The 144179-nt window shown below is 42.8% G+C and overlaps 1 protein-coding gene across 1 annotated transcript in view; it reads left to right on the plus strand.

The window, feature by feature from the left end:
* The first annotated feature begins 143566 nt into the window (after window positions 1-143566).
* GDPD2 (glycerophosphodiester phosphodiesterase domain containing 2) overlaps window positions 143567-144179 on the plus strand; it is a 7782-nt gene continuing 7169 nt past the window's right edge. Inside the window, exon 1 of the mRNA XM_041485261.1 lies at window positions 143567-143680. Coding sequence (XP_041341195.1) covers window positions 143567-143680 — 114 coding nt within the window. The remainder of the gene's footprint in view (window positions 143681-144179) is intronic.

A 144179-nucleotide genomic window follows, 5' to 3' on the forward strand; every position in this document is an offset into this window, starting at 1 on the left:
TCTGATTTGCATTTCTGCAGATAAAAATAGGATTCAAGGGAAAAGTCCAAGACAGGCCGAGCTTGATTCAATTCCCTGTTTATTCCCAGTGTTAAATGAGTCACTAATAAAAGGCTTATGGGACAGTCAGCATCACTGGCCTTTTCTTAAAAATCCTCCTGGAAACAGAGGTGATATCACAAGTATTTGAATCCTGAACTTCCCTGCTTGTGTCAATTCTAGACAGAAAAAAACTGCAAACCAGAGGCTGGGCCAGGCTCACACCAATGCAGTGGTCTGGGAAGGTTTCCTGGAGCAGCTCTGGTGCTGGGTTTCCATTCTGCAGCTCAGCCCAGTTTCATGCTCAGCTTGTTCCCATCTGCACAGGCTGTTCATCTCACTTTTGACACTTTTATGTCACAAATTATAGCAATAAAAACACAAAGGCAGCAAGCAACCTACAGACACAAAGCCATAAATGTCTAGGCTTGTCCTTCTTGTGCTGTGAAATGAGAGAACAGACTCAGGGATGAAGAGCCAGCAATTTAAAACATAAAATGTCAGCTAATCCACTGGAACCTTGTGCCAAACACATGAGGTTAAGGCTGAAGCAGGAGTTAAAAGAGGATGGAGCACTGATATCACCTGACAAGAACATTTAGGATTCATTACAATGAACAAGACTCTCCAGTGACTGCAAGCTCCTGATTTCCTTGTAGGGGACACTTGCTCAGCCTCAGCCTGTTTCATCCTCCCCTGCAGGAAGATTCTTGCTGCTCCCCTGAGACCAAGCAGGACCAGGCTCAGCCTGAGCAGAGATCTGAACAGCTCCCATGCCCCAGGAGTGGCACCCCTCTGTCCCAGAGCACTCATGTCAACCCTTGGTCCCAAACTAGGATTACACATCGTCCTCTGACCCAGAAAACCCCTTCACTGTTCCTGCTGCAGTTCCTGGATTCTGTGAGTGCCTCCTGCTGAGTACTTGCAGGCTTCCCTTGGTTTCCCCTCGGGGGCTGTGGATGTTCCCAGGCTGCAGGGCTGTCCCCAGGGCAGTGCCCCTGCTCACAGATCCACTGCTCTGCTCCCCCCATCATCCTCTGCACGCTCCTGCTGGAAACAGGAAGGAAACAAGGGCAGCAAGTGGGAAAAAAAGACTGAAACAATCCCCTCAGACAAGAGACCCTCCATTTCTCTGACTCCCATCTCTGTGAAGCAACTGCATGCAGTGGCAAGACCTGACTTACCACACCAAACCAAACCGAACCAAACCAAACCGAACCAAACCGAACCGAACCAAAGGTCTGATCTTCATATCAAATGCCAGCAGCAGCAGCAAAAGCTGCACATGTTCAGGAACTTTTTACTTGGTCATTTTGTCCAGTGGGATCCCGGGGAATTTTGACTTCTCCCAGATCCTGCAGAAGCTGTCCTGCATCTCATCTCCCAGTCTGTGCCCAACCTACCTGCCAGTCCCTTGGCCCCAGTGTGTCTGTCCCTCCTTCTGCCACTGCTCACCTTTACCTGGGTTGTTCCCAAAAGATTCCCAGCTGACATTTCTTGGCCCACTGCAGTGGCACAACCCCCAGCATCACTACCCATCATGGCTGTACAGGGCACAAACAGCTACTTAAAAAATATCTTGTCTATTCAAGCCAATGCTTTTCCACATGCAGATCCCTTCTGAAGCTCAGATTTATCACCACCTCTCCTCCTGATGCATGGCATAGCCTTGCTGAAGCTATGCTTTCACTGTCTTTTAAAACTGAAACCAGTAAAATTAATTTCATTAGATTTGCAAGGTATGTAAGGGACACTTTATTTTCTTTTATTATCTTAATCTTCATTTTCTGATTGTTCCCTCATCAAAAGAACATCGTTACTACAGTTATGAAAAAAAAAAAAAAAGCCTAAAATCAGCCGAGACTGCAACAAAATATAGTGGATTCTGGCTCACCCTTTGAAAGGATTGAAGCATTTTTGTCAGCTGCCTGAGCTCATGAAAAAAGCTCAAAGGTGGCTGCAGGGGGTTGTAAACGGAAAGCTCTTCCTCTCCCCAGGGCTCACTGAATAGTTTAAATACTCAGCTTAAAACAGTAGAGGAATGCTTTTCTGTACTTTAAAAAAGTATTATCCTCCTCACTACCCCCTTTTTCACGTATGAAAAGAGTCAAGAAACAGCTCTGAAGTGCTCCCTCTCTGTTCTGTAAGTAGACAGGACTGATGGCCCATGCAGGGCAGTTGGACAGGATGATCTTTAAAGGTCCCTTTCAACCTAAACTATTCTATGATTCCAAATTCTGCATTGCTGTTCAAGCAACGTGTCCCTCTTTCTGGAGATAAAAATGTACTTCAGAAAAAGAATGCAGAGAAAATGAAGTCAAGTCACCTGTATTTTTGGCTTCATTGTCCAAAACCAAACTGTTCCACTTACATCCAAATTAGACAAGAGAGAAAATTTGAAACTAACCCAGAATTAGGTCCTTGGCATTCAGACTGTGAACAGAGGCAGAGCTGGATGGTTTGCAATGAAAAACCTTGAGGGTAACAATGCCAGAGAGCCGTCATGAGCTCACTTGGATACACAGTGCACATCAGGGCAGCCTGTTCAGGCCTTCCTGAATTTTGGTGACCCAAGTCTAGCTAAAACTGTAGCATGAGGTCATACATTCAACCCTAAGGAAAGTCAGACAGATTTCAACCCTTAACTGTCATTTTGTTTCGTGGATAGCTTACCAGGGATTTAGCAAGAACAGCAAGCAGTTACACAGTGTAACATACTCAGAGGAGCTGCTCTAGCAACGTGAGACCCTTTAGAAAAGTGACATGAGCATTACCAAGGTCTAAAGGCAATGAGATGCTACAAAGCCCTTCACAGGTTTTACATTTTGGGCCTTCTGCACATAAGGAACCCAACAGAAATTGAGCCCTGACCTCTTCCTCCCACCAGCTGAGCCAGATCACAAGGCAGTACTTCCATAAGAAAGAAAATGTAATAACAATTAGCTATTATGTTCACATCAGGAACTCCTGGCTTTTAACAGCTCTGTTTCTGGAGGATTCCCACTTGCTCTTTGTAGGTGGTGCACAGATAACTGTGATTTCCTCAAGCTGCATGCACAGCCAGGTCCGAGCTCTGTGCAGCACATTCCTCTGAGCCAGAGCTCAGCGCATGGAGAGCACTGGCCTTTCACTCTGCTGTGGGTTTAGAGTATCCCAGCAAGGAACCTCTGAACCAGTGAGCCCTGGCTGCTCAAGTCCTGGTGATTCCTCAGGTTTTAGCTTTTATCTTTCTCAGAGTCTGTGCTGCTTTAGTGTGTGGGTCTGATCTTCATATCAGGGGATGGTGAGCTCTCTGCACAGAGCAGGGAGACAAAACAATTCCTGCTCCGGCTGGGGACCAAGGACAAAGGAGGCCCAAGAGCACAAACAACGTGGGCTGAAGAGAGAAAAACAAGAAGGATGGGACTTCATAACCTAAAGCTGTAATTGGAAAATTAACTTCAATATGCAAATGGCCAAGAACTTATAAAAGTGACAGACCCTGTGAGCGGTCATGCATTTTGTGACCATTTTGGTTCATCTTGGGTGCAGCCCTGGCTGGGCTGTTGTGCTGCCCCAGGAGTATTGAGGAGATCCTTTTAATAAATCCCTGCTTTATTCTTTAGTTCTGTCCAGTCTTTGTTCTAGGTCAGCCTTCACAAGGCATCACTGGAGCACCCGATATCAGAAATCCAGCCAAAATAAGCTGAGTTTCCCTGTAGGGAAGGAGCATACCCAGTCTTGACACAACCCCCAAGCCCTTCAAACATCCCAGTTGTTTAGCATTTTTCTCATTCTCCTTGTTAAATTACTGCTTTAAAAATATCTGGCATGTCTGGAAGCTAGGAACATAATCTTAATCCTTCCCTCCATTATTAATTCATTCAATTATGTCTTCCCCTGGTTCTCAATAAATGTTTTGCCCTGGTACCTCAATGTCAATTGCGCTATTAGTACAGCAGCTGGGAACCAGGGCCCCTCTGTAGCATTACCTCCATGTCTGAGTGCAGGGAAAGGAAAAAAGGCAGGCCCTGCTGCAGGTTTAAAAGCAGAGCCAACAGCAGGTGGGAAGAAAGAGGAAAGGGATAATAAAAATAAAGATATGCATAATTCCTCTCCAATCAGAAACAGCAATCACAGCTCACCACCTGCTCTTAATGCTCTTTTTCAGTGGACCAAGTCATCAGAGCAGTTTGCAGATAAACACAATTAGTTGTTTAGTTTAGGCATCCGTAGAGATTACAGGGCTGTAGAGATTACTGTGCAAAGAGAGCAGAGCACACACATGTGGACACAGCAGTCGTGCAGTGGATGCTAAATGTTTTAAGGGGATTGCAGAAAGGAATTAGAATATATAAGAGATGGAAAAAATGGAGAAAATTAATCAAAGAAGAATAGAGGGATGAATGTCAGGCAAGCTACGGGGGTTTATCTCTTCCCATTCCTGGAAAAGCCACTCAATGGAAATGATTAAATCATCTCTCTAATCAGAAAAGAAAAAAGCCCACTGACATACACATTTGCCTTTTATGCAGCAGGAGAAAGACCAAAAGGTCTTTTCTCATCTCCAGTTCTAATGACAAATACAAATTACATAAATTATTTAGCACCTGAACACTTGTGCTATAAGAAGCATGAGCACAATCCCAACAGATAAATTGAAATCCTGTGAGAATCAAGTGGAACTGGCCAGGCGTCCCTGCACACAAAGCCATGGCCCTCCCTTTTCTATCCTCTGCTTGAGAGCAAACCTGCCTCCTCCTTTTAAGCCATCAAATTTTTATTTCCATTTTTCCTGTTTAGGAAGAGGGAACCATGTTGCTAAGGTAGCTTGCTTTAGAGATTAAAACATAGAAAGATGCTTTTTTGAACTCAATAGGTTTTTCCAGAAATACTCCTTTTACTTTCACTGGAAAACTACCACCACATCAACCTTGATTTGTTCATTCACAAACATATTGCTAAGCTATTATTCATATGCTGGGAAGTATTTTGCTAGATGACAAGTCTGTCAAACAACAGTAATAATTCTTCTTTGCAACAGCTAGGACACATGAAGCATATTCCCAAATAAAAACTGTTTATAGGGTTTTCTGTCCTGCTCTTGTCAATCACTGCATACCAGACTGGTTAGAGCTTTGACTTGCTTTTGTTTTCTTTTGAATGTTTTCACTCTTTTAAGCCTGTTTTCGCAGACACAGCTGATATTGTTTTGAGTTCACCTCTTTATATTTTCCTTTTGGTTTTTCAGAAATGTCTCAAAGATAACTGCAGGTTGCTTCTGGCATTCAAACCCCTCCTCTGGTTTGCAACAGATGCAGTGCATAATATTGCCTTGGCCATAATCTAACTTCTTAATGGCATTTTTTCTTGAAATAACTGCAGGATGCTTTTATGTCTTCCTTCTTCAAATCTGTCAGCTCTGAGGTAATGGAGATGAGCTCAGGCCAGGGTTGGGCATCAGCCCATAGGTGGTTGGGAGATACAAAGTGCAGGTCAGGACCAGGATTTGTCTTGCTCTTTTCCACTCCTGAGGAGGCATCCCAGGGACTTCTGCCCCACCACAGAAGTTGTGCCACACCCTCTCCATCTCTCTCATCATTCAGCACTGTCTCCCAGCACTTGAACACAAGTCCTACAGGGCACAGATATGCTCCCACCATGAAGGGAAACATTTCCTCCCCTTGCTGCACACAGATCTGGCACACACATGGTCCCCAGCCATGCATGTGCTGCTGAGTGAGCTCAAAGACGTGGCATTATTAAAGGGTGAGCAGCTTTTGTTTGAGCTCATCTAGAATTAATCAAGATGTAGGCACCACTTGTATACAAATCCCCTTTTCCTGAAGCCATCTGTACAATGACATTAAGAATGAAAAGTGAGCTACTGACAAACCATCTGATTTGCATTTGTGGTTACAGCAGACAAGAAACTGTTGGGCTACAAGAGAGATCCAGAACTGCTTTTCTCTCTAGTGTCAGCTCAAGAGAAAACAACAGTCAGGGAGAAAGTATTGGAGATCTGTGCAGGATAAAAGAAACTAGACCTGAATGCTGAACCAATTCAGATACACAAACACTTTACAGAGCACACATCCATAACTGCTTAAATTGTGTATTAGGGCAGACCTTAAAAGGGGAGGAGCGGGGGGAGGAGCAAATACTAATTGATTAATTTGTGATGACATACACCAACAAAACCAGGGGGTATCACCAGTGCAGCCCCAATTTCTGCCAGTCAGCACTCCCAGGATTTTCTGCCCCAGCAGACTGCTGGCACTTGCCTCTCCCACCCAGGTCTCTGGAAAGGTGATGTGTAGCAGAGTGCAATGCCTTCTCGTGATGGGAAGCAAAGTGGCTGCTGGTGTTTCATTTTAAGTGGCTCATCTAAATTCTATAAAATCCTGATTCCAGAATTACCATATATAGCTGCCTTCATTGCAGATTCCAGCTTTCCCTGCTAGGGCAATGTCAAACTGGGCTGCCATTAATAAAAAGGCAAAACCACTGAGACTGTGACCCAAAGAAACCTTTCTCTCTATAACATTTAAATGTTCTGTTTGTACACGATACCATGCACTCCTTTTCATGATTTATCAAGTATCTATTATTACACTTATTTGAAAGCCTGTTTAATCCATATGGTAACTATGCACAAAAATTCAAATTGTAAGCAGTGCTATGAGTTTGGTTCATGCTATGTGTCTTTTAACATTATATTTATCACTCTGTCTGCACATCCTCCTCCATGTAATATCACTGGTGCCTGGTGGAGACTGCAATCCGTTCATAGGATTGCAGATATTCCACTCAGTGATATCTAATATTATAACATACCTGCTATGGCCTGTAACCACACAGGTACAAATTTGGATTTATGGTTTTTTGCGCCTTGGCAGCTGTGCTTTATCCCACATTACAGTAGTAGGTGACACAGCCTACAAGAGACATTCAATTAATTAAAGATCACTCCCTGCCACTTCAGGCACACACAGCTTGTCTGTTTTTGTGCACTCACTTGAACACTTAGAGCCCAGCCCTGCTCTAACTGGAACATAACATTTGAAGGTGCAGCAACAGTAACTCTGTACCTGCCAGTGGAATCACATCATCATCATCCCACCTGAGCAGAATCTGCCTCTGACCACATACACAGAAACACAACTGCAATAATTTTCTTTTAAATACATAAAATACAGATGGCTTAAACTTTAAAGCTAACTACAGCTGTCACCAGGCCAGATTTGAGCTTCATTTCAACACTGCAGCACCCATATTTGGCACAGAAAGGACTTTCAGATGTGAAAGAAACCAAACACGCAGCAATCTCATACATGTTCAGGTCACATTTCTAGGGCACTGCAATGTTTTGCTGCTTTACAGTCACAATAACTTAAGTTAGTCCAACCTCAGGAAAAATGTTAACATTGGATGAATGAGCCCCTTGGGAATTTTTATCTGTTTGCCCAAAATATGCTGCAGATCGTGTGAGCCTGCCTGGCTCCTCTTGCCTCCAAGAGGAAATATTTCCTGGGAATTTCTCAGGAGCAGAGCTGACAGCTTGCTGCCATTGCAGACAGGCTGTGAAGGGTGAGCAATGGGAGCCCTGTGCTGGATTAAAACCCACCACTGTCAGCCTCACTCCACTGACTGATTACTGCCTTTGCTGGGGGTTTCCCCCAAAGGTGGTCAGGCTTTTAAGGTGTGATTATGAACTCTGGGAGTTTGCACTAATGAGTGCCCCACACCCCAGCAGCACCAACAGCTGCAGGGGCCATCCAGGCAGAGATGCTGCCATCACATTTCAGAAATCACACTCCATGGTGCCTGGGGTGATCCATGGGGGTGCCCTGATCTGCACAGCACCATCCAAAATGTTGTGGCAGTCCAGTGAGGGAGGAGGCAGCACAAAACCTCTGCAGCTGCACGTGAAGGGGCCCTTTGGAGAGCACTGGGAGAGGCAGAGAAGAGTGTGGACACTCAAAAATGGCCACAGGACAAGCTGGAGGATGCACATGGGCATTTCATCCCAGGAAATGTGCCCATTTCCAGGGCATATCCAGGGAGCTTTTTCTGAGCAGCATACGATTGACAGCTCCCATCCCTCTGTCTGGGAAGATGCACAGGACTAACCTCTCCTGCCTAATAAAATGAAACAAGCAGTGTAGGATGGGATGAACCCATACAGTAGGGATAAACCCATACTGTATGGGATAAACCCAGCTCTTCAGATAATTACAGTGGTAGGGGAGAACACAAACAGCAAAAGAAATGAGCCAGAGGGTCTGATTCAGGGTCTGAGAAGAGCTCTGATTTCTTCTGTCCTGATTTAAAAACCCCACATCATTACACTTGAGGTGGTTGGTTGGTTTTTTGGTTTGTGGCATTTTCTAAGATACCTTTCAAACTGAAGAATTTACAGTTCTGATGCTACTGTGGGCACTGAAATAACTCCACAATATGGTGAAACAATGAGGCTCCAGCATGGGGAGAACAGGCAGATCTCAAGGCCAGGAAGAAGAGGTTCCTTGGTATCCTTAGGAGCACAAGAAGGTCATCCCAATGTCATTGATTAGTCAGCTGCATTTTTGCCATTTCAGACACTAAGGGAGATCAGACTCAGATACAAATCATCCAGTGTCAGAAAACTGCCAAAAAAACCCCTCTTGGCAAATGCCAAACTCTCTGTGCTATGTGCAAACTGGCAGACACTCCAGGTTTCTGCCTACTCACAAAATTAGTCTTTTAAAATAAAATAAAAAAAAAAAAAACCACCCAAAAACAGAAAATAAATTTTTGGCCTAATTGTTCCATTTTTTTTAAGACAAGAAATCTGCTAGATTCTATCTTTCTCTCAGAGAGCTTGGTGGCATAGGTCAGACAGAGATAACCTGAAGTAGATGCAATTTTTTTGCTGTTTTCCTCTGTCAAGAACCTACTCCTTGTTCATATTCCCAAGGTACAGACTGCTCCAGAGGGTGGAGATTTGGGGCACAAGATCAGCCATGAGCTGAGATGTGCATCTCCTCCAGCAACTGAAGGTCTACACGATGAATGATTCACAGCTGTCCTCACCATCGCCTACTCTCTGTCTTCAGAGAAATGAAATCTTGCCTTGGCAAAAAAGAAAAGCAACTGCATTTCTACCTCCTCTTTCAATATTTTTAAACTTTTCTTTCATTCCTGTTGGAAATTAGATGTTTTAAGAATAGGCTTAAAAACAAGGTTAAAAAAAGAGCATGCAAATACATTTGCACATCATGAGCAATTGCTGAGGTACTTCCATGGCTTTTCTTCTTGTTTATTACCATACAGGAAACATACTGAAAAAAGTTTTTAAAATGAAAAGCACTGAAGTCTCACTGAGGTATTTCATGTTTTTCCATTAGGGGATAAAAGCACAAATGAAAGAATTTTGTCAGTATTCAGAAAAAATGCAGTATCTCCCTGGAAACTTTAAACACAGTAGCAGCTGGAATCACGGGAGGTTCCATGAGAGGAGCTCAGAAGAGCCCCTCAGTAACCCAGAGAACACTGGCTGTTGCCCCCCATGCCATCAGCCTCCTTATATGGAAGGAGACAAGCAGGAAAGAAAGGCTTAGAAAAGGAACAAGTGGAAAAAAACATCTATATACTCCACCATTTTCTGAATTCTCCAACAGTCCTGATACTCAATCAGAAATAGGCTTCTAACTGAAAATACTTTTTCTGCCCCCCAAAAGACAACAAACACCTGAATTGTGTTAGTCTGAAAACAGAATCACCAAGGATTACAACAGCAACAGCTTCACTCAGAGAAGGAAAAGTTACTCCCACTCCCCTGGAATTGTGTATGGCCCAGGTGCCCTGCAGGTGAGAGATCACAGCCCTGCATACTGTCACTCCATAGGGTGGAGTGACAAGGCTTCCTCACACATTTCAGCATCTTTAAGCTTAGGGCATTTATTTTGCTGCACAATTGAATCAGTAAATGGGCTAAATGGGTAAAAGTCCCTGGAGTGATGGTGGTTTCTTTCCTTCTTGTAAATTATGCTTTAAATATCGCTACTTATTCAAGGACTCCCTTTAACCAAGGAGAATCTAAAATACATAACGAAACACTTATCCAAGAACATTTAAAGTGTCATAGGAAATGCTGTTATATTGCCATAATTAGTCATAATCATGAACTCCCACATTCATCATGTTTCTCAGTATGTTTCCATACTACCACAGCACCCCCGAGTCACCAGCACGCACTAGGGCTGCAGCTCCAAGCACTTCATAAACACAAACCACAGTGACTCTCCTTGTTCCCATTTATAATTCACTAATCACAAGCTCCTTCTCTTGCAAGCTTTATATCCTTGGCACAGCTCCTCAAGCCAGGTATTTCTGAGCCCAGAGTAAGGTGCCATCACTTTTTCAGACTCTCATCCTCCCCGTCCACCTCACCTTGGGGTAAGAGGGAATTCTGCAACCTGTGGGCAGGAGGTTACTCGGAAATTCACTGGGCAGGTAGTTCACCATTTTCTCTGCAAAAGGATTGCTCTGCAGTTGTAACTGTGCTTGAGGGCACTGCTAGCACAGTCCTCCTTCACAGAGCTACTTGTCATAATTTCTGCATTTATTTCTATGGGAGATACGTTTCAAGAAGGCACGCATTTTTAATACAAGTATTTAAACAAACAAAAATTATCTGGAGCCAAGCCTTACATGCAGGAAATTAAACATTTTAACAGCACTGAAAAGAGGACTTGAACTGCAAATATTCTGCAATTTGCATCTTTTTCCTGTTACTGGAACCAGTAAAGCCTCAGAACCTCAGATGAAACCCACAGCTGAATTTCTGGCATTCACGGGTGTTCCTGTACCCAGGAACCAGAGTTATGTTATCAGAAGATGCTAAATTACTCAAGCCCTAAAAAGCAAGTCTGTAAAGCCATTCACGGCTGACCACTCTCTAAATAATTTCTCAGGTGCCTGTTTCTTATATAGATTGTGTATGGTGCACATTTTAGCATTTGGCTGCATTATACAGAAGAGAAGTAAAAGGAAATATGTGCTGGTAGACAGAAGAAATCAAGCTCAGCTGAATTTGATGATTTGATCTGCCATTCATTTACAGCAAAAGTAGCTGTTGCTATCTGTATTAGTCTCACACAGTAAAGTATTTACACTTATTTTCTTAGTTTATCTAATTAGAGTGATGAAAGTACGGGCCCCATATGGCAAATGACTTCAATAAAAGCCTTTGATACTACAGCATAGCATAGTAGGGCAAGATTTGCAGTGCCGTTTATGCAATGGCTTAAGACACAACTCCTCCTTCCAAAAAGATCTCCACCGTAACAGAGGAGACAGTGAATCCACAGCACACCTTGTCTCAGCTCTGCTGAGATGTTTTCCTGTGCCTCCTTCTTGCCATTATCCTTTCTGCACACCCACACCTGTGGGAAGCTGTATGATTTGGGGGCAGGCTCTTGCTCATAAGGAGCTATTAACATAATTACCAAGGTTAGATTAATTTACAATATCACAGAACCTCTGTGCTGCAAAGTTTATTAACACCCCAGGAGCGTCCAGAGCTGCCCTGCACAGGGGACAGAGCTCAGCTCACACACCTTCCCACCACGGCAAGGCTACAGCCTCACTCTCCAGCCACCTCAGCCACCCTGCATCTCTGGGGAAGGCCATTCAGCTTTTCTCTTGGCTGCCTGATCCCCAACAGCAGAGACAAAATAATTGTGTTGTTACCACAGGTGTTTGCTCAGTATTTCTGCTGCCTGATTCACAGACAGGCACACATACAGCAGTCCTTCCAGAAGGGTAATTTTTTTGGTGGGGCACTCCCACGGAGCAGGAAGCTCCTCAGATGCCACCCACAGGCAATGAGCAGCTGCCCCCTCACAATGCTATCTTACTGCTAGTGCAGGGAGCTGCTGGCAGTCCAGCTGGTTAATTTTTCCTTCAGGCATAGTTGTATTGAAATTAAACTAAAGCAAGGAAAACCAGCAAAAAGACAAAAATCCAAAAACAAAAAGAGCACCAAAGAATTCCAAAATACTGAACACCCACCAAAATTAAATATGATCACTTGTTTTAATCAGATTTTTTTATTATTTTTAATTTTTGGAGTATTTGGAGTGACCACTTCTATTCAAATAAGAGATGAAGACCTGTTACATTCACTTGTCGAGGTATATGCACTGAGATAGAAGCATTTGCTTTGTTTTCTGTGGCATTCTGATGCACCAGAATGAGACAGGAGCCCATGAGAGGTGTAGCTGGAATTTAAAGGCAATGCAGAGGGGAATTTGAACTGACCACATTACCCACTTTGCCACTCCCTCAGACTAACAGGAACATTTCTAGAACATCCCCCAGAAAACAGTAGGATCACAAGTCATCCCCAGCCACACAGATTTTCAGCAGAATTAGGATATTATATTTCAGCAGAATATTATATGCAATATAATGTGCAGAGAAGTTCTGTCCCTTCAAATGAGCTCTCGTTTTCATTCCCAGCCAAATCCAGTTTTTGTGCAGTGCACTGTTCAGTGGTGTGGACCATCAAGACAAATCTCTTGCTAATGTATAGGTTTGACATTTTCAGATTTATTCAGACACATTACCCATAAAATGGCTCTAACACAATAAAGGACATAATCAGAATTGTCTGTTCCCAGGACATTTGGCACTTCAAAACTCAGATGCATTCAACTCTTCAATAACTCTTGTACATTTGGATAATTTGCTGTGGTAATGCATAATATTGCCTAGAGGATTCATACCTTAAGAAATTTAATAAATTCAATAGAAACCTGCATAGCCCACAGTTACTAGTCATCATTCCATTTAAAAAGCCCATCCCAGAGTGTCAGCACTGCATGATCTCATTGTCTTTCTGCAAGGCAGTGGTGATCAGACAGCATTTTATTCCAGGTTTCACCAAACCAGAGGTGGAAGTGGTGGCTCATCCTATTACCTTCCATTGTCTCCAGGCCAGAGAGAGCAGAGGTCACTTTAGGCTGACATCTCTAGGGAAAAGGCACATTCCAGCTCTCCCACACCAGCCAGAGAAGGAGGCCAGAGGCAGACAGAGAAAGAAATTAAATACCTGCTCACCTCTACACACTAGTAAGAGCCAAAACACAGGCACCAAACAGGAAGGGAAGGAAATACCTGTCAGTGCCACATCCTCTGTGCATACAGGACTACCATTTTCAAGGCAATCTCCTCAGGACCACTCTCAAGGGGTGCAGCCACCATCTCTGGAATGTTCCAAAATGTATGGACATGGTTTAGTGGTGGACATGAGTGTGCTACACCAAAAGTGGGACTTGAGCATCTTAGAGGTCTTTTCCAGCCTTAAGGATTCTAGGAGTCTGAATTCCTGAGCCAGCAGCAGGGCATCAGTGCAGACTCTGCCTGTGCAGACAGATTTCATCCCCAAATGAGCCTCACCATGCAATGGGCATGGGCACTACAGAGTGGGGCACCCCAACTTCTTAACAGTGCCTCATATCCACTCCTTTAAACAACAAATCCTGCTCCCTGCAGAGACATCGTGGACTCTTTGAGCTGAGGGATGTGCTATATGAAAAGTTCAGTGGGTCCAGAACCCACAAAGGCCCAAAGTGCAAAGTGCCCACCAAATGCTTTCCCATGCCTCTCAAAATCCAGCTTGCTACTTCATAATTCAAGTTCCTGCCTGCTGTTAAAATAAATAAATACCTAAAAGTAAAAAGCCTCAGAACCACAGAGTCACAGCACGGTTTGAGCTGGCAGGGACCTTAAAAATTTTGTTCCCACCTCCCTGCTGTGGGCAGGGATGCCTTCTAGTATACCAGACTGCTCCAAGCCCATCCAACCTGGCCTTGAACACTTCCAGAGGTGAGGCATCCACATTTTCTTTTGTCAGCCTGTTCATGTGCTCACCACCCTCACAGTGAGGATTTTTTCTAATATCTGATCTAAACCTGCTCTCCTTCAATTTAAGGCCATTCCCCCTTGTCCTGTCACTGGATACCCTTGCCAAAAGACCCCCTCCAGTTCTCTCAGAACCCATCAGGCACTGGAAGGGGCTCTGAGGTCTCCCTGGAGCCTTCCCTTGTCCAGGCTAAATAATTCCAACTCCCTCAGCCTGTCCTCAGAGCAGAGGGGCTCCAGCCCTCCTGAACAGCTTCGTGGGCTCCTCTGGGCTCTCTCACAGCACATCTGTCACAGCTGTCAGGCTGCTGCCAGCCAAAGCTGCAGCTGCCCAGCTGGGAAGCTCCTTCTGCCCTTGGAAGGATCACTGTGTCCCTGACATCTTGCACAGGAATGCTGAACTCCTCCTGAATTTCAGACAATCAGTCTCAAAGTTTCAATCTAGGAAGGACATGATCCCTCAAAGAGAGCCAAACATTTAGGTCTCATCAGGGCTTGAATTACACTGGGTCATTTGCCTTGTTTGCAGCTTTACCAGTATGAGGTAATTACACTTACAGCAAAGCAACACTTACAGCTGGAAACACTAACAGGAACAGAATCTATAATATCAAAATCCACCTAGAGGGTGACATTTTATTTCATTTCTCCTCTATTAAACACTTCTGCAAGAAAACTGCAGGGCAGACAGCATGGGGCCTTCCTCTCTGAGGCTTTCCCAGCACAGTGGTGACCCAGACTGTTCCCATCATCTCTGGGCACAGGATTCCTCCCATCAGTGCCAGACTGGGTGGCAACCTGAGGCCATCAGAGCTGGCCAAGGCACCGTGCAGGGCCCTTGGCACCTGCCCCACCTCTCACAGAAAGAAAACTGCAGCAGGGGCTGGCTGCTGTGAGGACCTAAATGCTGGGGTGGAGAACTGGTGACAAAACCCAATATTGCAGAACCATACAAACATTATAAACTCCACACTCTCCTAGCAGAGCCAGTGGGAAAAGCACCTGCACATCCAAAGACAGGGCTAAAAGGGTTCCTTATGTCTGAGCCCTATGTCAAACAATTCACACCTTTTCAAAAAATACAGGGCTAGACAAACTATTTGTTTCATTAACTACTTGTTCATTTATTACAAAGTAGATATAAAAGAGTCTTCCTTAGAAAATAATTTTGCTTATGATGTTTTTTTATAAATTATTAAGCTTCTGAAGGGCTCTGGAAGCATTCATTCATCACTAAGCTCTTTTTTAGTATTTCCTCAAGTATTCACCTCTTTTCCTACCGTGATTTTTATTTTGAGGATGTAAGTGATGAAGTTTTTAGGGTCAGCAGGCACACCAATAACTCATTGAGAAGTATACTTCTCTCATTCTTCTGCATCTTAGCACAGAAAGCCAGGGACTTTTGTTTTCTTTAGGTATTAAAGATTATATATATAAACAGCAACAAAGCTAGGAGTAGAAGCCACTGAGCATGGTGTAATTATATATGTAAACAGCATCAAAGCTAACAGTAGAAATCACTGAGCACGAGGCCATCTGCTGCAATGAATTTTCAGAGCATCAGAGGAGGTAAAATGTCACTTTGTCATAAATTTCCATGAATTTTCTTGCAGCAAAACCTTATGTTTCTGTCCAGCACCTCCTTAGAGGAGAAGAATCCCTATTCATCTCACATGCCAGTCAAAAGATATTTCTCAAGAGAGGTTGAATACTCAGAGTCTGCTACAAGATCTCATGCAATACGACAAAATAGGCTAAGAAATGCAGAACAGAACTACATTGGTGGGAAGGCAGCTAAGAAGAATATAATTAAGCAGGCTAGAATTTAGCAAGAGTATTCATATTAGCATGTTACTATCAGGGTTTAAATCATAGCTTGATTAATACCATCAGAGAATATTCCAAAAGCTGTGATAAATCCCCAGTGCTGGGGCCTCAGGTTTTGGTGCCTTCCAGAAGAGCCAGCTCCACAGTGTGACACCACTGTGCCAGGGGGGCCCTTGCTGCTACCCCCAAACCTTGGATGGAACAGTGGATCTTGGGGAAGATGAAACAGGAAAGCCTTGTAAATATGATTGCCTGGAAAAAGATTTTGAGAATATGGAAACTATAAGTGAGATTGAAATGAAAGCAAGCTTTGAGATACCAAACCTTAGTTACAGAACAATGGTATGGCTGCCTGAAGGTAATCCCCTTTTGTTTAGACAATATTTCTGCTTGCAGACAGGTCCAAAGGTCAGAGCAGACCCTACTAGCTTGGCAGAAGGGGTCCAAAGAGCAGTTTTTAGGGTTTAAAATGTGACACAGTACAGTAATGTAATGTTTCTTACAGGCTGTATGTAAATGCTATAGGATTTGTATCTTGTACTAGATTGGCTAGTGAAAATTAGAATATTTAGCACAGAATAAGATTTATTGTATTGTAACAGGACCTTCATCCTCTTTCATCTTCTTTCTCATCCTCTCTTATTCTTCACTCTCTCTCAGGCTCCTCTTTGGGGCTCCTCTTCCAGCCCTGCTCCAGGGAGGCACCAGCTCCTCCAGGCTGAGCCACGAGCTCCGTCCCCCCCAGCCTTCCTCAAAGCCTCGTTTTTCACTCCAAGCCTGCAGCCAGGAGGTGCCAGGTCTCTGCAAGACTCATTTTCCTGCTGGGTGTCACACAGCACACTGAAACAACTGTGGCATTCAGGCACAGGTAATGGGCATCAATTACTGTGACAAACAAGAGATTGACCTAATATATGTATTAATACGGCACCTCTTCATTCCTAAAAGAGGTAGTTTAGATTCCTTGCTCCTGCAGCATATTCCCATCTCAAATGTAATTCATTCCACGGTTTTAAGTGCAACAGCTAAAGACATTCAAAAATCAAATCTGAAAAACTTATTTTTGATTCTATAGCAACAAGCTGTTCTCTTCATAGTAAACATCTTACAAGAAAATTACTTATCTCTTTTTTTCTTTAGACTTCAATGCAGAGAATTGCTTTCTGACTTGAATTTTGCATGACAAGTTTCAGATGTATTTGAATTTATAAGGCCAAACAAACAACTTCTGAAAACAGTGATTTAAACACCAGCCTTATGAAATAGATGATGTGGTTAGATTAGTTCTCCAGAAGTTATAACACTTAATGCATTCAGTTTAAAATGTCTTAAAGTGTGACATGTGGACAAATATCTGCATTTCTGGAAGGTGATACAGTTGGCTTCTTCTCACTGGCTCAAACACACTAAGAATTTAGTTTACTACTACTCAAAATTTTACTTTTTAATTTGCAGTAAAAAATGATTGCAACAACTAATTAGCAACAACGAAAGTCTCAGCAGGTGTAAGCCTTGCTCAGTGCTTGCCTCCAACCTCCCATCACGTCCTTTTCCCTGCACAGCCCCCAGAGGAGAGCTCCCCACAGAGCCCAGGAGGAGCAGAGCTCTGGGCCAGTCACTGCATGCTGGGTGCCAACAGCACCTGCTCAACTTATCCAAATTACATTTCCAAAATTGCACACCAAAATCACAATCCAGGTAACTCTGTGTGAAAAATACCCAACATTCAATAACACACTCGTGCTTGATACCCTCTGAGTTTCCTGTTCAGGCTCTGGAGACATGACCAGCAGTGCTGTGAGATGCCAGGTGCTCTAGAGCAGCACTCAAGCTCCTGCCCCTCAGAACTACTCTGTATTTCCTCATTCAAGAGGCTTTTCTCTTCCAGAACCAACAGTAGAGAAGTTTCCTTACTATTTACAGTAAAACACATGCCACATGCAAAATGCTGTGAGTTTATTTGCTACTACCCAGCTCCTGTATGAAGTACAGGTTTAAACACTTTTTTCTTCTATGTGAAGTAGGAAGAACAGAGCATTGCTTGACTGGCCTAAAAGGAATTTTCTGGGAAGGAGGAATTTCCCTTGAGCTTCCAGTGCTGTACCCAGGAGGAGGAAATGTAAACGAGCCCCTGAGTCAGCCAGGATCCTTAAATGACAGAATCAGACCTCCAGTGCCAAGGGGCACATCTGGCTGCCCCTGTGGTGGGCTGGACATTAACCACTATTCCTCCCTAAAAAGTGAAGTGTCCTTAATACAGAGCATGTGGGGATTGTATGATTCAGGGAATGCAAGTTTGATTCTGGCACTTGCTTATTAGAGGTAACTAATTAAAAAAGAAAAAAGATGCTAAAGAACTTTGAGAAGGCATCCAGGAGGCTGATTCACAAATCCCTGTGTTCAAACTGGGAAGCACGCTGCCCAGTAACACTCCATGAACAAGGGACCAGCAATGGGGAGGACACAACATTCAGAGCTTGGCTTGCAGACTGGGTCAACAGCATCTGCATTTCTTCTGTGCCCAGAGCATAAATCAGCAAGCACATGGTAAATGGGTGCAACATAAAGCAAGCTGCAGATTTACACCACATCAGCTGCTCCTTGCAGAGCTGTCCTGAGCCCTGAGAGTCAAAATTCAAGGAGCTACCAGGGGCAGCAGCCACCCTGCACATCCATCCATGTCCTGCATTCCCTGCACTCTGCTGGCAGAGCCCACCACGGTGTCTGCAGCAACCCCAGCAAGAGCAGGGATCCTCTGGGCTTCCACAGACTGCACCCATAACTCAGGCTTTTGGCAAAGCAAGTCTGAGAATCCATGTAAAAATCTCAGCTGAGCTCAGTAATCAATCAGCCTTTTGCTCCTGGGATGATGTTCACTTGATTATTTTTTTTTTTTTAGTATTCTTATTAATAGGTGGGTTTAATTGTTATACAAGTATTGCAGCTATTGCATTTTACAAGGTTTATCCACTGGTTTTGTGAACTTGCATTCATGTTTATCTGGGTAAATAAAGCTGAAGTTTAGTCAGGATCACAAGACAGGTTCTGATGAACAATCATCATTCTTATCAAACGAAAATTGCACAGAGAGGGGTTGACTCAAGAAAGGCATTGTAACTAATTACTATGATCATTGTTATTTTAAAATTAATTTTGACAAGATCCATTATTGGTAAGCACCATTAATTTGTTCTATTCTCCTGACTGTTTTATGGGACATTGAAATTACATATGTCATAAAAAACTGTTCATTTTAAAGTATTATTAAAACTTAATACAATGACAGTAAAATTATCCATACTATAGAATGTGTTCATTGTTATGAAAAACTGGTAAATTGCTAATAAATAACAGGTTCAGTGAAAAGGAAAGCCAATTTGTACTGCACGGGAACTGATCTACTCTACATGTTACCTCCCCTAGAAAACAGAAACAAGGGGTACAATATATTAAAGTTACATATTTTTGCAGGCACTTAGAAACTTACATTGGAAATTTCTACTTTGTGTTAATATTTTCTCCAAAAGTTCCATAAACAGACAATGACCTTGTGATGAGGCAGTAACAACTTATCTGGGGGGATATCTGAACTATTTTCACGTATCTTCCTTTGAATAAACTAAACTAGGAATTCTCCTGGCTGATGATGAATCAGAGCTGGATTATTTCCCTCCCCTGGGAATGCTGGCTGTGCATTCTCATTTGTACATGCACAAAGTGCAAAGGAACACATTTGCACCACTCCTTTGTTCCAATAGCAACCTCGGGATCAGGCACAGCTCAGTCACCTCCCTAAACTAAGGAAAGGCATTTGCCTGTTGACAAAACATTCAGAGGTGAACAATTCCACCAAATACAAGCAATGCCAGGGGAATACTTCTCCCAGCATTCAAGGCATGACTGTATTCAAGAACTACTGTAGAACTTATTCCAGGTGTCTGTAGGGGATATTATTTAAAGAATAAGCAAGGGTGCTGCATCAGAAAATGTTCATTGTTCACATAAACACTAAACTAGGAGGTGTGGGATGTATTGGGTTGTGTGGTCAGGCTGTGGGAGCAGGAGGAGACCAGAGATTTGGCTTCTCTGAAGAGCTGCCAGAAGCTTCCCCCATGTCCAACAGAGCCAGCAGCAGCCTGCTCCAACAGACCAAGGCTGAGCCCATCAGCAACACCAGAGAGGAGGAGGAGGCAGAGAAAATGGGAATGAAGCAGGTCCATGAGGAAGGGAGGGGCTGTGGTGGCAGGTGTTGTAACATTTGGTTTCATTTCTCCTTACCCTGGTCTGACTTGATTGGTCAAAGAGTAAACTAATGTCCCCAAGTTGAGTGTTTGGGGAAATCAAAATCACTTAGCAACTGCTAAGTGATTTCCCTGTCCTTACCCACAAAACTTTTGCTATATTTTCTCTCCCCTGTGCATCTGAGAAGTGACAGAGCAGCTTTGGTGGGCACCTGGCCCCAGCCACAGCCAAATCACTCTGGTCCCAATACAAAAACCATAATGGTATTGGATCTTTGGTAAGAAAGGAGGAAAACAGGTTTTATGGAAACATCAACTATATATCAATATAATATATGTATATCAGCACAAAGCAGTACATGCCCAAGCTCATAACATCAGTCTCTCAATACTTGTTTATTCTTTTGGAAATTGTCCCTTTTATTTGCATTTAACCAGGTCTTCCACAAGGCTGCCACATTACTACAGGATTTAGATCCCTCTAAAGAATTTCTTTGCCTTCCCAAACAAGATGCTGCACTAATAGATTTTCCCACCTTTCATTTTATTTTTAATAACCTGTGGAGAGGAGCCTTGGGTATACTCCAGGAAGCACTGGGGCTATTTATTCCACTGGATAAACTGATTCCTAGTGATCCAGCTTCAAATAAACTACAGGAACACTCCCACTTCTCCAGACACTGACACATTACCTTGTTTCTTTCTCCACTGAGCTGCAAGGCTGCTCTAGAGCTGCTATGACTGTGAAGATGAGCAAATGGATTTTACATGGGGATGCTACAGGCAGACTTGCTGCTACAACCTGTTAAGATGAAGTTACTGATGCTAGCACATCTATGCATAGCATCTATTTCAGCAAATAATCTCAAATTGCAGTGAGGAAATGCAGAATTGCTGTGTCCCACATTGCTCCTTGCAGAGGGGAGATCCCACATCCACTGGCAGCACCTTAGGTGCTCTTACCTGGGGTCTGAAGCTTAATTTTGCACAGTCAGCACCTAAACACATCAGACACATCAAAAGGAAACTTAGCAGCAAATAAAGGAACAAGAGATATTGAGGATATCCAATGAGCCCTAACCTCAGAGCTTTGAGGTTTAGATGGAAGTGGAAATGCCAAAAGGTTTAAGGAAAAACAAAACACACAAAATCCTTCTGTGCTAACGTTATCTCTCAAAATGAAGTAAAGAGGACAAACTGAAAGTGAGCACTTTCTATCTTTCTCTGAGGAAGTCCTAAGTGATTTTATAAAACTTGTTTTCAGCCAAAAGAAAGACATTTTCAGCTCTCAAAGAATATCTGATTAGCATATTTCAGCTGTTCTATTTTCCAGTTGAACACAATCAGCAAAGACAAGAAAAAATCAGTTTAATTAAATATGAAACAGTTATTGCTGAGCAATCTGAAATGAAAATAATTTGTCTAGTAAACAAGATGCACAACAACAAAACAAAATGCTAATAAGTTATAGGTCATGTCAATACATCCCTCATTAGCAATCAAAAAAAACCCTCAAACTTAATAGTTATTTAAGAGTTATTGCACCACTTCAAAGATATCATCAGCTCCTCAGCTAACATTTTTTGCTGTGCATAGCCATGCACCTCAGCATCACTTTAGCTTGACAGAACTTCCCCAAAATGTAGATTTCTTACAAGCAGAGCCAAGCACTTTTGTAGCAGACTAGAAAGAAAGACATAAGCAACTCAAAATCAGTATTTGAAAAACTGTTAACTTTATTCCCCAAGCTCTTTTTGCAGAATGAGATGGAAAAAGATTCCTCAGAATACCATAGAAAGCAGCACATTTTAAACAGAGAAAAGATAAAGCATTTCAAGAATTTATGACCTCACAGAAGGTGGCTTACTGTTTTATTTTTCACCTTAAAAATAGCATTCCTATGATCAGTATGTATTCGGTGTATTCAGTATGGATGCAGTTGCCTATATTCATTGGATTTTTCAATGTATTACAACGTTGGGAGAGAAGGAGAACCTTGGGAAAGAAAGGAGGAATAAAATACAATTTAAAATAGATAGCAGACATTCCAAGCTGGGTTTTTTTTTTTTTCTTTTATTAGTGTGCTAATTTATATTAATATCCAGAAAGGGAAACTCCTCACCAAGGAATTTAATAAGAAGGTAATGATCTGAGAAATAATAGAGTGAAATACATACAGATTCTGTACTGTACTTTCTGATGGTTGGGGTGCCACCAGTCATGGAGCAAAAACCATTCAAAACTGCAACCCCAGATTGTCAGGGATTTTCATTATTTCAGTCAGATCAATCACAGGTGAGCCATGACTGCCAGAACATCCACATGAAGCAGAAGGAGTCAGCAGTGTGGCACAGGGCAGCTACTAAAGAAAAAGCAAAATGTGTCCCCAGTGTGATGAAGGCAGGACCCTGCCTGTGGCTGCAGGAAAACTGAAGCTACGTGCTCATGCTCTAAACCACATTGCCAGCTCCTCTTACTGTGTGTGGGGAAAAAGGATTCCCCAAAGACTGGCAGGCCACTTACACAGGATCTGAACAAAGAAGAGGGAAGGATGGGAAGGGGATACCAATAAAATTCAGGTCCCATAACCATTGCAAAATCTTTCTCTTTTACATCTTGCGTATTGGAATCTGTTTCTTTCAATTTTCCACACACAGATTTTAATCATGGAGCAAAAGTGCAAAGACTATCTGAACAAAACAAATCCTGGTAGAAGACTACACAAAGAATGGCACACAGTTATTCCACTGACATTTAAGGAGGGAAAACATTTAACATGATATGCTGAGAATGAAACCTTTGAGCTGCAAAAAAGAACTGGAATCAGCAGTCTCTTACTCCTCAGTCTTGAGTTTACCATGTTTGGATGATGTTCAGTCTGAAATCTGCTGGTTGGAGGCTCCGTGGGACCAAGGCAGGGCTGTGCTCCATTCCCTGACTCCTGAGTGCTCCCAGGCTCATCTTTCTCACGCCCAGCTGGTCCTGCAGCTATGCAGATTTGTTGGCTATCCAACACTGGAAATGTAGATTTGACACAGACCTGGTGATCCACACATGCTGTAGAAGGAAGAACCCTGCCCCCTTCTTCCATGTGCCTGTGTTCATTCCATCTTTCCATTTTTTGGCCAAACCCATCTGATGTCATTGTTGGGCAGTGTGAGCCTGGCTCAGCACCCAGGCATTGACAAGCACATGGATTTAAACATCACCTCCAGCCTGGTACAATTCCCTCCCACACAAATCTGATAACCAGGCACTGAAACCAGCTCCCAAACAGGCACCAAATTCTCCTAAGGCTGACATTTTCAAATACAGGCCTCAGAGACAGAACACGTCCAGGACTCTAAGAAATTATACAAATAGAGAGGGTGCACCCTTCTTAGCCTTATAGGCTGAGTGCTAAATGTTCATTTTATCCTGGTAGTACTAATCTTATGGGTCTGCAAGCTTTTGCAATGCTGCTGCTACCAATTCAGAGCAACTTTCATGGGAAATTAATATATTTTGCACAATATCTTGAACAAATATGAGCTAGCACTTGAAGTGGATATGATGATTGCATCAGTTCTACTCAGGTTCAAGGCTTATATCCTTTTATAGTTTAACCTTAGATAAGAGAATGAACTTTATACAAGAATATGCCAGTATTTATTACACACCAATTTTTAAAAGGCTTAAATAATTTATCAAGGCTTCCTCCCTAAAGAGATGTGTAATTTCATTTTCAAACTGATCATCAGAAAGAATCCAAACACACATTTTCACAGAGATTATCAAAGCATTCTGCAACATGGAAATATCTTGCAGGAGGATCTATAAATGTTTATCTTCTGTAAGCATGGGAAAATAAAGGATTTTGGTGCCAGAGGCATGGACATATTCTTAGGCATATAAACATTTTTGTGCTGAAAAGATTAGGGCTTAAATGGAAATAACAACAGATGAACTGCACTGATACATGTTGGATGTTATTATTTCCCTTCTTAAAATCAAAACTCCAACTAAAAATCAGTTCCAATGCAGATTAATTATAATCTGATTTTTAATGGATAAGTGAATACCAGAGTGGATAAAACTTCATACTTCGAGCTCAACTCCTCCATAGCCAGCCCTGGCAGCTCACAGTGCCCAGCACTGGCACACCAGATAAATATAGTCATCAGTGGGAGAAGTCCTAGCAAGTTTTACCACTCTGTCATGAAGATTACTTCTATTATGGGTTTTTAGCTGTGTTTTTTATTGCTCCAGTAGTTATAAAAGATTGGCTTATACAGGTTTATGTCCACAGCATGCAGAAGTTATTTTGGAGCCCTGGTTGTACCAAATTAGTCTGGGGACTGAGGGGTGAAGCATATTTCAAAAATCAGTATAACATTTTTGTGGCAGCTGTATTACCCCTATTTAGGGGACAACTTTACATGACAAAGCCATCAAAAGTGATAGCACAAAAAGAACAGTTGTTGTGGAGATGACAATAGATTTAAAACAGTTACAAATACAAAGTATATCATTGATAAAAAATATCATGGGCCTCAAAAATGAGAGGCTAGCTTATATTGTTCTCAGGGAATATTTAAGCCATGCACATGAGAACCACACAGCCCAAAAGTTTCAAAATGAACAAGGAAGGTGCAGGATCAAATGTTTGCACACCAACAACAGGACCCCACTGACAGCTACAAATATTTACTCTCTGCTTCTTCCTTTGAAGCAAACAAAGCTTTAGTGTGTTGAGGAGCAGCTGTCTCTCTCACACACAGAGCACAGAAGAATTTCACTTCAAGATGAACAAAGGATTACAGGATTTGGCTTTTCTTTTTTTGTAAGTTGCTTTTATTACAGAACAAAAAAATCTATAGGTTGGTCTGCAGCTGATGCTGGATGGACAGATGTGTACCAGAATTATTACTGCTGGGATTCAGTGTTCTGCAGCAGATTGCATTTCCTTATCTAAATGAATTAAAAGTGGATAATACACACAAAGAAGGATTGCATCTTAATTCCCATACTAAGATGCCTTTGGGGTTTTATGCCATTTACAACAAACCTTGAAGATACAAAACTTGTAGGCAGTCTTTTACATTGAAAATGTCCTGGTTTCCACAAGTAACCAAACAGATTGAGGAACCAATTGCTTTGAAACCAGCAAATCATGATTTTATTAAAAATATTTAAGGAGAACTTCAAAGATATCTCTACAGACATTTCATCCACCTCCGCCATGAATGAAAAATATGATAATGCATTACTGCCTGTATAATTCAGCATCATCTGCTTGCTTTGCTTCTTCCCACTGACAGCCAAAACCCACAGATCTCTGAGCAAGGCTGGGTAAGGGACAAACCTGTATTTGAACCTCTCAGTTGTACACTTCAATATCACCCGCTCCCAGGAGAATTCAAGATGCTTCTCAAGCCTACTCTCCAGGAATTAATTTCCATGTATCTCCTTCTGGAACCAATGCCAAGCTAGCAGCAGTCTTTTCAATGATCCTCCACCACCTTCCCACTTCATCCTACTCTGCTCACTGACTGGAGGACAAGCCAAGCCACCTCAGCAACGCTGGCACCAAAGCTTGACTTCCCTTGGCTTTCACCACACCCTGACAATATGTTCGGGGTCACAGACTTTAAAACTATGACACCTCTACTAAGAGTGTGATCCCTGGTGGGTTTTGATGGTCCAGGGCCATATCTACAGCCCCAGTGGAGCTGTACCTCAGCCCACAACAAGAGTCTGCAAAGCTACACCAGCACAGCTCCTGTAGAGGAGGATATGTCGAAGAGGATATGTAGAAGAGGATATGTAGAAGAGGATATGTAGAAGAGGGTATGTAGAAGAGGGTATGTTGAAGAGGGTATGGAGAAGAGGATATGTAGAAGAGGGTATGTAGAAGAGGGTATGGAGAAGAGGGTATGGAGAAGAGGATATGTAGAAGAGGGTATGGAGAAGAGGGTATGTAGAAGAGGGTATGTAGAAGAGGGTATGTTTGGCCACCTTTGTCACCTCCCAGCCTGCTCAATCTACATTACAAATATTGATGAAGCACTCTTCCCACCAAAAGGAGGAGCTTGCTGCCAGGAGATGGAGAATACAAAACAGAAACCCAGAATGCCACTAATACAGGCTGCAATGACCGCATTGAAAAAACCCAAAGATAAAGGCAAATAAATCAGACTTCTGAATAGGACCTGAGAGACAAGCAATCAGGACAGGCATCTGCAAAGGAAGGATAAAAGTCAGCCTCAGGGAGAGCATGGGAAAGCCTCCAAACAGCTTCCTGGCAGGTCCTGCCTCTCCTGGGAGGAACGCTAGCCAGCAAACCTAGGAGGGAAGAGGAGAGGAAAATTGTGTGGGCAGTGAGATATTTCTTTTTTCCAAGAAACTGGACCCGAATCCTTCAAATGGTGACTTCTGAAACAGAAGCTGAGGAAGTCACATTCTAAAGGGGCAGCTTTCAGTGCGTGGTTAAAGGGGAAATGATCTACAGATGAGGGACCATTAACTCCTAACTCCTTTTTATCTGCTGTAGAGATGTTCCCTTAGGATACAAAAAGAAATGCAAAAGCAGTTGGGCACAGAAACAAATGCCTGCCTGTAATTTACTGTCTGTCAGGATTATCAGCTACCTTTTTATTCTTTTGTCAATAAAAACTCAGAGTGAGGCCACATCCACGGAACATTCACATGTACTTGGTTTTCACTGTCCTTCACACTTATCTTTACCTACCGCTGAGCAAGACAAATGACAATTTTCATAAAACTTTTAAGTACATACTAAATCCAGTAAGTCTAATAATTAATAAGTCAATTAAGCGCCAGCATGTCGTATGTTTGGCAACATTATGATGACAAACTGACAGCCTTACCCCTCAGAAGAGCATTTGGCAGCAGCTTTGCCCTCCTGCTGCATTGTGGGGTGAGAACATCTTTAGGGAATCCAGCTCAGAGCCACGGGCCAGGCCATAAATGCAGCGCCTCAATGTCTGCCTCACAATCTGCTGTGCACAATTCTCCCAGCTCCCCAGACATGCATTTCATAAAAAGTAAACCACAGTTTTAATAAAAACTCAACATCAAGACTGCTTTGAGCAGAAAATTCACCCATTTTTAGAGTTGCTAGATTAAAATTAACACCTTCCCAAAGAAACCAGCTAATTCCAAGGAAAGCAACAAACACAAGTCACCAGCAAATTCAAAACTCAGTTTTGTCACATTTTCCATGCAGAAATAGCTATTTTGTCAATGTCATGAGAATTTGACATTGATGAGTGAGAGTTTGACAGGACACATTTCATGCAATTTTTGCCTTTAAAAAGCACTTTTTTTTTTTCCTAGTTATAAATAGACTCAAAACCTCGGAAATTATTTCTGTTATTCCACATCCTTGGCAAGTTTTTGCCAGAGCCTCGGCCCAGTGAGTGCAGCAGCACCAGGGGCCAGTGCCCAGCTCCCAGGTGGCCACCACACCCCCTGAGCCCCAGCCATGCTGGCAGGGACAGCCAGAAATTCAGCTGTTCACCAGGAGCTGGGGTTTACCTTGTTTAAAGTCAAAAACAAAAAACAAGCAGCAGTATTACACATTGATTATCCAGCAATTAAGTCCCACAACAGCAGGTGATTTGCTCAAATCAATATAAGGAATCATTTGAGAGATTATCAGTTAAAGAACATCTCAATAAGAATAAAACAGAGTGCCAGCAAGACAGTAATGCTTTGGGAAATCACGTTTTTCTTCACTTTGCAAGGACTTGAGGTTAAGGCCCAGACTGTACTGCCTAGGACAGCCCTCTTCGGATGTATTTTATTTGTATTTATAGGAAATGGCCATTTGAACACTGACACTCATACCCTTCCAAAAAATTAGAAACCCACAAGTCAACAGTATTGCATCCAGTGTGATGATAATAATGCCACACACAATAGATTTGTCACCTGAAAAACTTCTGTTTCTAAGGAAAAGGCTTTCAAAATAGTGGTGTCCTGTATCTTTAATTATTAACATTCATAATCAAGAAACTTTTCCTTCCTCAAATGTGAAATACACTGCCTGAAGCCAAAGCACACTAGCACAGCAAATTTCACCCCAAAGTGACAACTCCAACTGCTGTATTCTGTACTTCCAGGAACAAGGCAGACTATATCAGTAACTGAGGGCAGGAAGACCTTATTTTTAACAGCAGAAATACACTTTGTCTTCCAGTCCCTTGGACAAAACAGCAGTCAAAGAACAGCAGCTGCACAAAGTCTGCAGGCTAAGAAATGCCCCACACTTTGGTAGACTCAAAACATGAAGGACAAATAAAAGCTGTGGACTCAGTAAGAACAGAACATACCAGGGAAGGATATTGCACAAACCCTCACACTGCTCTCTCCTGCAGCAAAGACTTCACACAGATGCTTTGTGCACAAAAATTTCAGCAAAAGAATATACACATTAGCACTAAAATACTTTTGTTTGCTTAGTGTCTGCAGTACAGATAACCCTAGAGATTAAGCACCATACAGCCCTACAGAGGCACCCCAAATCAAAGGGACTTCTGCTTGAAGTGGAGCTGAAATTTGCTAGGAATCACATATTACCAATTGTAGGCACACAACCATTACCTTCCCACAAGGCTGTGCCAGCTTTGCAAAGTAGAAAAAGACAGAATTTTGTGAAGGAAAAACCCACCAAAATTCTGTATTTTAGATGCTTCAACTGTTAAGTTATAAAAATCTTGGAAAAGCCAGATTTCAAACACAACCTGATCTATGGCAGCTGATATTTGCAGAAGCTACCATTACCTCCCAAAATCTCAGGAAAAAAAACAGCTCCCAAGATTTTAGTACGAAAAGTGCAGACAAGCTTTAGAAAGAGCTCTTCAGCATCAAAAGAATTCCCAAACAACACAAACCTTGAAGTGCACCTGCAACAAATACTTGAAAAAGAACAGCATGAGTGATAACCACTGTGAAACAAACATAAGGAACAAACCTTGGTCAAGGAAAGAGCAGGTTTTACCCAAACACAGCAAAAAGTTTAGGGATGGAAACTGGAAAGGGAAATAGCCAAACACCCTTACCAGAAGTGCAGAAAGTTCTGCTCACTGGTTCATTCACAGTTTGGGTGCTCTCAGGAACCACTCTGCTGCTCAGGACACCCCACATAACCCATGGCTCTGTTCCAGATTTACACTGGGTGGTGTGCAGCTTCACCAGCGCCATCACCTGCTAACATTCAATTCTGCCTGTCACATTCTTTTAAATAGACAGACTCCTTTATTCCCACTTACTTTTATTTCTTGCATCTGCTTCATTATCTGGAAGCATCTCTGGGGCAGTTTCTCTGCAAGGACCGGTGTGGCTGATTGCACATTGTGCTTTTGTTATCTGATGAGCTGCTTTGCTTCTTCATTTCTTCTCATTTCTGGCTTGTTAGGTTCTTTTTTCCCCAGCAGGAGGGGGCACATTAAACCAGTTTAGTTTAATTTATATTATTCTTACTCCTATAATACCCATGTGCTGCACTTCAAGAGACATTACTGTTGTTAAAATCATTGGTCTTCAATATTAATAGCATCAGCCACACCAGGTCATTCCAAGGCTTTGTTAAAGCAAATGAAACATTTTAAAGCAAATCAAGCAGGGTAGAACACTGTTATTATTATTTTCCAGAAGTACAATTCTGTTTGGCATTAAAATGTTATCAGTTTGTATTTTGTGACACTGCTGAACTGACCCGCACCCTTTGCCTCTGCTGAAGCTTAAGTTTTTTAGTGAATTTAAAAATCTCCAAGGCAAGAATGCAGCCTACCCCTTCTCAAGGCAAGCCTACCTTGTCAGTATTGTATTTCAAAAATCAAAACCACTTTCTGCTTTCCAAAGCATGTAATTTACCAGCAATTAAGGAAGATGCAGGACACAAACTGCTGCCACGTGGTCATGGGTAGAAATCTGTCTTTGAGGAGCTGGGATGAGGTTCCTTACAGGGGTGATGATTCTTACAGGGGTGATATTTTCAGCTAGCATGGTGTTGACAGAACTCAGAAATGGAGAGTGCTTCTCAAAGGGCATTGATGAAATTTATTCAGTTTTACCTTAATAAATGGTGTATTAAAAAAAAAAAACGTAGCTCTAATCTCAAAACTGTGATCTTATATATAAAATCCTGTTTGCAACACACACAGTAACCTGTAAATCTGATGACAGTTGTTTAAAGGAAAGTAAAATCTGGGAAAAAGAAATCCTCTTTGTTATTTTATACTTATTAAATCTGTGAGCAACATCTAAGATCCCTACAGCTGAGCGTTGTGAATGAAAAAAAAAAATTGTCGATTCTTCCTTTCTTCACTTAATATGTACATTTCAAAGGGTTTCTTAAAGACAGTTTCATTACTTGCCCAGAATATTTAGCTCAGATTTTGCACTTGGGATAAAACATTCATAAGCATCAGCAGCAGAAATAGTTTTATACATAGTTAAAAACATTACATCTAAAACTTCTCCAGCAAAGATATATGCTAAGAAATATCAGTTTAAAGTTATTAACAAAAACAATAAATCAGACTAGCAAAGAAAAATAATTTAAAATAATTATTTTTTAAAATTATTGGATTCTGGAGCAATCCTGGGTGGTAGAGTCTGGATCTTTATGGAAATTATCACCTAACAGTGTGATGAGCCCTCTGCAACCATCAAGTCCAACATAAATCCAGCACTGCCAAGCCCACCACTGAAGCACACACCCAGGTGCCATATCTAAGTATTCCAGGGACAGTGACACTTCCCCAGACAGCCTTTTCAAGTGCTTGACCTCTTTCTGTGAAGAGATCTTTTTCCTAATATTCAGTCTAAAACTTTGGAAGGATTTTCTGCAAAGCTCCCTCACATTAGTGACTGCCAAGTGCTTCGATTTTAAGGCCAAGAGTAGGGTGTCTAAATATTTAATGAGGTCTTACACATAGTATAACCCAGAAATCTTTAATCAGAGTCTCCTGCAGCTACCCTGGAAGTCAGTAATGTGCTGACCTTCAAAACTGATATATTCCTAAGGACTTCTAGTGATAAAGACCTACTCTGTCCTTATGTAGGATTTTCTTGGGGGTCACACTTCTTCCAACATGTACTGGCTTAATTTTAGTTTCCAACCACTGATTTATATAGTTCCACTTTTGCCTATTAGTTTAAAAAGCCTCCTGCAGCCATAAATCTCCTGCTGCAGTGTTTATACAGTTCCAATAAGTATCCTCTTAACCTTATTTTAACTAGACTGAGCCTCTCGTTAAAAATGAACATTTTACAGACACCCAGTCATTTTTGCAGAACTTTCCTAAGCCCTTTACGAATTTCTATAATCCTTTTTTAAAACATGTTGACATCAGAGAGGGGCTGAATGTCTAAGCAGTTGCCGTCAGCAGGGTGCATGTGAGCAACAATCCCTCCCCCACAGGTACAGCCAAGGGCCACATTCAGCCACACAAAGCTGGAGCTCACACGTGGCTGGGTTTCAGCCTGACATCCAAGACCCTTTCAAACATCATGGCACTCTAAGATTGAATCCTCCCACCCTGCAGATGCAAGCAATTTTCTTCGTTCCTAAATGCATGACCATTGATTTGGCTGCATTAGAATGCATAGGATACTACACCAATTACAATGGGCTTTGAATCAGACTTCAAAAGAAAATGTGCTGTGAAAAATGGGGCTTTTTGAGGAGCAGAAGACAGGCATGTTAAGAGCTTATCCCAGCAGCATCCTGCAGCAGGAGGTACTTATGGAGGTCAAAATGCTGGTGTGCACCAGGAGCCAGCAGGAGCATTCCCAGCCCAGCCACGAGAGAAGCAGTCAGGAACGGTGAGCTGCCACCTTTGTGCTGACAAGGAGTATCTGCACCTGTTAGTACAGCCCTGTGGAGGGCTGCCAGTTTCTGGCAGTGTTCATGCATAAAGTACATCCTATCTCATCTATTTTAATCATTGCAATAAGCTAACGAGAAACAAAAAGCCAGCAGAGCTGATCTACACCGCTGAATGGAAAGATTCCATCCTGCTATGGAACCACAGGGCACAGATACAGTTTTACTGAATAAAAATGGAAAACCACTTTTACTTGGGATGTGAAACCCGTTCTAAGATGCAGAGTTGCAGGCATTCTCAACAGTTCTAGAAAAGATTACTATTCTTGCATCATGTAAGCAGAAAACCAGCAAATCCATGGTCTGATCACCCCACTCCACTCTGCAGAAAGTCCTGCTGCTCCCACCTTCCAGGCTGCAAGCCTTGGAGGCCCAGTTCTGCTGTTTGAACATGATACAAGCTACAATGAATGATGAGTCCCTTTCCTTGAGTTCAGGGGGCTCTGTGGCAGTCCTCAGGCTATGGCTGTGTGATTGACAACATAAAAAGGAGTTTCTGAGACCAAAATGTTGTGTTCCTAAAGCAGAGTAGCTGCAGATTTTTGTAAAAGAACTTCCTGACACTGATCTCTTTCCAAACTGATGATTTTCTTTTAGGGTTTTTCAAATGTAAAGTAACAGCCATTTAAAAAAAAAAAAAAAAGTGCTCTGCATCTCTGCTCTCCTCCCTCTTCCAACTCATTTTCACTGGATGGAGAAATTCTCTCCCCTCTGCTTAGACAAGGTTTTCCCTTACTTTGAACATCTTAGCATCCATCAGAGACACCAAACAAGATGACCCTGCAGCCTTCTCCACCTTGACAGTTCTTGAATTCCTGTACTGTTTGCCAGCAAACAAGTAAACTTCAGCTTTTTAAATAGAAATAAATTCTTCACTTCTCCCTGTCCTCGAAAATACCATGTACATTCACATCTCTCTCAAAGCAGTAATTGTGCAAGCTAGTAATTCTTAATAATTACAATGAAGATGCCTCGACTATTCTTGGCTACCAAAACTGAAGTTCTTATAGAGATGCAAATATATTATTTTTAGAGATGCAGAGCCACATTTTATCTCACAGTCTAATGGCTCTTCCTTAAAGGGTTGCAAATTTTCTTGTGCACTGTGTTTTGTCCTGCTAATGTGGCACTTAGAGAATGGGGTTCCCAATATAACAGCATCTGTAAAATTTCTCAGGGGAAAGGGGGAAACTGTTATTTTAGGCACAGTACTTTTGCCTCCACAAAAGTAAGCTTTTTTCTTATACTGATATTCTTCAAAGAAAACAGTAGGGATGGGGCTGAAAGAAGGAAGTTATTGCCATGAGCAGATTCCAGGGCGCAAACAGAATGAGAAATATTGATCTAATCAGCCACTCTTCTTCATCACAGCAAACAAAAATTGCCTCACATACTTCCATGCTCAGTGATAGAAGTCAGCCCTTCACTCCAAGGCACAGTTTGCAGTTAATCCGATTTTCCTGGAAACAATATATTTTCTGTTTAACTTCTTTTGCTGCTGTTGTGAATCTATTCTTTTCAATATGAATTTTGCAGACAGGCTTTTACACACAGCCCAAGCTAGTTCTTTTGAAAATGGCAAAATATCCCTCCTTTCCTATGAATAGAATTGCTGTGGGCACAACAGCTTTAAGGAGCACCAGCCAAAGGAAACTCCTCTCCAGGGGTGCAACAGCTGGCTTCAGCAGCTCTTCCAAAGCCTTCAGGCTCCCATCAAGTTTTGGTGACCACGTGGCCTCTCCTGACACCATACTGACTGTCTAGCAGGACATATGATGAGCAAACATCCAGAGCTGAGGATGCTCTTTAATGACAGCATTGTTCATGCACCTGACAGTATTATAACTTGAGTTAGGCTGGGGAGTTTCCATGGAAACAAAACATGACACTAAGAAATAAAGCAGAAAACAGATTTGGAAAGAGGGTCCCAGGCTGTAGCCCACTGACAGTCTGGAGAAACTCCAGCACTTGTCACAGCAATAAGAGAGGAAAATAGGAATAAAATAATTCCTTATGAAATGGTTTCATCCTGTCACACTTCAGAGCTGTTTTATTGGAGATGAGCAGTTTGGGCAGAAGCAGGACAACCTGTACCACTGCATAAGCAGCAGCTCCAGGCAGGCAATGGGCAAAGGAGGCAGCAGCACTCAGAGCTCAGCCACGATCAGCGAGACTCAGCCCTCCCAGGTCAGAATCAAACACCTTAAAACATGCTCAAATGCTGGCAGTTCCAACTCCCCCTACCCAGTGTGGTACAGGAGCTGTGATCTCAGATGTCCTGCTGGCAGCCTATTGAGAAACTGGCTTTGCTCAGGCTGTGTCCCAGAGGAGCAAGCACAGTAACCCTTGTGTGGAACCACCATCCCTTTTCCACCAGCCAGCACTGCAAGGCATAGGTGCAAGATGACTGATAATCACTGACACCACTGCCATCATCTGCTATTTCACCACAGAGCCTGTATTTTCATTTGACCCAAACACTTCACCCTGACAGAGGAAAAGGTTCACTGAAAGGCAGCAGTCAAATGTTGAGATCTAATGCTTCCATTATGGCCAAAAGCAAGTGCAGAAGCATTACCTTTATTTTTAAACACCTCCACCACCTAAAAACTATTTCCAGGAGGAGCTGCACGTTGTTAGGATTAACCTCATTGCAGTCTGGATAGAAAAATGGGAGCTCTAGCCCATTTTTGCTAGAAACCCTGTGCATAAGGCATCAGGCACACTGAGCCAGCATGCAGTGAAATTGCATTTCCCCCAGCCTTAACCAATGTCAGGCTGGGACAGAGCTGAACAGCTCCTCCTGCTCCCCAGCTCAACACAGACATCACACTGGCAGAGCACAACCCTGTGCTGCATTACCTGCCCCTAAGTCAGCTGCAAAAAAGCTATTTTCAAACCAGCACAGCTCATGTTTGCCTGGGTTTTTGGAGCTTCACTCCTGAAAGCTGCATGGCCATGGAGTTCTTCAGAGTCTTCTGCATCCTGAGCAAAGAGGGGCACACTTTGACCCTTACCCAGAAGGGTCAGAACTCAATGCAGAACTCAAGAAGTCAGCATGAGATTTTTCTTAGAAGCCTGATAAAGGACAAAAAGTTCAAAAAGGGAAGAAGAAGAAGGTTTTGGATTTAGACTCATTCCACCTACAGTAAAACTTTCACTTGAATGGTTATATGTTTTCTTGCACTTGTCTGACAAGTTACTCCTCTTTGTGCAACAAATTCTTATTCGAAAATAACACTGCCAACAGTTTCTAAGAAATATCTGCACAAGACAATATACCCTTAATTTCTGAGCTCTTTGTGACTTCTTACTCAACTCCCGCTGAGACACGAGCATGGCTCAAGTGTGACAGGTCTGAAGAAGGAAGGTTCTTGCAGAAAAAGCCTGGATTGCTACACAGACATCTTGGTGATTCTCAGGGTGCTCATCCCAGGCATGTCGTGTGTCTCAGTGCTGTGCATGCCTCAGTTCTGCAGTGGCAAAAGGAGATCAAAGACAGCCACTGCTACCAGCAGACCCCCCTGAGGCATGGCAGATGACAGGCCCCTGGGACAGCCTTGCTTGTACTCACCCTTGGTCTTTCTCATTCTCTTTGATTGTAAAAGCTTCTCTCTGGATATGGTATTTAGCACAACAAGAGATGTCACAGTGTGTGTGACATATAAGAAAGAAACAATGAAGTCAAAGACATACCTCAAAAAAAAAATCACATCCCATTAGATCTTTTCATAAATACCAACTAACACATCCTACAATAATCACTGGATTTTCAGTTCTGGAACAACCCGTTCCAGTTTAACTTTCACTTTTGCTAGTGCCACCTGAACCTTCATGGACCCCAGCCTAGGTTTCCTCCCCACCCCTCCACCTGGACCACCAGTTTCCCCATCTTTGGTCCAGCCAGCACTGAGAGACATTTTCTGGGGATGATTTACACTATTTACATCATCCAAACTGCACTGAAGGACGTTAACTACATCCTTGGCTAACAGCTGCCTCCCTTTCAGGAAAAGCAACAGTTGTGGGCAGGGCAAAGAGGAGAGCTCCCTGCTTAGGAGCACCACAAAAGGAGTTTACATCCACAAGATCCAAAGAACTTTGCACACCTATGAGGTCTAGGCCCAGCACTAATCATGTCCCTGACCATCCTATAGCAGCTCACAATTTAATACACTCAGATTATAGTTGAACAACAAGTACCACATCCCTGTTTAAGAGACGCATGAATTATTGATGATGTTCAGGAGCCCTATTAAACTGTCTAGTGGGCCAGCAAGAACATTCAGTAGTTCAGACGCATCAAAATGAATAATAAAGCTTTCTATTTTGAAGTTTGGCCGTTAGAGAAAAGAACCCTGGCAAATATATAATTTTGTGTAATTTCACTTGGATGCTCACTGTAATAGCCGTAGTATTTATGACACCATGAGTCATAACCATACACTCTTCGGATAGCAAAGACACCATTATCCACACTATTTAAAATCACAGTCCTTATGCAGGAAAATATTCTACTAAAGGCAAGGCCTGCTTATTTGCCTTAAACTATAGGCTTAGTCTATAAATATGTACTATTTCTCTACGTACATCTGTGTTAGCCATGAAATGCGTGTAAATACATGTCATAAAAGGAGAGCTGTGAACATTATGAGAAACACCTTCCAGTAATTCTTTAGATCCTGCCTGTAAAATAGAAAATCCAATTAAATTGCCTTCTTCTTCTTCTTCAAACAAACCCTTGTCATACAATAATTAAATCATAAAATAAAGCCTCTCAGGAAAAAAAGACTATTGCACATTGAGAACACGATACCCACCCGCATTCTGGCAGCATCTCTGTGTTTCTCTGAGTGCAACGAGAAGACAGAAGACAAAGTTATCATCTTTCTTTCTTTTGAACGAAGGGCAATGTGGGCTAAATCTGTTTTGAGGGACATTTTCAGTAAACTTGAGACAAAGGAGATTTTTCTCCACTCAGTTCTGGCAGATATTCAGCTGCAAGCTGGAGAAGTTCCTGCACTGAGGGTCAGCACCTCTCTTTCCTTCCTCCTCTTCACATAATGTGTGGGAGACTGTGGCTCCTGAGGATGTAACCCCTTGCTGATTGCCAGCAGGGTTTTCACAGCTGCCAGGGACCTTTCCTGGGTATGATACTGCACACAGCCTCTGGGATTTCACACATTTATTCAGTGCTGTTGATAATCACTCAGGGTAAACCTGAGCAGTAAAATGTTTATTCTGAAAGACCCAGTGTCTTGATTTAAGGAACCTTTCAGCAGTTTGGGATCAGAGTCCACCTCAATCACTGCAGTTACAGTGAAACAGTAATTGGTACTTGGAGAGATGTTGTTACTTGCTGTTCAAAGGCATTTAACAGGCTGTAGTTGCTATGTAAATATTACGTCATTTTTATTCACAATATGCTTATAAAGCTTATTTTTTTAATATCCTTCCCTGTTTGCTTGCAATCACTGTCCACATAAAAGTCACAGACATGGGAAAATGTTTAATCTAGAGTTGCTATATTCTATGTCAAGTCTCAGAGATTGCACAGAAATGAACCACACCATCCCAAAATCAACCCTTTGCCTCTGCAGAACTCTACCCTGAGCAGTAACTGCCCCAAACTCCAGAAAACAGATTACTGAATCTGTAAACACAGGGTACTCTTAAAAGCTTTCCTGATAGTGAAGCAATTGTTAACAGGCAATTTTGCCTTAGAAGACACTAAAAGCTGAATGCATTTCCAGAATTACACGTGCCCCAACACTGCCATTGCAAAGCATTTTTTATATAGCAGTGCAGCACAGCTATTATAAAAGATGACATCGACTGCTCCAGGCAATATTTTGTCCTTGGATCTTCATCTTTTCCAGAGTCAGCATCCACATTTGAGCAAAACAGGAAAAGGATAACAGGGTCTGTTGTACAAAAAGAGCTACCTGTTCCTATCATCTTTACAAAATAAACCCCTCATTTCTTATATTTCATCTCCAATCAAAAATCTGTCATCCTGACAAAACTGAACTATCTTAGAAAATTATATCAAGATTTTCAAGCTTGACCTCTTAGCTACCAATCACCCAAGAAACTACTGCCATTACAACATACATCCAAGCCCCTTAGGATGCTTTTCATACTATTAGGAAGTCTAGTGTTCAATTTCAGCATTTTCTCATTTTTCCTCAATCAGCCAGAAGTAAAAAAAATCCCTGAGGGACACAGAGCAAAAGAGAAAATTCTATCTCAGTATCCACTTTTCTCACAGAAATCTCAAAAAGAAATCAGAGGTGAATGTAGCTCTATAATTATTATTCACAAAGTGTTTCCAGTGAGCTTTTTCCTCATCTCTGGGAGATGCAGTGTTCTGCATCAATGTCAGACGACATGGAAAACTCACTTGCAAACTATATAAAGGGTTGTGAATTCATCATTGCTTGGGGCAGTGATGTGGCTGGTAGTCATTTCCTGATCAAAATTATCTTCTGGAATAGCCCAGGACATAGAATATACGATAAAACACTGCTGCAGCTGTAGAGCAACACTTCCTAGAGACTAAGAAAAGAGTTTCTTTGCTTGTTTATGACAGAAATACTGAGAGTCTTTCATTTAGGGTCTGGAGTTAGTTCTTCCTTCAACCACAGCTAATAGTCAGATGACAGAGCATTAACGCTACAAGCTTGTAAAGTTTTAAAAAGAGATCCATTGGAAAGCATTCCACAAAAATTTAAGTATTTCTTTGTCTTACAGACAGGTGATGTTACTTCTTTTGGCTTCATCCTTGTCAGGGATGAAGGGATGCCCAGGGGGAGCTCAGGAAAGTGAAATCCAGAAACATGAAACAGGTTCAGTTTTCCAGTTTATGTGTGCACATGCTACAGCCAAGGGATGCTTGTGACGCACCTCACTGGTTGCACAGGTCAGGAAATTTCATTCAGAAAAACATGTGCCTATGTGCCATCCAAGAGGCAGCAGACCTGAACACAGAGACTCCCCAAGACCTGCCACCAGAGTAATGAGCTTGTCAGCAGAGCATGAGACACAGGCCTTTCTTTTTCCCTACAAAATGTCAGTGCTGTGGAAGCAGTAAACACCCTGTGAGATTAATGCAGTCATTTCACATTGCTCTGCAAGCCACTACATGAGTCAGATGTCAATGCTGAAATTTGTACTGATTAGTGAAATATGAGCTTTCCTAATATTTTGTAAAAATAGTGATATTAAAAAAAAAAAAAAGTGAAAATACCTGTAGAGATTTGTATTTGGAAATTTAATAAAACCTAGGTAGTTAAAGAATTTGTACCTGCAGGAATAGTGGCAATGTTCAGCAGTCCAACACCCTAAAGTTTGGATAGATTTAAAAATACCTGGTTAGAAAATAAACCCAAAATGTATGATTCCACTTAGAAAAAAAAATAGGAATTCCCTCCGTCTGCTTATCTGTGTCCTGGCACCTTTTTATTGCCTGGGACAACAGCAAAATTGCCTCTCCCCTGATGCCCACATGCCATCCTTCAGCTGGCAGCTGTCACTCGTGGCGTTCCCCGGGCTCAGCACTGGGGACAAGGAGGGCACCCTCAGCCAGGTGACACCAGTGTCGTGGGAGTGCTGTGCTGCAGGGCAGGAAGGCTCTGCAGAGGGATCTGGCCAGGCTGGGTCCACGGGCTGAGGCCAGCTGAAAGTTGCAGGCAGGTGAAGGTCGGCCTCTTCTCCCAGGCAGTCAGCACAGGACAAGAGGAAGTGGCCTCAAGCTGTCAGGGGATGATCAGGTTGGACATCAGGAAGAATTTCTTCACGAAAGGGGTTGTTGGAAGGGGCTGCCCAGGGAGAGGGTGGAGTCACCACCCCTGAAGGTGTTCAGGAAATGACTTGGCACTTAGTTCCATGGTCTAGTTGACAAGGTGGTGATTGTTCAAAGATTGGACTCTATGATCTTGGACGTCTTTTCTGACCTAAAGAATTCTGTGGTTCTGTGATCATGCGCATTTACTGAAAAGTTTACATGGCAGAACAATAAAACAATCACTGTAGGTCATCTTGTCCTACTAAGATAAGCATTTTTAAAAACTGTGAATTTTAAACCCATGATTTCTGAGCTGTGAGGACAGATAGACACGTGAGCATAGGCAGCACAAACCACAACAGAAGAGACCCCTGTAAGCACACGGTGCTTATTGCTTCAGCAGGAGGGAGACAACGTGTCCTCCTGACTATCTCTTCTCCCAAATTGGCATCATTAACACAGTATTCACACCTTCTGTTTCTCAGCCCACAGGAGATTTCACTCAAATGCTGCAGGCAGACATAATATTTGCCCTGCCACCAATGAAAGAGCCGGGGGAAGCCTTACCTTATCCATTGCAGCTCTTCAGAAAATTACTTGGAAGTCCAAGTCTCTCCAGCCTACTTTGACAGGTTAAAGCAACACAAACCATAGAACACAAATAGGAGGAATAAAAAGAGAACTATCATAACATCTGCAGCCAGCAGCAGACAGGGACAAAGTTTAAATCTCCGGTTAATAGCACGTATTATTTCAGGGCTCACCAAAGACTAAAGAATTTCATCTCACTTTGAAAAAAAATACTGTTCCTCAGGCTGAGGACTTCATCAAGCACTCCCACGGCCTGATGAAGTCAGGGTCTGTCTGACCCTTCAGAAGCCACTCCTGGGGTCACACTGGCACCATTCCAGACTGTCCCTGCTGGGACCAAAGCCTCTCAGCAGTGGCAGCTCCAGTCACCCACCAGGTCCCTGCTTGTCTCCCCGCACACCCCCCAAACACAGACAGGTTTCCCGCACTGGCTCATCCCCAGGTGTCCCATAAAAGAGCCCCAAATACCTGGTTCTTTTAAATAATTTAATAACGGTGCAGGATATGATAACAACTGGAACTGGTGCCTCAAGGGAAGGACCCCAACAAAGGAATCCCTGGGCATTTCTCCCCTCACAGTGTGCACCCACTCCAAGGTGACATTTAGTCTGGGGTCTTGCTGCTGTTCACCAGCTCCTGCAGAGTGTCAGAGTGCCTGGCCACCCCAGCCAGCAGCAGAGGCCCCGTGTCCTTTGTCAGGTGCAGGGTCAGTGCTGGATCCCAGCCCCTTGCCTTGCTCTGGCCATCTGCCCCACCCAGGACACAACCTGCAGCTCTCAGGGAGCTTCCTGCACCAGGAGTGTTCCTCAACTGTCAGCATAACATCCTCTTATCATAACCATGCTCCAACCCAAATTCCAATCCTCTCACATTAAAAAATGCACACCTATCTTTTAATATTTATAAATGAGTACTTCAAGACAGTAAGACTTGTTTGTTCTAATTTTTACACCACAACTAGAAAGCATCTGCACTGTGAGATAGCAGCAATAACTCTGATGTAACCAAATTTTGTTTGCAAGTAGCACAAGGTTATCAATTCAGCAAAGGATTTACAGCATGCCCCCACAGTGAATAAACTCCAGAGAAATAAAGAGGGGGGGGGGGCAATAAACACCTCCTAGGTAAAATGTCTATTACCTTTAGCATATTTATAATTTGGCTTAATGTAAAATTTGGAGATTTGTTTTTGCAACATTTCTTTTTATTCAGCTTTTACAAAGACTCACATTCTTTTTCTATGCACCCTATCTGCATTAACAATCATTAAAGTAATATCTGCTTAACATGCCCTTGCTCATCAGCCTAACTTGAAGCATGGTCTGACTTGGCAGCCTGATGAGCAGTCCTTCTCTGAGCTTTCCTTCGTGTTTAGGGCTGCTGGGCTGCATTTGCATACATTAGATGAGCACAGGTGTCCCTACTGCTAAGATACCAATAAAACATTCTTTTAAGAACAAAATCAATCCACTCAACCTAAAAAGGAGTCTAAAACATTCTTAAATAATCATGGCATCTTCATTTGGAAAAAAAAAAAAAAAAAAAAAAAAAAAAAACAACCAACTTTCAAGCATCCATGGCTTAAATATAATTAGGATTTCTAGAAGAAATATTCTTCAGCCCCAACATAGCCCATGTTTTATTTAAATTAGCATTACACCTAAGAGCTTTAGCACATATTTTCTTCTCAGGCAGTCCTTATTACTTTGTGACTGTTTCGTATCACTCCTAAATAACAGTGTCACCAGCTAAATGAATAGAGTGAGCCATACTTACAGATGATTTATACAGAACTCAAACATGTATCAGGAGGCATATTTCTACCCTGAGTCTCTGGATACAGTTCCCTGTGGCAGCAAAGGAGCTCTGTGCCTTTCTGCCCTGAATTTCTAACGAGATAATTTGCATATGCTCACACTCCTGAGCTCTGGCACGCACAACTTTGCACAAAGTTGGAAACCTCCATCTGGGAAAGGCACACTGTGTGCCTCACCCTGTTCTGAACATCCTCTACAGCCACTGCAGGCACCACTTGGCACACTAGAGGCACTCCTCTGCTTCTGCAAGGAGAGGGCAGAAAACAGACAGGAGGAACGATGCCCAGTCGTATTCAACAATCACACAGCAAGCACTGGAGCTGTCAGAGCTGGTGGGACTTGTGGATTCACCTCCATGGACAGGAGAACCCTTTTCCTCACTGGTGAGGTCAAACAGTGAAGAGCTGGGTGCTGATGACCAGTCTTGTCGACTTCCCTTTGATCCTTCATGTTATCCTAAAGAAGTCCCAAGGACTCCAAAAATTTTGTGGATAACGTACGAAGTAATAACCGGAAAAGAAAACATGTGAAGAAAATAAGACTCAGAATAATTCTATCAGTCCAGTTGGCAATCAGGTGAGGATAAATCAAACTGTGGTGTTGGATGCTGGAGTGTTGGAACCCTGGTTGCTGAGGATTTTAGACTTTCTGTGCTGACAGACACTGACCCCCAAGAGAACACTGCATTTCACCTGAAGCCGTGGAGAAAGCTTCCAAAACTGAATAATAGAACTAAGATTATAGGTGTGTATTTTGATTAAAAGTGTATAATATCACATGGTAAAACCTTAGAGTTTAATGTTTTAGAATACAGTAATACATATAAAGCAAGAGAGAGGTTTTAAAGAAGAGGCTTCTTTACCTTCTTCATAAGTTTAAGTGGTGTTGTGGAGCAGTGATGGTAACAGAGGAAGCATCAGATGAAGGACTGGGAGCTGAAGGTCTAACACCTGCAGCATCCCTCATCTTATTGAGCTGCTCAGCACCCTGGACAGTGTATTCTACATACTAACACTTCAAACCTAGCATTTGTAAAATTGAGGTACATTTTTTTATCTCCTTCACACAGTTCAGACCTTGTTTCAGATTTGAGGGAATACTGGAGAAAACAAATAATTTGTAAATAAGGAATGAACCCCAAAACAACTGTGAAGATGCAGAGAGAAAAGCCCCCCAAACATTCCACATAACTTCTACTGCTTTGGGTCTCTCCCTTCCCTGTGTGGCCATGATTTTCATGGATTTTCAGCATCACACTTACCAGATTTTATTGCAATCAGCTTGAACACCACAGGAATCTGTCAAGCAGCACAATCATATAAGGGCTCATAACCAAACACAAGGACTTTTCCCTTCATCTTGCCACACTGCCACCATCTCGAGGAGGCAGAAGGGAGAGAACACAAGCTCCTACTCCATCAGGTACGAGGAGTCCTGTGAAAAAACCTCAGGACTGGCTCAGAAACAAGCGTGTGGCTGTTTGTGCTAAGCTAAGCAAGGCCATGGCACAAGGAAAGGCCAGCACTTTTGGAAAGAGGCAGTTACACAAGAAAATTTGCCATCTTGTAAAATTGTCCATTCCTCACCCACATGGTGTTAGGCATAGCCCCACTGGGCTGTGCTTAAACACATCCACAACAGTCAGGCAGACGTGACATTGATCACTGCTGCCAGGATATATTAGGATTATTATATTCTCACCCTGCTTTTTACATTATTCTCTAAGCATCTGCTATTTGCCACTGTTGGAGATAGGATACCAGGCTGTCAGTAATTGTTAGTGTCAAGGAAACAAATGGACTGTTCAAGAAAAAACTGTGTAAAAAATGAAGGTGGTAAAAAGAGAGAGGAAGAAGTAATCAAGGTGGAATCATAGAGTCTCAGAAATGAGGTCAAGGGGTGCTAAAAAAATATCAATACCAGGGTGAGCACTGAGGGGATAGGAAATAGAAAACAATACCCCAGTGATTGGAAGAGGAAAGATTTTACTCCGTATTCCTGCTAGAAGGGAAGTACCTCAAGGGCAGAACAATGGAAAAAGATGATCAAGCTAAGGAAAAGACACAGATGAGCCAAGGAGCTGGACAGGAGCATTTTGGATGGGCCACAAATATTAGTCCAGCAATTGCAAGTGCTCACCTGGACATGAGATCCAAAGCAGCATCACAGAGCAATTGCTAGAGGACTCCTAAGCAGCAAAAAAAACCCCAAAATGTATTTAAACACCAGCAGAGACCTCAGAACCAATGAAAAGTATGGTGAAACAAAAGTGTTCAAAAACCAATTTCATAATTTGCTTTATCTCTGTCATGGATTTTATGAATGCCTCAACAGCAACCTGTTCAGTCTCTCCTGGAAAGCATCAGCCAGTGGCCAGCAGGAAGCTGAACCTGAAAGCAGCAGACATCATTGTGACTGCAGGGCCTCCTGAACCTGCATGTGATGGGAGCCTCCAGCAGCCTTTTGAATAATCCTGAATTTCTTTAATCTACTTAATAAAGGGGGAGGATGGGGGGAGGGACTAGCAGCTGTGCCAGCACTGCAAACTTGTTTTTTGCAAATGGCTCAGTGACGCACCACACACTGACTGTAAGAATATCATTACCTGAAATTACTACAGCACACTTTAAAGATCACTGATAATTGACAAGATGTAATTTTAATGAGGAACCATCAGTGGATGGAAGTGCTTTTTACTGGGCCTACAGAGACAACTTTCACAGCCCAATGCCACTCAGAAGTGTCTTAAGTGATAAATATTGCCAAACTTAGACAAGCACAAACAACTCAGTCTTTTGCATGTGCCCAGCCCTAACAGAGATCAGAGAAAAACACAAGCCTACTTGTCTAGGATCAAAGAATGCAGTGGGGAAGAATCTACCCCACTTACAGAAGGGGGAAATGTTACATTGAAAGTTGGAGAATTGAAAATATATATGGGAATCAGGGGAGAAAAATGGAACACAAGGTCCCAGGGCCATGTTGGAGCTACAAGATCTAATGACACTTTCAGATGTTTGAAGAGAGGCAAGGTTAGAAATGTCATGTTGTTTCTGTGTATGGTGCTAGTGAGAATATTAGTAAAATCTGGGATTCTGCTATCCCAGAGAAGCCACCTCTAATGTCCACAGCTCAAAAAGATCCTGAAAAATACAGAGAAATGCATATAATTTAAGTGCCTGAAAACAGGTTGTGTGGAAAGGGTTTAAATTATATGATCTCTTCAGCAAAAAGAAGGCTGAATAACAATTTGTCCACATCATGGGAAATGATTTGCATTACCAGGAGGCTCCTTAATTAAGCAGACAAAGGATGAAGATGATTCAACTTATGGAACAAGAAAATAAACAGATTGGATTTATTATTTTATAAATCACCAGAAATAATTACTCACCAAAACAACTACCCTGAGGATACCTTTGAGATCCACTTATCTGCACTCTTTAAATAAGCCTGAATATTCTTCTGAAAGGCAGAGAGAAGTTGCTGGGTGAAATTTTCTATAGCCTGTGTCATCAGGATGATCCCAAGGATCACACAAGCATTGCAGAACTCAGGACCACTAGAGAATATTTGCCATATTCACACTACAGTGCTCAGACCTACTTACTTACATGAGGTTTTACATTTGCACACAGGTTTGGAAAATAGAGAATGAGATGATTAACATTTAAAAGCAGTTAAGTTATCAAGACAAGAGAGTTGTTTGGTACATTTATTCCAGCATTCAGCTATTTTATTGTTGTAAGCTGAGTACATAGCACTGGGTACCATAAAATATAAAAAATCAGGCTTTTTCAGAGGGAGTGTATATTAAATGTAATCCATAACTGTAAGAGTTTCAGTAGATGTACAATAGCCCCCATTAGAAACATTAATATTATAGTCTTCCAGATAACAATGTCCACAATAACTCTGTGCAAACCACCATACATAATAAAGTGTGGATAATTAATATGCTTCTGCTTTTTTTTTTTTTCATTTGCAAGCAATAGTTGTTCTAAAATCATGTCACATATGCTGAAAAAGAAAAATTGTGGTCAAATGCTGCAACTCTTGGCATGAAAACACTCTCAAATTTCCACGTTTTGGCTGAAACAAGCCTGCTGGGTAAATCTCAAACGTAAAATTCTTTATGGCACAAATCCCACTCTGTTGGTCTTCTCTCTGCAGCACTAGCTGCCTGCATACAGTCAAGGTGTTGGGAAGTGTGCAGAAGCAGAAGGTCCACCCACTGACACAAACATGTACTATCCAAATCATTCTGTAACTGACACAGATTTTGCCACTTTGGTTTCACCATAAAGCCTGGAAGATACAGGTCTGGTATAATAGCTAAAACTGCTATTGAACAGGAGGCATGACCAGCAGTGCCAAAGAGATGGTTTATAGAATCAAGTAGCAGCATTGGGTCCCAGTGAGCAGAGACAGAACAGCAGCTGCCTTGGGGTGCCCAGGAGCAAACAGCAGCACACGCTCCACAGCCCCACTCCACCACAGGGACTGGAAAGGCACTCAGTTCAGCAAGGCAGAGTTCAACCTGCAGGGTCAGAGCCCCACCAACCCTTCAAAGGAGCCTGGAGCATCCCAGGTGGGGCTGGTGGTTTGCTGGATGTGGGCTGAGCCCAGCTGCTGCTGTGGGGGTTCATCTCACCCAGTGCTGCTGCAGCACCCCACACCAGCCCCGAGCCTGTCACACAGGCTCCACCCGAGGGGCTGCAGAGGACTGGGCATTTCTGGCCTGTAATCCATCTCATCTTGCTGTAGACAAGGGTAATGGTTCCCTCAGGGGGCTTTTTTCTCTGCTGTGAAGAAAATCTAAACATGAAGCTCCAACACCAATGCTTGCAGTGTCAGATTAATGCCCTCCTGTCTGTCAGAGCCAGGTAATTATATCTGTAATGACCAGTGAGATCTTCCACACTGTCACACCTAACAAATAATGCTGGGACAGAGCAGGGAGACCAACTTTGCCACTGCTTGAGTTGGAATCAGAATTTATTACTTATCTAATATCTGTGGAGGAAAATTTTTTAAAAAATCAAAATACATGAATTGGTCATAAAGGAACAAATTGGTCATGAAGGAACCAGAACATGTCCTGCTGTCCAGAAGATCAAAGTGATGATCAGAGTAGAGCTGTAGAGCAAATTAGCTGAAGTAGTTACTGTGCAACTTGGATTCATGGACCGTGGCCCAAGGATGGAAAAACCTTGGTTGGCAGTGGGGCTGATCTGTATCGTGTCCTTGCTCACCAGTGAAGTGCAGCTGTGCTGTGTAACAACCTCCCACCTCTACTTTCCCCTTTATGATTGTGCAGAATTCATACAATATTTATAGCACGGGAGGAGCATCACAGTGATGGGGGCGATGCCATTTCTCTAATGTTTGTTGACTTATGGCTAGAATGTGCAATTCAACAGCTGAGGAATGTACCATTCCTATTCATGCTGCACTGCTCAGAAGGGCTCACATTTCAGCCCATGTCAGCTGAACAAAGGTAGCCAGATCCTTGGACACTTGCCACTGCAGCTATGTAGTAAAATTATGGTGCCTTGAGCATTTTATGATCTCTGATGATAGCAGCATTTACACTGGGCTGATGGTTCAAATTAATCTGATTTTCAGAAGTTACAGCATTTAATTAGGATTGGTAATAAAAATTACAGCATTGAAGAAGCATTATGACAGCATCTGTCCTGATCCGGGGGTGGGGAGAAACAGTCAGGATTTTTTTAAAAAGCAATAAATTATTAAATTTGGTTAGTCACAACCAAAGAAAATGACCTTCTGGAACAATAAACAATAGATAGCAGCTGCCTCATCTTTGGGGTAGAAAGACACTTGATAATTTTGCACCTCAAAACATTTCTTTGATGTGTTGTAAAACCCACTCAATACGGATCCCTTTCTGTACATTTTCTAAGCAATCCTAGCACTCCATTTTTACTTTTATTGCCTTTCAGACTGGTGAGAGCAATATAATGATTCATCATTAAAGTACTCCTTAAGCAGCTTTGTTCCTATTTGTTGCTATATATATTAAATAGAAATTGCTCTTTGAATTCACCTCTAAAGTCAGACTCAGTTTTTTATCTAACAAGAATGATCTCCAGTCGTCATCTGAATCTAGCAAAGTGAGAAAACCTTTTGCATAATATAAATATCTGCATTCACTAAGACGAGACTGATGCCACCACCTACCGTGAATGCAGTTTATAAGTGATAGAAAGCCAGATAGGTTTCAAATGCAGACTCTTAAAGACACTCCAGGCACTCTCAGAAAGGAACAGTTTTATCTCCAGCTCAACAGTTTCTGGACCACAGGCTTTACTCACCTGTAGCTGGTTTACAAGCAGCATACAAACCATAAAAATGCAATGGTTGCTGAAAGAGTGCAGGTACCTAAAGACAGGCCTTTGTTTAAAAAATCCCTACAGAAACCAGGGGAATCACTCCCTAGCAAACAGTTATTTCTTTGGCCTGTCTGTCACCCATCTCCTCACCACTGTGACTGATGAGCAGCACAGACTCACCAGCTACTCCAGCATGGCTGGGCAGGCACAGGACCTAATGGATAAGGGCAGGCATTGTCTCCAAAAGGGCAAACCTGAAGAGATCCCAGAATCTTTGCTACCAGGTCAGCACTGGACCCATAAGAACATCAAATTCAGATCCTTGTTGCAGAGGGGCACAGTGGAGAGTCCCTGCCCTCAGCCTCCAGGGTGGGCAGAATGTGACTGTCAGGGAGAAGTGACCAGTACAGTGTGTGTGACACAAAATGCTGGCCAGACCCCATTTAATATATAAAAATTTTTAAAATTACCATTATTATCTCTCAACTTCCACACAGTTCGAGTTTAATGCAGAACTTTAGTGCTGACCAGAAAAGCTGCTCAGAAATACTCAGTGGTTCAAATACACTAATTTGATTTCCTGAGCAGATACAAGGCAGTAAGGAAGATATTCCCATCCACGTCTTCAGAACACAACACATGGAAATATGCCCCAACATTTTGCTGTTCTTGTAGAAGGACCTTTTGAAAAAGACACTTGATGGAATAGAGGCACAAAGATGACCAAAATAGTTGCTGGCCAGTAAGTGCCCAATCCAATTCTGAATTTTGAAATCTTATTTAAGAACCATTTTGCTTTGATTCAGCCAGTTCTAATCACCATTCTGTCTGTGTGCAAACAGCAGTAAATGGGATGACTAATACATATTCTCTTCCAATGTTTCCTGCACAGGCAATGGTGTTACTTAATGTCCACCACCTTTTATAAGCGCTGTTCTAGACAGAAGTCATTCAGATGACCTTATACCAATTCCACACTGGTGAGACTCCACTGAATGTTCGTACATTTGCGTTTTCACCACTCCAAAGTGGAACCAGGAGATTTTTCTCCTCTTTGTGGGAGAAATAAGAGTTCTGGAGCACTGGATATCACCTAGTGTGTGGGTAAGAAGGGATCCTATTTCTCAGGACAGAGAGAGCAGCTGCTTCCCAGGTATCATCACAGCCTCCATCCCTGGCAGGGATTGTGGCTTTTGATTCATGCACAACAACAAATCCACCAGACCCGCTTCTGTTTCTGCACCTCCAACACAGAGGTCTTGCAGAGCAGAAGAGGTCTTCTCTACAGCATCCCAGAGGAGGACACACAAAAGTGTCATGTTCTAGCAAAAAGAGAAGGAAACATGTGCTTGACTGCATTTGGGCCCAAATTACAGGAAAAAAATTTTAAAAAATAAATAAAGAAGGAAGAAAAAGGCAGGGGGATTCTACTCCAGACTTCCCTATGAGATATGTCAGTGCTGAGTCAAACACAGCACAGCAGCCCTGGGGAAACTGAGGAGGCAATTACAAACGCGCTGACAAAAACGCTCAGGTAGCAACACGTTCCAGTTAAGAATGTGTTGCTACCTGAGCAAAGAAAACAAAAGTGACTAAAGAGATTTACAGTGCAGATGACAGTGCTGCTCTTTCTCCCGAAGAGTGCAGTCATGAATGACACATTTGTTCTGCCAGGGTGCCACAGAAACACTTCTGAAACTGTTACACAGCAATGGCACTGTTGGCTGTGCTGTATCAATGGCTCTGCAATGCCAGGAGCAAACACAAACCACTGTCCATGTGATGCAGATGTGTAATCCAGGCAGCACCTTCCTCTTCTGCACAGCCAGGCTTCCTTGGCAGGGTCTGCACTCAGGAGCCAACAGGCAAACCTACACATGTGGGTCAACCAGGCCAACAAAATCAAAGAGGTATGCAATGCTCAGCACTGCTTTTCCAAAAAACTGGAAACTTTCCTCTCAGCTTAATCTTTACAGAACAAAACTCCCACTGGAGGTCTCAAGACAAACCAAAAAGAGCATGCCCTGATGGTGAGAAGGTAACAGTATTAGCTGCTGTTGATTTTGTTAGGGATTTCTCAAGAAGGCAACTTTCAAAACAAGCCTAAGTAAATTTGATGGCACTGACAGATTTTTTTCTCCCAGGTATCGGTGCAAAAAATCCTCAAGCAAAGATTCTGGATGGTAAAGTAGTTAGAGTTGAACAAAACTCCTCTTCATAGGGCTGGGAAAGCAAAACACAAATCCCAGACTCATACACTGCTGCCTCTAAAACAAATTTACTTCTCTACTTCTGAACATCAAGATCAACCCTTAAGGACCTCAACATTCCCTCTTCCTCAGGGAAGACCATCACCTTTTTTCTTCCTCTTAGTGTAATTTCACTCCTCAAAAAAGCACCAGCTCCCCATCAGCAGCATTTCCCCTTTCTGTGTGGGTGCCCTCTGTCCTCCCCACGTCCACAGGAGCAGAATGAAGGGACCTGTAGAGTGCACTGTGTCCCAGTTTCTGAACCAAATCATAACCCAGCATACTGCAGCCAACCTCATGGAAAGGTCATATAGCAGGAAAAAGTAAAAGCTCCCAGGTGCATTTCGCTGAGACAGAGGGCAGTTTGTTCCAATTAAGTGCAACAACTTTATTGCCAATCAGAAAAGATATCACTCAGGTATCCTTTGCCCTCTCCTCCCTGCTGCACACAACGAAATCATACACGTATTTTCTGTCTGGCATTATAGATTTCAAATTCAACCCTGTTCCCATGGAAAATTTTTAAAAATTGTATACCCCAGACCGAGGAGAGGACTGTATCCCTCCGGAATAGATCACGGCATATTGCACAGGCAGCAGCACCTACCTCCGTGAGCCGACAGAGCCAGCAAGGCAACATAATTCCTCTTGGCTGGAGACATTTACCCCAGCTCAGACAGCCGGGGCTCTGCTGCCATGCCTGGAGCTTCGGACACACCGAGAAAGCATCTTCTGTGAGCAGCACGGCTCCTCTCACACACCGAACTGCAGCAGCGGCAGCCTGGCAGAGCAGCAGCAGTTGAATTGCTGCACATGTATCTCTGCAGATTATTTCCTGCTCAAACACTTGGCGTAAAAGCAGATGCTCTTAACCCTCTGGAGGCCTCTGCCTTTGTCCCCCCTCGGCAGAAGAAAGCTAGCAACTCCAAATATTCTGCGGTGAGGCCGGAGAGGAATGACCGGAGACACACAGGGCATCTTCCGAGAAGTAGTCCCAAGCTCGTGTTAGTTGCAGTCACTTTGTGCCCAGGGAGCCAGGCATTCCCACAGCAGCCCCCAGCATCCCCAGCCAGGCACCACACTGCATCACCCACTGCAGATCCCCAGGCTCCAGCGGAGCACCGTTCGTGGCTCACGCAGGAGCCCCGGCGAGGGTGGGGTGGCCAGAGGTCTGACCCTGCGGCTGGAGGCCACGGCCGGGGGGCGAGGGACACGGCAGGAGCGGAGTGACCCAGCAGTGTGACCCCGGGCGGGTCCCGCTATGGCACGGGGCTCGGCGCTGCCCCGGCACCCCGGGCACCGCTCGGCACAGGGCACGGCGCTGCCCGCGGGCACCCGGAGAGCGGCAGCGCTGCTCCCTCTCACCGCCTGCGAATGTGACTGGAAAGCATGGCTGAAAACATGCTACAATTAACAGGAGGGAGGGAGATACTATTGCTCTCCTGCTAGTCTTAAAGGCACATTGCTCACATGTGCCTGTTGAGGATGCGAGCGCCCGCAGCTTCGGTGCCGGCGTCTCACCCATCTGCAGGCGGCCGAGAAGCCCAGGCAGGAGCCCCGACCGGGGGTGGGGAGGGAGAGCACCCCAGGAGTCAGGAACTGGAGGGGCAGCTAGCAGGAGTGCCTCCATCAGGGGCTGGGAGTGAGGCCTGGCACACCTTGGCTGTGCTGGGAGCCCAAGCAAGCCCTGTCACCCAGCCCGACTGCTCACCCCTGTCACTGGCACCTCCACCAGCAACACAGCCAGACATGGGGCACACTGGCCACTGCCCCCCAAATCCTGCACGGCACCAGCCACTGTCTCCAGCAGGCAAGGAGGGTCTGGTACCCCCTAGGAGCAGGGTGTCCCTCTCTGGTCTTGGCAGGAGTGTCAGGTCAGTGGCACTGTTCCCACTGGCCCCAGCAGCAGGCGCAGTTTTGCACCTTGGTTTACACAGCAAGGACATCCCTTCTGCACAGGCAGAAGCTGAGGCACAGAAACCCAATGTGTCACACATCCTAAAGCGATGAGTTCTGCAGGTCTTAGGCTTGCTGTAGCATCTGGGGCCATAGCTGCCTCCCTCCTGCCCCAGGGCTGGGGCCAGCAGGCTGTGCACCAGCTGAATGCCACATATTCTCTCTTTGCTTCTCCTCGTCCCCTCTTTTGAGTGCCTTGGGATACTCTGGCTTGTCCTTCATCCGGCCATAGCACATATACAAAAATAACAATGCCAGTAAGTCCAGCCCACATCAAGCTTTTCCTTCTCTTGCCCCCATACAGCTGGCATCTGAAACTCAGAAGTCTGCAAAACAGGTGATTTACCCTATTAAAAATCTTCACTTTTTTCTCAGTAGCAGTTGTTGCCATAGACAATATGCTTTTCTGAGCAGGACAAACTAGTGTGAAGCCCTGAACCTTGTTAAGCCTCTTTGCGTCACACAGCAACCCGTTAGCACCTTTGATTCTCCAAGGCCATGGAGACACCAAAATTAACCTGATCAATACCTGCCTCCATCACCGTGAGGGAAGCTGTAAGCAGTGTGGATATTTTAGCCTGAGCACACAAAGCCAAAATAAATTACTATGGTGAAAAGTAAGTTAAGCATCCTGTAACTTCGTTCCTGAAAAATAGTCTGAAAGGGAAGGTACCCTTAACATAAAACCAGCAAATGCTTGCCACTGATGCAAGAATGCATCACAGCAAAGCAAATACTTTCTTTCCTGTTGTGCTAGTACAGAGGGGCTATTAAAACATGATCCCCTGATGAAACAAGTGCAGTGCATCTTTCACTGCTTCCAGACCATGCAGCTTTGTGCAAAAATACCACAGTGAATTAATTCAAAATGGTCTTTATTAAGCATTGCATGTCTTAAAGAAAGTCTTTTTAACATCAGGCCTACAAAACATGTATAAGTAGCAATCAAAATGCTAGGCAGAGACACTTAAGGCTTTCTGCTCCTGAAGCTTCTCCCTTGAGTATCAAAGATCAAATTTGTTCTCCAGAAGATAGCTGAGGATTTCTCTAGTTTAATGCTTCCTGAGCTCATTGATTAGTATGCAAACACAGCACAGTGACTTCCAGCGCATCACTACAAGTATCTGTCCTGAAAGAAGGCAGTCCTTTGCAGCACACTCAATAGAAATATTCTGTGTCCAGGCACTATTACTTTATTAAACTACAAGACCTGATGGACCAACCAACTTCAAATTCAGGGGAAATAACTGCCTATTAAATTCATATGATCAAATGCTCATTTGAGTTATTCCATCTTGTACAACAGAGTGCTTTGGCGTGAGAAACTCAGGTCAGCAGGGTCATATCTTTCTGTCAGATACCAGGTCTGCTACTAAAAGTTGTGCACATGCTTGCTAGGTAGGGGTTTTTTTTGTTTGTTTGTTTTTGTTTTGGTGGGGTTTTTTTGTTTGTTTTGTTTGGGGGTTTTCTTTTTTTTTGTTTTTGGTTTTTTTGGGTTTTTTTTTGATTTAGTGTAATGTGAGACTTCATTCTAAAAAATATTTGCATGTAAGGAAGCCATCATATTGGGAAGTGTTACACTACAGAAAGCTGAATCATTAAAGATGTCTGCAAACAACTGCAAGACCCAAAATCCACATCACAATTGTACTAAACTGCATATTTCACCAAATATATGTATTCTAATTATACTGCAGTGCAAAACAACCTTTCTCACAGACTTTAACTGCATAACAAATAAATGTAAACTGTAAGAAACACAGACATCATTAGAGTGGGGGTTTAAAAAAAAGAAAAAATAAGTAAAAAGAACTTTGGGAGTCAGAAACCTGACTATAACTATCAGAAACACATTTTCAAGTGTACTGCTATGTGATACCTGAGCAATAACAGCTCTAAAACATTTTGCAACTCAGAACTCCCAGGTTTTGGTTGCGTCCATACACACAAGTCAAGCAACTACCCAAGAAACAGCAGGCACATTCAAGAGCACCCAGCACACTGACCCTACTGGGACTTATAAATATAACAGCACTAGTTTAAATGGCTACTTTGGAAAAAAAATAAAACCGAGCAGGAGCGAGATGGAGGCCTGGCAGGATGAAACTGTACCCGCTTGCTGGGGTCCTGTAAATATTGTGGCTATCTCTGCTCAGAAATCCCAGAATACTGACCTCAGCCTTCATGTTACAAAATTCTCATGCTCTACTCCTGACACTCAACATCTGACCTCTCTTTATAATTATTCTTTTACTCCACTCATATAGTGTATGAAGACTAATTCATCTTCCAAGAAATGGTTTGTGCCCTGCTGTTACCAAGCTGCAAAACATCATGGTTGGTTTGTGGCAGGTAAGTAAACAATTCATACATCATGCAAACTATTCATACATCTATTGTCAGCTCATCCTTCAGGTCACATGTAAAAACCCTTACCAGTGGGAGGAAAGGGCTCTGTGCAGTGTGAAAAGCAACGTCAGCACAATCATTTCAGCCTTCTGGAGAGTGAAGGGGATGGCTGGATTTTCACTTGTGCACTTCATGCACTGAAGCACTGCATTGGCCAACACATACAGGCGAGCACCTGAACTCCTGCAGATAACAATGGCAACAGCAGCACTGGAAGAAGCCTGGGTAAACAACAGGCAGGGAGAGGGTCCCTCCTGAGCCTTGCACCCACTTTTCTTACATGTAGTAGGAGCCACACTCAGTACAGTGAACAGCTCTTCTACAGACACGAACTGAAAATTTTGACCAAGAAAAAAATTTGGAAAATGGTGAAAGCTTCTCTTAGAAGGACATTTCACACACATGTCCAAAATCTGTAAAGGGTAGTTGTCACAGCACATGCCACAGTCGAGATGGCCACGATACACAGTGTCACCATGCAATTTCAGAAAGCTTTAAGCATCCCCATACAGAGTGACACCATACCTCATCAGAAGGCTTCAGATGCCAGCCCATACAGAGTAATATCAGATCAGCTGCAAGCATTTGCTCCTCTTGTTCTTCAGCCCAGCCTTTTACACCCCTGATGTTGATGCACTGCCCCTGTGTGCCCTCTGCTCCCTTTGGTGGGTGCTCAGCACACCTGGGCACTCCATGGCTCGCTGCTGTCAGTGCTGCTCACAGCTGTGCCACTGGGGATGAGGCTGGGCCAGCCCGTCCCAATCACCACAAACTGTGTGCCTATAGGTAATGCCTGATTCTGTGCTCCCTGCAAATTCTTGCCTACAAATAAATTGGCTGCAGTCTCTGGCACATGTCAAACCTTCCATCCCAGGGTTCCCTGAACTTGTTCTCCAGGCTGTCTAACAGAGCAGCTCCCAACATTTTGTATCACCAATCACTCTGTAGTTTTTCTCATCAGCCCCTGCCAATAACCAGCTACGGAGCACCTACCATCACCCTATGGATGTGTGGAGTTCAGAACCACTGGATTGAGAGTGAGGGGGTTCCAACCAAACAAGATGCAGTAGCAGATACCAGAGCATGGAGTTTGGGAAGCAACAGCACTGAGCTTTAATATCCGGCTTGCTCAGAAATTACCTCACAGCCAAACTAACAAAAGGAGCAAACAAAGCATTTACAGTTTTGAACAGTTGCACACACATTAGCGTGGTGAGCCATCAGTCCCAAGGTTTATTTATATTGGAAAAACTTCAGAAGTTCAAAAAAGGCATCAGCATCCAAGCAAGCCACACTGCCAGGCTGCAGCACCTCACTGGGAAACATCACAGGACCAGTGTGCAGTGTTTACCCAAGGAGATGAACAGCGACTAGAATAGGAGTTCACTGCAGGGAAAAGCTAGGGACATCAGAGACCTAAATATCCTTTCAAGCACCCTGTTTGCAAGACAAAACCACACTCTTTTTACTTGGCCTATTTAGAAGCAGACGTCACTGATTATGAATCTTTAAGATATCAGCATCATATTGTGGTTTTTTGCAAGGTTTTTGTTTTGTTTTGTTTTAAATCAGTATTTATGTTGAGCTTGAAAATATTCCGTTATATTTAGATATTAGAATCCCACAGACCTCCTTGTATCTGTGATTTAGACATGGAAGTGTTTGCACTGTGAGTAAGGTTTGCAGAATTCAATGAATGTGTTGGCAAAGAGTCAAAAGAGCATGTTTGGACAGCCTGGGGATTATAAGGTCCCCTCAGCTGCCTTTTACAAGCTAGCTAGTTTCACCTTTATCAAGGCTGCCTACTTGAACTACTTTTGAGAAGTCAGCCTTGATTTCTCTGAAATTTTCAAATGTATTTGAGATATTAAACATTAAAATAGGACCACAGGAATAGTTCATCAGACAATAATCTTAAATCTACTGAATGTCCTTTGTAGTCAGAGACATCTGAGCCAAACCCTATAGCCAAAATCAGCTCTGGTATCTACAAGTACAAATCAATGTACTCAGAAGGAAGCTCTCAAGGAAGACAAATCATCATTCAGAAATGGGGGGCCATGGCTCTTACTGGTGGTGCTTCTTTCTGGTGATTCAGTAATGAAAGAAAGGTAGCATCTATGAATAAAACCCCCAGAAGGTGCCAAAGAGAAAACAGGCTGTAGCAAGTGACCACCTGGGTATTCAAAGACAAACTCTTAAGATTGAAATGCAGCAAGATTAAACATGGATACAGAGCCCAAACTACAGGAAGTAGATCCTCTGTTTCTTGGTGCAGGCAAAGTGAAGCTTAGAAGTATTTTAGGAAGGTGAGCACTGGTAATAGCTTTACTGTAGGACAACTAGGTTAAATTGAGCTGGGATAAAAAGGAGTGAGACTGAATTATTTAAGCTTCCTTTCTGGCCATATGTGCTGTGAACAGCTGATAAGTTGTAGGAAGAACTTGCTACTTTTAGATCTCTTGACTTTCCTGTGCCAGGGTCCTTGTCTCTCTGCTGAGCAAAGAGGGAACCAATGCCTACTGCAACTGGGAAGCTGGAGAACATGGGCTCTCCCTCTGCCTCTGGTGCTGGCTGATGAGTTTTTTTGGGCTAACCAAGTTCATAACCCATTCTTTAAAATGACCCCAAGGTTCCACTCATATTTGGGAGGTCCTCTGAAAAATGCCAATGCAGTTTAGTCCCCATCAGCTTCTGCCTGCAACAACAAAGGCTCCAAAACCAGGAAGATCTGTCCAGGCAACCGTGATGAGCAAGTTCTGTGTTCAGCTGGGATACATAAGTACCAGGGAAATATTGTGAGGAGAGTTCTTGAAGAAACACTGTTCTAGTTAATGCCAAATGAGGAGCTCATGAGCCATCAGCTTCAGACCAGAGCTGCACAGGCTCAGGCTCCAGAGAGCCAGGGGAGCATTCCAGCACCCAGAGGCACAGGGAGACACTAAAGTCATCAGGCACCTTCTGGCACCCCATCCCCCCCCACCTCCTCTTCCTTCTGGGGATTTTCTTTGTAATGAAATTTTTTCTTTCATCAAAAATTTCACACGATTTTATGGCCAAGTTCAATTTTCTATTTATATCTGTTTTATGCAGTTTTGGAAGAATTCTAAAAGGCTGTTACCTCATACCTTTGCCAGAATTTGATAAATGTTGTTTCTGTTCAAAAGTCCACAGGAAGCAACACAGAACAAACCTGTTAAGCCCATGCTGGGAGCAGCAGATTCACACCTCCAAGTTCCTGTTCCACTTCAGGAGACCATATCTCTGATATGCAGCCAAAGGACAATCCCCACCTTTCCTCTGCCTTGCTGTTGCCTGCTCTGCTGCTCCCAGATGCAGCCTCCCTTCCCTGGGACTCCACTCTCCCAAATACCAGTTACAAGGCACCTCCATATGCAGGGTGTAACATGTTAGCACTGACCACCTCATGAAAAGGGAACCAATTTCAGCACCAAAAAGCAGTTTACAGACTGTGGGAGCAGTGAGCCCTCTCTTCACACAGACCTGCATTGGGAACCTGCATGCTGGGGGTGTCCCTCTGTCTCTCAGCTGCAGCATGAGCTTATCCATGCTTTGGGCAGCACCTGATGCTCTGATGGAGTCAGAGCACTAAAGAGTCAGTTATTTGAACCTGCAAGATCCAAAAACCCCAGCTGAGAAAGTGAGAGAAAACTGACACCACAGCAGAGAAGGGAGACCTGCTCGTGCTGGGTGGAAGAGGGGGTTTCTCATACAGCAGCTGTCAAAACCTTGTTCTGAAATGGCTCAGTAAGCTCCACCTCATCCTTGTCCTAGCCTAGACAGCTGGGCACAGCTCTGCATATTCTTCAGTTTCCCCAGGAACTCCAAGAGCTCCTGTGCCCCCAGGGATCCTGCTGGAGAACAGGGAGATGACACCATCCCCTTCTGCAGCCCTGACACGTTGTGAGGCCCCTGTGCTCCTTTGCCTCTCTCTTGGCCAGAGAGGAGGTGGGGGCAGCCCTGCAGAGCAGCTGTGCCCAGGCACACAGAGCCCTGTCCTGGCTGCTGGGGGACACAGCTGCTGCTCCAGCACGGGCTGGGGGCTCAGCTCTGCACCTTCCAGCAGCACTCTGTGTCCCAGCCCCTTGGCAGGACGCTCACTGGGGAGCTGTGATTGCTCAGCCTGAGCACGTTAACCCAGGGGCACTGCAAAGGTTTATCTGAACCAGGGCTAAAAAGAAAATTACAAAGAAGCTTTGGCAGAAAGGTGAAACCTATCATTAATTTTAGTAGTGAATGATCTAACATATATAAACACATTGTCCTTTTATAGCAGGACTCTGTTTCTCTATTGCTGCCTTAAAAATGTCATGCTAGCTCCACCTAGCACACGGAATGCTTGTACTAACACTGGGGAATTATTCAGGATTAAGTATGGCCACTTTTGTTCAGTTTGATCAACTGGTTATTTTTTACAATTCAGACTAATGCTTCCATTTAATTCCTTTCACCATCTCCCACAGGAAATATATGGGCTTCAGCTAACCTCTCAAGGGTACATTTACTAAGAATGCAAAAGATTTTACAAATAAATGAGGGGGAAGGCAACACTTTGCTGTACATCACATATATTTTAAAAGTCCATTAGAGTCCTCTAGATTTATCATGCTACCAGAACTCAGATGGGTATTTAATACAATAAAAATTTTGTAGGTTGATGCAGAAACCTAAATGAGTGGACTGACTGTCCAAAATTGCCTGGACAATAAAAGTGTTCAGGCCACCCCTTGCAAATACTGCCTAACAACTGACACCTTCCGAGCCCTGCTGGTCCCAGCTGGAGCAGTGTTATCTCATTAAAAGTTTCTGCTCAGTCACTAAGCAGTACAACCACTAAAACAGGAATTCTGGAATATTAATTCCAAAGGAAAACAATCAAACATAATGCTACTACTACATCCCACCTAATTTTTTGTGATTGGCTCTCTACTAAATTTAACAAAAGAAATCGGCAATCAATAAACAATATTTTGATGATAGACAGAAATAGAAAGTTTTGGAGAAGGAGCAACCCTTGAAGGAAGACATGCTCTTCCCTACAGAAATCCAGGAGGGATTACTGTGCCATCTAATGGGACAACTTCCCTTCTGAACAGTGTGAGCGACCAAAAAAAAATCATTCAGGGGATATTTTCCAGTGTTCTGTTCACAAGTTTAATGGGAAGCTTTACTGCCATTCAAATGGCTGGTCCCATGGGCCAGACTGAGCTGTCTGGGGCATATTCTATTTTGGCTTCTGCCTTAAGTCAGAAAAGGCTGGGAAGATTTGAGTGGGTCGCATGAAATTTAAGGTTTCCCTCCAATAGACTTAGGACTCTGTCATTCAAGTGATTTGTAGTTCAGGTCCATGGGCTTTCTCATGAGAAGGATCATTACACTTTTTCTGCACTGAAGGACAAACACACTCACAGCTGTGGCACTTCAGATGGGGCTGGAATGGCCCTTTCCAAGAGACAGAGCAGGGGCATTCACAGAACACCCTGAGCCTCTGCAAACCCACACTGCCAACCTGGCCAGCTCTGGGCTCAATGCTCCTGGTCAGGGGCCATTCCCAGGTTCCAGGAACACAGAATTTGCTGAGAAACCTGCAGAAAAAGGGAGAATGATGGGCACGAGTTACTTGGATTTGTGAAAGAGAGGACCTAAAGCAGATTGCCTTTTACAATTACACAGCCACAGGGAGACAGCACAGCAACAAAGACATTGCAGAAACACAACAAAAGCCATCACACATCCTCAGTACAGGGTATTACCCACAGGAAGCAGGCTCCTCTGTACATACACCAGCAATCAGACTTTCAACACTTTCATTTTCAAAGAAAACTAACAACATAGAGAAAACATTTTGAAGATTAGGCCTTCTGCAGAGATAAGAAAAAGAGCTGATACAGACCTCAGTCACAGCATTGAATAACAGCAAAAAGTCAGGGAAACGGAGATCAGAGCATACTCCACCCACGGGGATTCAAAAGGTGAGTCCATGCCTGAGAGCTGCACTGTCTCTCTCTCCTGTGTGGGAATCCTGGTGCTGATTTACAGATGCACATCCCTGCTGCACACACGTGGAACAGCCTGAGCCCACCTGCCTGGGTGGCTTTGGGCCCACACCAAGACACGTGCCAGTGCCACCAGGGCAGGAGATGGGAAGTGGCTCTGCGGGCAGATGGGGAGTGTGTGTCATGAAAGGAGTGCCAGCTCCTTGGCAGGAGCTGCTGGGCTGATGGGGTGATGCCACCCTGACAGCAGCTGCTGCTAACACCTGTGGACGGGTACAGCACTCTTTTTAAAAGCAGTCAGCCATGGGAGGCAGGGAAGCATGGGCCTTGTAGGCACAGATAATTGCTTTCCAGGTGCCAGTAAACAAAGGAAAACCTGTGCTCCAAGGTTACAGAGCCAGGCAGGACACAAAGGAATTTGCAGCAAACAACAGCACCAGTCCTCAAGGAAAAGAAGCACCAGTCTGAAGCTGTAGGACCCAGAGCAATGGACTTCATTGTTTCCTGTAGAGCAGCAGCAGAGCAGAAAACATAAACCCAGTAAAGTTTCAAAGGGATCTGGGTCTAGCACAGAGACCAGACATCATTCAAAGAGTCATTCAAAGAATTTTAGCTCTTCCTTTTCCACATCACAATCCTGAATATACCCTCTGCTCACTCTGCTTTAGAAACTCATTCTTTACTAAATCACTTTAAAGGAATATTATTTTTCCTAGACTGGTTCATTCAAGTGGGATACTGAACATAGTATTGAGGTAGAAATTGAACTCTGGCTTCCAGACAATAAAGCTTTCCTCTCCAGAGGCTGTGTCAAAAACAATCTACAGAGCTGGGTTGTGGCTGCAAAGAACCCTTGCACCAAACAGGAGATGTAGCTCGTCAGTCTACTTTGTATGTTAGGGCAGTCAGGATTCAGTTTGCAGTGGACAAAATAAAGCTTGAAACAAATTTGTGTGAGGGTGCCCTCACTTTGCACCTTATTTCCTTGCTTCTTGCTGCATTCATGTTAATACACTCTTCCTCCACTGCCAGTTTCTTTTTAAATACCCACTTGGAGCTGCTGTGATAAGGGGTGCTTTCATTACAGATTCTCAATTATTCTTAAATTACTAAAACATCCAGATGTCAAGTAAGCACTTTTTTCTTTTCCTTCAAGATTCTATCAAATAGTGCCCCAGTTAGTTATTGTCTTCTGACTGAGTTTCAAAACTCAGCTTGTTTGATGCCACAAAAGCATAAATCCCAAGGGAAAAAAAAAATCCCTGGAAATGCAGTCCTTTGCTTCTTTTATTTTAAATTGGTTTTATGCCATCAATGAAATCATCCTGTGGAAAAAAATTAAATTCCAGCCTTTGGGGAGAGACTGAAGAGAAAAACTTTTAATATGCAAAGTTCAAAAAGCAACAACAGAAGAGAGGTTTTTGGAAGGAGCACCTCTGGCTGGCCCTAACAATAGCTTTTGTCAGTCCTCCAGGCTCCAGCAGCACCGTCGGCCAGCTGGCTGCATAATTTAACATTTAATATCTTATGCATCTTGATCTTATCAGAACACTTCACAGAGGCTAATGGAAACGGTAGAATAGGCTTTGGAGACCTTCTAGAGCACTTGCTTTAAACTGCCCGGGTTTACACAGCATCCAGTCAATTACCTCATCCCATCTGCAGACATCTACTGTCAAATGAAGCAGAAAGTAAAAGGCATTTCGTAAAAGCATGGATGGAACAGAGATCAGCTGACCATGAACAGCACATGACTGTTCAGTCATTCATAAGTGATTTATTTAATACCCTCAGAGTTCATATTTCAGAAGTCCTTTTTTTCCTAGGCCTGCTCCTTCTTCTAAGGCTTGCTATTGTAAAGATGACAGCACATTTTACTGGCAAATAACTGTGAAATACATTCTATTTCAAAAGTTTACTACAGAAAAAGTTCTTGTATTTTGCCACAACTAACAAAGAACAGAAAAATGCCATTTGTTTGTCTTTGGCTTTTATCTGTTAAAGCCAGACAGAAAGAATAGAAGACACACTGAAAATAAAGCATTCATACTGCATACAAGCAGTGCTGGAATTACATCTTTTCATGGCTGCTTTTTTGACTCAAGCAGCAGTCTGGCAGGGCAGACATCATGCCCAGAAAGTTGTTTTTCCCTGGGTGAGAACAAACCCTTACACTCTAGCTGTTCCGACCTTGCAGCTTTCCCACACACACGGAAGTTGACTGCATGATTTGTAGAACATCTCAAGTTTGATTTTTTCCCCCACCCAAAGTTAATCCCTGTGCCAAAAATAGATCAATGTGAATCAGCTGAATCTAGGAAAACAGAGAAAACAGGTCTGTTGCTAAGCACAATAACTTCAAGAGAACTGCACTCATTGTAACACCGTAATTATCACCACAGCTGTGCAGAAGATAATTATTTCCACTAAGATGTGGCAACCTTTTGCAAAGATAAGACAGATACTTCCACTTTCAATCACCTAGTGCAATATCTGCATTTATATCAAGATATTAGACAGGGGACAGGTAAAAATAACTTGATTAACTTTGTGCATTCTTTTTATATGACTCCTGTCCTTTACCACATCTTGGCTTCCATATATGCCATAAATCAGCAAAAGGAGAGAGCAATAAAAATAGAGGGACACAGAAAAGATGAAGAACTAATATTCAAATCCTCCCACAGAAGGCAGACAAACCTCCAAGGAAATGTGGGCAGATTCTTGTTGGTAGGAGGAGAATGAGAACATGAAAAATATCAGCCAACCAAAATAATGGAAAAAACCAAAAACATACATACATATGGATGGCCCTGGGAAACTGGCAGGGACCTCTCTGCAGGAGTAGTGTCTGGGGAACAAGATGTCTCAGGGCTTTTAAGTCAGACCATCCAGCCTTGAGGTACCACAGCCTGTCAACATCCAAAGCTAGCACAATGATCACAAAAGGGAAACAGGAACTAGGACACACTGATAAAAGCACTAAAATCGCCTTGAAAACACAAGAGCTAGGAGATTAGCAAGCTAAACAATACTTTTTCCTCCACGCTGTCATGGTTGATTGTTTAAAGCCTGTCAAAAGCTCCTCTGGGAAACCCTTCATAGATACACTGAGAGCAGTGGGAGAGTAGGGAATCAGTCAATATTTAATAACTTTATTACTCAGACAGTACCATACACAATTAATTGAAAATTATAATGGCTTTTGAGGAAAATGTGCTTTTCTTTTGCAATAACAACCAAGTACTTTGCAGTATTTTGAAAGGATTTTTTTTCTTTTTAATACTTGAAAGAAGCACACACCTTTGTTAAAGCTGTAGCAGAATCTTGAGGGCACCTCAACTACCAGAGAATTTCCAGCAATAACTTCTGTCACCAATGCTGAAAGTTTTCTTTTTACCATCTTACTTTCTTTCCAGATCATGAGCAAATATGAGACTGCACTGAAATCATTAGCACCGCCCACCAGGCAGATCTGCTTGTCACTGCACATTGCCTCTCTCCAAGACAGACAGCTGGAGGCTGGATCTGGACACCAGGGAAGAGGCTGGCAGAGCACTTACAGCTCCAAATTTATGGGCTGCCTCAAGCTCCTTTCTCGAGGAAAAAAGAACTTCTTTAGGAAGCCCATGAACACATTCAGCTCCTACATCACGCTAGTGGAACTGCTTTTGGAATGCTGGGCACATATCAGAAGTTCAGAATTCTAAAAGAAAGATGGAACAGGGGAAAAAAAAAACCAACATGGAAGCAGCCAAAAAGCATTTAGGAGGTAGACACTGTGCTGCACAGCAAGAGACCCAAAGAAAAACTTACAGAAAAAATGAATACCAAGCAGTGACATGTAGAAGTGCATGAAAAAGTGTCTTGGAAAATGTGCATGTGCCTAACTAGTGACACAGCTTCTGGAACTCAGGAGAAAAAGAAGGTGGGAGGAAGGGGGGAACCCAGCACCATATAGTAAAGATTACTGAATCTGTTATTAAAGTCTACCAATCCATGTATTCACAGTACTCTCAAATACCACGTCTCCTGAAGGTCTGGGAGTACATCTTTCATTGCTCTTCTGTCTTCCTGCAGCCAACAGCTGAAGTCATTTTATACCTTCTCTCCTCAGGCACCAAACTCTGAATTACAATAGAATTTAGGTCTCCCTAAGAATTGGTAACTTACCTGCCCCTGCTTGTCCCCATCATTTTATAAGGAGAAAAGCAGAGCAGTGCCACTCTCACAAGTTCATTTGATTGGCAAGTACCTGAGGTTTTCTACTGATCTTTAAATTCACTGTGAATCTAATAAAACCCTCAGTATCAGTACTGGAATATTAAATACAGTGCAGTTTTATTTAATTTCTTGTTTATCTGACTACTGCCAAACAAGAGGATATTCCATGAAAGCTAGTACAGCTAAATGAGATATGAACCATTCTCAGAATACCCTGTGTGTATTTTTTGCACACATGAGTCCACAAATCCTACTGCTAGTTCTCAAAGAAGATGTTTCGTTTGTTTTAAATAATCTGACATTCTGCTTCAGAAATACCTCTATAAATACACCCAGGAGGAAATTTGACATATACAGTATAATTGCTTTGCTATCTAGACTTAATCCTGCATATAAACCATCTGCTGCATTAAAAAAAAAAAAGGAAAAAACCCCACAAACACAAAAGCCAAATCAGATTCTTTTTGTACACAGCTTACTATTTCTGTAATTTGTATTTTATGCTGTGCATGTGTAGACCACAAGATCACCATGCACAAGATCATCACAAAGTGGTGTTACAATACTGCTTTAAAAAACCCAGACAAGCATGTCAAGATGTGCAGAGAAACCAGATGTGTAGAGGAATCCTTTCATTCTGCTCTGCTCAGGAAAGAACCAGAACCGAGAAAAGAATTCCGAGGAAACCGACAGAAACATAAAATATTTATCTTACTAGGAAGAATGAAAATCGTGGGCTGCTACATTGGGAGAGAAGATGGCTGGGAAGAGGAGGTGCTAAAATGGCCTTGCTTGATGAGAGAGCACACAATTTTCTGGCTGGAAGGCACTGCTCAGAGGTCAAGGGCTGCTCCCTTCTCCAGCAATCCTTTCCTTCCCAGAGGTGTCTAACTTGACTTTCACCAGTGAAGGCTCTAAATTTCCCTGGGCAGTAAATTCTGATGCTTTACTACTTGTCTTTAGCTTCACCCAGCATCTAAACTCTATCTTCCTTATCACAAGGAATATTTAAGTGCTATCAGGCACCCTGTGGAAACTCCTCCCTGGAGGTTCTTAGGCCAGCAAAACTTCTGTTTGAAAGAACATAATTACATGTGACCCTGCTCAGGTGCTGACTTGCTGAGAGCCTTTTGGACTTACCTGGGGGGATGTGAAAGCCAGGAATGTTTCTCCATTCTCACATTCCTCTCCCACCTGCTGGTGACAGGGTGCTGTACCCAAGTGTGACAGCAAACACCTCGAGCACCAACAGAGCTTCAGGGAGCTTGGGGAGGAGCAGGAGTCCTGGCTCTCATGCCCTCCCAGCTTCCTCTGAAAGGGGAATCAGCTCCCAGGAGGGTGGGCAGTGGGGGAGTGAGGAGGTGGGTGCTGTTCCCAGGGAGCACTCAACCATCTCTGCAGATGCAGAGCCCCTGTGCTTTCACATCATTTGAGGACTTGCTCCCCACTCCTTATCCTGCTCTTGTTCCTCCAGACCTCAGCCAGAATTTAGCTTCTCTTCCTAGAAACCCCTCATTCCTACAGATTGATGGGTTTTGTCTTGATCCTTAATCTTCCAAACAAAGGCTCATGCTTCACTCCTAGTGCAAGGCTCCATATATTAACAACTTACAAAAGTCATACAAAAACCTTTAGCCTGCTGGAAGCAATAACCTATTGATTTAACATTTTGCTCACTGCTACCAACTAATAACAGGGTGAAAACAAGGCACTATATCACAAATTGTCACCAGCAGCTCAGAACAAATTGGCTTCTTTTTGGATCAACGGAAGCATGAAGGCTAGCACAGGCTCAAATCACATCTTCTCATCAGCTTTGAGCCCCATCCCACTGCCATCACCTGCATGTGACCAAGAGCACTCAGCACAGGACTAATGGCAGATGGCATAATTAAAAGGCTTTGAGTCATACATCTGTGAGTGTCTGAGTACTAGGCTGTGGCAATTAGCATACTTACAAACAGGAGGTTTTGAAAGACAATCTAAATTACAGCACATGATCTCCAAATTCAGCTCTGAAATTTCAAAATAACCTTCCTGTCATCCCCACATACCAAACAACCATGCCCAAAGCTGGATGTATGTTCCCTCTTTCATCAACATATCTCTGCTCCTGCCTTGTCCTAATGGATGCCTTACCTTGAGTTGTCACAGCTGGATGTGACATAGGATGACATAAATAATGTGCCCCCCTTGGATCTGAACAAATTCATTAGTTTGGCTTTGGAGAAGAACAGGAAAACACAAATGTACTGAGCAGAAGTTTACTTGAATCATTGTAGCATAATTATTATTATTATTACTGTTACTACTATTATGATTATGTTTATGCTTACTTCCCCTCTCACTGAAGTGTAGCAAAAAAACCTAAGTTAAAAAGAAAATTATTTCCTCACAAAAAGCATTTTTGGGAAAGCTTCCATAGATCTTTATTTCCAAATTCTACAAAAATTAAATGGGTCAATTCAGCATTGGTTGGCATTGAACTATCAGTTACCACATGCTTTTCGTATCTTTTTTCAGAAGTGAAGGACATGAGGAAGATCTTCTTTGCTGCTTGGTTTTTGACTAAGCAGACTTTTCCCTCCTATTGTTCTACAAACTGGATGTACACAGATACCAGAATATTAAATCAAAGAGCCAAAAAAAAAGTAATTAAATCCCTTGTTAATTAAAATCTGAGCTAGTGAGCTTCCTGCTTACTCATGAGGAGGAGTAAGAACAGCACTTGGAGAATCACAGCTTCCTGAGGATTGTTCATCGTGGCCAGCAATCTCCCAGGGCCAGAAGATGTAAGAGTGGGGTGCATTCATCTCTCTTTTTGGGCACATGCACATTCCCTCACTCTTCCAGGAGTAGAAGTTATACAAATTCTCCTGTAGCTCTCTGGGTTGTGCTTCACACTCATTTCCATTTCCTGCATTCCCACCAGGGTTCGTGGCACCACACACAGCTCAGCCAGGGAAGGAATCCAGCCCTCTGCTTTTATTTTTACCCCTTGTGCTTTCATCATAGCTGGGTGAGTGAGAAACCATCTGCTTCCTTGGGATGAAAAGGCAAGGGAGGGAGCTACACTTTCCAGAGGAGTGCATCTTTCAAGATACAGCATCTGTCCTTTCTGTTCCTTCTGATTTATAGGGATTTTGGCTTGGGCCAAATTCACAGCTACATTAGGAATGAGAATAGCCTAATGTGACACTGTACCCAGAATGAATTTGGCTCAGTGACTTCAGCTCATTCATTCTCAGAGATGATATTTCTGAGCACTTGATCCATGATGAATAGTGGGCAAATCTACACTGATGCAGTAGGTGACTTTCTAATTTCATTTATGCCCAGACCATCCTGTTGCCTAGTATTAAAGAACAGGTTTTAGCTGAAGCTATTTAGTTTGAATTATTAGATAACAAGGATATGTAACTTTCCTAATCAGAAATATGTTAAGATTTTGTACATGAATTTTTGTAGTGCAGCACAGAATCACTGGACATCCAATCTGATAATCCTTCACATTTGAAGGCAACAGGAGCTACAGCACCTAATGCAGAGACAAATATTGACAGAAAGAATGATGTGAGGATGCAGTCAGAACTAAAACTCTAATCTTTCTGACATATATGAATTTCAAGGATTTTTCATCTTGAACATTGATAGTGGGATTCTAGACACATGTATAAGACTGAAAGATTTTCCATATCACAAATATAGACACTGTAAATGCAGTTCATATAACAGCCCTGATCTTCTAACTTTCTAGACAGTTGGTAAAATTTGAAATCACCTTTCTAAAGCTTTTTGGAGATCTTCCTCAACTTTCTTACTGAAAATGATCTGACAAAGCGTAATGAACAAATGAACCAACTTGTTATTTTCCTTTCAGCTATTTCTGTGGTAATCAGATTTTTTTCCAGATTTGTTCATAATTGTGTTTCACATAAATTTTTGCTTTTGCAGAGGAATGTGTATTATCTTCAACACTGATCTGCCCAAATTTTCAATCCTACATTCTTCCTGAGGGGATGCCAGGAATTGGAATGCTGTGAACAGTAAATTTGTTGGGGGGCCACAGAGTGGGATGATGGAGGAGACAGTCAAGGTTGTCCACTTGCTGCTGAAACCCCCCTGACCTTGCTTCCCTTGCAGCCAGATGCTCTGCAAGACTCTGGACAGGAAAGTGCTAGTCCTGCCCTAGTGAATATAAAAAAGATATTTCTACTTAATGACTACTTATTCTGTTTTAAAATACCCACACTTAGAACAAAAAAGGCAGTGCAAATAAATCTTAAGAGACACAGTGCAGTGAAAGAAGAACTGGAGATGAGCAGAAGGGAGATTTGTTGTGACAGAGGCAGAATGTGTGCAGCTTGGAAGCAGATTTCAGACCCTGGCAGTATCATCTAGAGGCAGGATTGAACCCAAGTGTATTAGTAACAATCTTAATCCAGGCCCCTTTAGCAGGTGACAGTGTTGACACCAGCTAAGCTGTGCCACTAGCAGCTTCCAAAGCTAAGGCAGAGAGCCCAGCAGCCCCAGCAACATGATCCACATGCTTGGGTCAAACTGTGGGCAAAATGCAAACATCAGTTCTTGTTCACCACTGGTGAATGCTTCCTACAGTATTCAAGACCTCAGCACAGAGCTTGAAGCAAAGAAGACCTCCCAAAAACCTGCAGACCACCCCAAGCAGCAGCTGGAAGCCAGGACCTGTGCCAGGAATGAAAGCCACAGCAGCCCTGAGCTGAACATCTGGGTCATCTTCCTCCAGAACTACCAGAACTTTCAGAAAAGTATTTTGCCAACATAACTTTCTATACATATTTTTAAAACTGCTTAGCAGGTGTTATATGCAAGGCTGTCTCGAAGCATCAGTGTCCACAATTAACCCTCCTGGCCAGAACGTGCCTCTGGAGTCCAGTCCTTGCCACGCTTTTTATCACCTCATTACTTAACTCCGGTTATTGCCAAGGGGATAAGTACTGCCTTTGCCTTTGTGAGGAGTGATGGAGGAAGTACAGCCCTGCAGCTGCCAAGAGAGGTTGCTGAGGTACTTTTATTGGCAGGAGATCCAGGCATAAGTCTTACATGAATACTGCAGGGAGGGCTCTTTGGAGCACTTCTTACAACTTTAGGACACAGAAACTAGAAACTACAAATCTGTACAAAACTGGGCTCCAGCACAATCACATTCGGGATGCAATGGTGGTTGGACTTTGCAAAATTCATTTTAAAAACCTCAGAAGAATTCTCAGTAAGTATATTATTCCTGTCATTCATTAATGTACCTGCTGGCTGAAAATGACAAGGGACTTCCAGCATGGCAAATATGTTCTTAGCTATGGAAGAATCAAAATTGCTATATTCACTTTTGAAAGGTCTTGCCTATCATGGTTGGAGCACAGCTGTCTGTGTTCCCTACTCTCTGGTAATTAATGCCACTGAGAAGTAACATTAATCCCACATACTGACAGAAAGCAAAGGAGCAAGACTGGCATTTGTGCCCTTCTCTGCTCCAAGGGGGACAGCCTTGGGTCTGACTTGAGTCAAGAGGGCTGAGATAATAACAGGAAGGTGATTCTCTCATGTCTGAGCTGAGAAATGAGAAACAAAATTCCAAAGCAGACCCACAGCAAAAACATTAAATTTGTCCATTCTCAGTGATGGTAAGGATGGCAGTCTGGCACCTAAATAACCTATGCACTGCTTCTTGGTTCTGAGATACTCTCCTCCTAAACAGGTGGGTCTGCAATAAAGAGAAGTGCTTTTCCTGGACAGGCTTTTCCCCACCTAACTGCATCCTTGTCTCTCCAGGAGGAGCACAGCCACTCTCCCAGAGAGGGCTGCAATGAGCACCACGAGCCTGCAGCTGAAAGCACAGGACGGAAAGTGCTGCTGAAGACTCCACCCAGTGAGAAGTGGCACTGGGAGATCTGAGAGCCGTGCTCAGGGAGAGGCTGAGAGAAGGTCAAAGCACCAGAGCACCAGGGAACTGCAGCATCCTCAGCCAGAAACACTGCCAGCCTTCCTCGGAGCCACCAAACCCTCATGCAGGAAATGGAGAGAGTGCTTCAGTCTTCCTGTAAGCCAGTGGTCTTTCAGTGCAGGTGAAAACACTGCTTACTAGTGATTAATAATTCGTTTGTTTTAGGGCAATTAGAATAATTTTGCACTAAAGCCATTACAAATCTCATCTCCCAAAGACCCCCAGGTTGCTTGGATTCCCACAAAGCACATTGTGGCTACTAAGCAATGCACAGGAAGTCACACCACATTTTCAACCCTTCCTGCAAGCATCAGCTTGAAAATAACTGTGGGAAAACCCTCTGCAGTTCTGATTTTGGAAGCATTAACTCCACAAAAGTAAACACCACCCCATTTAGGTGTGGATCCGGTTGCCAGGCATGAGCTCAGCTGTGTCAGACCCACTTGCTCTCTCTGGGGCTGACCAAGGACCCAGGAGCTGCTGTGTGATGTCATTCCATGTTTGTCTGCAATAAAGGCACTCACCCTGCTCCTGTCAGTAACATTTACTCACAGGTTAGCAGGAAGGACAGTCAGAAGATCAATTTGCCAATCTAAACATAGTGATTCTTCTTGAGACTTTCCAACAACAGGTTTGCAAAAAATAAAGGGTTGATCTTAGCCCTAAGGCAATGCTCAAGGTGTCCTGTGCTCCCTGTGTCACCAAGGGGGTGCTCAGGGAGCAGTTCCACACCAAGTGGCTTCCCGTGCATTGTTCAAAGTGGACCCTCAGTGAGTTGACTCTCCATGTCTGCAAATGAGCTGTTAGGCAGCTGCAGAACAACTTTCCATCTCTCTGCCTTAGGTCAGGTGGTCCACAAATTCTTACCTCTTCAGACACCAGCTAGGAAATGAGCTTTTCCATTCTATTGATTCCTAAACTGCATTAAAAAGAGCACATTTGAAAACCTTCCATGTCCAGTAGTGATTACAAAAGCCATGCACTTCCCTGCAGCTGTCCTTCAATTCTGAATTGGCCCTCCAGACACACACCTGTGTGCATTTGCATTTACAGTCAGGAAACAATAATACATCCAGAGAAAAGATAAAGCCAAGAGAAAGATTTGACCTCACTGCTTATAGACAGTCAGAATGCAAATCACCATGGAAATCTCAGCAGCTCATTGTGGAGGGTGCTAGCTGAGGGGAAGCAGAACAGCCAAGAGTGATAAATAGATTCCACTGAAGCTCATGTGATTTGTACATTGTGAGTTTTTGTTGATACAGCTGTAGATGATACTGTAAGAGCTTTTTAAAGCCCCATTCCCTGTAGTCATCTCTGGTTTTCACTATGAAAGGGAGTAAGAAATTCTGGAGGATCTCATTTTCAGAAACTAGCCAGGTCCCAGGAAAGCAGAGTGGTGCTCAAGAGAAGCATCCAGCTGCCTTTAAAGGATGTGTCACTGGCCAGAGGATTTGCTGTGTAATTATTTTGGATTCAATAAGGAGAAGAGCAATTTATGTTAATCTTTTACCCCAGTTCAGGTCAGGCACCCTGAGGCTCCTCTCCAGGACAGCAGGACCAGCAGTGGTGTCACATCCATTTGAATGTATTTGCTGTGTGAATACAGCACTACCTAAGGTGCATAAAATCGGAATTTCTCTAGCTCTAGTGGTGGACACCTAAATATAAATGACCAAGACTGAAAGTCTAGAGGAATTACTGGGCTGCTCCCTGAGTAAAAGGAACTCAAGGTGCAGAAAAAGGCCTGCCTATCTCCACCAGCCAGTGTTCTTTAATTCTGGCTTTCAGGAGTGATATCAAACACCTCAATGAAAAGGCTATAAGGAGAAACTGCTACTTTATGCAGTGAACTGCTGTCATGCTTAAAAAAATATTCCCAGCTTCATCAGCAGAGACACAATCTTGAAGTGCAGTTCAGCCCTTAAGGAATTTTTTTATTATATACACAGGATGCTTCACAGTCTGAGAAATAAAATATTTTTAAAGGATTCTCTTCTCTCTACAGCTAAGATTGGCAGGTGGGAAGGGCACCAGAGGACAAGTTTTAAGAACACATTTTTCAAGGTTCTGTTCAAATTCTAAGCCATTCCTACCTCCCAAAGCAGGTACATCATATTGAATCATTTTTTTCGTAAAATGCACATGTAATTCTGGAAAATGAAGAGCACAATAAGCCTTCATTCTCAATGATACTCTGCTGTGAACAGGAATATTTTAACATACATTGAACTGATTTAAATGTTCTTAGATGTCTTCCAAAAAATGCATCTGACAACTTTTCTGTTTGCCAACTCTTGATATTAATAAGTTGAAAACCATCTTAACACTATGATTAAGAAAAAAAAAAATGATTCCTATATTTATTCATTAGGTTATTAACACTTGAAAGGCTCATTCATCCTTTACCAGTTGACAGTGATGGGGTCAAAACAATTCTTTTTTTTTTTTAACTAAAAGATGGGTCAAATCCAACCATGGGATCACTGTGAAGTGAACAGAACTACATCAAACTTGTATCCCAGCTTGGTCTGCAGCTGGAAAGTTGAGAAAACAATGGATGTAATTCACAACTGGAGCAAAACAATTTCATGCCTTCTGGACTCCTTTCAAAGTTATTTTAATTAAATTGACACCTTTTTCAGAGAAGCAACAAGTGCTGTGAAAAACACCTGTGATGCCTACAATTCACTGTCTGTTTCCCAGATCTCTCATTATATGGAAGACAACCATGAGCAAATATTTCCTTTTCTTCCTTTCTCAAAGGTCAATGGTTCCAAGCTAACTCACTTTATTTCATGCAAATATATAAAAGATCCTCCTTTTTTTCAGACTCCCCAAAGCTAGATTAAATAAAAAAGGCAGAGGTTTTTTAAGGCTACAGTGCAGTTTAAGGAATATTTCTTCCATGAATTCCAGATGATGTATGAAACTGGCCCAACAATAAAAACACCTCATCCATTCCTTTGCCTTTTGACCATATTTAAGAGGAAAAAAAAAAAAACTATTATAAAAAACAACTGATGTTTTTGTTTCAGTTATATAGGCAACTAAAACTTCTGACCCTCTCTGGTGCTGTTTACAAAAGAGACTTATTTCACTGTAAAATGGCATTTCTATCAGAAGTTACTTCCAGGACCAGGAACTCTTAGCACCAAAACATTCTTTTCTAGAGCACCTCATTTTAGAGTGCCCTTTTACAGCATCATATATAAACCCACCACTCACACCAACCAAATGAGAAGCACTTCAGGGAAAGGAAAATATATTATTATTAGCTAATCTACATTAATTTCATACCAGTACTGGGACACTTATTAGCAACTGCTGTACAGATCCTACTTGCAACTTCCCAAGGCATGCATTCCTTCACAAGTAGATCCTTGTACCTAATGAAGAGCATTTAATTTGCATGCCTTAATAGCTCAGTAATTAGGTAATAGCAAGCACACATGACTGGACAGAAAGTTGCATCCTTCTGTTTCAGATTTTATGATATATTTCCTTTTCCCTTTCAGGTAAAGGGTCTGATATCTGTTATTTTGCTCAGTTAATAAAGTTTGCTTCTACTCTGAAATCTGGCAGCTCTAAGTCCAGCATTCACCTTATTAAGAGCAAAAAGGCTTAAATCAGTTACAGACATGGGATTCACCTAGGAATTGCTGAGACACTCCTGGAAAAGAAGCCTTTATATCAGAAAGCCAAAAAGGCAGCGAGCCCAGTCTGTGTGCACCATCCTCCACCCAGCACGGGCCCTTACGTGACAAGTGCTGCATGCAGGAGCCTGCCCTCCTTTTACCCTTTGAAAAGAACTCTCCCATTAATCTATTTTTACTGATCATCATGAAAAGCAAATCATCTTTCCTGAAACATTTAGCTGGGTAGCAGCAGCAGCCCAAGGTAACAGGATATGGAATGTTCATACAAAATACTCTTGTAATTATTGCCTCTGATAGTCAGCAGTGAATACAAGAGCTATTCTCATTTTAAACTAATTAACCGTGAAAAAATGTCAGGCTCTTATTATCAATCTCCATCACTCAGCAGGAGCAATACTTACAGATAAGGTCAGAATTTACTTCCATTGTCAGGAGACAATGTCAAAGACATAGCATGCTATGGCATGGACCAGAGGAGACATGTCTGCAGAGCTAATTCCCAAATTCAGCTTCCTTGGGTGCCCTTGCTGCCATAAAAAGCACTGGCAGCAGCAGCTACCCTGGCTCTATGAAGTTTCATGCGCTGGCAAAAAAATGCAATTTTCTGGGAAATTCACTTAGATTTTCAAATTACCTACAGCTCCTGACAAGTTTGAAAATCTCCTGTGTGAAGGAAAATTAGAATGCTCCTCCCTTTGAGACCAGCAAGTGTTGAAATCACATCCTTCCACTTCTGACACAGGCAGGGAAGTTCTGTCTGTTCTGCAACACTCCCAAATATCTGTATTTGTCTTTCTGACACAAGCAAGGAGCCATGGATTAGATTTAAGCACAGGCATGAGATGTCTGAGCATATCTGTGGGCTGTGGCCAGTCTGAATTCTGAGCATCTCAGAGTCATAGATTACCTAGAGCCCCATACACCCAAAATCCAACAAGTGGAATTCTGAGAAAAGACAAAACCAAGACTCACAGGTCACAGGCACCAAAGAGAGCAGTCATCATGCCAAGAGCTTTTGATGGCACATTATGAAAGCAAGCCAGCACAGCACTGGGCTGAAAAATTAAAGGTTGGATTCCCATGCAGTGGTATAACTCTGAGCACTGACAGGTCCCCTTAGACAGTTTCTGTTTCTGGTTCTCCTGGATGTGGGCTTTTGCTGCCTACAAACTTTTCAAAAATTAGTACAGGGTTATTTGCACACAGAACAAAGCATTTCTGTGCCACTCCAAATGATTTTCACTGCTGTCCCCAAGCACTACTGATAGTCAGTCTGCTGGTTTCAATAGAAGTGCAAGAATATTAACCAGTTGTAATATTTACTCTGGTTTATAAGTTAAATAAAATATCCTACCCAGTAGGTATGTATCTAAAACCCAAAAGAGTCTCAGCAAATTTGTAATTTCCATCTAGGCTGATTTTTTTAAAACTTCTCCAGGACATATTAAATATCTCTGTCATTCCATAGCCAGAAATAAATTATCATTGAACACTTATTTTGTGCCACAATGAAATGTCAGAGAAAGCAGATGAAGTTTACTTACTTATTATCTTGACTTGGATGGATATTAAAACAAAATGCTCTGTGGAGAACTCTTTAATGGAAAAGGCCAAGTACACTGAACACAGTTTTATTAAATGTACTGCAGATCACATGCATCTCACAGCTTGGATCTCCTGCTGCAAATAGTTTAAAAGGACTAAGTTTTTTTTATTACAATGGCCTGGTGCAGTGACCTACAAGTCACTGCATTTCAAGGACTAATTTGCTATGCAATCCCCTCCTTCCTGCAATCTTGTTCTCAGGGTAGAGCAGAAACTGGAACCCACCCAAAGCAAACACTATAGATCTTTTTTTGGCAGTTTTTATAGCACAAGTTTTATATGGAGACTACATGCTAGGTGCTGATGCAAGCATTCTGCAGTACATGCAGTCTCCAAGACCTTCAGTTCTTGCAGACACTTATGCACACACATAAATGAAAGTAATTTCATTAAAAGCGGATGTACTGTTCTGATGAAAAATACTCTGTCTGTCCCTAAACACTGCAAGATTTGCAAATCTACCACTCTGTGAGAAGCTGGGTCAGACCTCAGGAACCAAATGACCTTCACGTGCTTCAGGAAAAGAAACTTTGCCCTCTAGGGGAGCCCACCTTAAGTTCCAGCCTCCACTGTTAATGAGGGAGAAATTCTCATGGCCCCTAGAAAACCTCAGAGCTCTTTAATGGCCATGCTGGTCAGACCTGCCTGGGCTAGCAGCACCATTCATGGTCACTGATGATAACTTGTTCTCCTCAGCTGCTGAAGATGCTGGAGCACCCAGTAAGGCCAAGCTCAGCAGCATGGGCTGATCAACAGGAAGGCTGGAGCAGGGGCAGAGCCTCTACTGACAAGGGGCTGGGGGCTGCATGCTCCCACACTTGTGGAAGTCAGCTGTCAGAGAGCCACCTCAGCATGCCCTGGGACAGGCCAGGCCCCTGGGGACGGGCAGGGAGTGCAGGAGCTGTACTCTCTGTCAAGGAAAACAGACAAGGAAAGAGAAAAGTCCCATCAAATGCCCTTGGTTGAGACATCCCTTGCATGTGTCAACATGGATTGCCACTCAGTGAGCCACTGGACCATGCCAGTAAAGGGGTTTTGCCAAGGGTCAGGCTTTGGGGAGAGGTGTGGCAGCATCCTCCTGCAGCCACACCCATTTTGTCACTCCCTACTAGGATATTTCTCAGGAAACGAAATCCCCACACATAAGGAAGCTAAATATTAATAACACCAGGCAGCAGGCAGGTATTACCACACTATTATTCACATTTCAGTGCTGAGAATGCAGGTGGTTGCCTCTGAATCCCCCAAAACTTGTGTCTGAAAGAGTGAATCTCTGCTAGCACTTAGCCAGTGGATGGAAAGCAGACTGTCCCTGCTGCCAGCAGTGCCAGGTTGGACAGTCTGCTAAAGCACAGGAGAAAGCTTTGCTCCCTCATGGCTTAGAAATGGTTTCTCTCTTAATCTCCAGGGCTAATTACAAGACATCAGACAAGCTGCTTCTGGTCTCCACACCAGCTGCTTTCCACAAGGACGAGCTGGTGCCCACCTGAAACATCCACTAATTTCCACAGGTCCCACCTGAGGATTTTGGTGTCTCTTGCCAGCAGGCTTGCAGGAGCTGGCTATCAGAGCTCAGCTGTGTACAGACTGTGAACTCCTATTGCTGCTGCCATGACTGCAGCATTGGAAGCTGCCAGAAAAACCAAAGTGAGAATCTGTTCCAGAGAGGGTCCACAGGAAGGCAGAAACATTTGTGAAAAAATGCACATGCTAGCAGTTACAAGATTACTTCATTCCTGTCCTTCAAGGATGTGGTAAGAAGTTAACTATGAAAATTCACTTTAAAAAGCTGGAAATGAAGATATTGAATTCCTTATGTGATTTCAGTCTCCGAAATTTCAGTAGACTTTGGTAAACAACATATCTCTACCAGGGAAGAAAATGTGGTAATTTATAGCCCTGCACTACACGGTGAACATTAAATAAGCACAGTATCTGCAAACTCAAAAGGTCAAACAATCAGAGAATGTGACTGCAATTAAATTATTTCAACTCTGTAGAATACATTTTTCTATAGTAGCAACAAGCTTTTACTCACCATGAAGAATTATTCGTAGAATCATTTAGGTTGGGAAAAACCTTAAGGCCATGGAGTCCAACTGCAAACCTAACACTGCCAGGGATATTATTAAAGTTAAGAAGTGGGCAAGTGTTGAATGCAAATCAACTGAAGACTTATAATTTTAGCACTGGAAACCACATATATTGGAACCAGAATACTGGAAGTGACAAAATGAGTGACAGAAGACACAACACATTAAAAATCACAGAAAACAATGTGATTCTAAATAAAGCTATAGACATGAAAATAAAATAAGAGAGAGACAACATCTAAAATTTGGGACAACAGTTTTAGAAATTCACTGAATTTGAGTCACAAAAAGATTTATTTTCAGCATCTAAGTTGAAGGTGCCAGTAGACCGTGATTAAAAAGAAACTGTAAAGTCTGTACTTCTAGCTGTGGTTTACTGGGTTCTAGAAGAGTAATTCCCAGGAAGAGTGACATTCACTCATTTCTGCTATTTTGATACCAAATTACATCATGAACCATTGAGATATTATTTTATGTATTTGAAAGATTTCATTCAAAGGGAACAGTAATCTAATTTTGTAACGCTTAGGAAAAGAATTTTCTGGTAAATTTGCATCATTTCTACAGGCCTCCTAAAGACTGTGGAGTCTCTTGTTCTCAGTCAAGGTGAGTTAAGAAATCTCAGTGCTGATGGTTATTATTAATGAGTTTTCAGCCTAGAGGACAAAAAAAGAACCAAAAAAAAACTAAAGGCAAATTCTATTTATTTGAAAAATAGGGTAGAATCCTTGTAATGTTTCAGTTCTGTTGAAGTAGGAAATATATATTAAGCAGCCCAAAGCCAGTATGGGCATCCATTTATTTTACTGGAAATATGTACACATTTGAGAATACCAAAGGTCAAAACAAAGTAATCGGGTTTCTTACTGCCACTGGACTGAACTCCATCGGGAATAATTTACCTGACATTTACATTTTTTCCTCAGGACATCAATAATCCAATGCTAAAGACAGAATAGCTGCTGGTGAGTCCCACCTGCCCTCCTCAAGGATGTGAGCATGGCCAGAAGTCCACTTTTGAATAAATGGAAACACAAACATCAGCTCCATTCACTGCAGCAGAAACTTAATTCTTTCATAAATACTTCTTAACATAGATGTCATGGGGTACAAAGACTTATTTTTGTGCTGAAGTTCCTCCTATCTAATTACAAGATCTGACAGCAACACCTTCACTGATATTTGCCTCAGAAATGCAGTTTCCCATCAAGGCTCCTTTTTCCTAAATTATGCAATTCTTTAGCTGTGAACAGACTCAATACCCCACAGAATAATTAAAAAAAAAGAAAAACGTTCAGTGGAGGGGGTAGGAATAGATAAATGCATTGCAAAATGCCCCTGATCATCTTGCCTTGCAAATTCCACAGTGTCACCACTCATTAGAGAAGCTACATGAAATGCTACTTTTCCCTTAATGGGCTAGATATAAAGCTAAAATTCATGTTTAAGTTATGAGATGCATCACTAGAAATGACAGCAGAACCCACTTGTGTTCTGGTATGGGATCAGTAATGGGTTTTTCTGGATTTATGCTCTCCGTGAAACGTGGGGTTTGGTACACACAAAGGATAGGGGCAGCTCAAAGGGATTTGTCCTGTATTTTTGAAAATCCAGTATTTCAGCTTAACTCTTGCCCTTCCCAAGTGATCTTTGTGGAAAGATCAGAGTGAGAAAACAAACCAGCTTTTACAAAGCAACTAAGAAAGTACATCTTTTCTTAATGTCACATTGCAAAAAAAAGTCATTAGAAAAGACTCTGTAAGTGGAAAAGGAAAAAAAATATTGATTTATTCTGTAAAGTTTTAATGCAGTGAATCCAATCCTCAGAAAAACAGAATCAATATAAACACAATCATGTTTGGAACTTTCTATTTATGTAATGAGATTAAGTACTCTGGAATTTAAATTGTATTCACTTTGAATGTGGTGACAGTTTCACATAAAAGAAAAGCGTTTCAGAGGTACATGAAATATGTTTTTAAAATGAAGTATCTTTAACACTTGGATGCATACTGTCTGAATTAAAGCCTTGCTGCAAAATGTACACCTATATTTCAGAATATATTTTCTATTAACAGGTCTAAGTTTCAAATTTTGTGTAACACGTATGTAGAAATTTCACCCCTGAGAACCAAATATCTCCAATTGTCCTTTAAGCATTTAGAAGTACAAACAGTTCACATCATAGCATTAGAAATTATAACCAAATAATGTAAATGTGTTTTTCCTTGCAAGCAGCTGTGACAGGAAAGATATTTTTCTAGCTAGACACAATAACAAAAAGAAAATAATATTCTAATTCCTTACACCAACACAATACATTTAGGTTTTCTTCTGTCACAGAAGATTTACAAGCAGAAATAGGGAATAAAGAGCAGAGCCATGATTTCAACAATTCTATCAGGCAAAGGAGAGAGCAGGTGACTAAATAAACTAACAGCTGTGTCATCTCAGCATCCTGCTGCAAGCAGGGGGATTTTCCTCTGAGCAATAGGTCTGCATTAAAGTTTCATAAGCTTATTTTATGCTGGTCAGAATGACAATGCACATCTCTACATGGCTACATGGCTTCTGGACATGAATGCAGCCAGTTATTATTGACAACGGGATTTTTGAATTGCTATAGAGACTCAGCACTTCATTGAATCACTGCTCGTCAGCAATCAGTGATAGTGGCAGGCTAAGCAAGAGAAAGGAATAAAAATCTGTGTACAGACCTGATCAGACCATGAGAAACTGCTTTCATGAGGACTGGGGGAGAAACACCACAAAATATTTTGCTGGTTTATTTAGGGCATTTCACATCATTATGGCACATGTGCACGAACACTGAAAATGTGTAGTTAAATAGCACAAGCACGGGGTGTTGGGTGGAACTGCAGCTCAGACTAAAGGCATTTCAGGATCCTTCCTTTTCCTCTGTAATTCCACAGTCACTGATGCCTTCAACGACGGAGCCAGGTGCCGCAAAACCAGTTGAGCCCCAGATGAAATCACTCATTCCTGAGCGAGGAGGGAGAGCCTGCCCAGCAGGAGACCCCCAGCACAGCTGTATCCTAATGCTCGCGCACAAGGGGGAGGCACTGACCGGACTTCATGTGCTGGGATTAGGAACCGTAGGGCTCGTCCTTCTCTGCCGAGCTTTGGGTGCAGCACGTCGGGGCTCCACGCGGCTCAGGAGAAGGTCACCTGCAGAGCCCAAAGCCCTGGTGCCCAAAGCCAGGATGTGCTGGGGCACTGAAGCGAGCCCACCCTGGTGGCAGCGCCCCGTGCCCAGCGCTGCCTGCCGGGCACACACCCAGCAGAAACCAGCAGCAGCTCCTGCCTCTGCACTGACAGGGGAGCACAGTGCCTTCTGAACAAGCTCCCCCCAGAACCAGACTGCTTCAGAAAGAACCAAAGTCCCTCAAGAACCAGACTTTGTTTCAGAAAAGTACTTTCAAAAATACATACAAGAGAATCCATCGCAGACCCCCATAACAAAAACTCATTTTCTCTCTTATTCTGTACTGTTCCTAAGCACGTTAGAGTTCTGGGGGGTTTGCAGTAAAGCTGCTTTTTGGATCCCCTCAATGACTGCAGACTGTGACAGCTTAGAAGTGTGTTTCTAAAGCTGTGTGAACTCTTGTGCTCAGGCAGGTGTCAGCTCTCTGTACCTCCAGGCAGCACAGCAATGACAATAAACTGGTTTCTGGATCTGTGTGCTTTTGACTTACATAAATTTCAGAAACAAAATGCATAGATTGAGGTAACAGAATTGTTAATTAGGTGGGAAGAAACGGCCTGTCAAGCTTTCTGAAGGAAGTTTCAGAGCTGATGAGGCTCATGTTGCAGGTATCACAAAAAAAAAAATTAAAAATTTTAAAAGAAAAAAAGTAAGCACTTTATGGAGGCAGGTCAGGAGGAAAATATACGACAACAGGAAATTCTTCTTCTTCTTCGTGGGAAATTATCTTTCCCCACCTGCTTGGCACCCATGTTGCCACCATGGCTTGTGTTAAAATGATCACCCTGTGAGAAGGAATCTCAGCATCGTATCATCAATCTCATCAGTTTGCCATTACTCAATGAGACCATGTTCACTTCAAACTGCACAAATAACTCAGGTTAAGTTTAATCCATTCTTCTATGCTACCACACTTCAGAAGAGAAGGGAATGAAAACTCCTCACAGGCAGTGTAAAATCTAGAAATGAATCAAACTCAAGGGTGCTAATAGCTATTTGACATTAAAAAAAATACACCACAAAAATCACCAAACAAAAAACCCCATCACCAATTGCCGTAAAAATCTCCCTATGTTTATGGCATCTTAAACAAAGATCAGGAAAGTAAGAAATTTATATCTATGCTTATTTTTTATTCCTTTACAATTGTTACCTAGATGCAAAACAGAAAGAACCAGAATCAGAGGTCGGGAGACCTATAATTAACATAATTACTTACTAAAACCCCCAAAGAGGAGAGTAACCTAGAACAAGATACTTTCATGCACTAAAGCCTTTTTGTCTTCAAAACTGTGCAAAGAGCGGAAATTAAGGGATTATAAATTGAAAAAAACAGCTTCCACTTTCATACTTTTTTTTTTTTCTTTTTTTTTTTTTTGCCTTTGGCTCAGGGACATGAAAACAGCAGAAACTGGCCCTGCTTCATTCAATAATCAGGCTGGTAAAAGAAAATTTTTAAAAAACCAGAGCAGAAGCAAAGCGTTTCAACTTCCCACTCTCTGATTTTACACAGGAGCTGCAATTCCACTGATGCCAGAGCAGTCAAGATCAATTGATGCCATTGAAGAAAGGGACAGGTACAGGATGCTGGAAGATGCTTTCATATTCTATCCAGAGGCACCAGTGTATCATCATCAGCCCAAATAATTAGAATAATTCTGATGCTGGCTAAAGCATTATCTGCATAATTTCAAATAAAGTAAAATTTCCTAAATAGCACTTCAGAAGGTGACTAATTCCTGCACCTGTGGAGATTTGCCCTCCCAACTTCTAGATGACCTTAGCCAAGTATTTTTGGGCTTGTATCTTCTACTCCTCAGGTCCCAGGGCTCAAGAAAAATGTGACATTCACTCAAAGTGAATTATTAACTTGATAAACAAAAATCCAGCTTTACACAGTGCAATTAAATTGTGAAACTAATTATCACAAGATAGCACTTAGATGAGAAACTTAAAAATAAATAGAGAAACAGGGCACTGCAAGGATCATCAGAATAGCAAGATTTAAAACAGCAAGTGTTGATAAATTTGGGCAAATCTCATCTCCCAGGCTTCAAGGCCTCTTTGTCTACAGTTGTTCTAGAAAGAGACGCTCTGGCCAGGTGAATTCCAGGAGACACGGTCTGATACTAGCTAGAAAATACCTTTGGGACTCTGCCTTCTCAAAAGAAAAGGCAATATTCAGATGTAGCTCTCTGCAGCACAGCAAAGACTGCCTTTACCAACAAGAACCACACCAGTAAACTAATGGCACGCAAGTGAATATTTCTGGAACCTCTTTGGAGAGATTTTATCACTAAGCATAATTCTGCAAAGGTTTCATTCTCTTTCTGTGGCAGTAGAGAGCATCATCTTGATCTTACACCATTATATACTCCACAACTGAATGAAACTGTGGCTTCTGATAAAATTTTATACCTATTGTCAAGGAAACATGAATCAGATCAGCAAAACTGCAATCCCAGCTCCACAGAGCATCTTCAAAGCTCTCCCTTTTCCAAGTAGCTGGTTTGTAAGAACAGCCCAGCAGTGGGCTGTGCCCAAAAAAACAGCCTGGCACCTCCCTGGGCTCTGCTCCACTCCCTGCCACGGGAACAATTTGCAGTTTTTTATCAAGAAACTTGTTTCTAGGACTGGTACACACTTTTACAATCCTCAGGCATTAGCTGCTGCTCCTCCAGCAAGGCTGAGCATCCTAATTACAGGAACTAATTTATTTTTGACATCTCCTTGCTAGGACCCAGCTGAAGGCAACTCAGTGGGGACAGGGGCAGCACAGAAATATAACGAGACTCACTTCAAACAGCAGCACTGAAACCACACACTGCAAGTAGAGGTGTTCCTCCTTTCTGCTACTCAGAATTTGCCAGATAAAGTGGATTTTGCTGCTGTGTCAGAAATGTCATTTTACAGACACTTCAAAGACCTTTAAAATGCAGTGGCCTCGCTGCCCGAGTTTCACTGAAGTGTTGTGGAAAAGCACAGGTGCTGGAGGATGCTGGTTTGGGGCAGTGTGGAATAACAACCCAAGCTGATTTACTTCATTAGGAGAGAGAGAAAAAAAGAAAAAAATTAAGATATAAGATATAACAAAAGGAGATGAATTATAAGGACTAATTTAAATATTTTTTTTAAATAACCAAGCTATAATCTATATCACAAATAGGCTTGGACACAACTGGCCCTCCTGACTGCCAGGGCACCTGATCCTCATATTTTACTATAATAATATAAAAATAATGGTGTAAAACAAGAATTGGTCTAGAAATACAAATCTTAAATCAACTTCCAAACTAGTTTTGTTTGTTTTCCTTCAAATAGTTAATGGCAACAAGAAAATATGAGTTGTAGAACAAACAGTACTGGTAGGTTTGTGGCTCCATAATGTGTAACACATTGCTGGCACTAATGAAAGCTTTCTTATATTTGGGATATTTCGTATAAATTCCATGAAGAACTCAAGTGCCGAGCACATGATGAAACATTTCCCTAACGGACACTAACTGGGTTGCTTTCCTTTAATTAGCCATCTGCTTCCATGGAATTCCTCCAGATATTGGAAGCTGAATATCCATCTCTCTGTCAGGTTTTACAGTAATCTGACAATGGGTTAAAAAGTTACAGAGGGACAGACTGACAATGTCTCCACAAAAGTTGAACTGCCTCAGGAAACAAGGCTAAAATAGATGCATAATTTATAGTTGCTTCTGAAGAAGGGGCCACTGTCAAGCTATAATGAAGAGTTCATGAGTTAATTTGACTATTAAAAAAAAAATAAATACATCAGCAGAAATGTACCAATGCTTCAAACATTTGCAGATTTTTGAGGTGCAGGCAGAGCAAATACTGCTCCCACAGGAGGGCTGGATAGACAGATGAGTTAGGGGGTGGTAGGTCAGATTTTTTAATCCTTAAAAAAGTTTAGTAGAAGCTTGATGAAATGTTCAAATAAAATACATCCTAAACTCATCTCTACTTCACTTAGCCCACACTGAGATTCTCTGCTAACCCCCAGTAAGCTCAAAACAGCCATTAAAATTTGAGAGCAATCTTGCACAGTGCAGAGGATACTATTATTATCTGTGGTAACCCACACTAAGAAATGCTAAAAAAACCCTGCAGTTCATAATAGTTTAGACTATGGCACCATTGACGCACATTTTTCATTTTTTTTTCCCAGCAAAATTAGAACTCTGATAGGCAACAAGAGACCTCTTGCAGCTGAATGGAGATGCTGGAGAGAAACATGGGCCTTCTACCAGCTGGCAGGTCAGGCAAGTGTTCTGTGATCACCTGACTTTATCTTTCTGCAAAAATGTACTTAAATATTTCCACGTAGCTGCACTGGAGTTGTTAACTCATTGGTCAAACCCAAGAAGCACACGTGGGCTGTGGGACACAGCAGTGACCCAGCCTACATCACCCCCTGCCTTAAAATATGCCATGTACTTTGACTTTCATAAACCCCAGCCAATCCAATCTATAGGATCATTGCAGCTTTGTCGTTTGGTGAAAGGGAAAAAAAATAAAACAAATAACAGGGGAAAGAGGCAACACATTTTTTACCCACGGAACACCTCAGAGAACCGCTGCACAGTTGTCGCTCTGAAAAAATTAGTTCTGTCCTGCAAAGAAGGAGAAATGCCAGAGTTTCTCTGCGAGTTCTGGTGGCTCAGCAGTTTGGTGTCAGTGCCTGGCTGGCTGCACTCTCAGCACAAACAGGGTACACAAAGCAGCAGTGCCAGTACAGCCAGCGAAGCCCCTGCACACCCAGAAAAGGGGCTGAACACAGGGTGCATCACCCCAGGGCTCCTGTGCCCCACAGCTGGGCTTGTGCTGGCTGGCACAGCACTGCTCTGCCTGCTGAGCCTGCTCCAGTGCCTAAACCCCCTCACACCTGATTAACCTGCAGGGACAGAGCCTCTCCCCTGTATTAACCCAGCACAGATGATGACTAAATCCTCATTTGTAAGGCAGACCACATCTCTTCCATAAAGAGATCACTGCCAGACAGCAATACCACATACCCAGTTAATTATGATTTTTATAATTTGAGCTCTTAATGGTTTCTTAGTCAGAAAGCAGTTATGAAAAAGCTTTGGAACATAAATACTGCATAAATTTTCATAACTTAAGACAAAAAGTTGGTTGATGTTCTCTAAAGCTGACAAACTGCACGCTACAGTAGATAGAAAGAGACCAGAGTTTATGTACAACCTGCATGCAAACTCCTATTGCTCCTATCCACTTCTTACAAACTGGCAATCACAGATGGTCTCATACAGACTTGGAACAGAAAATAGATCTTTGCATTTGGAATGTGCAAGTTACACTTCTACATTAACAGATTTGTAATTCACAGCATGACATTCAATGAAGGAAGACATGGTAAGGGTGTTGTACATTTTAACATACTTACATAATGAGCAATTATGTTGAATATATTCAAAAATAGAATTTATGTAGGCTGAGAGAAGTCCACAATTAGTATTAGCTTTCCTTTCTAGAACTTCTGATACCTTGATTGGCTTACATGGATTTTTTGGTGCATTGATGCAAAACAATTTTCATACAACAAACAGTGAACCCAAACTGAAAAAGTAACAATTTTATTTTGGAAACGACATCATGAAATATTGTGTCTCTACATTTTTTGACAGAAGCATTATTTGACATTGCTACAATATTTGACAGTGCTAAGAAGTGCTTTTTGATAGCACATTGTTTTATTTTTTCCAGTCATTGCAAATCTTCAATTTTTTTTTATTGTTGTCAGGAACAAAAATAAGGACCTGTTCCTTTTTCCTTGTTAGAAAGAAAAAAATTAAAAGGACACAAGTTCCACTACTCTTGAAATGCTGCTGTGGGAGGGAGATGAGATGGCCTGAAGAAAAGAGAAGCTGCTCAGAAGGGTGCAGGGATGGACAGCCTGGTGCACCAGTTCCCTGCTCCCTCATCTCCTGCTACATTCTGCAATGCCACTGTCACCTGCTCAACAGCCACAGCAGCAACACCCGGGTTTAGAGTCAATATTTGAGATGTTCTTCAATTCTAAAATTGTTTTCTCAAACTCTGGGCCACCCACATGCACTAGCCAAGCAGAGGAACAAGGGAGGGTGTGATTTTGTGGATGGAAATGAAAAAGCTGCCTTTAACTTTGCTACTCTTTGGTGTCAATCATTCCACCTCCAAAAGTCTCACCACGCTGCATCTCAAGGATGGAGGGCTGTATGGAAAATTTGTAATTAATCCAAACCAATGTCACATGGAGACAAAGTGACCTTATTCCAATCAGTGAGAAAGGCAATATAAAACCCACCTGCATCTGCAGTCACTTGCACAAGCTATTTACACCATAAATCATTTAGTCAATAATGATTCATAACAAAGAGAGCTCATTTTGGTTACTCAAAGCTTGAGCTTGTAAAATCGGGCACATACAGACAACTTACTTGAAGCAGCTTTGGATACCAGGCTGAGGCATTTTGTAATTTAACCAGATATTACTTAAAAAGAACTCATCATTGTTAGTTAACCATATGAATTAATTATATGGAAAGTTACACCCCTGGAAGGGACCATATCCTGCTGCACATCCCCTCCCCTCAGTGCTGTGCTCCCTGGCTTTGGGTGAACCTGCAGTGCCTGCAGCCTCTTTGAGTCTTCATCTTCCTGCTCTGTCCATCACTGCAGCTGCCAGCACCTTGGTTTGGGGTTATTTTAACCACAAAAAAGCAGCTTTGTTGCTTCTGTTTCTATGCTTTAGTGATTTTTATGAGCAACCATTTTAATACTAATAGATTGTTTGTTTGATTTTGTTCTTTTTATGAGCAACCATTTTAATACTAATAGATTGTTTGATTTTGTTCTTTACTGTACAATTGTGTGCAATTACTGCCAAGGTCCTTACAGGAGCTGTGACCTGCACTAAAACCTGAAGTGATGGCAGGGCAGCTTATTTCCATGCCATGGTAGCTGTCAATCATCCCAGAAAATGGGATTGGTAGTTTAACCAAGACTGGGCCTTTCTTATTTCAGGAGTAGAAGCACTGTGAACCACTCTGGACCGGCAGCAATGCTACTTTTTTATGCTGAGGAGCTTATAAGCCACACAGCCACCAGCCATTTGTCATTTTCTCAGGTCAGAAGACTGCTTTGCAAACAGGATTTAGCCCATGAGTCACTATTTGGCCTTCTGTTCTCTAGAAGAATCAATTATCAGTTCAAACTGCCTTTCCTCTGTGACTCCAAAGCCATAAGAGAAGCACCTTGGATGCCCTTTCTTCCTGAGCAGAAACAGAGAGAACTACAGCAGCATTATTGCCCTCTTTCACCCTTTCCTCTTTATCAAGTTCTCCAGCTCCAAAGTGCAAAGAGCAAGAAGACCTTGGTCTTTGCAGCAATGGTCAGCATTTATTGCCAGGGCCTCTTCAACACTGATGATTACCTCAGAAGAAATGAAACTATATATAAACAATTATGTTTTGTTTCTGTGCAGCCACTATTGCCTGGGAAGCAAGAATGAGTGATGTACCTCTAGCTAATCCCCATGAATAACACTCTGGAAAACTACTGAAAGCATATTGGGGTTACTCAGTACAGCTGGGAAATTTTTCCTCTCAAAGCTGAGTATATTCCTCAGTCCACTCAAAAGTGTCCCAAAACAATGAAGGGCCTGCACAAGCAGGCCTCATTTCCCCTCCCAGCAGAGATGCATGTGGAAGTCACATGTAGAAATGTTTTCCAGATTAGCCACCAGTAACATCACAGAGGCTTCTTTAGCCACGTTAGCTGTGGTCACATTAGTAAACATAAAATGTACTTTCCTAAGTTAAGCCAACTAATTTAGGACTGACAAATTGAATTACTTATTTCACAAATGTTTCACATTCATTTCTCAGCAAAATTAATCCTGAAGAAGGAAAGCTGCTTCTATAGTAGGCATTAATATATTTAGTATCATCCTCTTTCTCCACGCTTTGCCTCCTCAGTTTTATGTATTTTTCACACCAAGGAAAACAAATGACATAACCACAATAAAATGTTGGTGTCAGTTTAAGCCTCAGTTTGAAGCACTGGGGAGTTTTCAGCAAAACTCCTGTCAGGTTAGAGATTTCCCCCATGTCCCAGGTGTCCTGAATTCGCTGCTGACATCCCAGAATTTTTTGTTCTCTACAACTTCAAAGATGTTTGGATTTTCACAGATAGAAAACAGACATCACATGCACTCTTACCATAGGAAACAATTGTGGGGGGACCCATCAGCCATCCCGGCTGCCCAGAGGCAGCAGATGAAGTGTCCCCAGGGGGATAGAAGACTCAATCACCACAATTATACAGCAGGCAAATAGAATTAGAGACAAATACTTCAGCCTGATTTCTCTGCTGAGTGTTTAAGCTCAGGGAAGCTGGGCAGTCAGTAAATGCAGAACTCCACGTGTTTGATTTTATCAGAGATGGTAGCACATCACATCAAACAACCCACTTCCCAGTGAGTCTAACACATTTGGGCTGCAGGGTGGGTACAGCCATGCTGCAGGGTTTTATGTGCATTTTGAATTGTCACTGCCACGGACTTGCAGTCAGGAGTAGCAACAGGGAATTTTTGTGGAGCAGAGTCAGACTTCCATGCCTCAGGCACTGCTTTGTCTCAGTCCTGCTCCCACATTCCTTGAAAGCTGAGACCATGGCACAACTCAAACACCAGCATTTTCTCCTTTGTGTGCAGTAAAATTCACATAACCTGGCTCCCAGGAGACCCTGGGCATGCAGAGACAGACTTGTTTGCCTCATTCACTTTTAATCAAATTCCACTGTTTGAGATTATTGCACAGAGACAGACTTTGCCTCATTCACTTTTAATCAAATTCCACTGTTTGAGATTATTGTTATCATTGTTGCTGCTGCTGTTGTTGTTGATATTGTTATTATTGTTATTATTATTATTAGCGTTCCATCATTGTAAACTTAATTTCTCAAAAAAAAAAAACAAAAAAAAAAAAAACAACTTTATATGGGAAACTTCCCAAGATGCAAGACTTAGGGTCACCCTATCCACCAGAAATCCTTGGTTAGCAGTTAAAAGTGCAATCACCTTTCACCTTAGAAGCAGGTGCTCATGACTTCTGCTGTGCTATGGCAGAGATTTCTGCTACAACTTAACTCTGGCACTTAGTATCTGTGCCATTAATAACAGTAAATTCAAGTATTGCCTGAACTGGACAGAAATATGTTCTTGGCTCCCTTTTGCAAAGGTCTGTGGACTGTCTTATCAGTGCTTATTATGGGAATCATTTTGAGTTGACTGCAAATGTGGATCTCAACGTTAAGAAGATAGTAAAGGTTCCTTTTAAAATCCAGACAGATTTAAGAAACGGGAAATTTGTTTTAAAAACAATACAATAGCTTTGAGACAAATTCACTCATCTGCAGTCAAATACAATTTCTCTCTGTTTAACATGCTCTCACCTTACCCTAAAGAATATCAAAAACCTCACTTTCAGGTGCATGTCTGCATGTTAGCAAAAAAATGCACTTTTGTACTAAATTTAAAATGCTTTCCATGCACTTGGAAAATAGAAAAAATAAAAATGTGCTTAAATATTGTGATGCAAAAAAAAAACCCACCTGAACCAAACACAAATTATTTTTAGCAACCTCTTCACTTAAACAGAAACAATTTTTCTCCTTCTGAGTGTCCTTCTGGACTCAGTACCATGAGATTAAGAAAACAAGTAATTTCAGAAAGATGGGATCATTCCTGCATCCCAAGTGTGTTTCCCTGGCTGGTGTTTGACTGCCAAGGAATTCTCTGCAAACATCCATACAGCTGCAGCTCTCCAATGGGAAACACAGATGGAGCTGGAGCAGGCAAGGCAAAAATAAAACCCTACAAATCTCCCTGCACTCGGTGCTGGGGAATTTGTGCAACAGCTCCTGTGGTGCTGCTGTACACGGGCTGCTGACACAGGCACGGGGAGCAGAGAGAGGCAAACGCTGAATTAATTAATGAGCACAGCCAGCTTTTCCTGGGAGCCTGGGCTCCGACAGAGCTTTACCCCTGCAGCTCCAGGCCACTGACCCCAGCGTGAGACCTCTTGCCACTGGAGGTACTACAGGAAAAGCATTAACCAGACCAGTCAATCCACCCATACAGACTTTAAAACAGGAGAGGGAAAACTGTCCAGTGATTTCAAAGACTAGAGTGAGTTTCGATTTGGTTTTTGTCAACATTTCAGCTTGGAAACAGTTACCAAGGGAAGGAAATGTTCCTGAGAACAAGGAACTGCATTTTTTGCATTTAGAGCTTTTCCTTTTAAGAAGCAAATCAGAGAAAATTTTCAGGACAGAGCCCCTCTTGTGCTTCCATCACCCGTTATAACCTTTCTCAAGGATTTTACATCAGATTGAACCATTCCTTTATTGCCCTGATTCTCCCACAAACCATACCCTAACCAGCCTACCTCTGCAAGGCCAAAACAGCAGGAAGGTGCTTTTTAAGGCAACATAAGTTTGCACAAAGCTGTTATCCTGGGACAAGCACAAAGTCAGCAAAGTACTGATTGGAAAGAACTACTGCAAAGTTATCCATTTTAAATGCAATATTTTATATAATAGTAAGATTAAAAATCAAGTAATATATCCAGCTCGAAGCTATGCCAAATGCAGAGAGATAAAGCATACAGACAAATATCACTGGCTTCCAGACAAAGCTGGTAACTTTTTCTGAGAGCAATTCTGATATTTGGAAAGATTTCTGAATCAGAATAAAGCCTTAAAGATGCCTTATTTCCTGCAGGAGCAAAATTGTGAGTAATAATCTTCTGGAAACTGCAGGTGCTTTTTTTTTTAAATAAATGAAGTACTTTGCTCTCCCAGGAAAAGGGCATCCTTCATCTCCCAGTTCTGCTGTGTCCAGAGCTCTGACTGCATTTCCCTGGATCAGGATCTGGACCTTGACCACAATGGTGTCAGCACTGACCCACAGCCCCAGCAGACAATCTGAAGTAAGTCTGCCAGGGTTTCATGGGAAGCTTGTGTAAGCAAAAGACTTTTTCTGCTGATGGCCTCTAGAGATGAATAAACCTTAAATAAAAATAATATTTTGGAAAAAAAAAAAAAGCTTTAAAGCATTTTCTTGAAAAACTCATGAGAATTGAGTTAAATTGCTTTCAAATGTGGGGAATATAAAGTTCTTGGATCTTCTAAAATACTGCAGAACAAAAACTGCTCTAAAGGAAGCCACCAATCAAGCATATATCCCAGTTTTTCCAAATACAAACCACTGAAATCCATTTGCTACAGTCCTGACAAGGAATGTCAGAGTGCCTTTTTGTACAAAAACCTCTAAGTTTTGTCCAGAGACACTTTCATATATCAATGTCCATTTGGGAAGATGAGTCAATCAATCCCCTCTATAATAGAATCTAACATTAAATGCTTTTTAATATTAATGGATTTTTTCCCCCACTTTCTTCCCCTTCTTTCCCAGAACAGAAGCACGGCCAGATATTTCTTGTTACTGTTAATAAGCCCATTTCTTTATCCCTGTGGTTTTCTTTTCCTCTTTCCCTTTTCCACTTGGTTTCATGGTGTGAATACCTCTCTATTTACCCCGTGTGTCCACAGTGCTCCTGAGCAGGGCTGTGTTTGTGTCCTTTACCTTGTTATTGCCAGAGTGACACTTCTTGCTTGCACTCACTACAACAAAATTGCACTTTAATCAATAAGGTCATTCCTTTTGCAGCCCTGGCACATTAGCAGGACGGGCCCCTATGAGCAGCAGAAAATATTCCTTATTTGTCCCTGAGATGAGTTGTTCTCAGACTCAACTGCCTTTTATTTAAAAGCTCTTTTCTCACATCTCAGCTTTCCCTCACTGTTAACTGAAGAAACTAATAGATAATCTTTCTCAGGCAAGAGACATTTGTTTGGATTGATGAAAATACAAATATCTGCATATGACAGGGCTACCCTCAGGGCTATCCATACAAACATTTTGTATGGATTTTTGTCTTCTGCTGTAGCTCATTTGAAGTCCTTTCTCCTCTTCCTCTCTGATTCAATCCAAGATTCAGCTCTAGATTCCTTCCACCAAAACAGTAACTGCTCTTTCCAGATTGGAAAAAAATTAAAAGGAATAGTGTGATGAAGTCAAGAAAAGAATTTTGGCTATAATCTTTTCCACACAGAGGAATCATGTGCCTCTAACAGAAGAAAGCAAGTGCAGGGATACTGAACAAGTAATTCAGAGTTCAGAGTCCAACCTGTAACTTTATTTTGCAAAGGGGTCTCCAAACAAGATTTTTCAAGCACAGACAGTAGAAGTACAGCAAAGCTCCAAAATTTTATAGCAGTCCTGTGGGCAAAACTAGTTCTGCTTTTCCTTCATTTTGCCCATCAGGAAAGTTATCAAATGGTGGGGAAAGGCTTTAATGTCCATGTAATGGCTGAAGGCATCACACAAATCTAGTAAGTCTGACTGCAGAAGTGAGAACAAAGAGTGCTATCACATTCCGCAGCCAGGTCACTCCAGTACTCCAGATAATCACACTTCTTTCAGGTCCACGTTTCTTACAACTGAAATACAGTCAGAGGTGTGATCTGCAGTGACAATTTACTGCCAGACACAAAAGCATCAAGAATGGAACAAAATAAAACAACAGAAAAAAAATCTCATTTTTCTTTTTCTTATTTTGGAGGTAGCCAGGATTATTATTGTTTTATCAATTTATTACTGTTTCTTCCTTTCTTATCACTGCTGCCAAGGAATCACAAACTTCAATTTGTTTGCTTTAAGACACATACTCAGCAGAAGAGTTGTCAAACACTGGCACTGGCTGCCCAGAGAAATGGTTGAGTCACCATTCCTGGAGGGCTTTAAAAGAGATGTAGATGTGGCCCTTGGGCTCTTGGTTTAGTGGTGGGCTTGGCAGTTCCGGGTTAATGGTTGGACTTGATGAGCTGGGAGGTTTTTTCCACATAAATTACTCTCTAACCCTCTATCTACAACTTTGAAAATGGGTTGTCCTCAACTCCAGTTAACTAGGAAGGCTTTGTGGCTGGATCTACTCTCAAATATGACACAAAGAACTGCATCAAAGGCAGAAATAGGGGAGAAGGTGTGGTATTCACATTGTCTGAACAGAGAGAGACATAATTCTCTCTACCAGGATTTTTCCTGGGGAAGGTGGTGAGAGGCTCAGACAAGAAGAGAAAACAATTCTTATCTCTATTCACTGCTCCTGTTGTTTGGCACATGTGGAATGTGTTATGGAGATTGTTTACCCAAAGTGATTTCATTATTGGACACTGCTGAAGGTTGTTTTGTTTCCTTGGCCAACTGAGTCAAAGCTGTGTCCTGGCTGTCTCAGACAGTCATGGGTTTTTCTTTAGGATTCCTTAGTATAGTATCTCTTTAGTGTCGCATTAGTGTAATAATGTAGTATAGCTTAATAAAGCATTTGTTCAGCCTTCTGAACCATGGAGCCAGAGCACATTATTCCCTGCATTGGGGGCAGGCACAAAAGCACCCCTAGGGAAGGGATGAAAGCATCCCTGCAAGAGCATGAGAACAGAGCTCTGCACACCTGGCACAGGCGAGAGGCTGCATTCTGCAGTGGCTGGGGACAAGTTTCCCATCACACACATCACAGCTTCAGTTCACGGAAGGAGCAGCACTCAGTTCCTCACTGCAGTGTACACAGAGCAGAACATGGCTCGTCATCCCCCTGAAACCTCCAGGCTGGGAGACTTTAGGCTCTAGAACTCTCTCACTGGCTTTGCTGTGCTGTGCTGGCCAGCTCTCTGAAGCCCAGTCTGCAGCTCAGAAATCAGCTGCCCAAAAGAGTTCCCACATTTTTCTCAGAACTCTTACAGACAGAACTTCTTTCAAATAGGCTCAGGTTATTGCAAGGTGCCAATGCCACAGCCCATAAGGCAGCTGCCAACATGATCTCAGGAACAAAGATGGGCTCCTGGCAGTGACAGCTCCACAAGATTCTATAGCCTACCACAGAGCTATCACAGCTCTCCAACATTCTTCACTTCCTCTGTATTTGCATATCTTGCATATATTTCCATCCTTATTTCCCTTTTTTATAGTAGGAAAAGCCCTTAAACCAGGATCTGGGGTTATATTGATCTAACAATAAAACAGGCAATAGAGATCTTAATATATGTTTGGCAGTAAAAAGATACACAGATCATTTTCACATGCAGGACAGCAATCTAAAGAAAGGAATCCATAAAATAAAAGCATTTTTCTAAACATTAGTCCCCTATCACATTAAATTCAAAACTTAATGTAAAGTAACAAATGCTGAGTCTGATATTTTCCCATGGAAAAGACTTGTTTCAGAGCTTAACATTTGGTAAAAGTAATACATCAAATTCAAAAGTCTTAATTAGCTAGTCATGAGATATTGAATTTAACACTGAACGTATATCCTTTCATTTCTTCCTAGGCAAGGTCCTGAGTGAGATTTGCTCATACAGCAGAGCAGAATTGAACTAATGGTAAAGAAGAAATAGATTTTTAAGGAAAATCCTGAGGCTGGACAGGAGAAGCAGAGTAAATTGCTTTGGGAAGACAACCTGGAAGATTTAAAATGTGATCAAACTGGTTCATCCTTGCATTCTGTAATTGGTAAACAAACCCACATTACTAAGGGGACTAAGAGAAGTCCCTGCAATGGGAATACAAATTATGGATCCATGTAGAAGAAAAACCCTTGGGAAAACTAAAGTATGATCTCTCTTCCCTTGTAATTTCCCAAACCTATAACATTCCTGACAGGCATTATCTAGTTTTTACTTTAGGAAAAAGTTCTGTTGACAGATTCTTTTTGATATCCTTTTTACAGAGATGGGATTAGTACAAGGCACAGTATTCAGGATGCAGGTACACCAAGACCTCACGGCTTTTGTTTTCTCTCTCCTTATAAATCCTAGCATTCCATTTGCTTCTTTTTGAGACCTGCTGACACTTTCATATTTCTATTCATTATAAATTAATCATAAATAATATCAAACTTTAGCATTAATAGCTAATCCACCCATACTACTAACAGAACCAAACACTCTGTCATAAACCCAAATAGTAAAATAATGGGAAAAAGCATTTTTCCTTTATGTGCTTTCTCAACAATGCTTCAAGACTATTTAAATTTTCAGTGCAAACTTGAGAGGTGGGCATTGGAAGCTGCTCTCATCCCTTTTTGTTAACTTGAAAAAGGAAAAATTTACTAATCCTAATTGTTGTCTGCTCCCAACTGCTTCAGCACAGAGGAAAAAGCTGAACAAACTGCTGGAATGCAGCCTGGTCCCTCTGAAGTTTAAATTCACGAGTTCTTGACACCAGCTCTCACACATATGCATAGCATCTATCATCTCCTCTCGCATACTGGGAATATGCATGTTGAATATTAATTTTACTACTTTTTCCTCTCTCCTTCTGTGAAAATAATGTACTTTGACCCTCACAGCCCTCAGAAACAGAAAACAGAAAATCTAAATTAACCAGGACTCTCAATTTCCAGAGTTTAAAGCACTCTGGCACCTTGTATTAACTGGAAGACTTTCAGGAACCCAATTGCTGGGGTGGCAGATTGCTGCAGATGATTCCTGTGCCTTAAACAGATTCTGTCTGCAAGGATGGATCAAACCCCACTTTATCTCACACTGTACCTCCTCCTTTCACAGGTCAGGACCTTCCACAGGTTCCAGCTACATGAATATTTGTTCCTCTTCATTTGGTTTTATTTGTCCATCTACATCCCTGAGGCATCTCTGTCTGACAAAGGCATTTGCATGGCTGGTGAATAGAGGGGAAGAAATGGTTTAAATTCCAAATAGTGTCTGCTTTTGTAGCAATGAATAGCCATGATTTTCTTCTACACCCTAAAATGCTCCAAAATGTGGCTTTGCTCTGCCTGGGGTACAAATAGTTCACATACCATCTGCCTACATGTTTCAAATCTTTACCTGCTTTTAAATTCACTCATATCTCCTGACCACAACAAATCTGCAATCAGATTTCTTGATAGCAAACAGAAACTAAAGTTATTTGAGGCCAGATCCATCCTCTGAGCCAGCAGGACAAGAGCCTGCCCCAAGCTAGAAGATGTTTTGCCCCACTAGCCTGGTGACACCCAGTAAAAAAAATAAAAATAAATCGTATTTCCTGCGGCAGAACACCACATTCACACGGTTTTGTGGCACAAGGAATGCCCAGGGGGGGATCTGGGGCCATGCTTTGTTGGACCCTTCTCAGCAAAACCACAGAATACAAGCAAACATTCCAGAGACTTAAGAAAAATCATTGCCTTTCCAATAATTAACAGCACAGAACACTAAGAAGGATTGGTAAACACACTCCGGGTTTGGTTTTTTAAAAATTAAGATAATAAATTAATAGGAAAAAACAAGATTCGGAAGAGTAATGAAAGCATGCATTAAAGATAGATACTAAGCTTCTGTTTCCAAGGACAAATCCATTGGTATCAGCAAGCCACAAGTGATCTGTACCAGGCAGTGCTAGAAATTTTCCACTGCTGTCCAAAGTTCTGGAGCATCCCTGAGTACCTGGGGTGTAACAAACCTGTAATCAGGAGAGCAAAGCCAGAGCAGCTGGCAGTGCTGCACCACAGGGAGCTTGCTGGGGAGCTTTTTGGGAGGCTCAGGATTGCCAGGACAGTGGGAATTTCAGGATACATTGCACATGGAGCTGCTCTACCAGTCATGCTCTAAAAGATCTTACCCAATTTATTAAAACTAAGAGACTGCTGGAACAAACAAAAAAACCCCGAGGCATATTGTAGCAATTGGCACAGAATTTTCAAACACTTGATCAATTCTAGTCCTGACCTCCACAGTCAGAAGTGAAAATAACATTCCCAGTTTTCTCTGGAGTAAAATGGCCGGTGTTACTACAACAAAAATTAAAATATTAAACCATGTAAATATTATGAAGTTAATGTCTTCCTCTGATGACAAGAGGAAGAAACATCTTCAGGCAATGGTTACAAATGTGACATTGACCCAGCAATCATCTATTAAATTAGAAAACTACTGCAATTGATTGAGAACACTTGGACTGCACTTACACAGAAAAATCTCATAGGATAAAATATCTTCTCATCAGAAAGGACAAGCTTTTGGAAAGATGGTTTCTTTTTAACAGAAACTTGGTGAATTATCAGGCTTTTGAAAAGATGATTTATTCTAAACAGAAACTTTGTGAATTTTTCACTTCATTGATCAAATGTATCAGGAAAAAAAATCCAGTTATTTTTGATTTATTGGCAGGTCCTGGAGACCAGTAAAAGTATTATTTTTTTATCTTCCAGACCAGGAAGATTCACAGCTTGAAAAAGCAACCTTCTGTCACAGAACAAGTAATAGATCAAATATGAGAAGAGCAATATGTTTTTGTCATCAGAACTTGCTGCAATGCTATATTCAGGCATCTGAAGCATTTTTCAGCACTGCAGAGCATATTAAGAGATTAATTCACGTCACTACACACTGTATGACATTCCAGGGTAAGTAATTTGCAGTAGATACCAAGTTTCCTACTTTTTGTGCACAAAGTTAGCAAACTAAGCTTGTAGTAGGGACTACAATGAGTCAGAAATGTTCTGGCTTTTGGAAGAAAATGTCAATCCAGTGAAACCAAAGTGTTTAAAGAGCCATTTGTTCTGTAGCATTATGGGCCATGGCTAGAACAGGGCGTGAAAGATCCTCCCCAGAGCTGGGGTCATGCCCCTCTCCCCACTGTGCTTCAGGGCAAAGGAGGACTCACAGAAGGCAGGGCAGGTGTTTCTCTGGCTCCAGGTGCTCCCTGTACTGGAAGAACAAGAATTCCTGGATCTCTGTGCACTGGTGTCGTGGTTTAACCCCATTCTGAAACTCAGCCCCACACTGCCACTTGCTCAATCCCACACCAGAGAATGAGAAGAGTGAGAAAACCCAAGTCAGAAAATCAAACCCGCTACTCTACAGTGGTCAATCATGTCATACCTGTAAGTTTACCAGGAGCTGCATCAAAGCTCTGGGGCAAACACACTGGATGGAGAACTCATACTTCAGAGGATTTTATCTATGCTAAATACAGCGTACATCTGCTTGGAAGGGGATATATTTCTCCTTGATTTACCCATGTCAGTTAAATGTCACTGATATCTTTGGCTGCCAGAAGTGGTAAATAAATGTGATAAAAAACATGTACAGCCCAGTCAAATGTAGCTTCATTGCAATGAATCAAGGGAAATATTATGAAAAATGTTTGTGATCAAGCCAAGGATATCAACCCATTACATTTAGTAAATGCTGTTATTTTACACATTGGCACCATTTTATTCATATTATATCATTTTACTGATTATTTTTGCCACAACAGGTTTTCCTTCATGTAAAATTACAGGTTTCCCAGGTATATGATCTCTGACATTTTTTGTATTTGAAATTTTCCATTTACTTCAGATAACAGAAATAGAGCCAAATTAACCTGGGCAAAAACATGGTAAAAAACATAAACTATTATTGTCAGGTCCAGGTAATCCACATCTGAAAGCTGCTAATCAAAACTGCACAAGCACAGCAAAAATACTGACTGCTCTTCCTATTACCTTGCAAAAACAAACAGATTCATAGCTCTGCTGAGACCTTTGCTCATTAATTCCCTGTGAGAGTTAAATTTGATAACTGAATGTTCTAGTCATACATTATTTTGCCATTATAAAATTCTCAAGTGAATTCATCTAATAATGAAAAAATCCTGACCAATAGATGTTAAAAGGAAAGTCATGTTTCACAATCCTGTAGAAAACCTAGTAAATATTTTTTTTTAATCTGCTTGTGAAAAGGTTGTAGGCAAAATATTTGTCCCTTGTTCACCCTCCCAAGTCTAAAATCTTCCTTGAATTTACATTACACATTCTAATATTCAAAGCATATCCAAAGACATATTAAAGCAAATGAAGGATAAGTATTTCTTATAAAGATCTCATATTTGGGATTGAATAGGGCTGAGCCCTAAATTAAAATACCACAGACAGCTGGTTAAAGAACAGCTCCTGAACCTGTGAGGCAACAAATTCCTGAGTCTTCCTTGCATCACCAGGATTTTATCTCAGGCAGGAGCACAAATTACCCAGGATTACTCAACCTCTCCAGGAAATCTGGCCATGGGAAAGCAAGTGGGGTGGGACTGCTGCTCCTGAAACCATAAATGATGGAGATATCAAGACTCACCTGAAAAGTTCTTCTGGCAGAAAAAAAAAAAAAATTAAAAAAAATGCATATATATATATCACAGAGATTGCATGTAGAAAATACTACAAGCTGCACACTACAGGCAAAAAAAAATTTGGAATCAGAAGGCAAGAGAAACAATTCTGTGCCACTGACTTCTCATCTTAAAAGAAAAACCTCCTTCTGCAGAGTTAATGAATGGAGAATCAAGTGACAGTTGTTCTGCATAAGGCTCTACAACATGACCTTTCTGAAGCCATGTAGCTCCAAGACACTCTTTTAATTGAACAAAAACAATGTGTGTTCCTGATTAAGAAGAAAAATCAAGAGGTTGTTAAATTCAGTATCCAAATGTGAAAAAGAAAAAAAAAGTCAAAACATCATCAGAGCATCTTTTTCTGTCTTGTAACAGCACTTGCTGGTCAACAGGCTTTTCTGAGCAACCTTTTCCTCCTTTAGAAAAGTCCACACTTTTTTACTTGTACAGCATATAAGGTAAAAGAAAGTAACAATGTATGTGTTCTGAACAAGATGAAAAACATGAGTCAAGGTTTCTCTGGGACAGAAATCAATTTTCTGTAAGCCAAGCAATCACACCTTGTTTGATCAGACGGGGTCTTCCTTTGATGGTAAGAATCCCCAGTGCCAGAATATCGATGTACACACAATCAGTCTCAGTGATGAGGTTCCCTGTTAAGCACAGTCCTTGAACTTCTGTGGGTGGCACCTCACCAAATTCCCCACCAATTAAATAGAAACAGTCCATCCATTAAAGTGCCACAAATCTCTAGGGACAGGGAAGGCATCTTTGAGGATGTCCCACTACACCATTGTCCCACTTTTAGACTCTTTCCCAAACATTTTTTTTTTTTATCTGCCATCAAATAAACATGGGATATTGGGTTAGACCAACCTTCAGTTCAATTTTGTGTGGTCAATTCTTATGTGAGTCAATAAAACCTATTTTTAAAGTCTTAATCCATACACTATTTAATGTACATGAAGCCAAAAAGCCTCCTCTTTGATGTGCATTAGAGGCATTTGAAGATCCCTTCCAACTAAACTATTCCATGATTCTGTGACACTGCAGGTGCAGAGTGGAATCCACACAGAATATATAACAGGCTGCAGTGATGTGAAAACTGGCCCATCCCCAGGCAGCTGCTTGCTAGCTGGCAGCACAGGCAGCCAGTGCCACACAGGAGGGGTCTGGAGACAGCAGGAGGAGGAACAGGGATGATCAGCACGTTCCCATGGCTCGAGCATCTCACAGGAGATGGTCTGTGCAAAGAGGAGCAGCATCCTGGCAGACAGAGAGCAGGGAACTCCTGTTGGACACCGCAGTGGGCACAACAGCGAGTTATGCACTGTTTACTTCTTCTCACATCCACCACTGGGTTCCCATCAGCATCCTCTAAGGCATAAAAATGACAAGTCTGAATCATACCTTGGTCAGCTTTCATTGGATTTGTCAGTGAAATGGGGCTTTTACACACACGGGGGTTCAGTTCACTCTTACAGATCAGTTCCTGGGAATACAAAGCAGCACAGAATTATCTTTTCCTTGCAGGACACTAATTGACAGGTTATGCCCGTGAAGAAGAGCTATTGCACTGGCACCCAGACTGAGCAGCAGGCTGTCCCTTGCTTGTGACAATGCCCCATGTTGTGTTCTCAAGCAGAGCCGTGTGGAAAACAAGGGCAGGAATTTTTGTTCTGATGTTCTAGATTGAGCCCCACAAGATGAAGGAAGAACTTCAATTTCCATATATCAAGAGCTACCACTAAACCAACAGAATAGTGCAAGTATCTTAGAAACCAGACAACCTATTAAAAGTATATATAAACCCCATTTATATATAGATTTAAGAGCCCAGCTTTATCACCCACCTTAAAAGTGCTGGCTTCTCATCAAATCAGTAACTGTTCTTCAGCAGAAGCAGAGACAGATTGCATGAAACATGTTGTGATTTGCTATGCTCTGTAAATATAAACTAAAAAGGTATAAAAAATGTGCTTATGAAAAATACATAGCCAAAAAAAAGAGGAAGAAAAGTACACATAAATGAAACAAGTGAGCTATAAATACAAATGATGCTGCAGAATTTAGGACATTATATAAAATAAATAGATTTAACCATTTATATGGGATACTAAGAAAAACCTCACATTCTATTGTTGACAGATGAAGAGGATTTCATTAACAGCAGGGGAAGTGTGGAGGGCAAATTATCACCAGTTCAACAAGAAAAAATTATTTTTAGTCAAAAGATTTAAAACTTTGAAGAGTAAATTCTCCTGCTTCAAGTCTTTATTCAGCTTCTCACAGATGGAAGGAGGAAACAAAATCCTCTGGGGAAGCTCTTCTTTTCTTGCTCTAGCAATGCTTCTCATGTTCTTCCTTCAAAAACTGGTCCTGTTACTAGAGACAGAATGCAGAGATAAAGGAACTTTGCTTTTACCTCATGTGATAACTCCTATATCATAAAATCCTAAAAATGAGAAATCCTGAGGCCTACAGAATCTTTGTATCCTCGAGTGCAGGAATCCAAATGCAACAGGAAGAATTAACAGGTTTTTTTTTATTGATTTCTGTGGACATTGCATGGGACCCCTGAGACCTCAGCACAAATGAGAAGTGTAAAATGTATTCACAGTCCTGTCAAAACCTGAAGACTAATGACCTAATATGAAGTCATTAAGTTGGTGATACAAAGATATCCATCAAAATTTTATTCAGAGGTGTGAACACTTCAAGTGACAACAGGGTAATACGAGCTGGTAAGGCAATAAAAGGATGTGTTTCCTTTTGCTTTTCAATTCCAGTTGTACACTGTCATCCTCTACAGGCAAGTTATGATGATGGGGAGGAAATTCAATTGACAACTGAGAAAAATTTGTAAATCCACTGGAAAGTGAACCAGAGGTAAAATTCTGCAGGAGCCTTAGCCACAGCTGCTGGCCCATGGTGCCACTGCTCTGCTCGCAGGGTCCCACAGCAAGTCCAAAGGATGGGGTGAAACCATGAGTGGGGGAAAATGTGTCTGCAAAATTTCAGATGGCATAAAAAACCAAAACATACAAGAGTGGCCTAAAACAGGCTTTAGAGTAAGTGGATGAAACCATTCATTCTACAAAATGACTTTGCTGTCCTTTGGTTTGGGGCATTATTTTGAAGTCACTTTGTAGCAAACAAATATCAGTAATCTCACTTCAGTTTTGACTTTCTGCCCTAAGGTAAAACCACCTACCAAGAATTTACAGTTGTAACAAAATTCCCTTATTATGTTGCTTTAACATAGGATTTTAACTCCAACCTTGTTTTTATGGCATGATTCATTAACTCTAATGAAGTTCCTAGGGAAATTTTCCATCCTTGAGTTTTCCAGAACTGATTTAAAAAACTTGAACTTACCACCTCAGAACTGAAACCAAATTGATTACACTAAGATATACACAGAAACCTTCCCAGATATTCAGATTTCTCTGTACCTGCTCATCTACCAATGCAGAGACCTCCAGGTCTGATTTAGACATCATTTTAACTCATATTGCATTGTGGAGATTTCGTGGTGTTACACTGACACCTGACCTGAAATTACACCACAGAAATACTCAAACTCAGATGCACTTAAGGAAAAAAAAAAAAACACAATCATTTTAAAGTTCTAGACAGTTTGGTTTTTTTCTTCAAAAAATTGCACTATAGCATGACTAAGACAGCTGACAGGTTTGGGTATATTCTGTAATAATTCCTGTATATGCTCTCTTATCCTCCACCATGGGATGTTTGTTACAAGAAGAGTTTGCCTCAACAGAGCTCCATGTGAAGAAGCAAGGAGGAAAAAATCAGGTTCAAGTTAAACCAGTCCTTAACAATTAATTTTTAATGACTAATGACAGGATCATAATTAAAAAAAAAAAAAAAAATAAAAATAAAAGCTTTCTGAGTTTGATTTAAGCTCAGAAACAGGAACAAAGAAGATTTGTTGCCAGATTTTAAGGGATTTTTTTATGATCAAGAAAAATCTGGCAGTAGTGTGAGAAAAGATGAAACTGGCACAGAATTGCAGTGTGAGTATCTAAGAACCTCAGTTTGCAAGGGATCATCATCAGGCAAGGTTTCAGAAACAAAATCATCATATGTTTCTCATAATTCTTAAAAGGTAATGAAGAATTCACAGTATCTTGTATTTATGGATTTGAGAGGATTGGATATTCTCTACTGGTCAAAATCCTTTCAAAATTTATAGGCAGAGGAGACAAGATTTGGCTAATCTACAACATGGGCTATCAATGTCCTTGGTTCACACTAATGCTAATTTTAAAATTCTGTCTGTAGGGAAAAAGGCACAAGGACTAAACCCCGGGGAACAAACACTGAGACAGAGGAAAAATTAGAGGAAAATGTAATTTTGTCTGCAACACTGGGCCTCAAACAGCAGTTCCAAAGTCTGAAGGCAGCACACAAAATCTTTGAGAACTGATTTTTAGCCCCATCAGGAGCAGAGTCAATAGCAATGAATCCTCTCTCTGAACAGGGAAGACATGCAGGTTTTCAGAAACTGTTTTGGGCTCTCATGGAAACTAACAGAATATTTTCTTTTCAACCAAAGTTCACAAAGTGGGGACAGCTGGCAGTGCTCCCTTTTGTGAAACTGGATAAAGTTAAAAGCAGGTTTTGCAGACACTGCTGTAGTTCTTCAACGTTTAAACTACTTCACATATAAAAGTCAGTGGAAGCTCTTGTTTTCCTGTGAAATATTGCTCCAGAGAACATGACTTCATGTGTCAGTGGTTCCCTCCTGTTTCTAGGGCTGAATAAACTATTAAAGTTTCAGTGCTGGCATAAAAGCTCTCTGAAATCATTTTTATCACTCAACATGTAGAACATCGATTCCCCTGAGGAGCCCAATTACAGCTCACAAAGTTAAGCCAAAGCCCAGCAACAAGGTGTTCACTTAAAATAGCAAAAACAAGTTTTGCTCAGTAAACAAAGTGCAGTTGTGGACTGGTTCTGTTTCTGCTTTGTTTCCAAGTTACAGAAACAGGTTCAGCAGCAGCAGTTCTGTCACACAGTCAGTCACAGCACTCAGTCAGAAAGGATTCTGACTCTCTGATGTGATTCCAGCAAGTTCAGTGACAACTGAAGTCTCTGACAGGTCTCCTCCCAGATTAGGGTGAATGAATTTTACAGCTGCTTTAATGGCGGGTTATGCATTCAGATTTTTCAATAGGCTCTATCACAGATCCCAACATGCTCATTCTTACCCAAAGAAACAATGAGTTTCTATCTCAGCTGTAAACTGAGACCAAATCTACTCAATATTGTGTAAAAATGGATTAAGTGAGGTCAGAATTAAACGATTAACATCTGCAGGACAAGCAAAAAGCAAAAACAAAATAAATATTGTCTGTATAAAAGAAAAAGCTGGTAATGAAAAAAGGAAGTAATTCTTTCCATTAAAAAAACTCAGCAGGAGATCTAAATGTATCATCTAGACAGCTGTACTCTTCTGTAAAAGAGATTATTATGATGATAAGAAAAGCCTGACAATAATTCTCTATTTTAGACAGGAATAACAATTCTTTTGTTCCAGCTGCTCTTCATCTGATGCCTTTTAAGTAGGGAACAGTAATTCCAGTTTTCAGGGGAAGCCAAAAGAGATTTACCTGTATTTCATCTCCTAATCAAAGCTGGCCAGTTTGCAGTGCAATCTGTAGTTGAATCTTATTTGCCTATGTGAAGACACTTCACATGCATTTAGCTTCAGATACTGTGTATTACTAAAAACCAAGCAAAGCAGAACCATATTCTGCTTCCTTCAAAGTAAATGCAATCTCTTATTTTGATTTTGGAGATAACAGCATTGGTGTCTGAATGCAGACAGGAGATATTAACAACAAAAAACTCACTTTGGCTCCTTAAGGCACAGGGAGACACCACACGGACTTTTAAAGCCATTGACTGCTCTGACAAACCTACAGAAAAGCTCTAGGAAGAGTTTCAGAAGTGAACAAGAAAACCCAACCCAAGCCAGCCAATCATCAGTGCACCCCCTCAGCCCCATCACAGAAGGAATGAACAAACACTTCTCTCCTGCACTTTGCTCAAAAAATGTGGGATGTGGTGCAACCAAATGTGATTTTCCTTGCACCCATTACAACAGCCTGCCACTTCTAGCAAATCTTCATCTCACCTGAATTCCCTGTTATAAAAGTGTAAGTGATATCACTTATCTGCTTCTCAATCATCACAACATTTTTTAAATAACTCTATTGGGTATACTCACTATCATAACCATTTCCTTAAATACTTTACCGTCTTGCACATAATAGAAAAGAAAATCTGTTTCTTTACTCACTGTAGAGTACACAAAACACTTTTACAAGTGTACAAACACTTTTGGATGATTATGCTTAAGGATTGTTTTGGGATAAACTAGAAGAAAATGAGGCTGGAACACTGCTTACTATAACTCTATCTTTGACCACAGAGGTATTTCCTCCATAACTACATAAATCCTTGACCACCAAGAGGGATTACTCATTCAAACCCAGAAGCACCTACACTGGCTTTACAGCTGGGACTGAATTCAAGATTTCTTGCTCTTCACTTCAAATTTCACTGACATAATTCAGCTGAAGAAAAACAAGTAGTAAACATTATGTGGCAAAATACCTTATATGTGCTATTCATTAAGCAAATATTTTTTAGTTCAGTGCTGTTGTCTGCAGCACAGCAGATCAAATCTAAGCATCTCTGGCAGTGATCTTCACTAGTCCACAGAAGTTTGTATGTTACCACCAGCACCACAGTAATTTCAACTGTGAGGAAAGCCATGAAAAGCAGGTGGCTAATCAGCAAATTCTATTAAATTATTTGGCCATTTCTATCTAGTCCTGGGTGGATAATCATGCTTGTCAAAAAAGCTGCCAGTATGGCTGAGCATCCAGTTGGCAGGCCAGACCAATTAAGGAATAAGTAGATGAAGACACAAGAGATATCTTAGATTAAATTTTGATTCCTGGCACGTTTTATAGGAGATAACAGGAACACAGGGCAAAAGAACCCAGTCCTCAGAGGATTTTACTCACACAGTAACTATGTACTCACTTTGCTGCAGCAGCTTAAAACATGAGGAAGGAGAAGAGCGGCCAGAGTCACTCTCTCTCACCGGAGCAGAGGCAGAGCCAGGAGCACCTCTGCATCCTTTACTCACCTCCTGCTCAGGCTCAAACTCAGCTCTGCCTGCCTGGCTTTAAGTGTTTATCCCAACTCTTACCTCTAGCATTGAATGTGCCTTCCTTTGAACTAAGAAACAAAACACACAGGAAGAAAAGGTGGTGGAAACAGAGCTGGACTTCAGTGTTGATCATCTCTGCTGGGAACTTGGAAAATCACCTCATGACAATGAAGTCAAGTGCACTGCTGGCTGCCCTCAGCAAGAAGGGATGGGATCATTTTGATATGATCACATAAATATTCAAAAAAAAAAAAGGTTTTTTACTTTCTGCAGAGCACTCACTACACAGATCAACTTTTAGTCTGATTGCTTCAACCACTGTACTTTTCCTCTTAGCATAATTTATAACACAATACAAGCATTTTAGCACATAAATTGTGCTACCTCCAAAAAGACAATGATTAAATATGCTAAAAAGCTTTTAGGAAGTATAGGTTGACTGAATCATTCATTGCATTTACAACATTGTGCTACAAAGCAAACTTAAAACGAAAAATACACTATGTCAAATAGAAGTAAACAATCTGTCATTTGATACATACTTACGCAGAAGCTGAAATGCTTGCTCAAAATAAACTGACATCAAAAGTTCATTGCTTTCCAGTGAGTATTCCTTGTTTCATGTTATGCTATTGCTTTGCAAAAGAATATTTTGAGAGGTATTTGGTTGTAGCATAAATTGCTTTTTGAAGAACAGCTCCACATTATTTCAAGCAATTCTTGTGGTTTACACCAGCATGACTGAAGTGACTGGGCGCAAGATGAACACTGGGGCGCCTCTGTGCTGCTCTCTGTGAGTGCTCTGCCAGCTCAGTGAATCTGTCAATTTACAGATGATGCCTTAAAACTTTAAGAAGCACTTTGTTTGCAGAAACAATCTTGTTTTAGAAGGTATACTCGAAGTACAAACATGTAGCAATGTAGCACTCTTTGTGAGTCATTATCTTAGAAACTTAGACAGTTCTGAAGGGAGATGTGTCAGAGTGTGACCAATCTTTCTGTAATGGCATTTTTCATGACAGCATCATCTATTTGAGAGAGCAGAGCTGATGTTTTCCTGTTTGCCCCCTGCCAAGCACAGAACCTTAACTCCTTTCCAAAGTCCTGGGAAGGCAGGAGTTACTCACAAAAGTAAGACTCAGTAACCCACCAGTGCATTATTCCTCTCTTGCCCTCAATTAATACACAGAGCAGAATACAGAAAAATGGGAGAATAGGACACAGGAAGCTTCCAGCAGCTTCTCACAGGAGCCATCCCTGTAACCCTCCCACTACCAAAACACCTGGTCACACAAACACAATACACAAATATATCAGCAGCTCAGGACAAGGAGCAGAGCTCTCAGTCTGGGGTGTTAAGTGCCATCAGAGGACAAACCACAATAACCATTATTTTGCCCATTTCCATGAGATTTTACTTAACCACTTCTCTGAACCCTACTATCCCAGCACAAACCACTGCTCTGCTACTTAGGTTTCTGCCCAGCAGCTGGGTCTGCTCAGAATGTCAGATTTCCTCCTGAAGCTAAGAGAGGCCAGAGGAAAGTCCTCGGCCCCAGAGTCACTGCTGCCTGACCTTGGCCAGCAGCGTGCCAGCAGAGGCTCAGCCCAGGATGAGAACACTTTGCACCGAGTCAGCCAAGTAGATCTATATGTTATTGTACTTCAAGGGGAAAGTGTTTTGAAAAACAAGCCTTTCAAGACTTTTCCCACCTAAAAGTTTAATATTAACACAAGGCAGGACAAGGGGCAGCAGGGCACTGAAACACCTGCTTGTGAAAGGTAGATTCTGTCCATCGAAGTTATAGCAAGAAAACTTGTCAAAAGAAAAACCTTCACTAAATGTTTCTCCATACATTTTGCTAAGGTTTACAGGCAGGTACATGTTTAGATTTTTTAAGAGTACTGGGCAGGTTTTTACTAAACCCAAAACATACATATTGTTCGCTGGCATCAGCTGTTCTGACCAAACTTGCCTTGCTCTTCAGTGGATTCACCTGTCCTACAGCCAGAAAATTGCTTTCCTAAAGAATGAAAATAAACTAAATCCAAATGTAACATTCTTCCTAACCCCAAAAATGGCCAAAATAATTATGCAGATTCATATCTCTCACTGCCTTGAGTTACAATCATTGAGGTTTCCCTGGGAAATCTCCACATCTCAGATATAACTAAGTCCTAATTCTTAAAAGATCTGCAGCACCTTCCTTGGAACACCCAGTGAGTGACATCACTTCGTGAGCCTTGTCACAAAGCCCCAGAAGCACAAGGAGACTCAGCCTCTGCCTTGGGTCCCTGGCTCCCTATAAATGCAGGAAACCCTGCCTGGGGCCAGCAAAGCCATGGAGCAGCAGGACTGAAGGGCAGCCGAGAGGGATGTCTGGGGAATCACACGTGTCCCAAAGCATAATCTGCAGCAGGTCACCTCCAAAGCACACAAAGCTTGGATTTCACTTTTTCATGCAAAATGCAGAGTTCATTTGGGGGCAGCGCATTAATTTGAGGCAGCTTAAAAGGTACATCAGCATCACTAAAAGCAGCTTGCATTTAAAGTCTGTGTTACAAGTCTTTTAGAGCAAATACTCTTCCAGGGTTTGCTTCAAAAAGACTAAATTGAAAAATATCACAAAAAGTGATTATTATGCTAATAGTCATTCAAAATGCAACATGAGTCTATCCACACAAGGGAATTGGTTTGATTTCCCTTTCTAGCAGCAGAATTAATATATTGTTTTAAACATAGATATGCTTAATTTTAGAACATATGGACTCTGCCATGTGGTTGTTTACTTAGATGGGGTGCTTTAATTTGCTTGGCACTTTCTAGTGTTTAGGGTGTCTTTCAGAATAAGGAAGAGATGTCTGGACACATTGTGGGCTAAACCAGAATATAATTAGAAAGCAAAAGCTTTAGGGGATCCTTTATTATATCCACAACACTTGAACACATTATCTAGCTCTGTGATCTATAATAGAACACTCAACATACACTAAGAGACAAACCAAGAATAAAAATAGCATCCTGAACAGCCCTCCATATGTGTTTTCAGTGAGAAGCACCAGGCAAATGCAAAGAAGCTACAAAGAAACTGACTGCATATTTTTCATATATAAATTCTGTCTTATCTGTTCAGAGAAAACAGTTAACAGATCCCTTAGGAGCTCCTAACAGTTCATGAAAAAAATAAATCTATGCTAAATATAGCATTTATAAAACTGTTTATTGGCTTATATAGGTATCGAGACTATTTTACTCAAGGATTCCCCTTAAAAAAAGGTTTAGATTTAAGCATAATTGAGTAAAATCAGCCACAATCAAGGCCTGCAGAATGCAGGTCATCTCTGCATACCCTGGGACCTTCCATGATAGCTGTGGAAGAATCCAGAACCACATTGGTCACCTGGTTAACTAGTATAGACACAGTCTTAGAGAAAACAAGATGAAATTCCTGATATTGCTGGACTAACAAGAAATTTGTTCAGATAACTCCTACACTATGGAATTTGTATCCAATTAGAAGACATGAGTAGCAGAAGTCACAGCTTCTGTGCAGAGATGGAATTGTAATTGTAATTCAAAGTCCTTCCCAAAGAGGAAGGTAATAGTGTTAATGAAAATCAGCATATCAAAGTGTGTTTGCATATCAAAAGATAACTCAGCCCCAGATAAACAATGTTCATTTGCATTCTTACAAATTCCCAGAATTAATCAAGGCACAATATAAAATTTCCCTAACTTAATTAGCATGAACAAAAGGGAAGTGAAAGTCCCTACATACTTCTTTGAAGACTCATTAGTGCTCACCAGCATCCTGATAACGTTCAAGTGCAATTAGAGAGGGGTACCAGAGCAGAATAGATTTTAAAGAGCCCCAAAAGCAGAGGACTGAGATGCTGCCAGAAGGCTCTGCAGAGAAATACAATGTGAGGTAACAGCTTAATGACAGGCATATTCTCTGCAGAACAGCTGCTTTTGTTTGATGCTTTTTTTTCCCTGTAAATTTATTCTAGTTTTGTAACCACTTCACTAAAATAAAATTTACCACCCTGATTTTTAAATTGTCAGCAAGAAGACCTCCTACTTACTTTTTATTTCTTTGAAATTACTGATACAGAGATGCAAGGACATCCTTTAGCAGCCTGAAACTTGAGACAAGTGTGGAAAGTTGATGATAAAGTGGAAAGATGAGATAAAGTGCATGTCCCACTAAACTGAAGTGCTCAGTTTGAGAACTGGGTTTGCCCAGTGGTATCTCCAAGACTTCACTGTGAGATATCTCATAAAAGAAGTCAGTGCATAAAGAGCCTGTGACAGCTGTGAAAGCTGTACCATCAAAACAGGACAAAAAGTTTAAGCAAGAAAAATATTTATCAGTAAAATCTCTTCAGAAGTCCATGACTGAGCAATTCTGAAAGGCAAAAGAACATCACTGATTCAGAGCCCTGTCCTCAGGAAGATTCTCCCTTGCATAAAGGGTACAGGAAGCACCAATCATCTGCCCTGTTATTTATGGATGAACAGTCCTTCTTTGGACTTCATTCAAGCCCTTTAATTTACAGATAAGTTTTCCATTCAATAAAGGATTTTGGATTTTTCATATTTGGGTTAGGATTATGTGATGCAGTAAATTTAAAACATTTGCAAACTGTTGAGAATATTGATAGCTTCAGCCTCCAATTCTTCAGTAAAATATTCTATATCTATGCCATCACTTCCCTCAGTGAAGAAGTAGCAATAACAATTGGTACTACAGTAACTCCCTGTCTTTACCTTGAGCTGTTCCATCTTCTTTCCTCCCCTGCCCTGCTGAGGAGGGTGAGGGAGAAAGGGGCTGGGAGTGTCTGGCAGCCAGTTAAGGTTGATCCAGCACATGCCCAGAGCCCAGACCTCATGTTTACAGCAGGATGGCAGCTCTGATGGTGAGCTATAAACATGAGCCAGTCTTGGATTGAGAACTCTAAGGCCAGTTTATTGCACTACTACCACTGCCTGCCTCTTGCAATTCTCACACACTCCTGAAGGCAAGAACTCATTTGCTACTGAAAAGGAAACAAGAAATAACATTTGTGTAAAGAATCCATTGAATCCTCTGTTATATACTCATACAATTACTCTGCCTGTGAATAATGCATTCCTTGGTGTAATGGCTCGGAGCTAAGGTGTAGTATAAAAGAATCATGGATGTGATGCTGCATAGGAGTAGACCTGAGGATAACATATATACAAGACATTTATTAAGCATATATGGTTTTTAGCAGATTAATTGCCATGGGTTTAGAATACAAACTGGGGGAACTTCCACCCAACAACCAGATATGTTATGTTCCTGCAATTTGGTTTCATGAACTCAAATAACAATACAAATACAACAAAATAAATACAAACTCCAATTTAACTTGGACCTGACAGAAAAAGCAGTCTCAGTACTTCACCGTAATTGCCATGCAGAGGTACTAGAGATATCTACTGTCGCCTGAGAATTAGTCCTGGTAACCATGCACACTGCAGCAGTGCCAAGGAACTTTACTGGGAACACCTCTGTGCTTCATTGGACACAGGAGTGCACTGCTGCACTGAACCTCACCAACACCCCTCTGCAGAGTGCTCTGGTGCACACTGTGGCATCTCAGAGCATGGGAACTGAATCTCTTCCAGCTGCACATGGCCTAGAAACTCCCTCCAGCTGCATCACAAAGCCAGTCTAGAGCTAATCTGAAGTTTAAAAAAAATACACAACCAAAAAACCCCACAGAATCTGAAATGCACATAGCATGGACACCAAAATGCACATAGCATGGACATCAAGCTCTGAGCAGTTATTCCACGCTCTCTGTTCTGCAAACTGCAAAAGCTGTCTGGCCACGATGCCCAGTGCTCCCTCGGGTCTCTCCTGCCCATTCCACACTGCCTGGCTGCTCTTCACGAGCCCACAGGGGCCCCATCACCGTTCCAAGTCTGTGCCAGGCGTCTCCCTGACGCAATGCCATGAATTTACCCACTGATCCATGACACCATGCACAGCCCACCCAGGGAAACCCACAGCTGCCCTGGGCTGGGGTCCCAGCACGCTCACAGCTGCGTTTCTGGACACAGCAGCCCTGCAGGCGGGACTGCCCAGCACCTTGCTGCGGTTAGGAGAATTAAAGGAGTCACCCATTTCCCAGAGGAAGAGCTGCTCTGCAGGGCAGTGACTGGCAAGCAGCTGGAGCTTAGGGCATCCCTGAGCAGCCAGCCTGGCAGAAGAAAAGGCAACAGAAATTTCAGCTTGTCAAGAGAGAAAGAATCATATTCAAAGTGTGGGAACAGAGCAAAAGGTTCACTCTAAGACATTTAAGTCAGCAGTTATTCAAAGTATCCTGTCTTGAGCCACAGGCCATGGGATAACCACTGAATCACAGAGAAGAGAGTGTTTTGTAGCATATCAAATATTGTACAAATGGTGCCAGCATTCAGCTGTAACTTGAAGCCACTAACTGGCTTTTCAGCAATAATGGCTCCAAGCTATTTATCTAGACTTGCTAACAAAAAGAGTCAAGCAAAACCCTATGAGATAATTTAGTCTCTTTTTTATCAAGTTTATCCATGCTAACAGCAACAAATCCTAATTACTTCAGATAAGCCATTTTAATTGAAAGCACAATCCTAGCCTGCTGGATTAGTAAAAGAAAAAATAAATCATATGTGTGTGCACGAGAAATTTTTTTGAGGACAGCTGAGCAGTTTTGTTGTGGATATTCAGTATTTTTTCTGCAGTGCACTAATAGTCATTTATTTACCATAAAAAGACATCAAAAATAGGAAATGGGTTAGAAAGCCATGAACACAATAATGTAAAGAGAGAAAATGGCAACTCAATCTTTTTGCCAGAGGATGTTAAAATGGCAAAGCAAACATAAAACCCATTAAGTATAATGGAACAGGAAAACTAGCAGTGCCAAGCAAGAATTAAGAGTTCAAACAGGTGTGATCAATAGAAGGATTTAAAAGGAAGGAAATAAAAGCAAACCAATAAGATATCAATAGCCAATATGGTTAGGGAAAATAAAACTAGTGCATTTAAGGGAAATGAAGCATTTTAAAATCTAGTAAGAACAAAATAAAAGCAAAAAGGATTATTGTCAAATAAATAAATGCAGTTGATAAAATCCTAAACAAGAATATAGATTAAGGAAAAGTACAGTAGATAGTTGTGGACTCTTTTTGTAAACAGATATGTGTGTCCTCCCTTGTCACACACACAATACAAAGATTACTGTCTGTGACAGAAGGAGAAATCCATTTAGACTCTGCATTTTCCAACTGGCATGTCCAAAAGATTTGCATCTATGAATCTGTAAAGCACCACTCAGATAAACAGAGAAGGCTTCTAAATCGAGTATGAGTCAGCAGTGCCCTGGCAGCCAGGAGGGACATCCATGTCCTGGGGTGCACCAGGCACAGCCAAGGGGGAGATTGTCCTGCCCTGCTCTCACTGGGGTGGCCTCACCTCAAATGCTGGGGCAGTTTGGGGTGCCACAATACAAAAAAGACATTAGGCCATCAGAGAGCATCCAAAGGAGGCCACAAGGATGGTGAAGGGAAGCCATGTGAGGAGCAGCTGAGGTCACCTGGCTTGTTCAGCTGGAGGAGACTGAGCACAGACCTCATTGCAGCCACCACCTGCTGATGAGGAGGGGCAGACCCTGATCCCTTCTGTGTGCTGACCCGCCACAGGACCCGAGGGAACGGCTGAAGGTGTGTCAGGGGAGCTTTAGCTGCACATCAGGGACAGGTTCTTCCCGCAGAGGGTGGTGGGGCACTGGAACAGGCTCCCCAGGGCAGGGTCACAGCAGAGCCTGACAGAGCTCACGGAGCCTTTGGACAATGCTCTCGGGCACAGGGGGGACTTTGGGGTGTCCTGTGCAGGGCTTGGAGCTGGCCTCGATGGTCCTTGTGAGTCCCTTCCAACCCAGCATAATCTGTGATTCTGTGAAATTCCAGTGTTTAATAAATCCAACAAACCGTTGAATTTCACAAGGCTTGAAGGACTCCCTGGGTAGTTCTAAGATGTAAAAATGGCAAGGACACCCATGGAGTTACAGTCTCTATAACATATTAGCCTACAGAACAGTTACTGTGAATCTCATAACAAAAAAGAATTAGAAGCTAAAATGTAATTAATGACAGTCAACATGGTTTCAAAATCTTTCCATGCCTTTCTAAGTCTTCTCAAACAAACCTGTAAAGCCAACAAGATCACTCATCTGGTAGATCCAGCTACCTTCACATATACTTAATACACATAATCTTTTCAAACGGTTTAATTCCATATAATGTTGGCACCAGATACAGTCTGAGAGGTATCAAGAAGGATTACAGAGCTCTGGGAGCAGCAGTAAATGACTCTGGAGCGCAGGTAACCTTTTCATCACTCCTCCCAGTCAAAGGGAAGGGGTTTGAAAGGGCAATCCAATCTGCCAAGTTAAAAAATGGTTACAGGACAGGTGCCAGAGCCAGGGCTTCAGCTTCTTCCTCACCCAGAGGATGGGTGGGCACTGGAACAGGTTTGACCAAGTGCTGCTGAATAGTTTTATGAGCAATATAAAATCTTTGCTAATAAAGTCGGCAGCTAACACAAAGTTCAGTACTGTAAAAATGAAGACAGGCAATAAAAGATACAGGACCATGTGAATTGCCAACAAACTAGTCAGAATCCATCTAAACCTGCTTTAACACAGCCAAGCTCCAGATAGTGGTGGCAGGATTACAGCACACAGACACAGTAACTTGCTCAGACTGACCTCAGGGCATGTCTGAAGCACCCTTCATAAAATGCAGAATAACTGTTAAAATCTGGGTAATGGCAGTAATTATCTATATAACCCTAGTAAAACATTGCTGGAAAACCACATCCTCTCAGAAAATGAGTTGCACAAAGGGCAGAATAACACAGGAATGAATTCAAAGAACAGATATAAGAATAACCTGGAAAAGCAAACTTTACAACGAGGGGCATAAAAGCTTAAGCCATATAAAAAAGAGATGCGATTGCCCTATGGTAATTTCACAGTGAAGTAAATATGATGGTGGGGAATTTTTCTTCTGATGCAAATAATAATAAAATCCAATGGCTTAAAGTTTAAACTTGCAAAATTCAGCATGACCATTAAGATTTCATTTACCAATGTAAGTGAGCAGTGACATACATAAATGGAAAATGCATTGGGGAAACTATATCAGTTCAGACCATTGAGGCAGTCTGTTTGAATTCATCTTTAGAGGTGTGAATAAATGAAGCAAACTGGTGTTTGAGCTGGAATCCTGAACACAGAGTGAATGTAAGGGAGTACCCCAAGCAGCAGGAGACAGAATGGTCAGTAGATGAGTCCCTGCCGTGCTGCTTTATCAATTCCTCTCATTTTGTAAAATTTTACACCTACTCAAACCCAGAGCAGCATCATTAGGACTCACTATCACAGACAAGTAACTAATATTTGGTGAGTTTTATATTGCTGTAAAAAGGATAATCACAGCTGAGAGGAAAAAAGCACGTAACATCTGATCCATCCAAATAAAGATCTTTGAGCAGTTCATTTAGTTACAAATGAATTGCTGCAGAAATGCTGCCACCCAGCTGTAAAAATGTACAGGGAGAGACTCAGCTCCCAGAACTCAGGTAAAAGTGGAAAGCTACTAAAGTTCACTGAGTTTTTAGTTATTTGAGCCTTTTCTTTGCTAAGTTCAGATAAAACCTATTCTGCCAAAAAAGGTGAGTATATGCATTTGCTTACAATATACAAACTAGGTTACCTTACAGACTCTAAAAACTTCTGAGCACATTAAAAATGTACATCTGATTTATTTCCTATTTCTTTTTTGCACTAGAAGGCCCTTTTCATCTAGCCATTATATTACCAAAAAAAAAATTATTAAAAGCCAGTGTAATTTAGATGGTGGCAATGCACCTCACTTGAAAGGAATGGAAGGGTCCTGTTTAAAGGGGGGAAAATAAAAAGAAAGTTCAGGCCCAGTTTTCAAATCTGTAATGATATTTAGCACACAGTAAAACCAATCTCATTAGCATTATTTTTAAAAGTTCTATTGAGCAGGCAATTTCTAGATGAAATTAATAACTCACAGATGACTATGAATGCCTGAGCAGTGAATAGAGAGTCAGATGTTTTACTTCCATGTCTCTCCTACATAATGCAGAGAACAAATAACCAAGCCTCTAACACATTTAAATACTAACTCTGAATTACTGTATTCAAACCTGACATTTAAGATCAAGAAGATTTTTGGGGTTTTTGCTCTTGACTCATTTAAAATAAAGATCAGAAGTCAACAAATGAATAGTGAGACCTGAATTTTAATTTACTTCACATTGCTGAGTAAATCATAGAATCATAGAATGGCCTGGGTTGGAAAGGACCTGAAAAATCATCCAGTTCCAACCCCGCTGCCTTGGGCAGGACACCTTCCACTAGACCAGGTTGTTCAAAGCCCCACCCAACCTGGCCTTAATCTGAATAGAGAAATGACAGGGGCACTAGTCCAGCCACGGCAAAATACTGAAATTCAGAAGATATTAAGACCATGAAACAGGGATTAAAGGTGACCTTTGTACAGCTCTCCCACAAGACCTTTTCTAGAACTGCAAACATTAAACTGTTCATTTTAGCAAATCTTGCCATGTAAATCCAATATCCTTCCCCCTCTAAATTCATTAGGGAACAAGCACAAGGAAAGGAATTGTGGTGGTTAAATTTTCTGATCATGTACAGCATAGAAGACAACACACTAACCAGATTTAGCCTAGCAGTTGCAGAGTTCCCCAGACAGGTAAGGGGGAAGTGCCAAAGGACCAGAGTTCCACCACAGCAACCCACACTTTCTACCAAGCAGTTTTGCAGAAGAGTTGTGAACCACTGCAGAAGGTCTAAAACTCAGAGATCTCTTCTAGTCTAGTGCTCCTGCAACACTTGAGCTTAATTTAATAAGAAATAACCTATTAGTTCACAAGTGGCTGCTCCTCTTCAGGCTCTTTAACAGACTGCAGGCACCAAGGGGGAAACACTGCAGATCACAGAGAATAAATGCAGTTCCAGCAGTCATTCACACACTAACTCAAAGGGGTCAGGTTTCAGGCACAGTTTCCTCCATGTCATGCTCAAATCATGAAATTCCTATTTCACGTGGTCACTGCAATTGTGTACAACAAAGCTATGTTCCCTTCTGCTAGAAGGATTCTAATTGCAATGCTCATTAACTGGTAACCAATGAAGTAAGTTTTAGCTAAACTTTTGTCTCTTCCTAACAAATGGAGTGATTAGCAACAGGATAATAGACTAATGTCACTCAAGAACAAAAAGGGCTGTTTGTAAATCTAAGTAGAGATGATTACTCACAGTAACAGAGGATTATTCAGGCTGTTAGTGCACCTACTCAATTGCTACCTTTCACAGCAGGGTTTAGGCACATGGCTGTATCCAGGCAGAATCACAGAATGGCTGAGGTGCCTCTGGATCCTCTGCACAGAGCAGTGGCAGACAGAGTAGATGGATCACTTTGTTCAGGTGAATTTTGAATAGCTCCAAGAATGGTCATTCAACAGCCTCTTTGAGTCACCACCTCAAGTGTTCAATCACTCCCAGAGAAAAAAAATATCTCATGCTTAATATCCTATATTTCAATTTGTGTTTACTGCTTCTTGTTTCATTGCTTATTGCCTTGTGTTTATTGCCTCACTGAACACCAATGACAAGAGTCTGCCTCCATCATCTTTACTTCTCCCACCATCAGGCATTCATTGTGCATGTGGGTAAGAGCCTTCCAAGCCCCCTCTTTTGCAGGCTGAATAGTCCCAGCCTCTCCCTGTGTGTAAGATGCTTCAACCCCCTCCCCTCCCTGGCTCTGCACTGGACTCACACCTGTGTGTGTCTCTCGTACTGAGGAGCCCAGCCCTGGACACTGCTCCAGATGTAAACTCACCAGGGCTGAGCAAACAGGAAGGCTCACGTCCCTTGGTGTGCTCTCAGTGTCCTTCCCAAAGCATCCAGGAGGCTGCTGGCCTTCTTTCCCAGAACTGCTTGCTCACTGTCAGCCTGGCATCCACCAGGATGTGTCTTTTATCTGCAAAGCTGCCTTCCAGCTGGTGCTGGTACACGGGGTTACTCCTGCCCAGGTGCAGGACTTTGCATTTTCCCTTGTTGAATTTCATGAGATTCCTGTCAGCCCGTTTCTCAGCCTGTCCCAGTCCCTCTGCATGGCAGTGAAACCACCTGGTGCACCAGTCACTCCTCTCAGCTTTGTCTCCTTTGCAAAACTGCCCAGGGGTCACTCTGTGATGTTATCCAGGCTAGGAATGAAGAGCACTCCTGGCCCCGTCACTGACCCCTGGGTGCACCACGAGTATCTGGCCTCCTGCTGGACTTCCTGCTGTACATCACGACCCTTCCAGACCAGATCAGACTGTGCTGTGAATCATTTTGCTTTTTGAAAGGCAGTACATTTTCAGCAAGGCAGATGACAAGTGAGTTTCACCTTTTTGTACTCTAACCTGACAAGTGGTGAGTCAAGGCAGTGCCACTAATTACAGTTCTGTTGACATTTCCATTGCTTCTCACCAGTTTAGGAGCAACCCATAAGCATCATACACATCTTTGAGATCTTTGTTTTGCATAAAAACTTGCATTATCCATTTCACCAAAACAGCAGATATTTATGACTGGTGGCAGCTTCCATCCTATGAACATAATTACCTACAACACAGCCATTCAGTGGGATATTAAAGACAGATAATGACACTCATACACAGCATTCAAGAGATGGACTATGCCCCCCAGAAACAGTATGATTGTTCTGGACTCAACAGCACTCCAAAGAACAGGTGAAAAATTCCACAGCAGCTTTTTATGAACAGGAAAGAGCACATCCAGAGTCAATGCAGCCTCTGCAGATGTGTCTGTGGGATTACACCATTTTGTCTTATACACTATTTCCCCTGAGTGAAAACCACGAGATTTCTCTTCAGGAAAAGACTTCTTCCTACTAAGCAAAACTGATTGGCAGAACCTATCCAGCTATTTAGGAGTTCAGAGCTATGCATACCCTTTTGGAGTCTTGAATCATTAATACAGCATCAGGGTTTGGAGTTTTCTTTTAGGACAAGGATCACTTTGATAGAACAGTGGAATGAAGCAGGCTAAAAATAGAGAGAAAAAAAGCATTTTAGTTTTAAAAAACCCTGCAACTTCTAAACCCAGAAGTCTGCCTATTTTTCTACTATTCTTACCGTTCAGGAGATAAGCCACAGCTCCACCACATTTCACACTTATGGCTTTGGGCAGTCAGCAACTTGTATACTCAATTACAGAACTTTTGGGAGCTCTAGAACTTATGTTTGAACTACAGAATCCCATAATAGAAACATCTTGGAAAATCTAAAACATGGATTTTAAACATAGGATGCTGCTCAACCCCTTTGCCCACATAAAATTCAAGTTACTTAACAGAGTATTTCTTTATGCACCTATAACCTCAAATTTCCATGTATATGAAGCAGAAAAATGTAGCCATATAAAATAAGATGTTCCAAAATGCACAGATACAATTACAGAAATGCTTCAGAGATGAAACAAGAAGCTTGTTGATTTTTTTTTAGGCAAAGCTGTGTTGCAATCTGATCTATTTTCTGAACTTGTTTTCATTAGTACTGATCCTATTTAGCCGGAGGAAATGAAGGTCAAGTGACATATGGTCCCACATGGCACAATCCAAATGAGCTAGAAGGAAAGACATGTTTTTCACTTCATTTTTTGATCCCATTTCCTTTGACACATGCAATGATTTTAACCACTACCAGCTATGTTGAAATAGTGCTCCCACAAAGACAGAGGACCAGAGATCTGAAATTTATACAAGCTTAGAGTTAAGGCAGAACTGCTGGTTTTAGCAGCCCTGTAGTACAGTATCTTAATCTGTTTAAGCAATAAAAACCTTCCAGTGCACAGATCAAAAACTACCACATTATGCTGCTACTGAAGCTGTTTTATTAAATCAGAAGATATCCAATATCAGCTGGAAAAACCCCATCCACTGCCCATGGGGTGTATCATTACTGGGAGCTATGACAGAGCCCCATGTAACAGCAGGACCTTGCACAGCTCACACCTGGCAGCCCAAAGCATCAGGATCTATTTAACCAAATGAATCCAGCCCTTTGTTCAGCAGCTCAAAGCTTCTGAAACACCCTGTCTCACCAAACCCCATGAAAATATCCTTTTCACTCACATTTAAGCTATTACCTTAGTCTGTCAAAACTTTCAGGCCAAAAGTCACACATCTTTCATTAACAGGTTTTTCAAATTTTCATTTACACGGGTGGCAACAATCCAAAAGAATCCATCCTTTTCTACCTACAGTTCTGTTCACAAATCCTGCAATTGTGGTGCATAATTTTTGTTCCTTGTTATTTCACTAATTTTTTCCTACCAGATATGTAAAGTTGTTTTGCACAACATCTAGAGAGTTCCAACATTAGACTCCCACAGTCTGTGTGCCTGTTCCAAGGTGATATTTAGACAGGGGTCTTCCCACTGTTCTCTGGCAGCAAAATTTTATTTATCAAGATATTATCCTTATTCACTTTGTGTTTGAACAGGTTTCATGATGCTTTGACAGTGAAATGGATAAGGTGTATGAATATACACATATATTTTAATTTAATTTTTTAAATAGCAGTCTTGAAGATAAGACTGTAGTCAGAGAATCTGCATGTTTGCAGATCAAAACCAGTTATTAATAAAGTAGGACCTGCAGCTTTAAAAGAAATTAATGGCTGAAATGCACTCGAGCTATAAAACCCCAAAATGTCCTTACATACATGCCCTTGATTGCTAGTTTTATAGAATTAAGTAATTGAATCAAAAATGCATCCATAAGTAGATTTAAAACATGTCTAAGTCTTTTGTAAAAAAATAAATTACTCATCTCCCAAAATCAGCACCAGGAAGAGATGGAAGATGTTCTCCTCTAAGACCATGCAGCACATCCTGTGTAGGCACATTCCTGGTGTTCACACTCTGCAGAAGTCACTGCTTGGACCAGAGGAATGCTTTTTAACTTCTTACATTGATTATATCTCTTCCCACTGCAAAGCCCCCACTTTTTAATTAGGAGCCTAAGCCAGCCAAGGTCTTCGTAGCTGTCTTTTTATCACAGAGTAACCAGGAGCCATCTTAAGCACCACATCCTCGCCAGCTTCTGCTGGGTAATTGAGGTCCTGTGCTGCATCCCACAGCAATCTTCCAATGCTCCTGCACTCCTGCCAGCACACCTACAGACTAAACTGAACTTAAGCACAGCAAGTCGCTTCAGGATGAAGCTGCTTCTCCACTTGAGACCATGGGATCAGGCCAAATTATTTTTGTCATCAGAAAGTAGAATCCTTTATAAGGTTTGCTAGCTCGTAGAGTAATGCTTCCCTTTCACTTTTTACTTCCCACTTGACATCTTCAAGCACCTCTGTCCCTGCTTGATTTTTGTTGTATAAGGAAATTCAGAGATCTGGGCTAGGACTGCGAGTCTTTGTCTTCTGAAGAACAAGTTAGACAGCAACAAATATGGCTAAAAGGTGACTCCTGTAGAAACAACCCAGAAATTCCCAATGAAGGATGCTCCCTGCAAGTGCTTATTTGACTAAATGCCACTCACAGATGGGTGCACCCAAAAACCTCTCTTAGGGAAGTGAAGTTTCCCCATCCTGGCTGATGCAAGCTAAAATTTCCAACACTTCATCTCTCCCTGCAGAAAGCCATGTTCTTGGAGAGCACAGCCACACTGGTCAGAAGCCACTGGAGCTTTCACCCTCAACACACTGCCCCAAGAAAACATCATCAGCCACAGCCAGTCCAGAATCAGCCACTTCAATCCAGAGCTGCTGACACCTCTGTGCACATTGAGCTGATTTCTACCCAGCATCCATGAACACTCCAGGCCTTCCTTTCCTGCATGCACTAGAACCAAAGCTTTTATGGGATCATCTCAACACCCAACCATTAAATCTGAGGGACAACATCTCACTCAGAGGCCATCTCCAACATCAGAGCCCACGAGCAATCAATGGCAGCATGTGCAGCAGTGCCCAGGCTGCAATAACCACACCTGGCCAGGTCACTGCAATCCCCTTCCTCCACAGCCCCCCGGGTGCTGGTGTGAGCCTGGGGAGCATCCCAGGATCTGCGTGTCTCATGCCAAAACTTTGGAAAGGAACACCACACAACAAGACTTTCTGTTCCCAAAGCAACTCTTTAGTTGGTTTCAGCTGTGCTCAAAGGGAGAGGAATTATGCAGTTTTATTAAGTAGTGTTATTCTGTGTTGGTATTTCAAAAAAATTACTGGCAATGGGACAGATATTAGCATCCCCCACAGTTGCTGTTGCCAGATGTGGCTGAAAATCTTTTGCTGCCTGTTTTAATAATAACTAAAGCATTTGCAAGGCACTTATATTTTCACATTTTTCTCCCAGCCTCCACTGAGGAGTTTAATTCAGTTCCGATTCAAAGACCAAGAAAGAACATTTCAGCTCAAATATCTCCACCAGATACTGGCTGTCTCAGTAAAGAGCTGCAGAATTTCCCAGCCCTTGAGAACAAGCACCATATCATAACCTCCCGTTCATGAACTGTCCAAACACCATCTCAAAGGCAGTTAACACTTGTGTCTCCTTCACCTTTAGTAGAAGACTTTTACAGACCTTCTTGAGGCAATCTATTTTTAGGCTGATTATTAACAGATTCAATGATGCCTGATTTATTTGTACCCACCTGTACTTGTGGAAATGCTGTCTTCCAATGTGACTTTTTCCTTTCTGTCTGGTACTTAACTCCTTGCTGTACCAAAGAAAGCAACTACACTCCTCACCTTTTTTGGTAAGTTTTACAGGCCAGGCTTTTCCAGTTGCTCATAAAACAGGAAATTCATTCCCTTGGTCATCTTCTCTGTACCTGTTCAAGTTTAGAGTTCATTACCCTTGTGTACAGTGTAGAGGAAATACCTCACTTGAAGGACTGCAGCTGCAGCCACTTCACATTAAATAAAGAAACTTTGTTATTGATAAATGACAGAATGTCCTGTTCAGGACATCACTCAGGGAATTTCTATAGGTATAAGGAGCTGTTAAGCATCCTGTGCTCTCAGCTTTTGAAATGTCTTCTTCAGGCACATATCATGCTAAACAGAAATGGAGTTATGCACATGGCCAGCTCAAAGCACAGGCTCCATTTGAAGAATTCCTTGATTTGGGGAATAATCTATGTCCCCAGTTTTACAACAGGTTTCAATAAGAAAAAGACCTGACTGTGAATGTCTCATTGTGAGGTCACATGGTTGCTACTATTAACTTAAGAAGTGAGCAGTTAAAAAATTAAAATTGACACCAGCTCTCTCCTTGAATAAAGAGTCAAGAGTCTTGATCTTCTCAGCTTCCCTAGGCAGGGAAAGAAGCAGACACAGCAAGGAGCGGCTACTTCTCACAAAACCAGATCCTCCAAGCCACAAAGTTTCTGCTGAGTTCACATCCAGATGGAGCTCTAAGCCCGAGGCAAAGAATTGCTTAATAACCAACTGTTGGTATTAAACCTTGTGGGAAGCAGAGCTTGTTCAGCAGTGCCTGCAAGGCTTTAAGAAGGAGCAGCTCTAGCCTCCAGCATGACTGTCCCCCCAGCATGAATACCCAGCACGTCATGGCACACTGGGTCTCAGGTGTCCTGAGTGTCAGGAACCCAACTGCTCACCCACTAGAGCAAAGCACTTGGAAGCAGCAGAGCACAGAAGATGCTTACAGGAGATGCTACACAGGCCACAGCTGCTCCTGCTCTGACCTCCACTCTCCACTCCAGCTTTTCCTTAAGTAGAATTTATACAAGTAGAAAGACGAGGATAAACAAGGGTAAGAATGTCTGTCTCCCCTGCACTGTCCAGGAAGTGCCATTTCCCTGCTGTGTCATGTGAACAGCTCCTGACTCAGCCATTCCCTGAAGAATCTCTGGGTTTTTGGCATGAGAACACATCATGCTGCACGCTATGCCATGCCACATGGCCCCAGCCTCTATTCATTCACTTCAAAAGCTCCATCTTTGCATGTGACAATGAGGTGGGGAAGGTTTCCATTAGCAAGAATTTATTTAGAGAAAAAAAATATTAATAGGACAGAATTTGTTTATCCTGAGATGTATCTTGAACTGCCAGAAGATGCTTCCTAGTAACAACAAACTCTGAAGAGCAACATTTCAAACACAAATAAAATGCAGACTTGAAATCCCTCCTCATCCAGTGCAGCATCTCTTTCAGGGAAGGCACATTCCCTGTCATGTCAGGCTTCTCAATGCGGAGCTATGATCAAACATGATGACCCATCACCATGTTCTCAGCCTAGCTACTCCAAGTTATAGACTTGCTCTAGGACTAAAACAAAAACTTACACAACTCTCCAAACTTCCCTGGCAAGAAACTGTTAATTTTACGTGCTATTCATCTTTGGAAGATTTAGTCTGAAATAAAAACAACAGCTGGCCTGATGCTGAAAACTGTCATACAGCTCAGTACCATGGGGACCACCCAGTCAGTGATAAAATGTTTTATTATATCAGCTAGAGCTGAGAAATGTAAAAGCAGTTCTGTAAATTTAATCACTGGTTGTTGGAAGAGCTGAAGAAAACCTCTCCATTTGTCATCCATATGTTTCAAGAGGAAAAAAAAGGCTGGCTTATAAATGATGGGTTGCAAACACTGTAACGAGTTCTGTAAATTCAGCACCTTTCATGAAATTTCCATTTTAATTTCATGACTCAGAGCCACTCAGCATCTCAGGTGGGATTAGTCCAGTGCCTAATGCAATGACACTTCTAGCAAAAAGTAGTACCTTATGTTTTTACTCACTTTGGGATTTTTGAATTAGCACAGCATGGTGCAGCACAAACATACAATAAAGTACAAATAAATAAATGCTCCCAAATCTCCTGCTAATACTAATAAAAATATCAAAGCAGCACGTAGTTATGTTGTTTTATTCAACAGTCCAATACCACATTGTAAGAATGCAATTTATTCAACGATTTACTCAAGAGACTCCTGAAAGAATAATATATTCAGAAACTCCCAAGATACGCTCACCAGTGGTGTTTGAGGATTGTCTATTTATATTTTATAACGTCTTCACAGAAGAGAGGTTAAAATGCCAGGCTGTGTCTCCCCTGCCTTGCAAACAGGGAAAAACACATCAATACTGCTCTGAATCTGGCTCCCCACTGCAAGCCAGAGAGCAACTTGCCCTGATGAAAGCTAAAAAACAACATAGGAGTTTAGCTGAACAATTTCAGCATAAAACATCTTGCACTTGGGGTGAATTGAACAGCAGTTTAGCAACTGTGCATAATGGCAGGTGTAATGTGCAAGGTTAAGAGGTAAATCAAAAAAAGAGTAAAATAAAGCAGTGGGGATCTCAGACAGGCCTGATATCTCTGGCAACACAATTCCAGCCCTGGTGCTTCATCACAAACCTGACAGCAAATCCAAAGAGAGAAACAAGTAGGGCCTGCTCCTTTTACTTTTTATTACATTTCTGCTGCTGCCTCTTTATGAACTCCAGGATATTGCAGGTACTTTTGATCTTTATACTATCACCACATTAACACACACTGTATTTCACCCCGATGTCCTGACCCTGGAGTAACACAGAAACTGTTGCCCTGGGTTCATGGCTCAGCTCAGCTTGTTTCAAAGTAATTTATATCATTAATAATTCACACACATCATTCTGTGAGCAGCAGATAGAGCACATGCTCCAGGAATGGGGCTCATTGCGGGAAAACTCATACATGGATGGCTCAAGGAATATACTGGGAACTCAGGGACATGAGAGGTATCCTTAACCTCAACACTGTCATATTTATACAGAAAACAATGATACTTGTTGCATACTGTATGTATTTCCAGTATGAAAGCAGTGCTGGCAGTTATCTTCACTTTAGGGAACAGTAAATGATCTTAAGGACCTCTGCTCACCCAAAGGCAAACAGCCCAGGTACAAAGCCCTGTTCCTAGGGACATGCTGCCTACAGGAACCAGGAAATGGAAGAGACAGCTAAGGAGAGAAATGGAGCAAAACAGGAAAACTCAGCCACCCTCAAGACAGCACACCTGTCAGCTTCCAGTTCTGGCCCTGTGTCCTCACATTTCCCAGATGTTATGGAAACTCTCCTGTCTGACCCTTCAGGTGCCACTCCTGGGGTCACAGTGGCACCACCCCAGACTGTCCCAGCTGGGACTGAAGCCCCTTTGCAGTGGCAGCTCCAGTGACCCTGTGGGTCCCCACCTGGCTCCCTGCACACCCCACACTCACACAGGAATCCTCACTGGCTCATGGCACAGTAACACAAATCCAGCTTGAGCTGGTGCATCCAGGGAGGAAGCCTGAGCAAAGGAATCCCTGGGCTTTTACACTCTCACAGTTTTTGTGTGATCTGGGGTCCTCCTGCTGAACCAGCAGCTCCTGCTGTGTCCGAGTGCCCAGTCACCACCAGCAGCACAGGTGCCTGTCACAGCACGTGCAGGAGAGGAGGCTGCACACTGCCAAGTGCTCAGTACTTGCAGAGTGCTGCAGTGCTGAGCTAGACTGGCACTCTGCAACATTCAGCTGACACCTGTTTCTGGCTCATCTGGATTTTCATGCTCACATCAGTGCTGTGAGAGGAAAAAAAAGAATGACAGTGCTTCAAAAGGAGAACAGAATCAAGAAGAGCCATGATAAAAGAGTGATCATGGGGAAGGAAAACAATACTGTGTGACAAGCACAGCCCAGTGATTAGACTAAGATACCACAAGGCACTGATCTCATTGGTTTCAACAACTAAGAAATTCATACTGTTCTTAAGTGCATTTTCTCTGATCTTTAGGTGTTTTAACAGATTTAAAGATCAGATGCTTGGTCATTTGCTGGCACATAAATCCCAGACGATGCCTGCATCCTGAACGGTTACTTCAACTGCTGAAGTGAATCACGACCATCTGCCCACTGCAGCAGGGCCCTTGGCTGCACCTGCCACTATCATTCTTCCCAAAAAGCCACCCCCTGGCACTGCAGCTCCATACGGACATACCACCAGCAGTAGCTTGTACTCCCAGGCAGGTCCCTGTAGCCCCCAGAGACTGCCTGCACTCTTGTTTAATTATATGTTGCTGAGGCTTATCTCACCTGAATTCTTTATCATGGAGTGGTTTGGGTTGTAGGAGACCTTAAAGATCATCTTGCTCCAGCTCTCAGGAAGTACCACACACTGAACTGGCTTTAAGACACCAGACTCCAGAACAGAAAAATTGTCTGATCTTCAGGCAAAAATTGCCAGGTCTTCAATACAACAGTTCCCTACCACAAAACCCATTTCCACTTCAGAGATCCTTTCATTGAAACTCTTCAATCTTAAGGCACTGTGATTATTTTCAAGAATTATGAGAGTTAGATCCCCAATGTGATGATGCTCCATGAATCAAAAGAGATTGCCTTCCTCAAAGTTGCTAACAAATGCTCAGAGTACCCAGGAGCACACAATCAGCTGGAGTTGGACTGCACAAGAATCCGTCTGAGCCTGCAGCAAGTGTTGTCCTGTGTTCTCAACTTGGCTCACAGCTCCTTCTCTGCCTTCCCAGCCCTGGGGTCCAGTCAGACTATCTAATTCTTAGACTTTTCCCCAGAAGCCTTCTCTTTCCTTCATGAAGGCCATTCCAGCATTTTGAAGAACAGTTTCAATCTTTTGTTTCTCCAGCAGCATCAGCTGGGACACACAGGTATCAGAGTTTAGCAGTGCCTACCCCCAGGCCCAGCCTGCTGCCTCCAGTGGCACAACACATCCGCACACAGGGATGGAATAAGGAAGGTAAACGAAGACTTTTAAACTTGTGTGAGAAAACTACCAAATACCTCTGCAATTACTCAAATATATTTCTTTCAAAAAAAGCTACACCAGCCTATCACAGACTGTGTGGGGAAAAAATTAACTATATATAGGATTGGTTTTCATTTTTAACACTGTGTTTCTTAACAGATTAAAAACTGAGATGAGCAAGTACACTGCTTAGTGTGTAGGAATTTAAATGGTTTTATCCTGGTAATTTCCAGGCAAGTGCAATCAGGTAATAATACAAGCAATAATGCATGCTGCTCCTTGAAGTATAGAAGTTCTGGATAAGGAAAACTTCATTTCATCATTAAGAACAAATGCTTTCTCAGAGTCATCAGTATGATCTGCCTTTTGATGCAGAATAAGTATCTCAGTCTAGTTTTTAAGACCCTGCTTTCCAAGCTTTCTAAGATTACTCATACTTCTTTCTAGTTATGCATGTCTGAAATTTTGCACTCATGTTTGTTTTCAGGGCTTCTATTCAAGTAGAGTGGTCTCAGGTTAAAACTTCCTTCAGATAGGGGCTTGAATCATTGATTTTATTGCTTAATGATGAATTGAAAATTTAAATAACCCAAGAAAAACGTTTTGTCAATACTTGAGATGTTGGCACCTCCCTCTGGTACTGATAGATTAACCTGGAATCTATTATTTGTTCATGAATATCCTATTACTGTAAGAGAATACATTATAAGTATTCCTGTTCGTTGTTGACTTTCACTGCAAGAAGTGTTATTTACTTTGCTAGAATCTACGAGAGTTTCTCTTGTGCCATCTGGCAACCTCATTTGCATGTTTCACATTGATTATAGAAACACCATTAAGTATTTGTTTAAGTTTCCTCAACACAATGCTTTATTTTTATTATCAGAAACTGTTCTGATCACCAGCAGTAAATCCATATTCTTCCCAGCTAAACGTCATTTCACATTTCATTTAATCTCAGATGAGTTGCTTCCTGTATACTCAGAATACAATTTAGGATGCAGATGTCAGAGCTTTTTAGGGCCCTGGCTTTTAAGCACACACGCAGCTTCATTCACAAAAGTCAAAAACCAGCTACCTGACAGATGTGAGGTGCCTGCTGCACAAGGGATCCACACATTTCATGAGGCAGCAAGGGAAGTTTATTGCACTCACTGCCACAACACATTGGCAAAAACAGTCCCTTAACCTGGAGCACCACCAGGAATGGCCTGTGCTCTTATACCAAAAAAAACCACCTTTGTTCTCAACAATCCCACCTGCACTGGATTCCCCATGGTCTATAGAAGGGATAAGCAGGCACTTATCTAAAGGGCACAGGAAAGGACAGCCATGGAACTTCAGCAACACAAGACATTGGGGTAGGAAATTAAAGGGCCAGAAAGAACCATCTGGGTTACCAGTCCCCTGCCATTTAGAGAGCTACTCCAAATGCTTCATCCCTCTGTGACTGAGTGCAGCCACATTCCTGAAGTGACAAAATCACCTAAATTAGCATTTGCAGTCAGGCTGTTACCTGCCACCTTTGCTTAAGTCACAACAGATTTAGAGTAAGTTTGGGTTTTTTGTGTTTGTGTTTTGGCATTTGGTGGGGGTGTTTGTTTTGTCGTGCATTTACATGTGTTTTATAGAAACAGAAAACACAACACTTATCTAGGCTTCACACAACAGAAAAAACCTTCAGAAAAAACATAATTAGAATATTTCACAGAAATATTAACGGTCACATAACCTAGCTCTGTTAACCAAGTGACTAACACCCAGGGAGACTCATTCAGAATTTAACATAATATAAAACACCTACATAATACACAAAGTAGTGAAACATACATTATTACTTAGGTAAATCCTTCTAAACTGCTGACTGTATGTTCATTAGCCAAGAACCTTAATCTGAGAAGTCAGAACACCCTTGGCAAACACCTCCAACACACCAGTGCCACACAACTCCACATGGACACAAGGCTTCAACAACATCCATCTAAGCTTTGCAGTTTTATTCCTGACATCTTATCACCCAACTAAACCTCCCAGCAAACTTTCAGCCATTGCTGCATCCCTGTTGGCGTTTGCTCATTTCAGATTCATCCTGGATGTATTCCCCTATATCCTCCCTGCCATTTTTTTTATTTGCTTTGCCAACCAGCATGTTGCTTTCTTCCGTGCCAGACTTTACATGTAAGGGCTGTCTCACATGCAGTACTTGCTCTACTTCTGTATAACCCTGCAGAACCCACAAACAAAGCCTGACAGTGACAAAACAGCCCAAGTGCCAAGACAAGCCCTCCATGCTGAGCCAGGCATATTCTCAGCTCCTCACAGCCATCTGTCAGTAACTGCACCTGACAAGGCAAGCAAGTGCAAGTACCTGAGGCAGCAATCACCTTCCTCCCAGAGCTGTACATATCCTACAGCTCTAATGCAATGAGGTACAAGCTGTGGTGGTACCTTCAGTGACAGCTGCAAGTTTATGAGTGGCATTTTTCATCTCAGCAACCATTTCAGCCATTGAAGGTCCTCTCAGAGCTTGCTGGGTAGCACTTTTTTTCCCAGGTGTGCTTCTTTTCCTCACAGTGCTGGAGTTCAGGATTTCAGGCAAAAAACCCTCCCATTTCAGCATCACCCTGCAGTGATCAAGAAGGGAGATAACCCTCTGCATCAGCTTCACCAACTCCAATAACACCTTTGTAAGGCACGGACCAGCCCAGTTCTGCTAAAGAACAGAAATTCTTCTGGGCACTCAAGCACCTTCTTCAGATAAGGTAAGCTCCAGAAACAGCCCTTAGATCTCTGTGTAAGTACCTTAGCCAGAAAACACTACACAGAGATACCTACAGGTGCTCAGAGAGGATTAGTGCATGTGTGCTGCAACACAGGAGACAAGAACTGCAAGTCTGGTTTTATTTTCCAATGTAAATACAAAAAATACATTCTGTTCTGGACACAGGATCAAATACTTCCTTGGGTTTTGGAGCAAAACCCAAAAACAACTTAGAAAAAAAGGATAAAAGGGGACTTTATCACAAGCTACATTGTGAGGGAAAGTAATTGGCACATTTTTAAGTGCACAAGCTGTAACTGCATGAATTTGAATTATAATGAAGCTGGGGAAAAAAAGGACTAAAGACACACACATGCTGTTTTAAGTACACTACCTCCAAAGTTACTATTTAACTGGTCTTAGTAACATCTGAATCTGTGAAGCTTTTACTGACTCAAAAGCAAAACTACCTAAAAGCATGATATAATTATTCTATCATTATTTCAAATCATTAATTAAAACTTCATAGGAACAAGCTGGTGGGATTCCAGAAAACCAGCTACCAAAAAAAAACCGCTTTCTACTGTATTTTCTAGGGATAACTCTTCATCAGAACAGCTCAGACACAATGTCAAGCCTCTCTATGCTGTCAACCTTTACACCTGAAAAAGCAGCAAGGATCTCTTACAGTACAGTTTTCAGAGGATACAAACTATAAAAGGTTAAACTTGAAAATGCTATCCTCAAAACTGCACAAACCCCTTCAACTGCCTGAGGCAGACACCTTTGCCCCCCAAAATAAGTATTTTGACCATAAATACTGAATATTGGAAACCACAGACAGCCAAAAGCTAAGCCCCAGAGATACTGATTACACAGTAGCTCTGAGAAAATATAAAGAAAAATAATACAAATGCAGACCACTAGCTAGAAATCCCCCACAACCCTTTGCACTAGTTAAAGGGTCAGAAGAAAATTCACACAGTAGTAACTAAAAGAGAGCCATTACAGAAACTCACAGTAGGCACCTATAATGGTTAAGTAAGAAAATGCATGCTAGATAGTACTAAAACCTTTCTTCTTTAAGAAGTGTAATATTTTACCTATGTTAAATAAATCAGAAGAGCTTGTGCCTAAAGATATTTACAGCTAGAAAAAAAAAAAATCTTAAAGAGGTACAAGACAATAAATCATAAATGAAACCAGCAAGGAAATTATACTTAAAGTAGATAAATAACATCCAACTAAGTATTCTAGACCCAAAATGTTAGCTTTATAAATAAGAACTACCTTTCTTTTAGCAACAGTACCTATCAACTTCACTATGACACAGCTACACCACCAGCCACCCAAGGACATATAAATCCCACAGCTCCACCACATTACTGACCACTCCCTAGCCAGGGCCCTTATATAAACCCACCCTTAGCACACTTCTGGAGGCTGCTCCTATAAATTTGGCAATGGCAAACAGCTGTTGCTTCCATACAGTAGAGAGTGTGAAACAAGGAGCTGCTTCTGCCTGGTAAGTAGGGCTGTTGTGGGCCTTTTGTTTATCTGGGGGCTTCTTTTTGTGGTTATTTTTGGAGTTTTTTTCTGCTTTAGTTTTAATTTAGTTGTTTGTAGTTACCATAAAACAGAGAATGTAGCTATATGTGTGAGGAATTGGCTTTTATAGAAGCATCTAATATAATTAATTGTTTCTCTAAGGGCTGCAGGACAGGCTCTAATAGCTCTGCAAAGCTAACAGCAACAGCTTATAGGTATTAAGAGAAAAAGCACAGTAGCACTGCAAGTACAGTGGGAGTATTAATGACTGCAGCACATTGTGACTCACAGAACTGTTCCCTACCCTCAAATGAGCTTGCTGAGAACAAGAAAGGGATAGTGAAATAAGTGTGCAAGAGGGCTTTGTTCTCTGTGCCTGGATTAGCAGAGAGGATGGAATCCCATGAATGGTAAGGCTCATAGGGGATCTGAAGGGACACTCCTTGAGCAAGGACTGCCCTCCGCCAGGCTCTGTGGCAATACTTAAATGCAAAGTAACTAAGGTGTTCTGTAGCTTGGGCTGTATCCTAACACGTCCTCCTTATAGCTTGAGAGTTGAACTCTTTGTCAAGGACTTCAGCTCATTTTTGACATAAATGCTGCTGCAGGGTTTTATTCTATCAGACAGCTGCTGGGTCCCCACTAATGCCCTAACAAAGTTTGTGGCTTCACAGTAACATCAGTGAGTGGTAATGACTTCATGGGAGGCTTCTGAAACCACAAGGAGAGAAAGGCAGCTCAAGCAACAAATCAATTTTGTGTTCCACAGCATGACCTAACACAGCGATCTTGCAGCTGCTTTTACATGCTGAAAGGGGGGAAAATGCTGCTCTACAGTAACTGTAACTCTGAGCAGAAATTAGATGTGTGGCAGGAGCAAACATTCCACAGTAAAGGCTTATCCCAGTGCAAAAATAATGGCATGTCTTAGAAGTTAGTAAGCAAGCATTAAAAACCCTAACTACAAATGAGTTTGTAGTAGAGCAATGGCAGTAAGTGGCACATAAGCTGTTTTATTGACAGAGTAAATATTATGTTTTTTCCTGGAAAAAAACCCACAAATATTGATCAGAAAATAACACAGACCACTAGTCAAGTGCTTTTCCATGCAGAGCTGGTGAAACCAGATCTACAGAATATCAGTGTTGCCACATTCAGTAATTTATGCCTACAACTTAACTTCCAGTAGAGTTAATTATCCATACAAAGGAAATGGACTTACCAGAAAAAACAGTTGTGCTATAATTAAATTAGTTGACTTCCTTTGTATAGATTACATAAAACACAAAGATATGCAGTTAAGATGCAAAATTGCATGCAAGTACAGCCTGTGAGCATACCTTCTGCTGCATCCTAAATTTAATACTTAAGATTTGCCAAGTTTGTTATTCTGTGACTTCAGTTAAGTATGCAATAAGGCAATTAGGAAATGACAAATTATAAACATCTTCAAATTCTACACTAGTTCAAGTTCCAAAAAGAAAGAGTTGCATGTGAACAAAACCAAATATTTTGGTCCTTGAAATCATGAATGAAGCATGGCATGTGTTACAAGGTATAACTATCAGAATCTGATAACTGTTTTTTTTTTTATTTTAATGAAAGCAGGAGTTGCCTGTTTGAATTATTTTTGGTTTTCTCTTTAGATATGACATGACACTGTGCCTAAAAATTATTTCTGAACTACACTTTGTCGTATAAAATTTATAGAGCATTTTAACTGTTGCTTATCCTGACAAGAAGGACTCGGGATGAGAGGCTGGACAGAACCCAGCCATGTGCAGTCTCAGCCCAGAAAGCCAAGTGTGTCCTGGGCTGCAGCAAAAGCCCTGTGGGCAGCAGGGGAGGGAGGGAGGGAGGGGATTCTGCCCCTCTGCTCCACTCTGGTCAGACCCCACCTGCAGTGCTGCCTGCAGCTCTGGGGTCCTCAGCACAGGAAGGACATGGAGCTGTTGGAGCGAGGCCAGAGGAGGCCACCAAGGTGATTAGAGGGATGGAACACCTCTCCTAGGAGGAAAGGCTGAGAGAATTGGGATTGTTCAGCCTAGAGAAAAGAAGCCATCTGGGTGACCTTATTGTGGCTTTCCAGTACCCAAAGGGAGCCAGGAAACATGGAGAGGGGCTTTTCACAAGATCCTGGAGTGCCTGGACCAGAGTGAATGGCTTCAGACTGAAAGACAGGAGGTTTAGATTAGATGTCAGGAAGAATTTCTTCATTGTGAGGGTGGTGAGGCACTAGCAGGTTGCCCAGAAAAGCTGTGGCTGCCCCATCCCTGGAAGAACTTGTCAGGTAAGATGGGGCTCTGAGCAATCTGGTTTAGTGGAAGGTGTCCCTGCCCCTGGCAGGAGGGGTGGAACTGAATGGTCTTTAAGGTCATGTCCAACTCAGGCCATTCTATGATCTACTGTGGTCTTGTGTTTTCTCTACCTTAATCTCCATAAACCCTTGAGAGGTGTTGGATTCTTACCAAAACAAAGGGGCTAGACACTGCACTGGTGTAGTGCCCAAGCTGAGATCTGCTGTGACTCTGCGGCTTGAACTCTTAACACTCCTTAGCATTTGATCCTCAGGGCTCATATCACTCATCTCAATTACAACAGTTAGTGATTAGCACTCCTGAAAATCTGCTCCATGCTGTTTTCAAGTACACAGGAAATAAAACCTTTAAGGACCACCCGTGAAAAGTTTGGGTCAAGTGCTTTGCCTTGTATCATACAAACTCCATGATAAGAGCTGAAATAAGTACAGTCATCCACAGAGGTTTTTCCTCAAGATGAGTAATACTCTCACAATCTGCATTCCTGATCTCCTTAACTAAGCCCACTTCTGGAGGGAAAAAAAATCTGATTCAAAGCTTGCTCACCACAGACTTTAATTCTTTATAAGCTTCTGGCCTTTAGGAAAAAAATTATTGGGACTACTGCCATGATCATACACCCTCCCCTTAAGCAGGCAGTTCATTGTCTGCTTAGTTCTTTCAAACAATTTAATTTCTTAATGTGCATTTGCAGGACAGCTTCAATATGCAGCAAAATCTATATTACTGCAGATTGACTTTAGATTAATGACAGAGATCACTGCCTTGGTCTATCAGTTTATGTAGGTCTGCTACTAGCTGAGGTGGAAGCACAGTCTGTGTCACTGGCTTTTAAGCGTTAATAGCAGAGAAACTGTGAAACTGAGTTTTTGTTGTCTATTACAAGCTGAAAGAGTGTGAAATAATGTTACACAAACCTGTATTGCCTTCTCCTTTTATTCCTGGTCCTGGGTCCTATAGGAAATTACATGAAGGGAAAACAGTCCATCTTTAAAAGGAGTGTTTATTGTAGACTATGTGCAGTATAGCAAAAACCAGAAGTAACTGAAATAATGGCTTGCCTTTTTTTCCTTAAAAAAAATCATTTCTGTTGTTCCAGCTCAGTGGACAAACAGGAACCTAACAGGAAGCTGTTAAGTCACTCACATGTGCTGAAAATACCTGCTCTACCCACCAAGTTTAGAGTCTAGGGAGATAACTTAACTTAATCTGCACTGCAATACACCAACATAACTTTCTCTGCTTATTTAGACCATTCCTCTCAGTGTTTTTATCACTTTGCCATAATCTAAAAGAACACTCACAGATGCACCTTCTCAATTCAAGGCAGGACACAAACTCTATTTACGTCAATGTAACTTGATGTTGTACCTGAGCTCATTCAACAGTGTTGACAGGAAGATAATTTTCTGTCTTTTCCCCGACTAATTCTGATGCCTCTGACTTTGTAGTGAGACAGGTAGAGCTAAACCTCCTTGATTATACACGCTGGTTGTCAGCATTAACTGTTCATCTGCGACTTGGCTCCCAGAGATCAGTCTTAGCTGGCAGGGAAGTGGATGTCGATGATGCCCGTGTTTATGTCAGTCTGCTGAGCTCAGTGTTGCGGCCCTGAGCTGAGCTCTGTCCTCTGGGTATCAAATCTGAACTCAGCTCTGCACTTTAGGGCGCATCCATGGGCTCAGCCCTGTCCTTTGAGTGGCATCCATGGGCTCAGCCCTGTCCTTTAGGTCACACCCATAAACTCAGTTCTGTCTATAGGATCACACACCGGGGCTCAGCCCTGTCCTTTGGGGTCACATCCACAGGCTCAGCCCTGTCCTTTGTGTCCCACCCCTGGGCTCAGCCCTGTCTTTTGGGTCACACCTCTGGGCACGGCCCTGTCCTTTGGGTCACAGCCCTGTCCTTTGTGTCACGCCTCTGGTCACAGCCCTGTCCTTTGGGTCACACACCCGGCTCAACACTCCCGCAGCAGCAGCGCGGGCCGAGGCCGCCGTCTGGTGGCCAGGCAGCGGCAGTGCCCGCGCGGCTCTGGCTGTAGCCAGCACGGCTCCCGGCCCTCACGGGCAGCGCTCCGAGGCCGCTGCCCGGGCTCAGCAGGGCCGCCTCAGTGGGCGATCAGGGCACGGCTCCGCTCGGCCCCAGCGCTGCTCCCGTCCCCTCAGCGCCGTGCCGGGCGGGAGGGGCCGCGCTGCCGCCCTCGCGTGGGCACCGGCGGCGCTGCAGGCGCGCTCGGCGGTCCCTGCGGACGGGGCTCCCTCAGCAGCGCTGGGCTGGAGCAGCTCGGCTCCCCCGGGAAATGCGCTCCCTCAGCAGCGCTGGGCTGGAGCAGCTCGGCTCCCCCGGGAACGGGGCTTCCCTCAGCAGCGCCGGGCTGGAGCAGCTCGACTCCCCCGGGAACGGGGCTCCCTCCGCAGCGCTAGGCTGGAGCAGCTCGGCTCCCCCGGGAAGTGCGCTCCCTCCCGGCGCCGTCAGACGGGGGCCAGTCCCCCGGGGAGCCGCCTGTCCCGCTGCTCTGTCTGCCCGGGGTGTCTCTTCCACAAACTTTGCCTCACTCCACTAAAATCCACAACTTTTTATCTCCCGGAGCTCTGCTGCAACTTCCCCTCCTCCAGGATCTCGTTAGTCTCTATTCATGCTCGGTTTTCCCCTACACACTGCCTAAGGTGTTTCTTGGCTTGAGTGATCCTTCACCTCACTTCAGTGCTTACTAATTCATCTCCTCAAAACCTGCAACCCAATCCCTGAGAGTCAACCTTCTCCCCCATAAAATGGGCTCTCTGCATCCCAGGGGCTTTCCTGGGGGGCAGGTTCGCTGTGTGCACACAGCTTTGCTCTTGGTGTAGCAGCGCGACTGGTCTGTGTCAGAGTCGGCAGAACACATGGATGCGGGAGGTGAACCTCACTGCCAAACTGCTCTCATTTGGCAAAATCTGGGTGTGCAGGGCTGCTGGCTTGTCTGAAGGATATTCCTGGCCCTTGCAATGCTTTTAGCTTACTCCTTTGGGTGCAGAGCAGTGGGTGTTCGTGCACAAACCCTCCTGCAGTGCCCCAGACCCTCCACTGATAAGGCCTTAATCAGCACATTCCATGGAGCTGCCCAAGGAGTTGTGCAGAAGCTGTTAACCATAGTGTGGGACAGGATCAGCCGAGGGCTGAGTGCTGAGGCTTCTGCCTAAATTGGCAGTTGCTATGTCACTGCAGAATGCCATCACCTCCCTGTAAATCAGCTTTCTCGGGTCCTTTGCAAGTGGCAGAAGATCAGAGGGGTCCGCTGAGATCGCAGGCAATGACAGATCAATTCAGTGACGCAGAAAAGCCTGAGTGCCCATCGTGCATCCTGGCTCACTAGGAGTAGAGACCTGCAGCAGAGGAGGATAGCTGTGCTGTGCCACAGGGAGGGAGGGGGAAATTGGAAGGCATCAGCCCATCCATCTTCAGGTGGCATCAGGCCTGTCTGGAGCCTCCTTTCATCAGCTGCTTTAGCAAAGTTCAAATGCACTGGTTCGGAAGGATTTCTCTTGGCTCAAGGCAAGAAAAGCACTTTTAGTTCTGTGCTTCTGCCTTCAAAGCATGCCCCGGTGTGTCTGCCGGGCCAGCCGTGGTGACCTGGGCTCTGTCTGTTCGGGCTTCCTCTGCCGGGAAGAGAAAAGTCCCCTTTTGTCCGAGAGGCTCCCACAGCCCCTCTCTCAAAGGCGCGGCGATGCACGAAGCTCTGCCTCCATCTCCCGGGAGCTCTCCCTGGAGTCTCCGTCTGCCTGGACGTGGCCTGCCTGCAAACTCCTTTGCGCTGCGACGCGTGACGGCCCCGGGGCCCCTTCCCCCTCTCCCCGCGGCAGCCTCGGGGCCCGCCCTGACCCCGGCCCGGCCCCCCGCTCCGCTCGGCTCGGCTCGCAGTGTGCCCGCCTCTGCCGGCCTGTGCGGACCTGCCGGGCCGCCCCGCCGGGCCGGGGCACACCCAGGAGGGTGTGAGCGCAGCGGGAGCCGAGTGCTGGCACGCATGGGCCCGGGAGAGCCCAGCCCCGCGCTCACCTGGCCCAGCTGCGGGAGCCCGACAGCCGCGGGGAGCAGGTACTGGGTCCCGGGGCGGCTGCCCCGGCCCTGGGGATGCTGTCCTGCCGCGCCAGGGCTGGCAGTGCGGCACGGGGAGGGGGTGATCGTCCCGGCTCTGCGGGAAGCTGACGGGGGGAGGAAGGGGGTTGCCCGTGTTGTTCCTAGTCTCTGGAGAGCAGGAACGGGGAGCGCAGGACTGGCTCCCCGGGCATGAGACTGAGAGTGCGGGGTCTGGGCCAGGCTGTGCTGCTCTTGCTGTTTTGGGGTCACCCTATGCCCCATGCTGAGCCCGTGCTCTGTCCTCCGTCCTACGAGGAAAGGGAGCAGCGGAGTTAGGAACCAGCTCCTGCTGACCTGTCCGGTGGCACACAGCCTGGGCTGGCTCAGCTCGGCTCCTCCAGGACAAGGGGATCTCGATCTGCATATGGCCCCCAGGCTGTCCTGTGCGAGCTCAGAGGTCCTTGTGAGGCTACCAGCACACGCTGCTGTGTCAGTGGCTGTAGCAATGGGTTTGTCAGCCCTTCAGATTCGCTGTGCCTCGCACACTAGGGCTGCATGTGCAGTGGGGGTTGTTGGGTGGGGTCCTTCCAGCCATGATGGAGCCCCGGCTCTCACTCTGCTGCTCTCCCACTGGAGCTGGAGCACAAGCTGAGCAGGGTCTGGAGTGTGCCTATCCCTGCTCTGTCTGGGATGTGTGCCCTGCACAGGGATGTTGTGCCATAATCACTGATGCTACTGCTGCAGTCGTGCTCTGAGCTGGAGAACAGGGTGGCATTTTTCCTGCAAACCCTCCAGACAGCACCATTGGGGCAGATTTGTGACCAGTCCTGTGCCACTCTCTGCCAAGCTCCAGTCCTGGCAGCAAGTCCCTTGGAGCAGCTGAGTGCTGAGTTGCAGCTGGTGCCCACAGCCACTCCTCCTGTACTGTGTACCCTGCGTGGGAGCCTGCCAGGAGCTGCTGACACCAGTGCTCTGCCCGTGTGAGCAGTGACAGGGGACAGGGTGGCTCCAAGTGAAGGCTGGCTGAACCTGCTGGTCCCTGGTGGAAATGGTGACTCTGCTTCTGGTGACAGCAGGGGTATGAGCCTGCAGCCAGAGCCCCTGAGCATCAGGAAGGGGACCTGGACCCATGGCATCCTTGTGTTAAGGCTGACTCTCTCAGTGCCATCACTGAGCAGGTCACAGCTGCTGGTCTGGTGCCTAGAAGGTGGAGGGGGCAGCATATGTGGGGCTCTGTTTTGCTGCTCATCGTTCTCTGTGCCTTGGCTGGCTGGACCTGCTGATGGCAGCCCCCAGACATCCCCCAGCCTGCAGAAGCTGCCTGGCCAGGGATGGTGTCCTGCTTTCAGGGTGCTGCCTGCCTGTGCGTGACCCTGTGCTCTGTGTGAGTCACGCTGGGGCAGGCTCTGCACCCCGGCCCTGGAGCCCCCCACAGAGTGGTATTTAGGAGCAAGGTGACAGGCTGGAGTGCTGCCCTGTTCCAGGGGCAGATCAGACTGACCTGGGCCACAGCTAGGGCATGGCAGAGCTGCTCTGGTCTGGCTGGCTGAGCCAGGGAGGAGCTGGGCTAGCTCTGCTCCCTCTCTCCACAGCCCAGACTGGAATGGGACACAGCTCTGTGAGGCACATCATTGCCTCCAGCACTGGAGGGGATGTGGTCAGCTGGCTCCCATGCCTGGTTCAGTGGTCACAGTGAAATGAGAGCCAGGCTTAATCTGCATGGTGATTGTGTTGCATGGTGTGCCTGGCCTGTTGGGGAGGTTGGGGTGAGGAGGAGCAGCTCCACAACAGCACAAGCAATAGTAAAGATGGGATTTCTCCAGATGGATTGAGGAAGATCTTGTTTTGGGGTCCCTGCTTCTTCCAGCCAAGCACCAGGAATCTGGGGATCACAGCAAAGCATCCTGCCTCTGTCCCCTTGCCAGCTTGGGGAACTCAGTGGTGGCCCTGCCCTCAGCCTGGATCTCTGTGACTGTAGAAATGGGTTCCCCTCAAGCACTTGGACCAAAGCCATCCAGTGCCTGCTCAGCTGCAGCTCCTCCAGCCACACTGGGGATTCCTTGGTGTGCAGGTTGAGCTCAGGAGCTGCCAGGATGGTCCTGCAGCAGCAAGGACCTGGACTTAGGGATCAGAACAGGACTTCCCAGGCCATGGCATGGCCCTGGACAGTCCTTGCAGGTGAGGAAGCCTGGGTGCAGTGGTGCTGTCAAGCTGGCTGGCTGGGCTGCTTGTCCCTGGAGCCTGCACAGTGGTCCTGGCTCCCAGGCAGAGTGCTGAACCCTGGGCTGGGGAGCAGGCCCTGCTCCCTGCCAGCTCCAGGCTTGTTCCAGCTTGTTGGGTGAAGGGTCCCAGCACAGCCTGCTGAACAGGTTGGGCTGCACCCTGTGCTGCTGCTTCCCCTGGCACCGTGCCTTGCCTGGGTACACAACCAGCAGCCCCACTATGCTCCAGCACTCTGGGCCACCTGCCAGGGTACCTGGACACAAAATGCTTCAGTGCTCTATCCCCATGGGGTGGGGGCAGTATGTTGGGAGGCCTGTGCCAACACACTGTGTGTATCCCCACAGGACACCTGACCTTAGCTCTGGGACAGTCTGCTGCTATGGCAGACCCCCCTGGTTGCTGCTCTACCTGTGCCACCTGCCTGCTCTGCCCCTACAGCTGCCAGTGGATCACTGCCAAGAAGGAGAAGAGGAAGGGCCTGAGAACCACCAAGGTGAGAGTGATGCTGAGCTGGGGCTTGCCAGACCCTTTTTGGGAGTCTCAGAGTGCTGGCTGGGGTGGGGAAGGGCTGTGGCTGGGATGCTCAGCCCAGACACTGAGCTGCTGACCTCTTGCTGCTGCTCCTGCTTCCCACGGCCAAGCCCCAGGAAAGCTGGGTACTACCTGGCACGCTCACTGTCCAGGAACTGCCCTGGCCTGGAGCACTGGGAGGGTGAGCTGTGTTCCTGCTGGGTGGCAAGAAGGGTAGAGCAGCATTAGTGTGCATCTGCAGTGGGGCTTGCACGTGCCTGGGGCAGAGCAGAGCCCTAGGGCTGAGCTGGCAAGCAGGTCCCGGGGCACCTGGCCAGGCACGTGGGAGACACAGTTCCTGGGCTGGGTGTGGCCCCACCAGGAGGGTGTCCCCAGCAATTTGTAACCTGGGAGTGGTGAGGCCCTGGGATTCTCTGAGGTCTCCGACTCCCATGGGTGTGGCTCTGCTGCGGCTTGTCGTG

Source organism: Pyrgilauda ruficollis, unplaced genomic scaffold, assembly GCF_017590135.1.
Source record: "Pyrgilauda ruficollis isolate IOZ18807 unplaced genomic scaffold, ASM1759013v1 scaffold7, whole genome shotgun sequence".
NCBI classification, from domain to species: domain Eukaryota; kingdom Metazoa; phylum Chordata; class Aves; order Passeriformes; family Passeridae; genus Pyrgilauda; species Pyrgilauda ruficollis.